The following is a 144,179-nucleotide window of genomic DNA, read 5'->3' as shown; positions in this document are numbered from 1 at the left end:
TTCTTCTGGACTAATAGTCAATCCTTCTTGACTATCTATTAGTTCTTCCATGGTTCTTCCATACCTTGGTATGTCTTGCTCATCATTTGATAGAAATATGATATTTCTTGATATTTTATCAATAACGGTTTGTGTTTCTTGTGGTGTTACTTTTTGTTCTTTTTCATCCTCTTTCTTTTGTTGTTTTGTATATGTCTCTTTCCTTTGAATTCTGAGTTCCTCTTGTCTTCTTTCTAACTCTATCCTTTTTTTTGTGAAATATGAGTCTTCATTTGTAATAGTTGCTTGTTCTTCATCTTTTTCTTCACTTGATACATTTGATGATAGATCTGGACTCCATTCATATTCATTTGAATCTGTCTCTGAACCATTGTCTAGGATTACACTACTATACCATACAAGAATATTGTATGGTGCAAATAGTTCTCTGATTTTGGCCATCTCTTCTTTCACTGCTTCTGGAATATCTTGCTTAGATTCAACACTTGTTTGTATTCCTTGAACTTGTTTGCAAGATTCTTCTTCTCATTTGATTGCAAGTTCTTCCTGTTGTTTCTCATATTCTTCTTTTTTTTGTTTGTTGGCTACTATTTATGTTGCTAGGTGTAGCTTTTCTTGCCATGGTTCTTCTTTAGGAACTTCTTTCTTTCTCCACCTTGGCTATTGATAATTGTGTTGTTTTTGCTTTGATTTTGGATATCCAAAACTGATTTATCTTCTTTATATTGTGAGTGAGGACAAATAGGTTTTGAAATACCTTCTTGTCGCTTACCAATTGGTCCTTTTCCTTCATATCCCATTTTTTTCATGATCTTATAACCGTTGCCATATTGCTCTATGGGAACATTGACTTCTGTAGTTGTTGCTATAGTTTCATTTTCATCTTTGTACAACCAACTAAGAATGTCCTTGTCTTCAATTTCTTCTGCGAGTGTTCCAGCTCTAACAAATGCTCCATCAAACATTTCTACTGATTTTTCTCAGATCCATGGTTGAACATTTGTAGGCTTTCCATATGATTTAGGTGAAAGTGACAAATTATGTAAAGAATATTTTCCCATTCTTTCATCATTTAATTTGAGATTTTTCTCAAAGGTTTCCCACAATTTTTATTGAATTTCTTTGGTGGGATAGACTGATTCTTTGTTATGTGGAACTCTTGTATCTTGTGTTGGCTTCACATTATTACAATATTGGTTGGAGTCTGCTATTATAGTGACTTCTTGTCCCTCATGAGGAAAATTTACACATTGGTGATATGTAGAAGGAACTACTTGCATGTTGTGAATCCATGGTCTTCCTAGAAGAATGTTATAAGATAGGTTCAAATCTAAAACCTGGCATAATGTATTCCTTTCCTCATGTCCTATTTTGATTGGTAACACCACGGTTGCTTTAGAAGAACGCTCTTCTTTATCAGAAGCCTTACTGGTAATTTTCTTCTTTGGATCTACTGCATTTTTTGAATATCCCAAAGCCTTTATTAAACTTAATGCACAAATGTTTAAGCCAGCTCCACCATCTATGAGTATGCATTTGATACGATTTTTATGAATGGTGACTTCAACATGTAAGGGAGCATTGTGAGGATGTTGCAAGGATGCATCATCATTTTCAAAAAATGATAAGCAATGAGTGGCTATAAGGTGTCCCACCATGTTTTGGAATTGATCTACATCTAGGTCTTTTGAAACTATTGTTTCCGTTAGAGCTTTTTCCAAAATTTCCTTATGCATAGGTGAAACTTTGAGAAGCTCTCAAATTGATATTTGAGCGGGTATTCTTTGCAATTGTTCCACTAAGTTGTATTGTCATGAAGTGGATGTTGATTCATTTGTTATACCCAAAAATGTAACCTTCACTTTACTTCTCGTAATGATGTTGATTGGTTCTGAAGGTGTGTTATCTTTAACAATGATGACATTTACCACATCATCATACGTATAAGTGTAGTTCACTTTAGCTTTGCCTTTGTCATCTTTTGATTTAGATTGTTCACCTTTGTCATAGTTTGGAAGTGGAGTTTTGAATGCTAGATGTGATTTGTTCATCTTATGACTATCCACTGTGATAGTTCCATTATCGATTAAATCTCGGATAAGGTGCTTCAATCTTTGACAATCATTAGTTTGGTGTCCTTTGTTTTGATGGTAATTGCAAAAATGATTGTCATTCAACCAATTAGGTTTGACTTGTGGTTCATAGTTTCTTGCTCTTGGTAAAGTAGTCAATTTATTTGCAAGAAGACTTTTCAAAGCTGATTCCAAGGGTTCTCAAATGTTTGTGAATTTCCTGCGAGGATTGGAGAAGAAAGACTTGGATTTATTGTTCTCTTGATTGTTATTGTTTGGGATTTGAAATGATAGATTAAAGATTGGTTGTTGTTTTGTAGCATTATTATCGTCATTTCCTCCATTGATAAAATTCTTATTCTTTAATCATAATTTAGGTTTGTCATTGTTTTGATTAAGTAAAAACAAGTTTTTGAAAGGAACTCGAACCTTTTACATATCAAGAAAAAGAGAAAGCATTAGAGCTTAAAAGAACTGTGCCTAATCACTCCAACAACAAAAACTGATCCCACCCGAACAAAAAGGGATCTCAAAATACATAACATAAAGATCTGCAAAAACACAACAAAAAGAAAGCAAAAGGACAGCACAAAGACAAAGATAGAGATCGAGACTGAGACAGCTAGATATTTTTCATAATATCTTCAGTGTGAACCACCATCTGCTTCATGTTGTTCGCAGAGGTCTTCAAATCATCCAGCTCTCATCCCTTGATGTCGTCCTGATTCCTGGTGTTGGCTCTAGTCCTCTTCTCGTGACCTTTTTTATCCAACTGGTCCTTGTCGCCCTCTTTATCTTTGATGTTATCAAATCTGTTAATCAGAATGTTCATATTGTCCACCGAGGCTTTGAGAATCTGGAAGTTCTGTTCGGCTATCTTCTTTATAGTAAGTTCCATCCTGTTGACTCTGTTACCCAGATTATTCATAGCAATTTCCAGCCCATTCGCATCTTTATTTCCTTCCATCTCCTTAACCTTCTTTTCATTTTTAATAATTTTACTCACCATGTTTTCAATGGCTTCAGCATTGTTGATTGCCACCGCCAATTCTTCGATGTTTTCAAACAGAGGTTTGTCGCCTATCATGGCTTTTTTGATAACATTCATATCCTTCTTCAAGCTACCTATGTCTTTCACCATTATGTTGTTGTTGTTGTGATTGTTATTGTAGGAATTATTGTAAAGCTTTAGCTCTCCTTTCTTTAACATTGCGTCTTCTATTTTTAGACCATTTTCAATCATCTTGGCAAAAGAAGGAGGACGTTGCATTTTTAGATGATAACTCATTTCACTGATAAGGTTGTCAATGAATATGTCCATTTTTTCTTGATTAGGTACATCTCTTGGATACCTATTAAACATTTGTTTCCATCGTTGTAAGAAGATCATGAAAGATTCACCATTCTTTTTCTTAACATTGCATAAATCTAGCATTTTTATCTCATTTCTTACATTATAGGAGTATTGTGAGATAAATCTATTCACAAGTTCTTCAAAAGATTTGATTCCAGATGGTAATCTTGAGAAACATTCCATTGATTATCCATTTAAACTCCCAGGGAATAGATGCATCAGGTAAGTTTCATCGTGTGCAAATTCCATACTCATAGTGCAAAATTCCCTAATGTGATCTTGAGGATCAAATTTCCCATCGTATTTACCATATTTAGGGATTTCACAATGTTGTGGGAATGGTATCATATTTAAACTTTTGTCAAAAGGATATGGGCATATGTCCCCCAATGAATAATTCTTGGAACTTGTTCCATTTTGCATATCCTATATTTGTTGTTGTAAGGTTTGCATTTGTTGAGCGAGAGTTAACAAAGGATTATCCACATGGATTCTTCTTGTATCCACATAAGTTCTTCTATCACTATGCTCTCTTATTGTATCATCATGGTCTTTTCTTGTTTTATCTCCTTTTGTTTCCTCATGGCCTTTTCTTGTTTTATCTCCTCTTGTTTCCTCATGGCTTACTTTATTTACATCCTCGTTATTTGGATCATCTGTGTTTTAATTATTACTTGTCTCTGCATCTTGTTTCAAACCTACCCACCACTTGGACCTAGGTTCTTCTTCTGCGCTCCACCATGTGGCACATCCTGATTCACTTGCAGATCCACTGGGACGACACCTCGTCTGCCACCTTGACAATCTCTATGTCACAGGGGATATAGGTCGTGCAACTTCCTATCGTGGTATAGCGACCGCCCTTGGATCAATCTCAAACTTGCATGCTCGTTAACCTCCCCTTTTCCGCATTTGCTTTGTCACCAAGTTGCAGGGATAAACCAACATGCATCTCTATCTTGCGGTATAGTGACGACCGTCAGATCATCCGCCTGATCGTTAGATCTGTCTAACTTGCTCGATCTTTAGCCTCCATCCTCGTCAGTTTGTTGTAAAACTTTGGTTGCCTTGAGATGTGCATTCTTATGCATGGGGTCCACTGGGTTTAGCCTTCTTCACACCAAAATCCATTTGTCTTTCGACAATTATCATATGGGTCACTTTGGATTTAAGTGTTAAAAGAGCCTATCCCACAAATAATGTGGGATAAAGGCTTTTCCTTTTCTGGCACAACGTACTTGAAAGCTTCTAAAATCTTTTCTACCGCTCCATCTATGCAAGCTTGGAGGACTTGGCAACGCCATTCATGAAACATTTGATCTTTTGGATAGCTCCAACTCCTGCATATAAGACACCAGCAGTAAATGCTCATATGATAGGGAAAAAAGGCATCCATATATAGCACAAAATATTTTGTACAAATATGTGCTAACAGTGGCTCTTTCTGGGGATGTATGTTCTCTTTAAGGACATAGAAAGATCCTAGTTATCTCTGGAAAATAGACCAAAATGAAAATTGAAATATATAACAGAAAATAAGAGAAAAAACTATATTACTGTAATACAAGAAATACTCCCTGATCATCAAGAGAAGAAATGCTTGAGGTATTGAGCATGGACTGGAAATTCCAGCACTTCTCCACTAGTATCCTGCAAGTAATGTGATTTTTCTCCACCTTTTGCAAAGATGATATAAGGTCCTAGCCAGAGTGCATCAAATTTTCCATGTTTTCCTTTGTCTTGGCATTTGGCATTCCATTTTAGTGCCCATTCTCCCTCCTCAAAAGTTTTGTCATGAGCCCTTTTATCATATAAAGCCTTAACCATCTATTGCCTCTGAATATTTATTTCCTGAGCCTCTTTTCTACATTCATCCAACTTAGCCAAAGCCATCAATATGTCTCCCATAAAGTTTACTTCTTCTGAAAATTCCTCTGTAACAAATTTATAAACTGGGAGCAAATTACTCAAGGGTAATCTTGCTTCTTTGCCATATACAAGCTCATATGGAGCAAATCCTATGGACTTCTTGATTGTCACTCTATCAGCCCATACTTCTAATATCAACTTTGAATCCCAAGCTCTTTTATTATCACCCAACATCCTTTTGATAATCTTCAACAAGTTTTTATTGTTGGATTTTGCTTGTCCATTTCCTTGGGGATGGTAAGGTGATGAATAGGACAAAGTGATGCCATAATTTTCAGAGAAATTAGAGAACTCATTGGATTTGAAACACATCCCATTATCTACCACAATTTTCTGAGGTACCCCAAATCTAGTAAGAATGTTTTCCAAAAGAAACTTTATCATAGCTTTGATGGTAGCCTGTCTTGTGGGAGTGGCTTCAACCCACTCAGTAAAATAATCAGTAGCCACCAAAATCCATTTATTCCCACCACTAGATTTGTTTGCTATTTCCCCTATGAAGTCAATACCCCACATCTAGAATGGTTCTTCTGTATGCATGGGTCTGAGAGGAATGGCTCCATTATACTTAAGTTTTCCTGAGAACTTTTGACATGCTTCACATTTTCTGATATAAGCATGACTATCTCTGAAAATTTGGGGCCACTAATAACCAGCATTCATAATTTTATGAGCAGTGGTTTTGGCTGAAAAATGACCTCCACATACGCCTTCATGTAAATCTTTTAAAACAACAGATACTTGACACTCATCTAGACACAATAAGAGAACACCATCTCTATTTTTCCAATACAAATCTCCATTAAGTAACACACACTTAGATGTTTGAAGCTTTAAAGTTCTCTTTTGACTATCATTTAAACTATCCGGACATTTCATGTATTTTAAGTAATATACAATATTTGTATACTAAGGACATCTCTCAATGCAAATTTGTACATTTTCTAACTCTACCTGATTTACCTGTGCTGATTCAAAATTGGATTCTGCCATTAACTTTGCCAAACCCTGACCCCTTACCAACTTTGTGATTTGTAGATCAATATTGAATTCTTGGATCTGATTTATCCATCTGCATCTCCTTCCAGTAGTTTTAGATTGTTTGAAGATGTCTTCAACAACAACATTTGGCACATATGCAATGAAAGTGGCACCAACCAAATAGGGTCTGAAAGATTTTATAGCTTTCACAAGAGCATAAGCCTATTTTTCGTTCAAATCATAGTTCAATTCAGATTCTTGTAAGGTTTTGCTAAAAACTGCCACTAGCTGTTCATGGCCCTCGTTATTATTTTGTAACATGACAGCGGCAATTGTATGGAATGAAGCAAATAAAAACACTTGGAAGGGTTTAGAGAAATCAGGTGATTTTAATACAAGGGCTTCCTTGATGGCTATTTTGATATTTACAAAAGCTTCAAGAGCTTCATTAGTCCATTTTATTTCAGCACCCCTTTTCAACATTTTAGCAATAGGCTTTATGATTTCAGAGAAGTTTGAAACAAATCTTCTTACAAAGTTAATTTGACCGAAAAAAGATTGAATTGCTTTAACTATTTTTGGGATTTGAATTTTATCAATAGCAGTAATCCTTTCTGGATCAATTCTCACACCCTCTTTTGAAACAATATGACCTAGCAACTTTCCTTCAATAACCCAAAATGACATTTTTTAGGATTCAAAGATATGCCATATTCTAATGCTCTAATAAAAAAAAAATTCTAAGTCATTACAATGATCTTCTACATTTTTAGAATAAGCAGTCAAATCATCTTGGTACACTGCTAAAATATGGTCAATTAACCCTTCAAAGGCTACATCCATAGCCCTCTGGAATGTAGCTCCTGCATTTCTTAACCCGAAAGGCATCCTTGCATACACATAAGTGCCCCATGGTGTAGTAAAGGTTGTCTTGTATTTCTCTGACTCCTTGACCTTAACTTGGTTATAGCCTGAAAACCCATCCATCATAGACAACAATTCATTTTCTATAACCTTCTGCAATAGTTCTTCCATGTTAGGCAAAGCATAGTTATCCTTCAAAGATGAAACATTTAGATTTCTGAAATCTACACATAACCTAATATCACCATTTTTCTTTCGTACTGGTACTAAGTTTGACATCTATGTTAAGTGCCTTATAGGCTCAATAATCCCTGCATTTCTCATTTTCATTAACTCCTCCTTCATCTTAGGAGCCAAGGTAGGGTTTATAGGCCTTTGTTTTTGCCTGAAGGGTTTAGCTTTCGATTTTAATGGTACCTCATGCTGAAAAATGTCTTCGCTATATGCTTTAAGGTCATCATATGACCAAGCAAAGACATGTCTATATTTTCTTAGCAGATTAATCAATATTGTCCTGATCTTTGGTGTGAGCCTTTCTCCAATATACACTTCTCTTGGATTTCTCTCACTTCCCAAGTTTATTTTTTCAACACCTTCACACCCTCCTAAACTAGGTCTAAAACTAGCCATGTTTTTATCATCAAACATTCTTTCCAGCTCTACCAATCCCTTCAGGATTTTATTTGTCTTCAGCTGCAACACCTCCTGCCTAAGTACTGTTTTTGTGCCATCCTTGTCTTCTACAAGTCCATTCCAATCAATCTGTTGGTCCGCATATTGATCTTCACAAAAGAGAAATCTTAGCAGATCCCTGTCATCATCAAACACTTTCCAACTCTTAATATTATCAGGAACATATGGTCTTGTTTTAATTTCAACTTATGTAATATCATCAAAAGTGATATCATTATGTTTAACTGCCAGGTTAGCCATAAAGTCTACCAAAAAATTATTGGACCTTTTAGTCCAATTAATGAAAAAAGCATCAAAAAGTTCAATATAATCCCAAACCTCATTCCTATAACTTCTTGATTTTGTATTTTTTGTAGCAAATTTGCCTCTAACTTGTGAAACAACTAATTATGAATCACCATAAACTGTTAGTAACTTAATGCCATGCCTGTTTGCTAATTTATGTCCTAATAAGAGAGCTTCATATTCAGCAATATTATTAGTACATTCAAAAGCCAATGAGAAAGAATATTTAAAAGACTTTCCATTAGGTGAAATAAACACAACTCCTACTCCAATTCCATCCTTACTGCAGGCACCATCAAAATACAATTTCCAAATTAAACTTTCATTGTGTTTAACAACCTCTGCAATTTTTTCAACTTATAAAGGTTTAGAAATACTTACCTGAAAGTTGTCCATATCAGAATGGCAAAAGCAAGTTACTTGATCCGGATCCACTTCCTCTATGAGGTAGGAAGATCTTGGTTCTCTGTTGATTCTTACCTCTGCTCCTTTGACCGAGATGATTGCATATGATATATCTAATTGCACATATCCACCTACCAAGTTCGACCACTGTCTGGATAGCATCATTCCATAGTTTGCAGGTACTTGCACAATTGTTACATCTATTTTATAGGTAGTGTCTGGACAAGCTGGAAACTTGAACTCAATATCCTTCATGATCTTGACCACTGGGACTGACCTATTATCCATTGCATAACATTTTCCATAAGGGGTATCTACCTTCATTCCCAGCTCTTTCATGACATCCTCTGGCATAATATTTACTGATGCTCCTGAGTCTATCATGCAGTTTCTTACCATCTTATTGTTTATAAGCAGTGTTAAATAAAAAAGGATCCACTTGTGCGAAGTTTTTGGTAATGGACGTGCCTAGATATACCACAGGAGGATCTTCTTTTGATTTTGGATTTTCTTTGTTGGCATCACCCACATTTGATATGATTTTCAAAGTTTCATTCTTGTAATCTGGAAATTTCATCACTTCAAGCAAAGGCATAGAAATTTTTACCTGAGACAACACTTGAGACATAAAAGTTCCGCAGTTTGAAAGAGGCTTACTGATTTTTTTTTTCTCTATAGGTTTGACCAACTTCGGGGCATCAATCTGCTTTGTTGGTTCACTTGGAGCCTCTTTTCCTTTCTTGTCATTTTCCTCCTTATTCACATTTTGTTTTGAGACTTTTGCGAATATTCTTGCAAAGCCTCCCCTATTCAGGATTCACTGTTCTATTTCTCAACTGGTAATTACTCTTGGCCTGGGCAACAACAACCACTATGAATTCTCTCTTCTCCTCTTCAGTCAAGTTTCTCACAGAAGGCACTGCTTCCTCTTGAAACAATTTTCTCAAGGCAGGGGTATCTTCATCATCATCAGAAAAAACTTGTTGTATGCTATACTACTGATGGTTTCTCATCCTTTGCATATCTGAAAATTGTTCTTCCTTAGATGAATCCTCATCTCTACCCCACATAGGATCTGATGACAAAACATTAATTGTAGGCTCACATTCCTCTTCTTGATGCCAATCCTCTGTCAGGCCCTGTGCAATCATGCATTGATCTTAATCATGGGGAAGATTGCAGACCTCACACCATGGGAAATCTTCCACAAAGTTATTTGCTCTCTTCAGTGGATCTAGAGTTTCTTTACTCGGATTTGGTTTTACTAGCTTCCCATCCTTCCAGTTGGTGTTATAAGGCATATCATGGAGTCTGGGCCTATTGAAATTCATTTGCTTATTATTTATGTATGGTGGCTTTTCATTAAGATTTTGTTTACCTTTTATGTCCTTAAGCATGTCCATGATTTGAGTAAGGTCATCTTTCTTGGGAACCCTAGGATTGTATAACTTTGGATCATCTCTTTTAGCAATTTTCCTAGCAACCTTCCTATTGTTCTCAATGGTAGCAACAATCTTGAATGCTTGTTGTAGAGTATCAGGTCTATGAGACAAAATCTCATAATGGGTTTTGTTGTCAAAAGCACTCAAATAAAAGTTAATTAGAAAAGAATCAACATGTCTGACATCTCTGGGTATTCTATTTAATACTTTATTAAATCTTTTATTAAACTTAGCAACTGATTCATTCTGATTTTTCTTTATACTTGTTAATTCATGGGATGCAAATTAAGGATCATTGTGATCTCCAAATTCTTCCAAGAACAATGTTACAAACTCATCCCAACTGTTGATACATCCATCAGGAAGGTTCCTATACCATTCTCCTGCATCTTCAGTCAAAGATTGAACAAACAACTTCATGAATACATCCTCATGAGGAAACTCAAATTCTTCAATGATATTTTTTACATTAACTGCATGTTGTTCTGCTGAATCAGTTCCATTTCCTGAGAATTTGGGAATTGCTGATCTTAAATCATTAGTGATCTGATTTGGATAACCAACAATTCTAGTGAAATCCAATTGTCTGTATCTTTCAATGATCATAGGCCATCTGCCGACATGATGGTTGCCTTGATTGTTCATACTTCCTCTATTGAATCCACCATTGTTGCCATAATTACCATTGTTCCCATTGTTTCCACCACCATTATTATTGCCATTGTTTCTATTATTACCTCCATTGCCATTATTGTTGTTCCTATCTCCACCATTTCCATTTCCATAATTGCCATTGTTACCTCTATTATGTCCATTATTTTGATTGCTGCCATACCCATTACTTCCTAAATGGTTACCCCTATTTGTGTTATTCTCATTCCCATCATTTCCCCCATTTCCATTCCTTCTTCCATCCTCATGCCTTTCTTCACTTTGATCCCTATGCACATCCCTCCATCTTCTAGTTCCATTTAATAACGGGTTATCATAAGTTACAAAAGGTTGCTCTATTCTTCTCATATGAGGGGGACTATATTTAGGAATTGCTGGCCTATTTCCTTCACCTTTACTTTTGTCTTCTATTTCTTCTGAACTAGGGCTTTGAATTGTATCTCTTTTTATTCCTAGTTTTTGCAACACCCAATCCAGTTGTCTCTTAAGAGATTTTGCCATCTTGGATTCATCTCCATTTAAATCTGTCATTTTAAGTATGATTTCATCCCGTTGCTTGTCCTCCTCAATCAAGATTTCATCATGACCACCATTATTATCTTTTGCATTTAAGGCATAAAATGGATTTTCCTCCAGATTTTCAGACTTATCACTGGATGAAGAACCATCCTCTCTGCTAGGAAACTTTTTATAACCCCGGGATGCCATACTTGTTGTTGATTTCTTTTCTTTATATCTTTTCTTGGGACTCAACTCAACAAGATTATCCTGCCCTTTATGCAAAGACCTTCTCCCCTACATCAATTTTATTGATAAATGTCTAGGGATTTCTCTTATTTTCTCAAAATACCAACTATTATTCATGTATTGAAATGTAGAGTCGCCACCTCCTAAGAGGAAATATTACCAACTTAACTGATCTTCTGGGATCCTCCCTCCAGTAGAGTCTGAAATAAACTACCAAAGATTCTGAAAAGTTCATATGACAACTCCAGCAGAGTCATCAATCTGTTGGTTCCCAAAACCATAGATTGGAAAACCAAAAGACTTTCCAAATCCTCAAGTAGTCCAATCAGCCTTGGCCAATGAACAAGGATGGTGAAGGACCAAATCCCTCTGCACTTTAGGCTCCACTGAACCTAGGTGGGTATGCCTCTTCCTCTCAAGCACAAAAGAGGTTATTTATAGTGGATTTAAACCTTTTAGCAAGTTTACACAACTGGCAAATTATTGTTCTACGACTATGCTTTATTATGTGCTTTAACTGAATGCTTTGAAAAGAAATGAATGTGAATGTATATTGAAAATGAAATTGCTTTCAAGACTTAAATGAAATTTGCATAGATCACTTCATATAGGATTTGGGAAGAACTTTTCTCTATCAAGGACCTTGAATTCATACAGATCAAAACCTTAAAAGATCAATAACATACCAATGCCTCTATCCAGGGATATATATGACACTTTGAGGTCAAAATATCTTATCGACTCAAGAGACAATTTCTCATCAACTATGAAGGTTCAGTATGCGTTACACAAACAATAAGAACTTAATCTTTCACTTAATGCAACGACATGTGATTCACATCATAATGAATCTATAAATAGATTTATCAACAGGACAAAGATAATCATCAACACAAAAGTGTACACAATATTTGGAAAAAAGAAACAATGAACCTTGTATATTAATCTTCAGGAAATAATTGCATACATAAGCTGCACTTGCAAATACTCCATTACAGATTGCTTGAAGAAAATGATACTTCTTCTTCCTATAGACTTCTCTAATACAAAATGATATTCAATCCTTACATCCAGTATCTTGTTCTTATGACCTCTTTTACATATAAGAATGACTCCCTATAAGTACATAAATCAAAAGGCATATATGAAAGGACACACCCTTTCATACATAGAAGGGAGTTACAAACAATTACATTCCAAAGGACACACCCTTTGGTTTAACAAATAATTTACAAATTAAAACCCTACAAATACTAAATGATGCTTCAATAATGTGTACTTTATTCTCTGCCTTAGTAAAATTCCTCAGCAAGTATTCATTATCTTCTCATTATTTTCTACACATAAGATAAGCCAATCAGATTCCTTGATTTAAAAATAAAACGTATTCCACTTTAGATTTTAGTTTGAAAATACTTGTTTAAAATAATTCATTAAAACCAAAGAATTTCTCTTTAAAAATATTTTGCAAACATAACATCCATTCATATAAAATAATACCTTACCCTAAAATATATATTCAAGGCACTTTATTCAAGATAAATACACATAAAATTTATCTTTAATGCACTTTCAAATAATAACGTAAAGCAGAGAATATACTTCCCTTTTGTTACTCTTTCGATCAAACTTCCTCCCTCAACGAGCTATTCTTATGTCCTATCGACTCTGTAGTTTCATCAATATCCTTTATTTTTGATGGGACCGCTTTTGATTTCTTCTATGAACTTCATGTCGATGAAGTTACTACTTTCGGTAAGTCCTTTTAGAGATCCATCGCAACTTAAGTTTGTTCGATAAGTCATTTTTTGATGACATACCACCTGACTACCACTTCAGCTGTTAACTCGTTTTGACTGGACCCACCACATGTCACCTCTAGATTGGCTCTGGGGTCTCTATCCTGTCGCCTTAGCACGACCTCACTAACCATCAGAATGAAGCTCTCCCTTGTCGCCTAGCCGCAATGGATATTCATTGTGCGTCTCTGCATAGCGGATCAATGATAACCGTTAGATCTTTTCCAATTTGCTCGAATGTTATCTCCTTTGAACTGCTTCCTTAGTGGGCCCCACCACTCAGTCGCCATGTCGAGGTGAATAAACATAGCACATCTTTCGATCGTGGTATAGCGACCATCGTCGAATTGACTCGGCCGACCATCTGATATTCCTTATCTGCTCGACCTTTAACCTTGCCTGAGTGACTCTGTCTTCCCTTTATCCATCTGTGTCGCGTGTCACTCTTTGGTTCGCCTGCAGATCCACCTACCCACCACTTGGACCTGGCTTCTTCTTCTACACTCCACCACATGGCACATCATGATTCACTTGCAGATCCACCAGGATGACACCTCATTTGCCACCTTGGTAGTTGCTATGTCATGGGGATATAGGTCATACAACTTCCTATCGCGGTATAGCAATCGCCCTTGGATCAATATCGAACTTGCATGCTTGTTAACCTCCCCTTTTCTGCACGTGCTTTGTCGCCAAGTCATGGGGATAAACCAATGTGCATCTCTATCTTACGGTATAGCGACGGTCGTCAGATCATCCGCCCAATCGTTAGATCTGTTTGACTTGCTTTATCTTTATCCTCCATCCTCGCCAGTTTGTTGTAAAACTTTGGTTTCCTCGAGATGCACATCCGCATGCATGGGGTCCATTGGGTTTAGCCTTCTTCATGCCAAAAGCCATTTGTCTTTCGACAGTTATCATATGAGCCACTTTGGATTTAAGTGTTAAAAGAGCCTATCCTACAAACAATGTGGGATAAAGGCTTTCCCTTTTCTAGCGCAACATACTTGAAAGCTTCTAAAACCTTTTCTACCTCTCCATCTGCGCAGGATTGGAGGACTTGGCAATGCCATTCATGAAACAGTTGATCTTTTGGACAGCTCCAACTCCTGCATAAAAGACACAAGCAGTAAATGCTCATATGATAGGAAAAAAAGGCATCCATTGTTAGGGTTCCCACAGATACTGAGAGGGGGGGAGTGAATCAATATCTAACCGGTATTCAAATTTTCTTAAGTTAAAACATGCAGAACATAAAGTAGCAGTATACCGGTATGCAAGAATTAATGTAATAAACAGAATCAAAAACATCCACATGAAAAGAACACCATAACACAAGATGTTTAACGAGGAAACCCGGTGTGGGAAAAACCTCGGTGGGATTTGTGACCCACAATATTCACTTACTGGCCAATAAGAGAATATTACTTACAATAGGGGCCTGCACATGCAGGAAGGCCAATTGCCTAGAGCTCACTGCTCAATGAGAAGTCACACTGACTTACAATGAGGATTATACTAATCCAATGATCTGTACTGCTTTACAATAGCATCTCCAATGCCAGATTCAGTACCTGTTCTAACTCTGTTCTTTACATATACCCTTGACCTATAATTCGCACATTAGGTCTGCCTAATAATTTTCTTTTTGTTTGCTTCCTTACTCTCACAAATGTCTACAATGATCTCTTTTATATACAAGAGTCATTTTACAATTTGCCAAGTCGGCTTATAATAAAAATCAAAATATTACATATCAAAAATCCTGTCGGCCTCTGTGCCGATATACATCTTTTCTTCTGTGTCGGTGCTGGTGTAGAGTGATCTTGTTGATGCCGGTGCACTGTCTCTCTTGAATAATGCTTTGTCAGTATGATGTCTTGCCGGTGTCATAGGATTGCAAGGTTGCCATCAATGATAAAACCTTCAATCACACACAATGTCTCATTGGAGTGTCCATATGCCAACAATCTCCCCCTTTGGCATTGATGGCAACACTCATGAGAAATTTCAAAAAAGTGTCCAAAATGTGTAGACCAAAAATTTTACCAAAAATATGAAGGGCTCCCCCTGAGCATATGATTCCTGTCTTTGAACTTTCTCATCCTACTACTCCCCCTTTAGCATCAATGACAAAGGTTGTCAAGATGTTAGTAGAGTTTGTAGTTATACCGGTCCATACCCTCAACCTTGTAGTTGGGTAGTTATTATTTGAAAAAGATCGCCCAAAATTAAGTTTATACTATCCATAAACTTTTTGCTATCTTTTATTGTTGTTTCAGTCCTCTTCACAGTACCGGTGAGATGTTGCAATTGTTCTGTCGGTGTTTTACTTCCCTGTGCTAATGCCTCTAAGATTTCCTTCCGCAGAGATGCTAGATAGTCCAATCTTGGACTCAGTTTAGATCTCAAGTGTTTTGCCTTGTTTATTATTGTCTCTTTCTCTCTTTCCTCTTTAAGTAATTCTACCTCAAAATTTGCTAACTTATCTTCAAAAATAGATAGTGAATCCGGTGAGTTGACAAAATTGTCTGCAAGCTTGTTTATCTCTTCCTATGTCTTGCTTATTTTCTTGTCAATATCTACAGTCAGGAAGTTTTTTTTGCATGTGTCTTTATACAGGTTTTTATACTCTTTTAACAAACTACATAGTTCCGGTAGAAGTCTGTCAAAGTCTCTATTACACTTCTTTATCTCTTCCTCAAAGAATTTCTATTTCTCCTTTTCTACAATGTCCTTTACAGATTCTTCCTTTATTTTCTCAATATTTCCATAAATGTATTTACATAATGTATCCAACTGTCCTAAAGAATCTTTATTATGTATATTACAATCAGGAGCAATTATCTTCAAAATTGGTATTGAATCATCTATTGCTTTGTAAGCTTGTGAACTATAGTCAGTTATTTTCTTGATGGATTCAAGTAATACCTCAGTCACATTTGTTGACTTTGATGATGACCCAACAAACTGAGTACCGGTGGAAGTGACCATGCTTGTATTGACCTCTGGCAAGTCAGTTTGTGTCTGAATTTCCTTTAGCACTGGTTTTCCTGCTTCATTGTTTACCGGTTGCATCTGTTCCGGAGCCTTTAGCTCTATCGGTTTCTCTATTTGTGCCTCAGATTCCATCTTTTTCCCTATATCCTCTGTCGGTTGCTCTGTATCTCCTGTTACCAGAGGCTCTTTAGCCATATCTGATTTTTCACTTGTGTCTTTATCAACTGTTATGTTGATCTTTTGGGTATCAACATTTACAGTGTATAGGACTTCAGGATTTGTATTGCTATCCTCTACATCCATGCTTTCAGTTGCCGGTTGGTTTTTAGGGATTGTAATTTTTACAGGTGGAGGTAGGTTATCTTTAACCTTTATGCTTGGAGGTCCACCAATTTTGCCTTTCCCTTTGTCCTTATCCTTCTGATATACCTTAATAGGCTTGGGATTCCTATATTCTTCTTGTTTCTCTTTTTCAACCAAAAATATGTCCCAACCATCTTTTGTTTCCTATGAAACTTCTGTAACTCTACCTGCCATCAGTGAAATATGTCGGTGTGCAGTGGAAAAAACTGTCTGGTTAGCCTGAGCTATCAGATCATCAATTTCTTTTGGGGAGTTTACCGGATATACTGCAAGTAGTTTTTCTATTTTTATTTTCTTGTCCAGTTCAATTACTCCTTGCCTTCTAGCCTCAAGTCTTTTGTATAAGTCATCAGGAATTTCATTTATGACTTCCATCAAAAACTTTTTGAACATGTCCATGTGTAATATTACACTCTCCTCAACTTACCCTTTCTCATCAGCCGATAGGGTGTCATAAATTTTCCCTATGTTCTTCAGTTTTCCTTCCTCTGTGATCTCATTTAACAAAATGTCTAGAGGTGCCAAGTCAATTTTTGCCTTTTTCTTTTTCTTAGGAGTCAACTTCTTTTTAGGTGTGACCTTTCTGACCGAAGATCTCACAGCTTGTTGCTTCTGCCTTGTCCTTCTAGGTGAAGGAGTGGTTGCCGGTGAGGGATCTCTTTTCCTAACAACTCTTTTAAAGGTTGTTGGCATGTCTCCTTCCAAAGAAGTACCTACTGGTGATAGATGAGCTTCAGGTTGTGGGGCTGCCAACTCATCTTCAGTTATGCTGGTTTTCTTTAGTAAATCTTCCTTAATGGCTTTTGCTTGTCTCGATCCTTTTCTCACAAATGCCTCTACCTTCTTCACTCTTTTCTTGGACTGTATTTGTTTTTCTATTGTTTTAGCACTACCAAATGCTTCCTCCTTAGGTTCATTGGGGGCTTCCAGAAGTGCTTTGGCATAAGTTTCAACTATGTGGTCATCTGTCTCATAGCCCATTTCTGTTACCTAGATTGTCCTTGGGATGACTGCTTCCATCCATATTTCATCCTTTTTTATAACAAAGCATATATCATCTTTGTATTTATCTACAATTTCTTGAGATAACCTTGTCCTTTTCTTCATTTTTGTCTTTAGTGCTTGGAAAAAGTCATGAATGTTGTTTTCCTTATTCTCACCCATGGTATTGAACGGTTTTGTCAGTTGCTTTCCTACCGGTATGTCATATCCAAGTTCTTTATATCCTATACCGAGAACTTGTTTTGTTATATGAAGCATTAGACACACTAACAGATTTCCAAATCTGAAGGTTCCTTTCTTATCCTTCTTTATCTTTCCAAGGTTGTCTATCAGTTCATCCTTTAACCATTCACAGATGTCAATTTTTGCATTGTCTGTTATCATGTCATAAGCACTCTTAATGTATAAACTTGAAACTAAGTTAAGTCTATTGGCATGAGTGGCTTTGTAACCTAATATCATGCTTATGAATCTTACATTTGTGTCCTTTACATCATTAACCCTTAAAGATCTTTTATCAAATGTTGCACCTATTAGGTCTATAACTAAATCATTTGAAACTTTCTTGTTTTTGTCTGGTCTTTTCCCGGTGGTCGGTAACCCTGTGACAACCTTTACTACTTGCTTGGTGATCTTATGAATTGCATCTAACCAAAAAAATTCTCCATGAACTCTACTTAACACTATCCTAATCACATCCTTAGGAAATTCAGGAATGCTAAGGATTTTTGTGAATCCTAGGGTTTCAATGATTTTGTGTTCAGCTTTAACATTGCCGGTATCATCACATATCTTAGTTTTGTACATGGTTTTGATTTCCTCATCTCCTAACTCTTCAATATTGTAGTGAATATACATTCTAGGGTCTTCAGCATATACGACACCTTTAGGGATTTGAGAAAATGCACCTAAGGTATCATCCTTCTTTGCTATTTCGGGGACCAACTGAAATATGGGCCTAGGTCTTTTAATTACTTCCACAACAGTAGGGTTCGCTATGTATTCAATTGCAGAGGTGGATGCCATGATAAAATACCTTTTTCTGTCTTGGATGGGTGATTGCTTGGAGTGTGCTTGCTTCTTGCTCGAAATGCCTTAGCTCAGAAATCTTCGCACTCTCTGAAAGTTTGAAATCACGGTGAAATGAAATGGACCCAAAACCTTATTTTATAAAGTCTTTTTCGCTATCTACCACATTAATTGCATGTTGGTTAAGTATTCACTTAACTTTGTTTGCCGGTAATAAGTGATTTTCAACTTCTTATCTCTAACTAAGGGAATAATAGCACATGTGTCATTAGATTGCCAAACCCTCAAGACAATTTTCTTCAATTAGATGAAGAGCTTCCTGCCGGTGGAGCACTGCTCTGTCCTGCCGGTGAGGCATCACTTTGTCCTGCCGGTGGAGCATTTGTTGGTTCTACCGATGGAGGAGTATTCCCAATATTTAGATCAGCTTTTCTAATCCATTGCTTTGAGAATTCTTGCTTAACCTCTTCAACTTTTTCTTTACCTTTCAAGCTAGCACTTTTGTTGTCTACCGGTGTACCTTTACTTCTACAAAATTTAGCAATATGCCCAATCTTGTTACATGCATAACAAGTTACATTATTTTTCTGAATAGCTTTCCCATAACCTATGCCGGTTTGTGTTTTGCATTGATTAGATAGATGTCCAAATCTTCCACAAACATAACATCTCACATTCATTCTGCAGTTTTCAGAGTTATGACCAACTTTGTTGCATTTGGAACATTGACCGGTGGGTGGATTGATATTCTGATAATTCCTAGATCTACATTCATTTGCCCTATGACCATATTTATTACAGTTAAAGCATTTTCCATTGAATTTGTAAGTATTAGGTGGTCTTACCGGTTTGTTGTGATCCTAAGTATTTGCAGTACCGGAGCTTTCTCCAACTTCAAAGCCAATTCCAGAAGTGTCACCTTTGGGTTTTTGATTTTTTAATAAGGTACTAAGTTCTTCTAAGCTTTTCTTGATTTTTTCTTTATGTTGATTTGCAGTTTCCAATTCCCTTTCCAAGATTTCTTTTTGTCTCATTAGTTCATTTGAGTCATTCTGAGTATAAATCAGATCTGTCTTCAACATGTCATTTTCATAGCTAAGTCTTGTGTTCTCATTTGCTGCATCACTTAGTCTTCTGGTCAATTCTTCTTCATTCTTCTTTCTATCCTCAATCTCTTTGCAAAATCTCATAGTCATATCCTGCATTTCATTTTTTGTTGTCATGATCTCTTATTTCAACTTGCTTATCATATCATTAAGTGATTCCTTTTCATCATTCTCATTTTGTAATTTTTCACAAAGTTCTCTTCTTTTATTTCTTGTAACAGTAAGATTTTCTTGAAGTGCCTGAATGATATCCTGAGCTACTCTTAAATCATCTTCTAATTTGATATTTTTCAACTTCTCTGCATCATAGTCAGTAAGAGCTCCTTCAAGTTGCTTCATCAGATTTTCCATCTTTACCAGTGTCAAGATCTTCCTCAAGCTGTTAGGCTTCTGAAAATAGAGGACCAGGCTCTGATACCAATTGTTAGGGTTCCCACAGATACTGAGAGGGGGGGGTGAATCAATATCTAACCGGTATTCAAATTTTCTTAAGTTAAAACATGCAGAACATAAAGTAGTAGTATACCGGTATGCAAGAATTAATGTAATAAACAGAATCAAAAACATCCACATGAAAAGAACACCATAACACAAGATGTTTAACGAGGAAACCCGGTGTGGGAAAAACCTCGGTGGGATTTGTGACCCACAATATTCACTTACTGGCCAATAAGAGAATATTACTTACAATAGGGGCCTGCACATGCAGGAAGGCCAATTGCCTAGAGCTCACTGCTCAATGAGAAGTCACACTGACTTACAATGAGGATTATACTAATCCAATGATTTGTACTGCTTTACAATAGCATTTCCAATGCCTGATTCAGTACCGGTTCTAACTCTATTCTTTACATATACCCTTGACCTATAATTCGCACATTAGGTTTGCCTAATAATTTTCTTTTTGTTCGCTTCCTTACTCTCACAAATGTCTACAATGATCTCTTTTATATACAAGAATTATTTTACAATTTGCCAAGTCGGCTTACAATAAAAATCAAAATATTACATATCAAAAATCCTATCGGCCTCTATGCTGGCATACATCTTTTCTTTTGTACCGGTGTCGGTGTAGAGTGATCTTGTTGATGCCTGTGCATTGTCTTGCTTGAATAATGCTTTGTCGGTATGATGTCTTGTCGGTGTCATAGGATTGCAAGGTTTCCATCAATGACAAAACCTTCAATCACACACAATGTCTCATTGGAGTGTCCATATGCCAACATCCATATATAACACAAAATATTTTGTAAAAATATGTGCTAACATACCCAAAAGTTTGGAACATTGAATTATCTTCTTCCATTTGTTTTTGTTGTTTTCTGAATTGCTTGTATTGAGCTCTAGTCCAAACTAGCATGTGATTGCTTCGAAAAATTCTCAAGTTTTGACCTTCTAAAAACAACTCAATAATGATTATTAGTTTAGGAAGGTAAGCTTTGTTGATTTTACCACTGTTATTGGTTCATTGTGATAAAGCATCTTTTGTTGAAAAGCACGTGCTTGCAAAATTTCTCTATCAAGTTTTGTCCTGCAGCCACGTAAATAGTGACGAAAACGGTGTAGGAATGTCCTATGTTTTAACAAGATCTTGCGATTGATATACAAGAATCTTATCCTCTTCTGAGTAGCTTTATAACTAGGTTTTCTTTTCTTAAGGCGATATTTAAAAGTCATATAAGCATATGATAGTTTACAAGTTTGTTTGATTCCAATGTGAGTGCAATTCTGATTTTGATATAACCTAGGCTCAAAATAGGAACGATATATCCAAGATAATGAACAAAAGGTGGATATGATCAAGTTTCATGATATAGGATTTGATATATCTTGATGAGAAACTGATAATGATGTTGATTTTTGCACTTAAGATGGTTGAATCACTAGCTTGTTGAATGTCTTATGCTTATGAAAACTTTTTGGAAATAGTCTGTTTGATTGGTAACCCAATTATCGAACTAGTTTGAAGTTTTGCGATAGTTTAAAGACAACTCTACTCAAGAAGGGTTTTTGATACTGACTTTGAATTTTCAGTCTGATATGCAGAAGTGTCCTCTGTCTCAGATGCGAGAAAGCATTTGCGCTAAAATTTTGGTTAAAAGCGATAACTTATGTGACAAATTCGCCACTCTGTTATTTTAAAGCGCTGCTTTATGACAAAAGTAGAAAATTGTGTTATAAAAGCATAGTTTAAAGTTTAAAAGCGTTAATCCACTAATCAAATGCATGAACATATGACATAAAAGTGTTGTACTGTTGTTCAAATGCGTTGTTTTGCATAATAAATTCATGGTTCTACACCTCAAAAGCGTTATTATGACTGTGTTACAAGGATTTTTCAATTTTTCTAGCAAGTTGTTAGATTTTTGCTCATTTTTAGATGATGATTTTTTTCAATTTTTGACCATTTTGAGCACGTTATAGACATAGAAGACACAATGTTTGAAAAACAAAATGCACAAGCAAACATGAATCCTATGGTAGGCTGAGACAATAATTGTTGAATCTCACATGGGGTTTCCCCCAAGGCTACGCTATTCAGAGCGAATATTTAGATGCTTGACCCCACTGGCTCCACCCTTGACACTCACTTCTCTGGGGCAGCCAAGCATTGGTTTCCATGAAAACTCCCCAGGGAAAACTTTATATGTCTACTAAGAACCATATGTGTGTGAGCTAATTCAGAGGTCCGACCTCCTGCACCAACAATTAGAAGGATTTTGGCAACTAGTACAAGTGTTTTTTAGTAAAGGCTTTTGGTCATGTGGCCATACATGCGACACTTTCATCTCTGTAAATATAGAAGGTTCCCAGTCTATAGAGGTTACGCTCCATAGGGTTTAAGGGGAAACATAGTGTCCGTATGAATTATCAACACATGTTGTTTATGACTTTCGTCACAAACATGATTTATTTAGAGTGGATCAGAAGGACTCGGTATTAGCCCATTTCCACTTGGGTCGTTCCCCTCTCACTACCCCCCTCAACGTAGCTTGAGAAGGCAGACCCTCTAAAGGTTACACATAAAAGAGAGTAGGTCTGGTTTTCTGATCACCGTATGAGGGTGAGAGCATACTTACCTACTACTTCATCAAGCACAGAATACACAAGTTTATTTTTAGCCTTCTACAATCTATGTGCAACTACTCTAAAGAAGTCACTCAAAATGCAAGTTGCATGTTGTCGATTGTCCCCCTAGTTAAGCTAAATGAGCAAGATATGATGTATTACTCTCCAAAATAAAACTCTTAATTAACTATGTGAGGAAATGCATGAATTTTGCTTTAAAATAACCCTACATAGAGATATGTTAGTAGTTTGAAATTTTTAATTCTTGGACATTCGGACCTGCAAAAAAGTTCATTAGTTGAGAATAAAAGCGCTATCTTAGCAAATGCATCATCTTCCACCTCACAAGCGCTAACCTAGGTGGCAAATGCGTGAACCTGTGATACGAAAGTGCTGCTCTACAGACTAAATGTGTAAATTCACAGACAAAAGCGCTAACCTAAATGCCACATGCATTAACCTGTGAGACGAAAGCGTTAATCTAAGGATTAAATGCATGAATTCACAGATAAAAGCGCTAACCTAAATGTCAAATGCGCTAACCTGTGAGATAAAAATGCTAATCTAATAAATGAATGTGCTATCAGAATTCACACAGGTGTGAATCTAGATTACAAATGCGTTAAACTTATGTGTATGAGAACTACACGGGATATTAGAAAGATATATGTGAGGCTCCAGCCCCACGGTGGGCGCCAAAATGTGTTGACTTGAATTTCATCTTCAGAATACTACTTGCAGCATATTAGTTTCACAAAATACAAAGGAAATACTACAGGAAATCCAAACTCAACCAATGAAACTACATGAAATAAATATAAAATGAAAATAGTATTACCTTCATGATTTAAGTCTCATTATGTCCTAACTCCATTGTTCCTGGTTGCAGATGATTTGCTCTCAGACAAGCACTGGTAGCTTCCAAGATGGTATATGAAAAATAAAATGATAGTTAACTGATACTATGATAATGCAAATGATATTAAGCTAAAATGCTATGAAAAATGATTTTTGCTCAAAAAATCTAAAATGTTATTTGCTTCAAACTCAAACTCACAGATGCAAAATGAAGACTCCTAGATGACTATATGATTAGCTATTAGTCTATTTTTCTATTAGTTTCAAAATGTCTTAGGAGACCTCTTTTTATAGATTTTTGAGTGCATGAGCTTAGGTGGTAGAGATCAATGGTCATGATCAAATCTTGCAGATTGGATGGCTATGAGCAAGAAGCTGAAGGTTGAGAGAAAGGGGGAAGGAGAAGACAAGTGTCACTCATCTCACTTTGACTGAGGGGAAGACTTGAGAGAATATAGGATAGTTGGAGAAGACGTAGGAATGAGAGGACAAGTGGACTCAAGTCCTCCTAAGATATAGGGATGTTGGAGAGAATATAGAAGAAGGTAAGGAAATATGTGTACGTACACAATATTTCATTTATTTTGGAAGTTGGAGATAAGTGGCTAATAAATGTTTTATTTATTTTAATTTTGTTGAATTAATTTAGCCACATGATGGATGATTCGGCAAAGGAAAGATGAAGTGGAGATGGAAGATGAGTTGGAAAAGGGATTTAAATAATGAAGAAATTACTTAATATTTGAGATTATAGGATAGAAGAATAACCATTAAATATTAGATATTTAATTGATTAGAGGAATAATTAAATATTAGATATTTAATTGATTAGAGGAATAATTAAATATTAGATATTTAATTAATTGATTAGAGGAATAATTAAATATTAGATATTTAATTAATTGATTAGAGGAATAATTAAATATTAGATATTTAAATAATTGATTAGAGGAAAAGGATAAATAAATTAATTAAGAAAATATTTCAATTAAATTAATTAATAGAAGGACATGAAATGAATTAAATAAATTAATATTTTCAAATTAACTATTTAATAGAAGAATAATTATTAAATAAAAATAAAATATTTATTTAATTGCTCATAGCCATTTTTATGTGTATACACTACCCTAGCACTGTGATGTCTTTCTCAGACTCAAATGATCTCTCTTTGCTACAACTATAATTCCTTTGATAGACCCTTGTATGGCCTTTGTCATGAAATAAGCTTTGAATTACTACAAACTTCAAACCTCTATTACATACCCTTGGTTGTTGTTCCTTTGAAGACCTAAAGACTAATCATTGCACTTGATTCAAACTTCCCTTTCAGACCTTTTAGCTCTTAAGCTTGTCTTCTCAAGGCAGTCAAAATACGCTTTTTTGCACAAGGTTTCATCAAGGTCTTATTATTATCTTTGTATTTTTGAGGAGCCATACTATCATTTTTCTTATCTTTATTGTATCTTATTAGTTTTGACAGAGATTTTTGTGCTTTGAAGGTTGAAAGAGATGATTGTTAATAAAGTTAGTGATTGACCTCTCACAACTTGGACTTTCCTGTACCTTTTGATAATGTATTCCTTTATCGTACCATGAACATGGATATTGTTCTTTCATTGAGATTCCATGACTGCATTTGGTAGAAATATTGTCCATGTTGTGCTCATGACTACCTTTGTGATCTAATCTTATCAAAATTGTTTTTCTTTGACTTTATTCTCTGTCATCAAGAGTTCTTCGTGACACACATTGTCATCATAAAATTGTCATGTTGAAAACTATCAATAATGACTGCTATTTGCTTCATGTGCTCTATATCTCTTTCTACTATAGGTCTCTACAGTGACTATTCTTAGACTTTTGTACCCTTAGGACTGTGAATGGCTGCTATGAATGCTCTTGAGGTCAGGATTTACTTTTATTTTCATAGCTCCTTTGCTCACTGCTTTTGTAATGACCACTTCCGCAACTCTGTCATTATCTTGTTAACTGTTCTAAAACTTTATGACTGTCTTGGATTTGAGTGATGTGACTTTGATGACTTTTCAATAGTCATCTCTTTGTGTCTGTGTTTGTTCTTGAAATGACATCTTTATGAGTCTTCATATCTTTTTCTATTAGATTTGATCTATCTTTTTCTATCTTTATACCATAGGGAGAGTGCATTCCTATGTCACATCGTTTGGCATTCCCTTATAACAACATTTCTAAATTTGAAGCTTTGCTATTTGCATTGAGAGCAGTTGTAAAATAGAAAATTCAAGATTTTCATTTCTATGATGACTCACAAATAGTAATAAAACAAGTTAATGATGAATAACTCACAAAGGATGAAAAACTCATGTCCTACAAGAAGATGGTTGATAATTTTAAACAATACTTTTCTATTGTGTTTGAGAAGATACCCAGAGAAAATTAAAAAGTAGTTAATGCCATGGCTACTATTGGATCTCTCTTAGATATGCCACATAATGTTGAACATTGTGATTTATTGGTGGAACAAATCTTGGTCCCTACTTTTAATGTTCCTGATATCAAACTCATGTGCAATTTTTTTTTCACCCTAGAACAAGGACATTTGCAATTACCTTCATGATCAAGTTCCCTTCCACCTGATCTATTTTCCAAATAATGAAAGAATTTTATCCTCCAAACCACATATTATGTTATCACCAGTGACACCCAATATTGAAGGAGCCTCAATAGTACTCTGCTTAAATGTCTAGACACAATTGAAGCTCAACTTGCCTTGCAAGAGGTACATAATGGTATATGTGGGGCTCATTCCATGGTCCTACTTTATCTAATAAATTAATGCTAATTGGTTACTATTTGCCTACTATAAAACATAATGCTTATTTCATTGTCAAAAAGTGTCACTAATGTTAGATTCAAGAGATCTTATTCATGCACCAACATGAGAAATTTAACTACATATTGCTCCATGGGCCTTCTCTTAGTGGGAACTCAATCTCATAGGAAAGATCCATCCCCCTTCATCCAATGGACACAATTTCATCATTACTGCCACTGAGTAGTATACAAAGTGGATTGAAGCCATTCCTCTTACCTATATTACTAACATTTGGTCATGATTGGCATCTTTGACTAAATCCTACCTTATGATCTTACCAAACTAACATTTGAACCCCAATAGGTGCCACCCCATACTCCCTAATCTATAGTTTTGAAGCTATCCTACCCATAGAGGTCAAGTTACCATCCCTAAGAGTCTACTTGCAATGCTTCATTAATGATGAAGAATATAGAATTTTTTAAATTGCATGACCTAGAGTTGTTTGATGAGAGACAACAAACTAAATTGAACCAAATTCAAGCTTATTAGAATTGTCTCCACCATAGCTACAACAAAAGAGTTAATGTCTGCAAGTTTGAGATTGGAGACTTATTCTACAAATAAAATCTCAAGAATCAATAAGAAAGAGAGAAGCCCGAAAAGAAAAATTTGAACCTAACTAGTTAGATCCTTAAATCATTATAACAACTTATAGATTTGTGCTTACCAACTTGCTACACCTCAAGGAGAACCACTCGAAAAGCTAATAAAAAATATGCGCCTTAAAAATTTCTACACCTAATCCTTAGAATATCCCATCAAAAAAGATATTTTATTTAAAAAAAATAAAACAAAAATTGGCATCTTGATAAAAACACTGTAAACAAGCATCTTGTCTTACAAAACAATAAATTCAAATTTTAATAAAAAAGAAAAAAAGAATGTGTTTTCTAATGAAAACCACTTTAGTGGCTCCTTGGGCAAGTACCATGGTGAAAACCCAACAAACATATGCCATGTGTAGTGAGTCATGCTTCTCCATCTATCATTATTCTATCTAGCCGTCCATAATAAATTATGCATTATTCATTTGCAATAAATGCCCATTCCATTCATAATAAATTTTTCTACGCTTAGCATGGCATGATTATTATCGATGTTTGACATCATCCTATCATATCCTCTTTCATAACAGAGTCAATCTTCCCACCTATCCTGGCATAAATAAGCTTTATTCATATATACGAGCATCTATTTGACCTAGTATTTTAGATTGGATCCTTGGAATTAGACAAAATGTTCCACTAAACTGATCAAACAATTTTATATCACAACCTGTAATATCTATCCACCTACCATAATATTTTTTTGCACCATCCCCTTCCTCATTACCACAATCCATAATAAATTGTCCTTTTGTTAAGACAATGAATTTTCAAACAAAACAAGCATGGCATTGCAACATCCTAATCACAAACGAACTACTAAGTTCTCATATGGCCTAAACTGATTAATTGCCTAATCAACTTACTTGATAATAGTGTCATGTATTTATGGATACATCAATCCTAGAACATGCATCTTATCAACCAACATCCTACCAATCAACATTTTATCAAACAATAACCTATCAAGAACTACCCTATCTAAAACACTCATCTTTGGCAATAAGATTGAAGTGGTTATTGACTTGTATAGTTAGTGAGTCTTTTGTTTTGCTTGATTTATCTTATGTTGTGTTCCTATGCTACTCGAGGATATCTACTTGTGATTAAAGGAGTGAGGATGGGATACCGACATTATTTTTGTATGTTGTGTTTGTGGGATGTTCTTATGAAGTCTTAATGTTTGTGTTGGCATGAAATTTAACATCATCTTATAGCCTATTCAAATCAAAGGTCATCTAGTATTTTTTTGCATATGTATCATCATGCTTTATGGTTGTCTCACATACCTTGACTAGATATGTTCATGCTTCAAAATGTATTAGAGCATTCCTTGTTTGTTGTGTCTGTCTACATGAAGGGATATTGATCTCACCTTGGTCTTATCATACCTTGGTGCAAATCTATATATTTGCAAATAAAATTCTCTATATGATAAAAAACAAATTTGATAGATAAAAGATCGAATCCTCATATCAATCTCTTATTAATAGAATCATTCATCAATCATATATATATATTTTAACTATCCATTCTATCTCATCAATCGACCATATATCAATCAACCCATATCTATCAGAAAACTAATCTTCTTCTCTTCTTAATATCTTTTCTTCTACCCACTCTCTTCATTCTTCCAAGAGATTAATATCAAATTTTATTTTTCAACCAATCTTTTGAGGGGGCATCTCACCTCCTTACCTCAATGCACTGAGGCACACTAAGACATAAACCTCCACAATTTTTTCTCTTTCTTTGAAACAACACTAAAACATGCATTGTCTGAGAGATGGGCAAAATGTAGATGCTAAAAATTAACTTCTTTCTTCTTGTTATTTTACTTCATCCCATCTTCACTATTAATTAAATATTTAAACAATTATTTAATTATTTTACTAATCATCCCCTTCTTCTAATGTTAATTAAATAATTATATTATCTAATTAATTTATCATCTTTTCCTATTAATTAAATAATTTATCTTTTATTCATTTCTCTGATTTATCATAATTAAATAATACTTTTAATTATTTAATTAGCTAACATTCCTCTATAGTTGAAGGAATTATTTAAATCATGCAATTCTTCATCTTTTTCCTATTCTTCTAAAAATAAATAAAATACCAATTTTATTTATTTATTTTATGTACATGAAATTAAATTCCCACCACTAGCCACTTGTCCACTCCTTTCTTCCACCACTTATATATTTTCTTCCACTCCAACTTCCATTGTTGACCACTACTTTCCTCTAACACAATCTTGTTCTTCGTTCTCCTTTGAGCCAAATTCAAACTGGATCATGGATCTCATTCCCTCCTTTTCTATATATTCAAAATTTTACCTCCATCATTTCTTTAACAACAACTTAAGCTTTTCTTTTATCCACTTAATCACTTGTGCTTTTGATTTATGAGAGCAACACTTATGAAATTCAAAGAAATCTTGAGAACAATGGAGATTCTAATGTAATGAATGTTTAATATGTTTGTTTGTTTTTTCTTTTTCTTAATTATTTGTATCCATTTTGATTTTCTCTACTGGTAGGCTAGATTTAAGCATTGATTTGAGGGTTTTGTGGTTACCTTAACATGATCTTTGTATTCAAAATTTATGGTCATATAGTCATTAAGGCCTTTTGGCCTATAACCATTCCTACACTGTTGTGACTCTTGCATTTGCCACATCCCTACACGGATCCTACTAAACCGACAATAATCCTTGAAAATCATGGACATTTGAATCAGGGTCAATCATCGACCCCTAATCCACTCTCTTTGATAATACAAGAAAACATAGCAAGTCCATGTTGTACCCCTTGAATATGGCCAATCCGTCTCTGTACATGTGCCAACATGAAGCAATAAATGATATGGGTAGTCCTCATGACCAATAATTGAGGTGTGGGCAACAATATGGTAGATGCCATAGATCCGTTGGCCAATTTCAACAGTCCAACCATTGCTACCAAACACCATGTTTAAGTCATTGAACACTTGATGTCAGTACCACATGTTTCCCACACTTTGCTAGGAGATGAAGCCACTATACAAATATACATAGGTTTGTCCTACTGTCCTAGCCTTGTGTGACACTACTCAAGTGACAATGACATAACCCCATGCCCATACATGGAGTAGTGCCATCACCAAAGCCATAGCAGTAAAACCTTGGTAGATCATGTCCTTGTATAGATGTGCCAATAGACATGGGCCCCACACAAACTGAACACTCCACAATAATCCGCTTTAGAAAGTAGCCCCATTCAATTGAGAAGCCCTAATATCTCATGTGCAATAGAAAAACATCACTAATGATCCCAACAACTGTTAGACACAATGCACCACTGAGAGGGAGGTGAATCAATGGTTCTCAATCTTTTCCCTTTAACTATCCTATGTGTGTATACCGGTTATCAATTCTAACTCAATGCAGACTTATCGGTTAGTGGGGAGACTAATCACAAATGCATTCACACATAAAGGGACATCACATAAGACCAACATATACGAGGAAAACCCAAGATGGGAAAAACCTCGGTGAGAAATGTTGTTGGAGTCTACTGCTCCAATCCAACCCGACAACCAATCTCTGATTACAATGTTTAGAGCACCAAACCAAGGAGCACCAACCCCTGATTTTAGGGCACCAACCCCTGATTTAGGGCACCAACCCAAGGAGCACCAACCCCTGCACCGACCTCCAACTCAGTGATTACAAAACATAATCATTTACAAGTTAATAGCCTTGTTACAAATGGATTTTATAACTTCTTCAAATATCTTTGTTAGATCTTCTATCCAGTTCACTACCGATTCTCTACTAACCCACACACTACTCCAACCTTACTCTCTACTGCACTCTTGCCGGTTCAGCCTCTTCTCCTTCTCTGTTGGTTCTGCACTCTGTCGGTTTTGCACTTTACCGGTTCTCTTCTCTCTCTGCTACACCGCTGCTCTCCACCGGTACTATACTATGTCGGTTCTACGCCTGCCTTCTCTGCATTCTTCTTCACTTCTTCTCTATCGGTTCTCTCCTTTGTCAGACTCAATGGCTGACTGTCGGTTGCCTCACTAATGCTGGTTGAACACTTCAACCCGGTCCTTCCTCACACTCAGTCTCTTCTTCTTCTTCTTCTTCTTCTTCTTGATGAGAACTTGATTGATTTCTTCTCACATGCAACAACACTCTCTCATTCAGTGGCAACACTCAACGATTTTGGCTTGCATATTTATAACCTGATTTTCCCGCCAAAAGCCAATTCAAATTTCAGGCGGTTAGGGTTTTCTCATCAACCTCGAGACAAATAAAATCCAATCAGATTTCATCTAATCTAATCGTCTGGATTGATGAACTGTAACTCATCAATCAATCGCGCCATTGTCGTGCCTTCCTGATCACGCCTTCTATCTTTGGCAATCTGCTTTTTAACTTGTTAGCGGATTTCTTGGTCGATCACCAAGATTGGTTTTGCGGTTTCCTTCACCTTCCTCGATCTGCTCAAATAGTCTGTACTGGATCTCTGTTGTCCATTGACCTCGAGCTGTAAACCTCTGCAGTACATCCCGTGAATCTCACAGTCAACATAAATGTCGACCTATCGCCAGCTACCTCGTCGCCTGACACTTCACCGATTCAACACACCGACCTGTGCATGCATGCCACTTTATCTCAACGTGGAAACTATGTCGGCATCCACCTTTGCTTGATCATCTATGTCGGTATGGATTGGATCACCAAAAACTCCATTACCGGGTTCCTCTACTGACTTACTAACCCTGTCGGTTAAACCCTTAACCGGTTTGCTTTCAACCTTGCACTTTACTTCTCTTCCGGTGGAATACTCAACCGGTCAACACTCTTGCTAACCTTCCTTATGCACATCTTCATCAGATGGGAGTCTTCTGCATCTGCACCTTGTCCATATTACTGGTGGACATACATACCGGTAAACCCTCTTGATGATACTATGTCATCAACCTTTAACTGACTCCATCTTCAATCCGACCATTGTCCTCAGACTGTAGCTGCTCAGCCTTGCCTTCTTCTTCATCAACTCAGATCATATCTCAACAGGTTTGTCAAAGTGACAAACCCATCACTCTTCATCTGTCCTGATAGCTCAACATGCCTTCTCTGTCGGTCCAATGCATATCTCTGATTTCATGCACTTGAGGCATTCCTTTGATTTATTGGTAGATCCATTGTGAGCCTTCAAACACCTGCCTTTACCTCTTCTTCCTTATCTCACAAAACTATGATGCACACTATGCATAACAGGAGATAAGCTCCACTTATTGGTGGTAGTGAATCCTTGTCATCTGCATCCTGTAATGCACTCACGTGGCTTCCCTATTTGTACAACATACCTTCAAAAATGCACATGTGATCTGGTGTGGACACATTCATTGCCAGTCATCTCTTCACATGGTGACTGCATCTTTATTCGGTGGGAGTCATGTTGTTCTGCATCCACACAGCATACCGGTGACCTATACATCCTTCTCCTCCTGTGTTGATGTGATTTAGGTAGCATTTCGCCTCTTCATCACAAACAACAACTCAAGCACCTTGCTCATCCTATTTGTACACAGGTCATAAGCTTGCCAATTGACAACTGCTCACTGTCAACACAACTCTTACCAGTTGACATCCTTTCCTTACCAGTGACAGATAGTACCAGTAACCTGTCCATATCATTCACACAAGTCAAACACTAAATTATGTACTGGTGACTCCAGTGGTCATTCCTCTGAATGACATTCTCTTCTTTACCAATGACCTGCAATACTAGTTGACATCAATGACTGCATGTCAACAATACTCCCATACCGGTTGTCCTTCTATACCAGTTGACATCAATGACAACACAATGCCAACAACAACAACCAACAGGTACGTATTATAATTGTCAACAACCCACTATACATCAAACTCCCCACTGATAGTGTCCAACTCCTCATCATCAAAGACTCTCTCCATCACTATGAATCATGTGTCCATGTCATAGATAACTCTCTCATCATAGATCGACAAATGTATAACGTGTCACAATAATTTCACTTGTAGACAAATGGAAAGAGTTCATTTTGTTACGCCACCTCTCAAATAGTGTAGTGATCATGCTAAGGTTAGCCCAAATGTCAAGCACTTGAGCTACATGCTTCAACCCAACTACACAATGCAATGCACTCTACCTTTGTGAGCTTTGACATCAAAACTTGTGTAGGGATATTTTTCTCCCTCAACAATAGTGAATTTAAGTCCTCCCATAGACCACAAGCCCAAAACATCAAGAATGTACTTCCAAACTTACTCAAAGACCTAACCTTTTCAATTGCACATTTCTATTTGACAACTGCGTAACACTAAGATAGTTGCACTGCTTTAAAACAATAATAGAGGGATCAATTTAAAATGTGTACCCAAAAACCTCAAATGTACAATTGCAGATAATAAATGCGCAATTATGTTGATCACATGCACCTAAATAACATACACTTGCATAGTTGTAGGTAAGTTATACAAAACCCTAAATAATTGCACATTTGCACTAAAAATTTAAATGGAAAACGTGTAGAGGAATTTCAATTGTGTAATAAAAACAAACAATTGTGCATAAATGAAATAGATGAATAATAAAAAATAGCAAAAGTAAAAAAGATGCCTACACTGTGCTAATGCTTTTAAAAAGTTTTAAAAACCTTAAAAAATTGACTAAAAAATGCATCGAATTGACAAAGTGGGATAAAAAACCTAGTTCAGTGACCCGTAGTCACTTGGCCTCTCCAAGCCTTGGACTCACTTCACGTGATGATTATCCACAGGAATGTCTGTCATCTCAAAAAACAAACTATGCTTTAAAAGTGACATGTAGACTTATAAAAGTGAGGGTGCAAATGAGGCTTGTGGACCCCTCCCTTTTCCTTTTATAACATCCTTGTTAATCTAGCATTGACTTGTGGAGATTCTTGATCCTGTTGTATCCCATTGCTTTGCCCTTCCTAACCAATTTCACCTCATTTAAACCACCTTATCCTATCCACCTACCCTAGTCATCCTATCGAGAAGTTGATCTCATTTTTTAATTTTCTCTCAATTTATTGAGAGGGCATCACCCTCCATCCCTTGGCCCTTTGGGGTGTGTTGGAGCATATCTTCCACAAATGTTCTCATTTTTTTGAAACAACATTTAAATACATAATTTCTCAAAGTGGGACAAAGTATAAACACTTAAAACTAACCTCGTTCTGTTCGTCATTTCTCATCACTCATTGCCTCTTCATGAATTAATTAAATATTTTTAATTATTTAATTGTTTTACTAATTATCCCCTTCTTCTAATTTCAATTAAATAATTTTTATTATTTAATTAATTTATCATTTTGTGCCCCTGCACATTAATTAAATAAATGTTTAATTAATCATTTATCCATTCTTTGATCTATTATAATCAAATAATTATTTTAATCTATTTAATTAGCTAGCATACCCCTATAGTTAAAAAAATTATTCAATTCATTTAATTATTCACCTTTCCTTATAGTTCTTTTGAAAATAAATAAAATTTGCATTTTATTTATCTATTTTCTATGCACATGAAATTAAATAATTTTAATTATTTATTTTCTTCCAACACTTAGCTACTTGTCCATTCTTCTCTTCCACCACTTGTCATGTTTATCCCTCCCTTTTTCATCTTTAGGCTCCACTTCCTCTCATTCAATCTCCATTGTCGATCTCCTTTGGGCTACAGTCAAACTTAGTCATTGATCTTCCCTCCTCTCAATCTATATATTCAAAATCTCCCCTCTATAATTTCTTTAATCACAACATTTGAGCTTTTCTTTTATCCAATGATATCACTTGTGCTTGCAAATTTATGAGAGCAACAATATAACATATTTGAAGGAAACTCAAAGATAATGGAGATAAACATGACGAGTGCTTGAGATGATATGCAATTTGCTACTTTTATTTTTTTCTTGTATTCATTCTCGTGTCCTCCATTAGAAGGCTAGATATTTGCACATATTTGAGGGTTTTGTGTTGCCCTTCGATGACTTATGATTATTGATGTTTCTAGTCTTACATTATCATTTATCACATCACCCACACGTATATAATTTAAATTACATACTCCACCTCATTTAGTTAGCTAATCAATAATAATTATTTGATTTATTTATCTAATCAATCAAATTACTTAACTCCATACATTCAATTTAATCACCTATTTATTCTTCATACAATTATTTTACTCCCTCTAACTTACTAATCAATTCAGTTCACTCAACCATCAAATTTAGTTGTCTAATAGTCAATATTTTAATTATATATTAAAATAAATTTTAACTCCTTCATGTTTGTCACATCTCCACATTAACTACCTCAATCATGGATCAAACTCATGACCAAATATTTAATCCAATCCATCCATCCAATCTTCTAAAAATCTATAAATTCGATCTCAACTTCATCATTTTCATCAAATTTTCAATGCAAATTAATGTTGTTAATTTTACAATCCATAAAATACTTTGTTATACTAGCAAAGTGAGAGCACTAAAACTTTAATGCCATTATAAGAGCATCTATTGACACTCTATTAGAGGTTTGAATGTATTACAATAGTTTATTTTAAATATTTTTTTTATTGCTCATTGTTTTATTCCATTTTACATGCATTCGAGTGGTATAATGATCCTTCCCAAATCCTTTCTTAGAATATCTTTATATACCTTAGATGTATCCATCAAGTCCCAAAGATGATTTTTTGCTAGCATATTTTTAAGTTAAAAAATAAAATCATATCCTTTATGTGCTTTAACATCTATTTAGCTAGCGTAGGCAAGACTAAATCATTAGATGACAAAGATGATTGATATGATATATGTTTTTGTCCCTTGGCAAAACTTTGATAGTTATGTCTAATTGAGAAGTAACCATGTGAAGTAGATGCTACATGGTAAACATGAAAGCTATATTTAGGTAGATTAGATAGGGCATGCACAATATCAAGGATAAAATATGAGTTAGAGATAAAGGAAGAAGGGAGGAGCATCAAAGAAATAACATCACAAAAAGGTATGAATGACTCCCTAAGGCTCCCTACAATAGGCTTACTAGAAGAATGAAGCAACAAAGCACAAGTAGACATCACTTAAGGCCACATCTAAGGACATAAAAGAAGAGAAAATGCACGCTAATATATAAATAACACACTTGTTATCACTGATTAAAAATGGGCTTTTCTTTTCCCATGATTGGCTATGGTTTGTTGAATTTTTGAATAGGATGCAGTTTCAAATGCTTCAGCTTTGTTTTAGACCTCAAGGGTTTAAGGGTTTTTGATTTTAGATCCTCTTGTTTTTGTTTTAAACCCTCTGGTTTCTAATCTTTCGTTACTTTATTCACTTAAGTAATGGGTCATGGGGTCGTAGGAAGTGTCCCCCCTTGTTGTTTGCCTAGGCGGTTATGTTAATTAATCAAAAAATTTATGCCTTATATGTTTTTCTCTTAAAGTTGTTGGGCCCAGTAACTAGTGTGCATCTCGCGGATGGATCTATAGCTTTCGCTATTTCGCTAGGCGAAGTTGCGCGTAGTTTAAAACTAGCGAAGTTGCGAAAATGACATGGCATGCCACATAGACGGTCCCGGTGGTTGATGATAGCGAGTAAAATGGCGACACGCAGCACAAGTCACAACAGTCAGCGGGTCAGGATTAAAGGCTAAAAGGTGGGCCCCAGAGGTGAGTCAGGTCGCAGTCAGGAGATGACCTGGCGGGTACAGTTGTCAAGAGTTTGTTGGGGCCCTGTGGTTTTCTTTCAGCATATAAAAAGGTGACATGTTAGCGCTGCAAATGATTAGACGCCAGATGTTCACAGTGAGTCAGTAGGCCCACCCCTCCCAAAAGCCTTTTTAGATGATTAAATGCCGATCAACTTAACAGATGATCTGACGGCCTGCGCTATTTCGCAAGGGTAAGATGCTCGTTCTTTATACCCCGCGAAATAACGAGAGTGAATGAGAGCCGTCCACGTGTCATGACGGCGGCCCTGGAGGATACAGCTGTTAAGAGTTTACTGGAGCCCCGTGGTTTTCTTTCGGCGTATAACAAAGTGACAAGTCAGCTCCGAAGGTGACTGGACTCCAGGTGTTCATAGTGAGTCAGCGGGCCCACCCCTCCCAAAAGCCTTTTCAGATGATTAAATGCCGATCAACTTAATAGATGATCCGACGGCCCGTGCTATTTCGCAAGGGTAAGATGCTCGTTCTTTATACCCTGTGAAATAGCGAGAGTGAATGAGAGCCATCCATGTGTCCGGCGACACGTGGTCTAAGAAGAAAGTGTGGGCCCGCCAAGGTGGAACCGGCGGTATAAAGGAAAGACACGCAACCAGCGTTAAGTTGAATGCGAAGGAAATTTCAAGGCCAATGGTTGGGCGCCACGTGGTATCATATAGCCAATAGAGAAGCGGGACCTGACGCGGAGCCAAAATTGTTAGTTAATCTAACGCTCGATCAAGTTTCTCTTGATCGGACGGTCGATGCTATTTCACAGGACCAAGCTGTCCGATAGTTATGCTTCGCGAAGTTGCGAAAGAGCAAAATGAAACACTTGCAGGAACGTTGTGAACTGTTGGAGCGAAAAATACGAATTCTCATATGAATTCAATTTTGAAGGGACAGTCGAAGCATGCAGAATCAATGTTGTAGTTAAGGCCCCGAGTACAATATTTGATTTCCTATCAACCGGGTGAAGATATCTTTTAAAGAATTTTGCAGAAGAGCGGATGCAGAGTTATTTTCTTCAGGTACAGAGCAAGTCGGTTCAGTTGCAGAGCAATTTCCTTCAAGCGAAGAACAGGTTCTCTCGTATTCTTGTGTAGCAATTCCTATCTAGTGTTTTAGATAAGATAATTGATTCGTCACATAATTGTTTAAGAGTGGTATTCATTTCTTACGTTTTCAAAATGGCTCCTAAAAGAGAATTTTCTGGCAAAGTTAACTATTCAGAAAGGAGTGTCTGTGATGATTTTTTAGAACAATTGATGTTGTCAACTAATCAGGCATCAAAGGCAAAAGAATTAGTGCCCAAGGCTCCCCGTTTAAAGATAGGAGAAGGACTATATGACAAGGGTAACTGGTTGAGAGACCCACAGGTTGGATTGTCTGGGTTGGGGTTGTTTAAAATTGGATTCGGAATGAGAAATTCTCCTGCCCCGCAAAACAGTATCTGGGAATTAGATGTCGGGAAATTAGTAGTCCCAGGGGTATTTATGGACATAGATCTGTTGACCCAAATTGCGCTCAACTGTGATCCAATCACAAGAAGCATTCGGGATATAAATGGGAAAACCTTTGTTGAGATTAATGCTGAAGAATTCAGGAAAGCTTTTGGGCTTAATGAGTTCACCAATTTTCTAGAACCTATAAATTTCACATCATTAGCCCAAATTTACGGTGCACAGAGGAGTCATCTCAGGAACGAGCCTCTCAAGGAGTTTTTTGTGAAGATAGGAGGGTTAATAGTTGTAGGACCCAACACACAAGAGCCCTTTTCATTAAGTATGTTCACCCTGAGGGCTAAAGGAATGTATTGGGCACTTTGCCAAGTTTTGGGAGAAGATGCTGAAGCAAATATGCCAAATCATTACCTATTAATGATTGCTCAAATTTTGAATCCTTCTCTTGCAATTACATTTGATTATGCCTCTTTCATTGCTGATGCTATTCGTGGAGGGTTAACAGGAATCAAGAATGGAAAGGTGGATAGACCTTTCGGATGGTACTCACTCTTGATGCATCTTTTTCTCTTCAAAGGTGGTGATTACTTTGCCTGTGGACTAGACCTTGTTAAGGAGAAAGAAGGAGAAAAAATGTCGGTACAATTATGGAGTACTATGTTGTCATGGGATAGAGAGGATGCCAGTTTTTTGAAGTTTGATAAATATTTTGCATCCAAGATAAGGACTCTCCTCTGCTCTGAGAACCCAAGAATCCCCAAAGTTCTTCTGGAATTCATAAGACCAAAAGAATTCACAGAGAACATAAAAATTGTTCATAACTGGGGTGACATTTACTTGTATCCAATCTCAATAGTTTTCAGAGTGTTTGGTTTTAGAGGCACCCCATTTTTGCTACCTTACCAAGTCCCTCTCAAAGTGGGAATTTTGAGATCCTTAGACAGATTGGTGGTTTATAAGAGGCAGAGTTGACAGGCAGGGGTAAAGGGACTATTTTCCCTACAGCTACCATAGCCCACCAATTTGTAATAACAAAGGGAGGTTGGAATTTCTTTGAGGATTTCCTCAAGCCTTATCATTTGTCCACTGCAGTGTCCAGGTGTGCTGATCCATAAGACTTCTTCAACGGTATGTTTAGAAAGAAGGCAACATGCAGAGGTAGGCCTCATCAATTCCAGTTTCCTAAAGACCTCATTAGAAATGAGTTTGATCTAGATGAGCAGGAGCTAAGGAAAGAGAAGTGGGTGGCTTATAAGAAAGCCTTGGATTTTGTGCATCAGTTTGATGCCAGCTATGACCCATTGTCTAGCTTTTTCCCACTGGAGGAGAAAATAAAGTTTTTGATCATTTGCTTTGAAGATGTGATGCAGACCCTGAAGGAGAAGAGGGAAGCTGTAATCAAAAGCAACCCTGAAAAGGTGAGAATGATCTTAAGTAGGTTAGCTTCTAGCAAAGTAATCCCTCCTAGTGATTATACATTGCATAAGAAATCCAGTTATAGTGTGTTGATGCCTACAACAGGGGAGCCCTCTACCTCCAAAGGAAAGAGGAAGATACAAGATGTCATTGACATCCAAGAAAGCCCAAAGAAGCAAAAGGTGGGGAAAGAAGTAAAATCAGATACACCTTTGTATTCCCCATCCCAATCCCCTATCCATATAGGAAATGAGCAAGCAACAACTGAGCAACTCCTACAGTTAGGTAGTCTAGGGGAAATTGCCTACACTTATGATGAAGTGGAGGAAGGAATGCCAGAAGAACCCATTGCTGCTGAAATGGATATCACTACCATTGAACTCAAAGGCCAGGAGTGGGATCCTGAGATAAAGCAGGCAAGTAATGCCTTCTTAGCTGATAACAATTTTGTCACATCAGAAGAATTTATGCAGTTTATATGGAAACAACACATAGATAAATATAATGCTAGATGTGAAAAGAGAAAGGCTGAGCAGCCCAATAAAGATCCAGCCCTGGTAGAAGAGGAAATAAAGCAAGAGACGATGGAAGAATTCAAAACCATCACCCCTGAGCAGGGAAGAGATATGGTAGCACAAGCTGGAGTGCTTATTTTACCCGAATGGGATATAGCAGATGCCTTGGTACTAGATACAATGAGAAAAGAGACTAAACCCATGGAGGGGATTACTTTCAATAAGGACAATGCTGCACTCATCATGTGGTCTCTCAAGAGAAATGAGAGTAAGAAAAGCAAAGACACCCCAGGGTCAAGTTACCTTGGTGGGATGATGGTGAAGAGAGTGCAGAGTACAAGGGTAGTGGAAGCTGCTAGCACTGTGTTAGAGACTGCAAAATTTAGTGTTGCAGTAGTAGAGAAGGAAGCCAAAGAGAAAGAGGCCCTCCAAGTCAAGTTGGAAACAGTTTTGAAGGCCTATAACAATGCCAAGGAGGAGGTAAGAGGTAAGGATAGCATCATTGCCAAGCTGCAGAGCCAGTTGACTGGACAACACTATCAATGTGAGTCTTCAACACTGATGATCTCCTCTTCTCCTGCAAGACCTCCACCTACTAGCCCTATCATTGAGTTTCCACCATCTCCAACACCCTCCAGCTCTCAAATGGTTGAAATTACTCCTCAAGAATTAGAAAACTTGAAACAAGCTCAGGCCTTATATGCAAAGAAGTATGAGGAGAGAGTAAGAGCTACAATTTCCAGTTTTGCAAATACAATAAATGCCTCATTGCTCTACAACAATGTAGGTAAAATTATGGATATATGGAATGAGCTCAGGAGAGACAAGGCCATTTTGACACCTATTTTTGACAAATGGAGGCCTAGGGAGAAAGATTTAGAGTTTATGTGTGTATCCTGCGATGAAGCAAGGGCCAATCCCATCATTAAGTCCACTTTTGATGTCGCTAAAGTCTTAGTACAATTAGCAACAGAAGTGGATAATGTTGATAGGAAGGTAAATTTGTGCAAAAAGGAGTACACTGATCAAGTTTTTGAGTTGCTCCCAGGAGTTTTTGCTAGCCCAGATCAATTAAAGGACAAACAAATGTGGCTTAAGGAGATAGAAGCTAAATTGTCAGTGAGAGTTAAAGGAATTATTGATCTAGATGATGCTTCTTTCTTTGTTTTGACAATACAAGAGATAGAGAAAATTAAGTAACATTATGGTTTTCTTAATTTAGAAATCAACAAAATGAGAAATTCTTGGAAAAGGTTGACTAAAACTAAAGATAAAGTGATTAATTTCTCATGGCCGACATAAGAGGTGTATGATGAGTGGACAATTAAATATGCCACCCATGATCCGGAACAGTTGGAAAGCGCCCCTAAAAAGGTAGAAGAGGTTGCAACCGAACAGCCTGTTGAAGAAACTGCAGACGCCGAAAAGAGCTTGTAACTGCTTTTGCAAAAAGCTTGTAACCTCTTTATTTTGAAAGAAATGATTGTAACAAACTCTCCTCGAGAAGTCCGAAGCTTTGTGCATCCATGTTGTTATAAATGGATACCAGGACTAGAAGAAAAAAGATCGCAAAGAATTGTAAGAAAACGCTACAGAAATTTATCTGAGCTTTTCTAAGTCTTATGGAGAATATTCAAAAACTTCTTGTAATATTTCTTGAACTAAATATCAATATACAGACCATTGGCTTTGAGTGAAGCTTTGTGTTGTCTTCAATTGTGTTTACAATTTGTTTACTGTTTTCATTCCGAATAATCCACGGTTGTTCTGTTTGGATGGAATTGCAAAGCAAATTTAGTAGAAGTGTTCGTTAGCTTTTCTCTTTAGGAGGGAAATTAAAGATGTGGGGATCACTCATACCAGTAAACTCTTTGGAAGAGACTTTGAATTTTGATGATCATAGCTTAATTTGGAATGCATAAAATTCTTGTAGGTGTCAGGCATATACAAGGATTAATAGAAACCAAGCCAATAGGACGCATAAAGATGTTTTGTTTGAGGAGTATTATCTGAGTTTAGATGACTTTGTGACCTTGGATAAGGCACTGGTATTGATTGAAGTTGTTTATTGCATGTTTTGTTGATCGAAATGCTGAATTTAAGTATAATTTCCATTCTTTGTTTTCAGTTGATTTCAAGGTGAATAGATCCACTAGTTTTCTGGACTGGTTTGCTGTGGGTTTATGTTTGAAAGTGTGAATTCAATTCACAAAGGTATACCCACCTGGGCTCTGAGTAAGTCCAAAGTGTAGAAGGTTCAATCAAACCTTGTCATATGTTGTCTTGAGAATTTCCTTATCTTTGATGTCTCTTCTGCACCAAGTTTAATTGTATTATTTTAAGGATGTTAAAGGGAATCAGATTTTGAAGACAACAACACTAACACATAATACCTCACATACATAGGAAGCGTTCTAGCATCATATACATGTGAATGCAAGATAAACATCAAAGCACATGCATGCATAAATACCATAAAGTTCATTTTAATTAGCATTATAACACATATATGCATCAATAAGATCATAAATCTAACAAGGAACCCTAGGTAGAATATCATCTAAGGGATCGACATGGAAATTGAATCATTACCTATAAAATCACATGAAAGAAAGAGGAAAGAACATCATGAAAAACAATAAAAGCATTCATTGAAAATATTAGATACGATGAAAGATAGAAAAAATGATCAAATTTTAAAATTGAGGTTAGAATTCAAAATCCAAAAGCCAAAATCCCAAGGATGTAAAATCATTTAGGTTCACCAATTTATGCATGGAAATTAAATGCCTCTTATTTAATTAACTTAGGATAAATTATTTAACCATAATAAGTGAATAATCATGAGATTATGAGTAGAGACTAGTAATGTTACATACATATATTCATAATTTAGCTTGAAAATCAATAAATAAAACAAAGGCACTTAGTTTTAGAGTCAATGTTGAATATGCTATGATAGATGTCATTTCATAATTTGTCTTGGTATTTAATATTTGATACTATATTATATAACACCCATCACACTATAAAACTCATTATGCTTTGCTTCGCTTTAAATCCGTGTTTTTAGAAATGATCTTTATGCCTACATAAATGAAATCTATTTTTATATTCAAACCTTGCCCATGGAAATGATCTACACATTTTTACTTGCTTGAAACTGTTTGCCTCACTTTTTGGACTGCATTTGAAAATATACAATATTGATGAAACCTTTGGATGTTTGGTAAGTGAAGATCTTTCCCTAATGTAAAATCATTGGATTCGATTTAATGATTTTGGAATAAAGATTGAGGACATGTGAAGTATCATGCAATATGACCAAGACGTGTATGGTGACACTATGATTTGAATATGATGTCATATATAATAGAGATTACGTCTTAAATTTTTTTTAATTTGTAAAATGAAAATTAAGATTTGTATTTTATATAACATCTTAGTGTTCAAAATTTAGATATTTCATACTGAAGTTAGTCAGTAATGACTAATTGAAAAAATATTAGCTTAAACATAAAAAAATATTTTAATTTGAAAACTCTACAATCATTTTTTAATCACAAATTCAAAATAATTTTTTTTTTTTTTTTAACTTATACTCAATTCAAATATAAAAAAAGAAAAATAATCAAATTAAATTAAATCTTCTACTAAATATAACCCAATCAAAAGAAATTTAAAAAAGTAAAGAAAAAGACGATGCAATTTTCACCATCGGGAGGGGTAACAACATATTTACATGGATTCCTAATAGGTGCCTACCTATATCTACAAAAGTTAGAAATTGTCTCTCGATTAGCACATTAAACTACAGGTGTTAGAGAGGAGAGCATCCATTACCTAGCTCTTCTGAGGCTTCGAAAGGTCTGTAATGGGTGGAAGCAGCAAGTATTTGTTGGTGTCTCTCCCACTCCACAATTCAGCGTCCTCAACATGGCAACTCCTGCAGGAAGGAATCTCAAAGAATGCATTCGATACTCCCACTTACAGAGTAAGTAAATACAATCATATAGATCCGCGAAATTTTCATATAGATCTCTTATGTCTAATATCGTTCCACCTAATACTGAATTCACCATTCATTTCCAGTTCTATATACCAGACCTCCGGATTGGAACGCTAGATTCTCTATTATCTCTCAGTGACGATCTAGTCAAGGTAAGATTAATATTTTGACTCCATTCTCCAATGATTACAGAGGTACCCGATAATAATTCAGGCAAAAGCAGATCCAATTCATGATTTTAGTTTTCTTTAACATGATTGTTCAGGCAAATTCATTTGTGGAAGGAGTAACCCAAAAAATTCAGAGACAGATTGAAGATTTGGAACGGGCATCGAGTGTTGATTCAGGGAGACTTACAGTGGAAGGAGTTCCTGTCGATTCATACATTACTAGGTATATTATATATATTTTAAAAATTGGTTTTTCCCCGTTTTCTTTACAACCTTTGCCATCACGACAGATTACAATTTTTATTTAAATGCAGTCGTTATTATGATAAAGTTGTTCTCTTCAGCGTAGAGGAAACAGCCAAATCGCCTTGTCATACTGCTGAGAGCAAACCACCAAATAACTTGATTATACCATCCTTATACCACCTTTGCATAAAGGATTTTCAACAAAATAGTTCTCTGCCAAATAAGGGTAAGGGTAAGGGTAGAGTTTTTAGGTCATCGCCAAGTGAGACACAAATTTGGCATAAGCCCACACATGTGGACGCTTACAAGATTGTCTTTTTCCTTTAACCTTAGATATTTTTCAAATTTCGTAATCCTGGGTTTCGACCTGCTGACCAAGTTTAGTTTTTAACTTGAACTTTGACGATCCGCCTATCCCCAGACTAAAAAGCTCTGTTACATACCCCATTGATGGGACCCTTGGACAGTTGCACATTCAGCTTCAACATCATTCTTTACTTGGAGTTGGCTTAATTTCTCCTTTACTGAGAAGAAACGACATTATTATACTTTCACTTTAATATGGAAGCATACTTGGCAGGTTTTGTACTTGGGCCATTGTTACATGGTGCCCCTTATTACCACTAGATTGTGAGCGCTGGTGCAAAAGAGGAATGGAATTAGCAGGACAAAATCAAAGTTTTAGCAGATAAATTCGTAAATTCAGACCCAAATAAAACCATGGCACAGTGTATATAACAGCATTTAAGCTAGACAAATAGACATACTATATTTTATTTCTGGAAAGCAAGTAAAGTCTTCTAGAGGAAAACATAAATGCTGCTCTGCTTCAGCAGAGAACGCCAAAGTAAAAATTAACTGCCTATTCATAAAACATCAACCTAAAAATGCTACGCTACAGCAGCTTCGATGTTGAACAAATATGCTAACAAAATCAAAAGCCTGCCTAAGAACGTGAATCCTTCAACTGTCAAAAAGCTGCTAAAAACATTAAAAAAAAATTAAAGTGCCCTGCATAGGGCAAGTATATTTGGATTTTTTAAACAACAGTAAAAAATGACTGCTACATTAATGCCATGCTCCCACAAATTTCTCCAGTAAGTAGCCAGCTAAGTGTTCTTCATGCCTATCTAATTTTTTATTTTTGTCTGATTTGCTTTAGTTGCTCTCTGCTTGACAGCTCAGCTGGCACACTTGACATCACTGCCAACAATCTCTCTTTTGATGCCAATAGGTGATATGTTCAACTCCTTTAGTCCTGGTCGTGCTTGCTTCAACAAGCCTTTAGTTCAGATGTCTGCCACTTGATTCTCCATTTTGATATACCCAACAATTGGATTTTTGTGCAAAAAATCCTTCACAAAGTGATGTTTGAGTTCTATGTGCATCTTGTTTTGTTCTTGCATTAAAGACCAGATTCTTGTACAAGTGTATTGCACCAACAATATCACAAAAAAATTTAGTTGGCTCATGTTGAGCCTCACCACAGTCTTCTAAACTCTCTTTAGCTATACTCCTTGAGTACATGCTGATAAAAGTGCTGCATAGTCCGCCTCTATAGATGACAATGCAACCATATATTTCTTCTTGGAACTCCAGAAAACCAATCCACTGTCCAATGTAGAACAATGTCCCGAAGTAGATTTTCTGTCATCAGGAGAGCTATCCTAATCTGATTTTTTGAAGCCAACATGATTAATACTCTTTGCTGATCTATAGTGAATGCCATTTTCGTATGTGCCCTTCACATACCTCAACATCCTCTTCATTGCTTAAAGAGCTTTTTTAGTGGGCTTGCTCATACACCTTGAAACCAAAGAAACTCAGGAAGTAATGCCTGGCCTAGTACTTGTAAGGTACAGTAAACTACCGACCATACTTCTATACATCTTTTCATTAACTTTCAAACTACCATCTTCTTTCATTAATTTCTCTCCACTTGCAATTGGAGTATCAACTGATTTACAATCTTATAAACCAAAGTTTTTCTACGTATCTTGAGCTTAATTAGATCGACAAATGTAAATCTCACATTCTTTTTGATGAACCTCCATACGAATGAAAGATTTCATCAATCCAACATTTTTAATGTCAAAATTAGCCATCATAGCTTGCTTGAAATTCTTAATCATGTTGCTAGAGCTTCTTGTAACAACCAAGTGATCCACATATAAGCTTAAACAGAACATTAGAATTGATAGTTTGATGCTTCTCATAAAACCATTATCCAAGAACCACTTATTGATTCTCGAATACCAAAAGCTAGGAGCTTTCTTCAGACCATTAAGTTTCCTTTGCCAACTTATAGACCCATTCCTCTTTACTTTTTACCTCAAACCTGTGTGGCTTTCCCATGTACACTCCTTCTACGAAGCCATTTAGAAATGCACTTTTTACATCTAATTGATGCCTTGGTGACCTTATTGAGCAGCTATGGCCAGCATCAACCTAATGGTGTCTTACCTTGCAATAGGAGGAAAATTATTCTCATAATCAACACAATAAGTTTGTACTTATGCTTTGGCAATTAATATAGCCTTGTACTTATAATCATCACTATTAAACTTAGTTTTGTATAACCACTTGGTGCCAATTGCCTCTTTATCATTTGGTGGCTGAAGTGACTTCCTTGTTTCATTCCTTTCAATAGCTTTCATTGCCCTCTCCATAAGATCAACCAAAATTTTATTTTGAAATGCTTCTTCATAGGTTCTTGGCTCACTTGCTAGACATGATAGAGAATAGTAAGTCAAATTCTCATCAATTTGGTCAATCATTACCTTGAAGTGATTAAAGCCAAGTTGCCCTCCTTTCAAAGTCCTGATTCAACATTTGATTTGAAGGATGTGGAAGCAACAATCTGTAATTTCTTTACACCTTGAGATGATGAAGATGAAGTCCTTGTTTCTTGTGATGAAGTAGAAGTAGAAGTAGTCTCTTTTGGTGCTTATTGCGAATTTTGAGAATTCTCCTTCTCTTCATCCTATGGCTGCCCCCCTTCATTTACATCCTCTTTTTCTGTCTTCTTATGTTGTTGTAAATGTCATTTTCAACAAAAATGCAATCACGGGAAATAGCTGACTTTCTAGTTTGATGATTGTAAAATTTTAATGCATTACTGTCATCACTATATTGTGTAAAAATTGTGGCACACCCTTGGGTTCTAACTTCCTCCCTTTTTCATCATTAACATGTATACAAAACAAACAACAAAAAATCCTCAAATGTGCAACAGTTGGTTTCTTATCATCCCATGTTTCATATGGAGTCTTGTTATCAAACACAACTGTAGGATTTCTATTAAGTATGTAGACTGCTGTCTTTACTGCCTTAGCTTAAGTTTTTAAATAGAGGCCTTTACTTTCAAGCATATTTCTTGCTGATTTGATAATGGTTCTATTGTTTCCTTTTGCTACACCATTTTGCTACAGAGTTTAGGGTGTGTTGAGCTGCTTTTAGCTACCTTGAGAGAAGCAAATGTCTAGGAATTCTTGAGACCAAAATTCTCCACCTCTATCTGTCCTCAACACCTTAATGGGTCTTCCACTTTCTCTTACAGTCAAGGCTTTAAAGACTTAAAAAGCTGAAAATGCTTCATCCTTTGTCTGTAAAAAGAAAATTTATATGTATCTTTTCATCAATGAATGAAAATGAATTATAGGGTTTTTTACCTGGAACATGACATATGCCCACACAAGTCTGAATGAATGAGCTCCAATGAATTGCTTGAGGGAAAACTCTCCTTATGATGCTTGTCAAGCATTCAAGATGCAAGCCTTGCATGCTTCTTTTTTTCTTTGCTGGTACCTTTGGAAGACCATGCACCATCTCTTTTTGATATAGAATATGTAAACTTTCAAAATTTAGATGTCCAAATCTTGCATGTCATGACCAACTTGCATTTTTAATTGCAGCCAAGCAAGTTCCTGTCCTAACATGTTAATCCCTAAAGTAAACATTCTTTTCTTAGTCATAAAGGGTTTTTCAATCAGCCTGCTGGCCTGATTCTTATCATAGATCAAGCACTCCCCATTTTAAAAAACAAGCTTGAAGCCTCTTTCCTTGAGCTGTTCCACATTCATCTAATTATGTTTCATTTTTGGAGCAAGATAAACATTAGGAATGCCACCTTTACCTTTTCTTGAGGTAATAGGTATATTCTCTTTTCCTTCTGCATTGATAACTTTTCCATCACTTACTTGCACTGGACTCTTAAAAGTTTCATCAAGCTTCAAAAAACACATTTTTAGAACTTTTCATATTATTTGAACACCTGGAATCAGGAAACCACTGATTCTTACCTGATTCCAAAAGTTCATTGCATGAGAGCGAATAACTTGGTTGATCACCATCACGGTCAGCTCAATAAAATTTGTTGTCACTGCTACTTTGATTCCCTTGAGTTTTAGCAGTCAAAATTCTGCAATTTTGTTTGTAGGTCCTTACTTTTTGCAATAGTAACATGTGATGTTCTTCATGTTCTTTAGTTGGTGCTAGATTGCTCCTTCCCCTGTTGTTAGAACCATCCAAAGAGCCCTTTCCTTTTTTTTCTTCTTTGTTTGAGAATTTGAAATCTTCATCTTGGATTCAAGGGCTTGATCTAAGTTACTTGTTTAGCATTTTATCTTGAATTCATGAGAGAAGAGTGAACCTACAAGCTCTTCCACCTTTAAAGGTTGCCATGTCTTTGCACTCTTCAAGAGTCACCACAATATAAAGCCATTTGTGAGTCAATAACGTCAATATGTTCTTCACAGTCACAGTTTCCTCCATAGTTTCTGCATACACTCTCATCTTATGCATCATGTCATTATCTTTGACACAAAAATCATTAGCATTGCCACTCTCCTCCATTCTCATATCCTTGAAATTAATTTTTAGGTGTTTGGACTTTGGAGATTTGCTGCTCTTACCTTTCTATTCCTTTATAGGATTCATCTTCAAGGGAGACCATGCATCATGTGCATTTTTGTAACCCATTATCCAAGGGTATATGCTTGGATCAATTGCACTTTGTATTTAAAAGAAAATAGTGCTTCTGCTTTCTTATCTTCCATCAACAATCTCTTTTATTTTTCTGTAAGAGCAATCCAATCAGCAGGAGCAAGATAACTGATAACTACTCTGTCCTAAATTCCTTTTCACACCAATTTTCTCTCCAATATTCATAATTATCTCCTCTGAAGACTGGTATATTCATGGATGCATCATTAAGAGCCATGATAGCAACTTGAAAGGCCCTAAGATTTTTCTCTCAAAATAAAATGTTCAAATTTCTTGTTAAAGAAAACTTGTAACAAAGGTTTTAGTGAAGAGTAGGGTTTTTGTCCCACCAAAGTGCTAGTGCAGGCCAGCCCCCTTGTGGACACATGGCTGTTGGCCCCACCATCTGGTTCAGGTACACATCTGCAAGTACAACAGAGGAACGTATGCTGGGGTTTAGTGAATATATTGTGTTTTCATCCATTAAGGACATTACATGCTCAGACTAAGTCAAAATACCATTCTGCTCTGATGCTGCATGTGAGTGCTGGTGTGGAAGAGGAACAAAATCAGCAAGACAAAAGTAGAGTTTTAGCAGATAAAATTGTAAATTCAGACCCAAATAAAACCATGTAACAATCTAGGATTCACTGCCATTTAAGCTAGACAAATATACATGCTCTATTTTATTTCTGGAATGCAAGTGGAGTATCAAAACATGAACACCATTCTGTTTTGAATAAAGATGCTAACAAACTTAACCAAAAAACTGTCTAACAAAGTGCATCTTATAGCTGCCAAAAAGCTGTTGAAAAACATTTTAACTGTGTGCTGTATTGCTAGTAAAGCACCCAGCATAGAAAAGTATATCTGTTTTCTTCTTACAACAGCCGAAAATGACTGCTACATGGACGCCATGCTCCCACAAATTTCTCCAGTAAGTTGCCATTTAAATGTTATTCATGCCCAATAATATTTACTCTTTTCAGATCCACTTAAAGCTCAGCTGGAGCACTTGGCATAACTGGTAACATAGCCCTCAACATAAAAATGATCCTTTTTTCAAGTCCTTGTTAAGAATTAGTTTATAAATTATATGTATTGAGTGATTTTGTGAAGCACATAATTTTAGTGTAATGTCCCCACTTTGAAATAGAATTTAATAGTAAATAATATAATAAAATTAAAATTCAAAAGAATAAAAATAAAAATATAAAAGAATATAATTAAATATAATTAAAATTAATTAAGTTAATGAATGGTCAAAAGACATGGAATGAAAAGTTGTGACTCCCTCAAACGTGAGATATAAAAGGGAGAAGAGGACCTCATTTGAGGGGGGCAATTTGGGAATCAGAAGTGCAGATCTGATTTAAATAAGAAGTGCAGATCCGATTGTGAAAGGTTGTGTCCCTTTCAAAGAGTGGAAATAATGAAGAGTTGCACTCTTTCAAAGGGTGCTAATGGTGGAAGGGTGTGTCTCTTGCCAAAGGGCATACATGATGAAGAGGTGTGACCTCTCCCTCACATTGAGAGATATAAAGGAAAGGAATCGAAAGCCTCTAGTGACATCACCATGGATCAGATCAGATCAGATCAGAACTGTTATTAAGTTACTGACAGTAACATCCTTGTTCTTGGTGGTATGCATGGGGATGTGCTTAATATTTATGCTTAATATATGAAGCCTAATAATGTTCTTATGCAGAATTTAGAAGTAATATTAATATAGACTGCAATATATATGACAGTCATACTTAATTTCATATACATTCATAGTACATGAAAGACTATGATATTAATAGCGCATTCCTTAATACTTCTGCCAATGCCTATGGAGGATGGGAATGATTTGTGTAGGGATAAGCGGTCTAATTCCAATCAATTAGGTAGTCCCAAGATGGGGTAAGGATCAGATTCCGTAAACCTTGAGGGTATAATCATGAGATGGGGTAAGGGTCTGCATCCATAAACCTTGAGGGTATAATCATGAGATGGGGTAAGGGTCTGCATCCATAAACCTTGAGGGAGCTTGTTGTTGTTTGGTTTCTCTACGCTCTGGCAACATAATCACCCCTTTCTCTCTTAGGGTTAGGGTTAGATCATAATATAGAAGGCTATGAGTTATGAAATGTAGAATTAATTGTAAAAAGGCATAATAACTTGGTAATGCATTCAGTAATATATAATAATTGCTGGAAATATGACAACTTCCAAGTAGGGGACATCACAAATGGTATCAGAGCTTTGATCCTGCCATCTTTTAGGGTAAATATGAATCAACGAATCATTCTAGTCATTAAGAAGGAATCTAATAATACATGTATTTGTGTGTATGCTCCGTGTTTGCATATATCCATGTGTATGCTTTTTGTTTGGTTCGTGCCTGGTATGTTTCCAACATGTTTATTCCATATGTGTTTCCAAAGCCATTTCATATTGGGAATCATTTTGAACACTCCAAGACCATTGCTTGAGGACAAGCAATCTTGAGTGGGGTGGACTGTATTGTCCCAACTTTGAAATAGAATTTAATAGTAAATAATTATAAAATTAAATTTCAAAAGATTAAGAATAAAATAAAAATAAAAATATAAAAGAATATAATTAAAATTTAATTAAGTTAATGAATGGTCAAAAGACATGGAATAAAAAGTTGTGACTCCCTCAAACATAAGATATAAAAGGGAGAAGAGAACCACATTTGAGGGGGGGAATTTGGGAATCAGAAGTGCAGATCTGATTTAAATAAGAAGTGCAGATCTAATTGTGAAAGGTTGTGTCCCTTTCAAAGGGCAGAAATAATGAAGAGTTGCACTCTCTCAAAGGGTGTTAATGGTGAACGGGTGTGTCTCTTGCCAAAGGGCATACATGATGAAGAGGTGTGACCTCTCCCTCACATTGAGAGATATAAAGGAAAGGAATCAAAAGTCTCTAGTGACATCACCATGGATCAGATCAGATCAGAACTGTTATTAAGTTACTGGCAGTAACATCCTTCTTCTTGGTGGTATGCATGGGGATTTGCTTAATTGCATGCTTAATATATGAGGCCTGATAATGTTCTTATGCAGAATTTAGTAGTAATATTAATATAGACTGCAATATGTATGGCAGTCATGCTTAATTTCATATACACTCATAGTACATGAAAGACTATAATATTAATAGCCCATTCTTTAATACTTCTGCTAATGCCTATGGAGGATGGGAATGATTTGTGTTTGGAAAGGCGGTCTAATTCCAACCAATTAAGTTGTCCCGAGATGGGGTAAGGGTTTGCATCCGTAAACCTTGAGGGAGTCTGTTGTAGTTTGGTTTCTCAGTGCCCTGGCAACATAATCACCTCCTTCCTCCCTTAGGGTTAGGTAGTAACCGGGTTAGATCATAATATAGAAGGCTTTGAATTATGAAATTTAGAATTAATTGTAAAAAGGCATAGTAACTTGGTAATGCATTCAGTAATGTTTAATAATTGTTGGAAATATGACAGCTTCCAAGTAGGATACATCACATTTAGGCTGGTGATGTGGGCAGAATATGATGTCATTCTGGGATCTTTCTTCAAAAATCATCATTAGGATTCTGTAATTCTTCCTTTTTTAAATGAGATTAGAATAATAATAAATTAAAATATCAAAAAATAAAATATAAAATATAATGTAACTATAAAATATAAAATTAAAGTTTAATTTAATCAGAAGTCGAGGGGCATGTTAAGAATCACAACCATTGAAGGAAAAAGATATATAAGAGACAGCAAACAAGGAGAAGTAAGCACCATATGATTCATTTTATATATGATTATTACTTCTTGTGGAGAAACAACTACTTTTCAATCAACACAAGGATGAACTCCTATAAGCTTGGAATTGGAGGACAAAAACCTGCTATTTCTAAGGGTGATCTCACACAGAATCACCATTTTGCAAATCTGAGTTTAAATTAAGATATATTTACAATCAGCAGCAGAGTGACCATCTAAGGTCAAATATCAGGCAGTATTAAGGGCAGAAAGGGTGCTTCACTGAGAAGTAAATTGCTGCAGAAGGAGAGGGACTGATTAATCAGCTGCTGGAAATAGACAACTTGATCATTTAAAACCATTTTCTGGATATTAAATTTATTTAAAAAAATTCATTATGAGTAGTAATTTCTTAGTCATATGGATTTTGTATTTATTCTAATTGTGTAAACTTATATAATTGAGGGTTAGATTTTATTTTTATTATTTAAAGGAAAATAGGGAAAATTAAAAAAGGACATTTCAAATGTTATCATAGGTGAATCTTGCCAGCTTACGAGTCTTCTTTCATATGCAATTTAGGGACAAAATAAGTGAATATGGGACATAGAGTAAGGAAAACTCCTTTGGGGATAGTTCTTTTAGATAAGTTTGTAAAGAAGATTGATATAACGATAGAGATGTTGGATCAAATGCTCCACATCAAGCAGAATAATATGAATGCTTCTAGAAATCAGAGAAAAAGAGAAGTTCATGTGAGAAATCACAAATCCCAATACAAGATGATATTCAGAGTCACACTATGTATGCAGATTATAAAAATCTTCCCACAGAGATCCAAGAGGCATGTCTTTCACAAATTTCATGAATATGAAGAGTGGCAGTAAGTTAGTAGGCAGCCATAAGCATGGGAGTCTAGATGACCTTGGTTTGAATTCTTGTAGCACAACAAATGATATTTGGACCTCAACAGTTAGAGTTTCAAGCCATAGCAATACAGTCATGGCTAAGAGTGGTAACAACATAAGCCTTGGCAATGAGAATTGCACCGCAAAAGAAATCAGGCTTTGGCGTGAAAACATTGAACATGACAATAGATCGTTTAAGAGAGAAGACGATGAGGAAGCTCGGATTTCAGAGTTTAAGGAGACATTAAATGTTAGTCATGATGGACGTGGAGAAGCAGAAAACATTAAGGAGAATCTAGTATTGATGTGAAGACATTTTGAAATCTACAACTATTGTTGGTATTAAAAAGATAGAAGAAAAACTAGATTTGCAAGCATATACATGCAAGTGATAGAATTTTTGTTGAAAAAGATTCTCCAAATATGACCATTGAGAAGAATTTAAACTAAAAAATAAAGAGAAGAGAAATGTTAAGACACATATAGAATCTTTGGAGAAACCTATGAAAAAATTTGGAGTATCTAAAAAGGTGGAGCAAAAGACAATTTCTGTTGATGAAGATTTAGCAATTGAGCAACATTTTGTGAAACAGATGAAAATCAAGGAAGGTAATTGTTGTGACGTATTCACACATTGCCCCATTACAAATGGGGACCCCTGCTTTTTGCCTTCTGGGGTGTGTTTTCTAGGTCTTTTAGGGTTTTTGTCTTTTAGCCTTTGCTTTTCGAGTGTCGCCAGGGGGATCACTAGGATGGCAGGCTCTGCTTGAGCCGAGGTGAGTCTTTGGGGCCTGTTGTGACGTTTTCACACATCGCCCCATTGCAAATGGGGACCCCTGTATTGTTTTTTTGCTTTTTAGGGTTATTTTTTTTAGGTCTTTTAGGGTTTTGCCAGTTGGCTTTTGCATTTTTGAGTGCTGTCGGGGAGATCAATAGGATAGCAGGTCCTGCTGGAGTGAAGTCCTGATCCTGAAAATTTGGCTAAGTCTGAAAGTCCTGATCCTGAAAATTTGGCTAAGTCTGAAAGTCTTGATCCTGAAATTTGGCTAAGTCTGAAAGTCCTGATCCTGAAATTTGGCTAAGTCTGGAATGTCCTGATCCTGAAATTTGACTAAGTCTGGAAACTGAAAACCTCAAAAAACTAGATTTTGCAATATAACTCCTGGAGGTCTGAAACCACTCTCAAACATCCTGAAAGTATATATGGAATATAACTTAAAGTATAAGAAAGAAGAAAGATAGAAGGAAATGTCATTTCCTTCTATCTTTCTTCTTTCTTATACTTTAATGTTATATTCCATAAAAATTATCCTGATAGAGAGTTCAAAAAGTCAAATTTCGCTCCTGTCCTTCACTGAGGATCCAGAGCGAATTTCGCTCCTGTCCCTCTCCAAGGGACCAAGGCAAAGCGCTCCTGTCCCTCACCAAGGGTCCAGGGCGAAAAGGCTTATTTGAGTCATTCTTGACCTTGTTTGGTCAAATTGGAACATCAAAGGCATGGTGAAGGACGAAATGAGCATGATAGAGCATCCGGACTTGATCAAAGACAATGAAATGATGGAGTTTTTGTCTACAAAGGTAAAAGCGCTCCTGTCCCTCACCAAGGGACCAGAGCGATTTTCTTTATATACACATTTTTAGACCTTTCTTAGACTTGAACTCTTATTCATGGCGTGTAACAAGATGATATCTTCCTTAGCCAAGGAATTTCATGGTGAAAAGTGAAGCATTTTGGCCTAGAAGACAAAATTCGCTCCTGTCCCTCACTGAAGGACCGGAGCTTGAATTTCAAATTTGCACTGTTCTTGCAGGATCAAGACAATTTTATGATTTGAAGAGACCAAGGAAAACATGATTTATCCATTGAATATAATTTGGAAGGCTAACAAAGGACGGATAAGCTTGGATTTGCAAAATCGCTCCTGTCCCTCTCCAAGGGACCAGGGCGAAAAACCTAATATCCAGTCTTTCTCACCAAGTTTGGACAAATCTAAGCCAAGGCGCGAATTTGAAATGATGTTTAAAATGTCTTGAGGTTGATGTGATCAAGAATTTGCGCAATGGATGCAAAAGGCGCTCCTGTCCCTCACTAAAGGACCACGGCGATTTTTATAAAATCAACAATTTCCCTCCGAGAGTATGATAAGGCAAAGTTGAGCAAGATTGGAAAGGTCTTCTAAATCATGATGAACAAAGGTTTGACTCCAAAAACTTGATGATCCTAGGCCAAATGCAAAAGGCGCTCCTGTCCCTCATTGAAGGACCAGGGCGAAAATCTCTAGAACATCAATTTTGCCTTGCAAAAAACGAGTTGAACATGCACTGAAGGGACGAAAGGGATCATTGCTAGCCCCACAACGTGAATTGGCAATTAAAAAAATGAAGGATTGAGGACAAAAGTGAAAAGGCGCTCCTGTCCCTCTCCAAGGGACCAGAGCGAGGTTATTTACATTCGTTATTTTTTACCATGCTTGGGCGTTAATATCCTCCAAATCGCATGAAATGCCAAAATCATCAACTTCGAAATATTTGAAAAAATTAATTAAATTGGCATTTAATAAATTAATTTTAATAAATTAATTTTGGGCCTCAAAAAATCGAATTTCTATTATAAAGGCATTTAAAATTAATTTTTGTGAAATAAAAAATTAAAAGTTGAGCGCACAAGGCATTATTTTGTCTTTATTTATCAAGTCGGCCTTCTTCTTAGTGTTTTTTATATTTTATTTTTTGGCTTATTTTGTCAAGTCGGCCTATGGGAAATGAAATGGTGAGCGCTCTATATATTGGAGGTGTTGTTTCACAATTCAAATCATTCAATCATCCTTTCAAGTGCAAAATTGGAGAGCAATTTGAGGAGCGAAATCCAGAGGAGTGGAGCGAATTTCTACTAAGTGTGGAGAAGCTAGTGGAGGGCGAAATTCATCTTGAAAGCTATTGGAGAGGCGAAATTCTAGCTAGATTGGAGGATAATTTCCAGATTTTTTGAAGGCATTTGAAGGCGAATTTCCAGATTTTTGAAGAGGCTAGTGGAGTTTATTCTTTTTCAAACTAGAGGAGGCGTACTTCATCCAAGGAAGGACTATAAATCTTGCCCAACAAAATCCGGTCCTCTTCCTTCATTTTTCAAGGTTTTGTACTTAAATACTCAAAGGGAAGGTATGAAGAATCATTTTTGAAGTTCTTATTCAAGACTTATTATGATCCCATTGCAATTTTGTAAAGTCTAAGTCTTGAAGATCCAAATTCCATTCATTATTAATTTGAAAATGTGTAGTTCTTGATTTATCATGACTTTTTTCAAATTAATATCTTAAGTTTTACCGTTGAAAGATCTTAAATTTCATGCTTTGAGGTTTGATGCTCAAAAGACTAACTTTAATATTTTGTGTAGGCATCAAATGGAGATCCCAGAGTTGTAAAATCAAGCCAGATCAAGGATGATCAAGCAAGGACAAGGGCGACCTCCTCTAGCCTAGCATCGACAAGGATGACCTTCTTTGGACTAACCTCATCAAGGGCGACTTCTCCAATCCAGTATTCCAAGGCGAGGTACATCAATCATCTTGCACATCAAGGACACAAGAAGTTAGAACAAGGGTTCATTGAAGAAGCAGATAGTTCCAGATGAATTAATTAAAGCTAGCTTCTCAACAACATCAAGTTGAATATTTACCAAGTTACAAGTGTCAGACGAGGTGGCATCCTAGTCATCACTTCTCCAGTCAATGTGGTCCACCTCAGCATTTCCAGATTCAATGTACCTAACTCATGGAAGGTGACACAAACTCCGATGTACCTACCCTAGCTATCCATTGGTGGAATTTTCTAGAGAGGACATGTGTCCAAGCAATACAATTTTATCATTGGTCAAGCATTAAATGTTATGTAATGGTTGTAACAAACCCTAATTAGGGTTTTCATTGTTGAATGTTGGCCATTGATCTCGAATTGATCTAAGCCATCGAATTGTATTGAGGGCACTATATAAGCCCTGACATTTCATTTTGTAAATAGAATAGATAAGAGTTAGAATATAGTTGGAAGCAGTTAATAGAAGATAGATAGAGAGTAGTTAGAAGGTGATTAGCTAGTTGATAGAATAGCAATTAGAGTAGAGTAGAGAGAGAAGGCAAAGATTGTTGCCAAGATGTTGTTGTAAAAGACTTGTAACTTCATTGAAGAAATGGTGAAATTTATGGGTCGATTCGACAATTTGCATGGTCTCTATACTTCTCGTATTTGATTTTATGTTATTAGATGAGTGGAAGAAATGTGCTTGATTGATGGTGGAATTCGTATATCCATACTACTAGCAGTTTGTTGATTGCAGACTTGCCTTGTGTAGTCAACTGGAATCATTCAGCTTAAGCTTAACTTCGATTGTTGCTTCTTCATTGATATGCATCAACCTGATGGTGTCTATGCCTGCAGTGATGATTTGAACATCATAAAGCTTTCCTTCGAAGATCGCACTAACCTTGTGGAGATGTTCCTGTGATGTCAAAACAAGACTTAGTTAGAATTTCATCAAAGATCATTCATTGCTCTTACATTCTTAGTATTAGAATTATATCCTTTCCTCGCCCTCGTCTTTTTTCCTTTTTTTTTTCAAATCAAAGCTAGTAAGAGCCTGTGTTCTAGCAATATTCAAAGCAGATCAGACGTTCAATCATCAAATGTAAGTCCCCTTGTGATTCCAGCAAATCACATCATACCACAGAGAGCTTATCCACACGTAGAGATCCTACAACGAAGAACCTTGGAGTCATCCTGATTGATCCTTTTTTGCGACATCTTCAGCAATCAGAGGTTTTATTCAAGAGAGGATAAGGTACCCTTGGGTATTTTATTCTGTGTTTGATAGTGTACAAAATACACGTCAACAGGGCCCCAGAATTAGGGTTTCTTTGAGAGTCTTCCTTAGGGCCTGGTTTTGCTCTTGTTGCTAATTGTGTCTTGCTTGGTGAGTGAGTGTCATTCTTGAAGGTCCGAGCTAGGTCAAGTTGGTGAGTGATGAAGTCTGGAATGTCATCCTGATCTTCAAATGCCCTGAAATTTGGCTAAGTCTGGAATGCCCTGATCCTGAAATTTGACTAAGTCTGGAATGCCCTGATCCTGAAATTTGACTAAGTCTGGAATGTCTTGATCCTGAAATTTGACTAATTCTGGAAAACTGAAGAATCCTCCAAAAACTAGATTTTGCAATATAACTCCTGGAGGTCCGAAACTACTCTCAAACATCCTGACAGTATATATGGAATATAACTTAAAGTATAAGTGACATTTCACTTATACTTAAATGTTATATTCCATAAAATGATCCTGACGGAGAGTCCAAAATGTCAAATTTCGCTCCTGACCCTTCCAAAGGGTCTAGAGCGAAATTCTTGACAACACTAATTTCTCCCTTAGCCAAAGTCAGGATCAAGATGGAGATGCATGAGGAAGTATCTATGTTTGCCTCCCAAGGAAGATTAGAGTTTGAAAAATCAAGAATCAAGGTCAAAACATCATTTTCGCTCCTGACCCTTCCAAAGGGTCCAGAGCGAAAATCCTTATAACCCTTGTTTTTTTTTCTTATTTTGGCTAGGCGTTGGCTTGATGGAGGTTGAATGGGTATGTTTTTGCCTTGAGAGGGAGTTAGAAGCTTTGAAGAATCAAGATTTTAGCTCAAAAGGAGAATTTCGCTCCTGACCCTTCCAAAGGGTCCAGAGCGAAATTCCCTATAAACTTCATTTGCTCCCTTGTTTTAGCTTGAAACCTTGGTCCTTAGATGGAAAATGATCTATATTTGCCTCCAAGAGAAAATTGAAGTGTGAAAAATGAACAATCAAGCCCAAATTGTGATTTTCGCTCCTAACCCTTCCAAAGGGCCCAGAGCGAAAATCCTCCTAAGGCTCATTTCCTCCCTAGTTTGACCAAATTTTGATTTGCAAGGCATCTTGAAGGGAAGAGTGGACATGTTTGGACGTTGGAAATGTTTGAAAGCTTTGAAAAAATGAAGGATTCTAGCCAAGAAGGTGAATTTCGCTCCTGACCCTTCCAAAGGGTCCAGAGCGAAATTCCTTACAAGCCTACGTTTTTGACCTTGCTTGGGCTTAAGAATTTGATCCTTGCATGAGAATGATGTTTAGTTACCTTCTAGAGAAGATTGGAGGTGAAAAGATGAAGGATCAAGTCAAGAATGACATTTTCGCTCCTGACCCTTCCAAAGGGTCCAGAGCGAAAATCCTAAATCCACCTATTCCTTTCACATTTGTGCCAAGTCAGGCCTAGACAAGGATGATAGAAGCCCTTGAGATTGCCCTTGAATGGATTTTTGTCTCAAAAAATGATGATTTTGGGCTAGAGGAAGAATTTCGCTCCAGACCCTTCCAAAGGGTTCAGGGCGAAATTCATTATAGGTCCTGTCCCTGGCCATGATTTCTAGCGAAATTCTCTCTTTCTAGTCACTTTGAGGTCAAGCGAAATGTTGCAAGCATGGGAGAGGGATCCAAGGATAAGAGTCCAAGTAAACAAAGTGAAAAGAATGGAATTGAGTGAGGATAAACAAGCAAATCATGAGAATTTCGCTCCTGACCCTTCCAAAGGGTCCAGAGCGAATTTTCTCAAAACCACCTTTTTTCCCAATTTTGTGCCAAGCCTAGTGCTGACTAAGGTGAGTTTTGATGGGAGAGGTCCTTAGAAATAACTTTGACTTATCAATGATTATCAAATGTGAAGGAATTGAGCCTAAAAAGTGATTTTCGCTCCTGACCCTTCCAAAGGGTCTAGAGCGAAAATCTTAAAAACCATCTTTTCTTCCAAAATTTGAGCAAAGTCAAACCTGGACAAGGGTGAGAGAAGTTATTTGGATTGCCTTAGAGTGGATTTTAGTCACCAAGAATGCAAATTTTGAAGCCAAAATGAGAATTTCGCTCCTGACCCTTCCAAAGGGTCCAGAGCGAAATTCCTAGGATCACCCTTTTTTCCTTGCAAATCAAGTCAAATTTTTGGTTTTTATGGCCTAGATAGGAGTGAGGCGATGTGTCCTTGATCTTGGAGGTGGATTGGAGTTGAAAAGATGAGGAAATAAGCCTAAAATAAGATTTTCGCCCCTGACCCTTCCAAAGGGTCCAGAGCGAAAATCCTAAAAACCATCTTATCCTCCAAATTTTGTGCTAAGTCAGGCCTAGACTAGGGTGAGAAAAGCTATTTGGAATGCCTTGGAAAGATGTTTGACCTTCAAAAGTGTGAATTTTGAGCTAAAAGGTGAATTTCGCTCCTGACCCTTCCAAAGGGTCCAGAGCGAAATTCTTCATCTAGCTATTTCCCCTTTGTGTCAAGATAGGATTTTGATTCCTAAGGCATGAAAAGACTGGAGGGAGGTTATTTAAGCCTTGCAAGATAAATTGAAAGTGAAGAAGATGGAGGAATAAGCCTAAAATAGGAATTTCGCTCATGACCCTTCCAGAGGGTCCAGAGCGAAATTCCCAATTTCACTCAAATTGCTCATGATAGAGGTCAAGGCGTGGATCCTTGGGCTCTGGAGGAAGGAAAACTAGTGTGTGCTTACCTTGGAAGGTATTTTGGAGTGGAAACATGATAGATTTTGTCCTAAAAGGTGAATTTCGCTCCTGACCCTTCCAAAGGGTCCAAAGCGAAATTCTTAAAAACCTCTCTTTTGCCCCAAATTTGCATCAAGATTGGTGTTGGTTGAGAATGAGGGCGTCCTTGGGCATGTATCTAAGCAAGTACGGTTACAAAGTGAGAACAATTTGAGCCAGGAATGTTAATTTCGCTCCTGACCCTTCCAGAGGGTCCAGGGCGAAATTCTTATAGAGCTTGTCCCTGGAAAGAATATTGAGCAAGCTCCATTTTAACATCTTCTTGTTGATGATTTAAGGTAGAAAGTGCTATTTTGAAATGAATTTATTATGTGTCCTTAATCATCTTTCGGTTTGTCTTGCAGTTAAAAGAAGACCAGGCTAGGGCAAGGACAACCTTCTCCGGTCCAGCATCATCAAGGACGACCTCTTCCAGTCCAGCATTTCAAGGAAAGGTACACCATCCATCCTGCACATCAAAGACAAAGGAGGTCAGAGCAAGGGTCCGTTGGAGAAGCAGATAGTTTCAGAAGAGTTAATTAAAGTTAGCTTCTCAGCATCATCAAATTGAACATCAACCAAGTTACAGGTGTCAGATAAGGTGGCGTCCCAGTCATCACTCCTCCAGTCGGATTGGCCCACCTCAGCATGTCCAGAATCAATGTGCTTGACTCATTGGAGATGGCACAAACTTTGATGTACCTACCCCGGTTATCCATTGGTCGAATATTCCAGAGAAGACATGTGTCCAAATAATGCAATTATTTCATTGGCTAGAATTGAGTTTGTTGTAACAAACCCTAATTAGGGTTTTCATTGTAAAATCTCGGCCATTGATCTCAAGTTGATCTGAGCCATCGAATTGTATTGAGGGCACTATATAAGCCCTGGCTCCTCATTTGTAAAGGCTAATAGTTAGTCAATAGTCAGTAGTGGGGTGAATAGTTAGAAATAGTGAATAGTCAGCTAATAGAATAGCAATTAGAGTAAATTAGGAGGACAAGGCAAGAAATTGTTGCCAGTGATTGTAAACAAACTCCATTTTCATTGAAGTTATGGTGAAGTGTGTTGTTTCGTTGCAATATGTATGGTCTCTTGTTGAATCTTCATTTTAGATGATAGATAATTAAATTGAATGAAAGAAGTTGTTGAATGCATCTGTGTGGAATCCGTCTAGTCCATACCACTAGCCTCTTACTGATTGTAAGTGCGCCCTGCGTGGTCAACTGGCATAAAATGAGTTTAATATTAAGTCGTACACATCTATTGTTCATGCATTATCTTGAATGGTGATCAGTGTCTGATGGCGTACGATTTGAACGTATTGGAAGCATCCCTTAGAAGATCGCACTGAGTTGGTGTCAGATTGTTCAAGCCTGATGGTGAGACCCAGCCCAGTAGGACTCCACCTAGTCGTTCATCCATCTTCTCGCATTCTAGGTAGTAGAGTAGACTTCCTGAACCTTGCATCTTTTGCCATTTGTTTGTCTTCCAGTTAGTAAATAGGACTTGTGATTCCAGCAAATCAGATGTTCAAGTCATCAAGTGTAAGTCCCCTTGTGATTCCAGCAAAATCACATCATACCACAGAGAGCTTATCCACACGTAGAGATCCTACATAACAAAACCTTGGAGTTACTCTGACTGATCCTTCGGCGAGATCTTCAGCAGTCGGGAACTTTGTTCAAGAGAGGATAAGGTACCTTTAGGTATTTTATTCTGTGTTTGGTCGTGTAGAAAAGACACATCAACAGTAATCCACTTTTTGAAAAGAACGCAGAGAGGTTTGTCTATTGGGATAACCCACTTTTTGAAATAAAGTCAGAGACATATCTTGGTTCAAGTTCCACAACTTGTAATGATATCAGAGTAGCACAGTGGAAGATGAATGGTGAAATGGTTCTTGATAAAGAATGGCGCTTGAGAAAGTTAGAAGTTGTAGGGACAGAGCAATTAGTAGAGTTGGGTATGATTTAGGAAACTTTGTAGGACAATATGCATCATCAAGCAAAATTGTTTGAAGACATGAAAGAGAAAGTTGTTCAACAAGACTTAGCAATTGATATGCAGCTAACGAAATACACTGCATCATTAGAGAGATTTATAAATTTTCCAAGATTGATTTGGAATCTTGGTATTTCCAAGAAAGACTTGGTCAAGTGAAGAAGAAATTGTAAGAGTAATCCTATTATGTGATTGCTTGAGGATAAGCAATCTTGGTAAGGGCAGACTGTAATGTCCCCTTTTTTAAATGAGATTATAAAATGATAAATACTAATAATATAAATAAATTAAAATATCAAAAAATAAAATATAAAACATAATATAATTTTAAAATATAAAATTAAAGTTTAATTTAGTCAAAGTTCAAGGGGCATGTGAAGAATCACAACCATTGAAGGAAAAAGATATATAAGAGACACCAAACAAGGAGAAATAAGCACCCTATGAAGAACTCAATATATATTTGGATATTATTCCTTGTGGAGCAAGAACTATGGGTCATCCAACTTAAGGATGAAATTCTTCTAGGCCTGGAATTGGAGGAGGAAAATCCGCAATTCCTAAGGGTGATCTGACATGGAATCACCATTGTGCAAATTTGAGTTTGAATTAAAATACTTATACAATCAACAGCAGATTGTGACCCTCTAAGGTCAAATATCAGACAGTATTAAGGGCAGAAAGGGTGCTTCCTTGAGAAATAAATTGCTGCAGAAGGAGAGGGACTGATTAATCAGCTGGTGGAAATAGAGAACTTGATCATTAAAAACCATTTTCTGAATGTTAAATCGAATTAACAGAATTCATTATTAGCAATAATTTCTGAATCATATGGATTTCATATTTATTATAATTGTGCAAACTTCTACTATTGAGGGTTAGATTTTTATTAATTTAGGGAAAGTAAGGAAAATTTAGAAAGGGACATTACAGATTCAGTCTATCTGCAGTATGCAAAATGATTTTTTTTTTTTCAAAGCTTCAAGTTTGATGGTGGCTACCTGTGCAGGTTTACATGGGATGAAGCCAGGTACCCTGTAATGTCGCCTCTTCGAGAGACTGTGAATACCATACATGAGTCTGTATCAAAGCTTGAAGATGGACTCAAGGTAAATGGGAAACTGGTATTTTGGCTTCTGTTTACTGTAATTGGTTTTCTGTCATCTGCAGCATTCACATGGCCCCATAAGATTTTACATGATTGAGCACCTTTTGGCAATTTCTACCCTCTAATATTTATTGTAAGATCCATGGAGCAGATAATTTTTAAATATTGTAATGTATTGGATCTTGGCAGGGTTCTTGACATTTTCTGGAAAATATCACAATTTCTTTCAAATAGCTTTGACTGATATATCAGGGATATTATTGTGAATTTTTTTTTGTTGTTGCTATAAATCCTTCAGACCTGCAATTTTTTGTTAATTCTTCTGATTCTCTGCCTTTTTCTGCAATAAAAACTATACACAGTTTTGGCCATTCCTAATTTCTCGAACTACTTTTTTTCCTTGGTTATGTCTGGCTTCTGAACATACCATTGAGAAACACTTGAAGCTTTGGAAAATATTCAAGCAATACAGAAGAAATCTTAGGGAGTAACACCCACAATAGTGACTGATTTCAGAGAGGTATTTTAGTCCAGAAAAAACATTGAATTAAATGTAGATACAAGTTCAAACAAGTGAATTTTCAGGTGTAAAGATTGTAGCATATCATTGGGTGATGCCAACATTCATATCTGGCAGGAAAAGTGGTATCCCTTTGAAAGTTTACTTGTAAGTTGTATGTTACTGTTTACTACTACTTTTGTCTGACTCAAAAAGGATGTGATAATTTTTGCCTGCAAGATAAAATTTAACTTTTTTGGGACGAATCGTGGAAAGGGCTTATAGGCGATTCTATAGTTTTCACTTTCAAAATGAGTTGAAATATATTTTCAGCCAAAATTGATGAATGTTTAAAGTTGTTTCTCTTAATGTTTTAGTGTTTTTCCAAGTGTGTTAGTTATCACAATACACCCATGTCCTATATATTTTTACAATGCATCCCCATTGCAAGCTGTCCTTGTTCTCAAGTTAGTCTTTTGTGCTCTTTAATTGCAGTGATGTAACTACTGACCTATAAATACTGTAGTTAGGATGTCTTTAAATATAAAAAACTTTAAGTTAGTTCTCCTTTTTTCAAATTTTTCTTTTCTATATTTTTTTGGGTTCCTGATATTTTCTCAATAATATATAGTGCCCCAAACCACACAAGGGACAAAATGAATGAAAACATAGCCAACAATTTTTTTTTTGTGTGTTGACAATTGCAACACATCACTTTACACTTCACACACGCACATTGTCGTTTCTCATGAAAATCAATAGACAAGGTGGAGAAGTGTAATCACATCAATCCACTTGTAAGTTTTACACATTCCAAGGCAGCACACTTCAAACTTACACAATGCACTAATGGAAGACTTATCCCTTATGAGACAACTCATCATGATGTTCAAGAAGGAATAATGACAAGCACCAAGCCAAACTGACGACACCAAATAATGGAGACAGGGTCTCACCCTATACTAGTGACTAGGTTCCTGTATCCACCACCTAGTTATTTAAACAAGAAACTATTGAAAGAAGGAAATATACAATTCATTTGTTAATTTCTTTAGTTCAAACATAAAAGAGGAAGCTTGTGAATTAAGCCACATCCATTAATCCATTTCAATTCCAAGAGCATACACAAAAAGTAAAGAGATGACAGTACTTCTTCTTCACTATTTGAAATTTCACGTGCACAACCAAAGTGACACCGGGGATACTTTCTAGTCCACCTAGTTTGCACAAGAGTATGGTCTTTTTGTATCAAAGAACACAAATGCACTTAAAACATATTGAAAACACTTCAAGAACCATTATGACATATTCCTACATGAATATGGGAGAAATGCAGGTCCCAAGGGTCAATTTTCACCTTTAAAGTTTTCTTGGAAAGACAAATTTTCATCTCTTTATTACTTTTCACCCCTTTTATCGGTTTTGTTCTCCTAGGCAAACTTGCATTTGCCTTGGAGAACTAGAATTTCCTTCTAGCAAGCTCTACTATCAAAACAGGGAATTTGGACTGTCGAAAGCTAGTGAGATGGTGAAAGCACTCAATTTTTTACAATTTTCTTCATTCAGAATGAGGGAAGGAACACCTATAGGATGTGAATGTCTGGAAATCAATTTCACTGAGTAAATTAAAAAAATCATTTGAAGAAGCCTAATTGCATCTGCTATATAACAAGCATTTCATTCTAACTAGGAAAGAGGCCTAAATACATGACTTGACCTATAACTTTTGTTGATTTCAATATGAAACAAAATGCACTATGCCATTGAATTCTAAGTGTTCCAAACACATTCAAGACAAAAAATATTGGAAAAAAATGACGCTTGTCATATTACGTTAAAATTCACATTTTTCGACAATAAAGAATGTGTGTCTGCATTCAAGACATAAAATATTGAAAAATGACACTTCCCATATTACGTACAAATTCACATTTTTCCACAATAAAGAATGTATGCGAGTCCAAGTCTATGTTGATTCAAAACTCAAAACATGAATAAGGTTACAATTAGATATCTGCGTCCATTGAATAGATGTGGATATGTTTCAAATACATTTACTAACTCAAATATTACAATTTCTCTCAATTTATGTTATTGCTCAAATAGACAACATGCACACATGATTGATTTTTCCAAGTTCCATTGAGATTTCCATAGCTCCAATGTAGCTCCGATGAGATTCTCATAACTTCAGTTTTATAGACCAATAGTGGGCAAGTTTACCACTCAACCACATGGATTCTAGAGCTCCATTCCCACCTTGCTAAGAAGGTAGATGGATGGCATGCATAAACACAATCAATAAGTGGCAACTTACAAATACATATTTGGTCAAGTTTGTCTCAACTCTCAAGTTCTCAACACATGAGGAATGACATATGAATCCAGTAAGGATGACAATAGTAGTCTAAGGCTTGCATGGAGTGGTCAATAGACACAAATCAAAATTAATAGCCATAACACCATGGCACTAGAATAATTATCTTTGGATCTCTTCCTTCCCACAACAGTCCTTGAACTACTTGGAAGTGAAACTGTCTCCATTATTTGATCACAAAGTTTTAATTGATCTACTTGTTTGTTTTCCAACTAATGCTTTGAACTTGACAAAGGAACTGGACCATTTCTATTTTTAAAAGAAACTAGACCAACATTTTATTGGAGAAACCATCAATTATCAGAAGAAAATACCTCACAATGAGAACAATAGATGATTTTGAAGATGGCTCACATAGATTTTCACAAGTGAGATCCAAAGCCTCTTTTACGCCCATAAGATCTGTCATCTCAAACTGCTCCATCAAGGCTCTCTGAATATCCTGAATCAAGGAGAACGAGCTATCGGTAATGATAAGATCATCAACATAGAACACAAGGATAACTATATCATCCCCCTGACGCTGAATATATACTGTGGGATCAAAATGACAATGTGTGAAGAGTGTGGAGAGCAAGAAAGAGTCCATCTTCTCATATCAGGCTCGAGGAGCCTGTTTGAGACCATATAATGAACACCGAAGTCTGCAAACCAAAGAGGAATCCTGCACAAATCCCTGAGGTTACTCCATATATATCTCCTCATTAAGGTCTCCATGCAAGAAGACACTCTTCACATTCATTTGAAAAACTGTCCAACCCTGTGAAGCTACAAGTGAAAGTACAAAGCGAATAGAATTCATCTTGGCGACAGGAACAAAGGTCTCAGAGTAATCAATACCCTCCACCTGAGAAAACCCCTTCGCAACAAGACGAGCCTTATACTTATTAATAGAACCATCTGCAACATACTTGGTACGGTACACCCATTTGCACCGAACTAACTTTCTTCCTTTTGGAAGAGTACAAAGAAGAATACTCCTCATCCATGGCCCTATCCCACTCTGGGTGACCTGTCGCCTCTGAAAATTTCTGAGGATCATCCGAAATGGCATGACTCAGAAGACTAGAACCAGATGTTTGTGCACAAGTACGACGAGTGTCAGAAGGATCACCTGCCATAGAACCAATAGCATCAATTGTAAACCGGGCCCACTTGGGCAAAGGCTGAGCTGCGGGTGGTGGTGGTGGTGGGGATGGTGGACCATCATCTGCATCATCCTCAAAGAATAAGGAATCCTCAAAAGATGAAGAGGGAGGAGGAGGCAGTGAGGGAGAAGCTGGTGATGGAGAATCCATCTGAGGAAGGCACTCATCAAACTGGACATCTCGCCTAAATAGGACCTCTCGAGAATCAGGATCGAACAACCTGTATGCCTTAACATCCTCATAGTAGCCAACAAATATGAGTGGTCGGCTCTTCCTCTCCATGACTTTCCTCTGAGCATCTGGAATAAATGCCCAAGCCTCACTACCAAAAACTCGGAATGATGAAACATCAGGCTTGACATGGGACCAAGCCTCCTTAGGAGTCATCTGGCGCAATGCCTTATGAGGCATCCGATTCTGAATATAAGTGGCACAATCAACTGCCTTAGCCCAAAAAGTAGGCTGCATAGAACGTGACTAAAGTATACAATTGGCCATCTCTCGTAGTGTTCTGTTCTTTCTCTCAGCAACACCATTCTGCTGAGGAGTGTGAGGAACTGATAACTGATGCTGCAAACCATGCTCTGTGCAGAAATTTGTAAAAGCCTGATTCACATATTCTCTCCCATTATTTGTGCGTATCCTCCTGATAGAAAGACCAGATTGCTTCTCTACAAATGTCTTAAAGACTCGAAATGAATCAAAGACATTAGACTTGTACTTAAGAAAGTACACCCATGTACGTCTGGAGAAGTCATCAATGAATGTGAGCACATACTTGGACCCTGAAAAAGATGGAGTCGGAAATGACATAAGATCACTGTGTACCAAATCCAAGGGTGCCTTAGCACGTGTGGCTCTGCCTGTAGGAAAAGGATCTTGATGATGCTTGCCAAGTGCACAACCTCGACATACACCATCAGTACAGGATATCTGAGGGAGCCCAATCACAAGTGCTTGTGTGCTCATCTGCTGTAAGTATCTGTAATTGACATGGCCAAAACACTCATGCCAAAGTCTGCTCACTGAATTTGCATGTGCTACAAGAGAAACACCTGGACCATTTGGACTCTCAAAGCCATCAAACCGCTATAACCGAGATTCAGGATCAACACTGCCAGTAGACACAACCAAATCAGGATCATGAAGCTCTCTAATAACCACATCATGTGGTGAGAACTCAACTGTTTTACCAGAGCCAGAATGACAAATCTGATAAACAGAGAGGAGGTTCGTCGAAATGTCAGGAACCAAAAGAACATCCTGAAAACAACCACCTATCAATGGAACAAAACTTGAACCTGAAACTGAAAGTTGTGTTGAGTCACCAACTGCAATCTGTAAAGTATCACTGTGAGCAAGTGAGGTAACAAGCTGCTGTAAGTGTGTCATGTGGTGATAATCCCTTGAATCAATAATCCAAGTGGATGCAGAAGTAATAGCTCGTGCAGAGAGAGCATGTCCTTTCCTTGTAGAAGAGGAAGATGGAGGCTGAGGAGAAGAAATATGATGCTGCTTCATGGCTTCCTCCAAAGCCTCTAATCGTTTCCAACACCGGGAAATTGGATGTCCTTCCTTGCCACAAAAACTGCAAAGTTCATCTGATTTCTTCTTAGTCTTGGAGGAAGACTCACCAGACTTGGAAGATTTCTCCTATTTGGGAGAGGACTTCGGTTTATAATCAGACTTAGGTGGTGGCTTGGAGGAACGCTCACTGCCAGCTGAATCCTTCTTAGGCTTCGGTTTTCTGCTTCTTGTTCTCTTTATATGTCTGAGCAACCAATGCTTTGTTCTTTGATCCTGTGAGAGTGTCCAACTGAGATAGGTGAGCCTGTTCACGAGTCAAGTGATCACATAACACATCAAAAGTAGGCATGGTGAAGGGTGTACCCAAGGCATCCATAGTAGAATAAAATGTGGAAGCAAATATCTGATAGGGACCTCAAAGCTTAGAGAGAATCAGGTAGATACACTTCGTGTCTGTCTTATTTTTACCACAACTGTGGAGGATAGATTTGGTGGTTTTAAACTTGTTTAGAAAGTCCTCAATGTGAGGAAAGGACTCAGGTAACAAGGAAGAGAGCTCTGCCTCAATTTGTAATGCTTTGAACTCATTGATAGTGCCAAAGAGAGTATCAAATTTGGACCACATAGCCCAAGGAGTGAGCAAACCATCAAGGTGAAAAAGCAAGTTGTCTGAAACATGTAAGGAGATGACACCCATAGCCTCATACATCTTATTCCTGTGCTGAAGGATCTCAAAAGGATGCTGCAACTGAGGTTGATCCGCATCCAAACAGGACCACAACCCTCGTGATCCGAGAAGCCTCGTCATACGAGCTTTCCAGAGGTGATAGTTCTAGGATGTAAGAAGCTCAACTAAAGAATCTTCCATGTGTACCTGTACTTGGACCTGCTCTTGATTTTTTTAATTAAGTGATCTTTCAGACTAGATAGAGGATGCAGAAGGTTTTTTTTTGAGTTTTAGGTGTTTTGATTTTCTGAAGTAAATTACAAAAAGTAGTAAAATAACACCCCCCACAAGATGAAAAACCAAACCCCAGTACAATCTGAGAGCCAGAAAGAAAGGCAAGAGCAAACCAAAAAGCTTTAGACAAATATCTTGTGTACTTGGTAAAATTTCTGGAACAATGAACCCCAAATTTGAATAGGGCTCTCCAAGACCTTTTCGACGCCTATTCGTTTGCCGAAAACAGAGTCCGTTTGCCCAAGTTATGGCTCCCGGAGTGCAGTAAAGAGCTTTGAATTTGACGGCAAAAAACAGGTACAAAATGAAAAAATCAGCAAATCTCACCTCTAGATCTGAATAAAGCTTGAAAAGAGCTTTCTGGCGATATAAGATTTTTAAAACATCGACTTCGTTTGCCCAAGTTATGGCAAAAAAAAAAATATCCTGTCAAAAAACCCTTTAAAGAAAAAAAGGCCCCCCTGCTGGTGGCAGGGAGGTGGAGTTTGGGCTGAGTGGCGGTGGTTGGCGACGGCCGGGCGGTGGGCGGCGGGCTGGCCCCGGGCGGTGGCCGGGTGGAGGGTGGTGGCGATGAGCGGCGGAGTTTGTTGACCGCCACAGTAACAGTGAGGTGGGGGCCGACGGTTCTTGGCTATCGCTATCAGTGGTTTAAAGACGACTGGTAGCAGTCTGAGGAGACTGCTTAGGGCCGACCGGTAACTCCCAGCCTGCGGTAACCGCCAGGCTGGCCCCAACGGTTTACAAACTGCCGGCGGCTCGGCTTGTGACCGGATCGGCCTAGGCAAGCCGTAAAACTAGCTTACCATTTTTAAATTTTTTTTTTTGAGTTTTCTCGAAAAATGTGCCTTTGAAGGGCCAAAATCAATTTTTTTTCCCTAGAGCCAAAGTTGTCCAAATTGGACAAATTTTATATGAGAATGGGGGTTTTGGGGTGTTCTGAGCTCAGCGGTGAGGTCCGTTTGAGCTCAAAATGCCCAGAAACAAAGAAGCACCCCAGATCCAAAATAAAACTTTGGAAAAAAACTGAAACCCTTGCCTCCAAAAAAAATCTTCTGAAAAAATCAGGAACAAGCAGCAGCAGATGTAGGCTCTGATACCATGAAAAAGTTGATAAAATACAACTTCAGAGATCCCAAGAGCACCTGCAAGCAAAATACCTGTCACAAGAGAATATTGGAGACAAAAACACAATAATGGCTTTGAAGAAAAAGATTATCATTCAGAGAGGGAATAGAATAGGAAAATACAATACAATCCTTATAAAAAGAGAATATGCAACCCTAAAGATGTGCAACCCTAAAGAAACCCTAAAGGGATAAAGTGTATTTAATAATTAAATACCTACCATATTATTAAATGCCTAAGTTTAGCTTAAGCGTAGAGTATGATAGACTAATAATTAAATAAATAATTATTAGCTAATACAAGATAACTCTAACAGTTAATTTTTCTATCTCTCCAACTCGTGGATGCCCTTCTCTTCCATGAGTGTGTCTTTAGTTTTGTTTTTGTTTTAGGTGCCAAAATGGTGCGGAAACACACTGTGTAGTTCCATAGTTAAGAGAAAAATAAAACATGAGTGGAAAATCAATAAGAAAATATAAGCTTTGAATTCAATGCAAGTGAATGGAACTTTTAGAATGAATGAATGATTCCATTGAAAGACTATTAACTTGTTCACTTAAGACATATGCTTAATGCACAGTTACTCTCAGAGAAATTATAAAAGATTTCCATTTCAGTTCTCAACAAATTTGTTGGCACTCTGCAGAGCCCTTTGTGTTAACTTTCATTTTCCTTTCCTTCTTAGAGAATATTGGTTGCATACCCTATCTTCCATTTCCTGAAAACCCGTTGTCTCTCTTTCTTACCAGCTCATTTTAAATTTGTCATGTATTCTCTTTTACAATCTTTTTCTGTCAGATTTCTCCTTGAATAATAGCTCTACAAGTAATGATCCATAAAGCAAGAGAAAACGTATGTATTTCCCCAAATATTAGATAGACACGAGCAGTATGGTGTTATTAAGCCAAATGATTTGAAAATTCTGTTCTTGGCATAAATATTAATCTCTGTGGTTGTAAGGCATGCTGATATATTTAGGGTTTAGGTGTGACTGTGCTGCATCACTTTGGTGTGTGTGAATTACTAAGTTACCGGATTCTTCTGTGCAACTGCTGGGTCCTGGTTTGGTTCGCCCAAAATTCTGGTTCATTGGCAATTCTCCCAAAATTCGCCCAGGGTTCGTATTTTGCCCCGTGGGTTTGATCAGCAGGACCCAGGGAGAATTTTGACGCTTTTCAAGAGAATTTTGACCCCAGCAGCAGAACCCGAGGAGAATTTGGGCGATTTGACCCTTTTTTAATTTTTTTTTAAAGTTTTCTTTTTGATTCTTCTGTCTTGCATATTCAAATGAGTGTATTTTTCAAAGGGAAAAGAATAGTGATATCACTCACCCTATACTAGGTGCATGGATAACAAATTTGATTCAGATTTTGGATTGTTTATAATTTAAATCTATTATAGTTGTGTTTCATGTGTGTTTAATTCATTAGAAACAGCTATTCACTGTCATGTCATTTTCTCTTCAAACTGGGTGTGTGGCTTTGTAAGCTGTAATGGGTTAGGGCAATTAAAAGAAAGCCTAGGGTTATTACATTGCTATTAGAGACAACAAACCTGCCAGCCTTTTGAGTGTGTGTTGTGTATGCAGCTAAGCATGGGCCTTGGAAAGAAGCTAGAAGATGAGTCACGATAGTTAGGGTCTGGAATTGAAGGTAGGGGTAAGAAGATGTTGGACTGGGATGAGGATTGGAGAGCCTTAATGCAAATACAACAAATAGCACATAGCTAGGAACAAATGGCAAGACAACAAGAGCAAACAACATAAATACTTCTTCAAATGTTGTAAAACATGAACAATTCTAACAATTCCACCAAATCTACACAAAATAATGGAGTAGAAGGTAGTAACTCAAATAAAATTGTGAACCTACATAGCCTATATTCTTTCCTAGAGTTGAGTTGACACAAGAAGACGAAGAGTTGAATCCAATAGAAAATGATTTCAATGCTTGCATAGATTTATATTCAAAACTTGATCTAGATTTAGATGTCAAATCCCCTTTGTATATATTTGCTGCTGCATATATGTATATATTTATATTTTTTTATTTTTATATGTTTTTGTACGGACGAACCCAAAGCGAACCTGAACCCACCCCCCAAAAAAAATGAACGAATTTGCGAACCCGAATCTCGAACCCGAATCTGATTCCGAACCGGGACCGGCAACTTAGGTGTGAAAGTGACATTTCAACATGGTAACTCTAAATCCAGACAAATGCAGTATTAATCATTCTTTTAAGAGTACATTGATTATAATTTTTAGCGAGTCTGAACTGGATTCATTAACTCTAATATTTCTTGCTATTTCTTTGAAATACTTTTGTATGCTGTGGTTGTAGCTCTATGAAGCTGAATCCTTTTCAAATTAACTCTGCTACGTTTTTTGAGCTGCTTGTGGCTGGCAAGTAGGAAAACGTCTTTTTGGCAAAATTATGTACGCTCAAGTTGTATGGAAGATTAACCTTGATTATTTCGCCAGGTACGTGTGGCTGAGTTTAACAACATCAGGAGTCAACTTAATGCTATAAACAGGAAACAATCTGGCAGGTATGGCATATAACTGGTCTGAACCAGAGGCTATGTATGAAGTGAAAACCTGGAATTCTGTGGAAGATACCTTAGAGAGCACAGGGAAATTATTATAGAGGAGGAAGGTTGAACGCAATCTTGAGTGGACCCTAGAATGCTTCTCTTTTTAGAGGGAGGAACTGAAATGAAATATTTTAGGAAACATGGAAGTGGCACTGCTCAGAACACTATGGATTGATTTTTTGTGCCATATATTGCTTTTTAGGTTGATATGAATTTTTTGTCATAAGGAAACAAATGTCCAAATATTATGTCCGGCTAACTTGCTTTTCCTTGAGTGTTCAGCATGGCGGTGCGCGATCTTTCCAACTTAGTGAAAGCTGAGGATATGATAAGCTCAGAACATTTGACCACACTGCTTGCGGTTGTGCCAAAATATTCTCAAAAGGATTGGCTATCGAGCTATGAAACACTTTCTACTTTTGTGGTATGACTCATCTTTTATTGCACGTTGGCTTTAGGAAATATATTAATAGGATGTATGTATTATTATTTGGTTGAATATCTATGTATAATTGGTTTAGGCCTGTTTGAACTTTGAATAGCCAATTTCTTAAACAAGATAATGCTTGTGCTAAACACTAGCTCAGATGCATATAAGTACAGGTTTAAAATTTGTTGATGGGTGCCTATCCAACGATTTCAAGATGACTCCTTGTTTTAGGAATAGTATGCTCATTTTTTTTTTCATAACTGTCTGAAGTATCCTGGCTTTAATAGAGATGCATGATTCATATTAGCTTCATTGTACTCTAAATATTTCAATATTAGAAATATTTATAATTATATATCATTTTTAATGTGAAATACCTGTCTTATAGACACAAATGCCTACAAAGATTAAAAGATCTAAGTTTAAACACATAAGTAATTATCTGTGATTTGTTATCCTACTATTTATGTTTTAGATTATCTGCCATTTATATTTATTTTGCATCGTTTACCTTCAATGAGAAACCAAGCCTGATACGGTCTACAAATCTAGTTCTATCTTTTTCATGTCTAGTTTAACATTGTTTCTTTTTTTCTGAACCACAATTGTTGCGAGGTCATGCCATGTACTGGGCACCACTGGCATGAGATGTTGGCATGTGGAACATCTAATCACAGACTTTAGATGGATTTTAATGAAGTCAAAATTGGACCCAATTACCTTTAAGTGGTGTTTAGTACTTGTGATGTTTGGGTGTTTTGAGGTAAAGCAGATGGTTTTGGATCCAAACTGGTTTCAATGAAATATCTCATCTGGATACCCATTAGAGTGCCTTGAGAGATTTTCACATGGTTTTTCTTCTGATTTTCTATCAGATCTAATGTTTATACACTCTAGTTTAGTACTTATTGCATTTGAGTTTATGTTATGTATTCCGGCATTCCTTTAACCCCAAGGAGACTTTTGATTGACCACAGTATGTGGCAGGTTAAGAATGGATCTGATAATTTGTTCATCATAATTTAATAATCAAATCAGATCTAGTTTAAAGTAGCAGATGTGAAGCACCCCAATTTTCAATGAGGTCTAATGAAGTGTTGGATTTGATCTTGTTCTAAAGCCATATTTAGGTAGTATTAAAATATGGATGTATCTTTAAACTGGTTTTCATAGAATATTGCATCTAGATTCATATTGGTCCTCTTCAAAAATATTTTAGGATGTTTTAACCTTTGATATCTCCCTAAATTCAATATGTTATACAATTCGATTTAATAGATGTTGCATTTGGTGTTTTCATGATTTGTTGTATTAACTCCTATTGAATCTAGCTAGGTTAAAGTGACATGGTTAGGCTAACCTTGGGCAAACAAAAGCCGATTTTAATTCCACATTGCATCCTGATTTCATTGGGGTGAAATTTGTTTAATTTTGTTTTGCTCTAGTCAACTAATCCTAGATTTGACATCCTTTTAATGCCCAGTTTTGTTTTCCAATTGCATGTGATGTTTTAACTTGACTGGCCCCTGCAGTGGATTATTTTGACCAATGACAAATTTCTTAATGAGTTTTGGTGATCATCAAGCTGGGAATATATGAGTTTCTGCCAGAAAGTAATCTATGACCATTAAACAACATGTCAGGTAAATCATTCATGACAGAAGCATGTCCCTAGGATTGTGTGTAAGCTTGTAGTTGCTTGCTTTATTTGTTGCTTTGTGCTTGTGAGTGTTAAAATATGCAATTTAAAGTCAAATTCTCCATAGTTTCTCTCATAGCTAAATTTTTTTCTCTGTGTACAAGAACTATAATGACTTAATCCAGAGACACTAGGAGAAGACTTCAAATGATTTTGGACGCTTCCAAGTGCTTGGTAGTGTTGATGGTGTTTTTTAACTTTTAACGCATTATCGAACACAATAAAGTATTGAATACTCTATCCTCTCTTGAACAAAGACTTCTCAAATGCTGAAGATTAGCAAAGGATCACTCGAGATGACTCCAAGGTTTACAATGTCCAATCTTGACGTGCTGGATAGCTCAATGGTGTGATGCGTTTTTTGTACCTGTGAGGGGACTTACGTAATTGTTCTTCGTCAATCCAAATTCAATGACGGTTACTTTTCAAATGATATTCGAAATATCAATCTTTCCTTCTACTAATGATCTTTGATAAAAAAAAATGAAAAAAAGAGCAAGGTTTAATGAATGCTATGCTAATACTAAGAATGCAAGACAATGGACAACTTCAAGTGAGCTCAACTAAGCTTTGTTTCGACATGCCATGAACATCTCCTCAATGCTAGTGCAATCTTCTAAGGGTAGCTTAATGATTTTCAAATCACTACTACAAGCATAGATACCTTCAAGATGAAGCATATCAATGATCGAATAGTAATTGAAGTTAAGCTTTTTCTAAAATGAGTTCAGTCGACTATGCGGGATACTTCACCATCGATGGAGTACTAGTAGTATGAACAATGAGCTTCACTATCAATCATGCACATGCATCTTTCATTCATCTAAAACACTTAAAGCAAATTCTATTCTATTTTTTTTTGTCTTCAAATATTAAGTTCTCATAAAAGGATGAAGAAACAAGCAAATGCTCCAAAACTCAATAAGTCACGAACACTTCAATGATTTTATTAATTTTGCAGCATCGAGCAACAATTCTTCAAAACTCTTCTAATCGATCCTTTACAAATGAAATGAATTGAGCTTATATAGTGCTCTTAACTACAATGAATGGCCAAGATTAAATCAAAATCAAGGGCCAAGATCTTGCCACCTAAACCCTAATTAGGGTTTGTCACAACAAAAACCTAATCTTATTGCAAAGAATTAAATATCAACCAATGGGAATGTGACATCCATTTGGCACAAAGTACGAGGAAAAAACTCTCCAATAGGAAAAATGTCGCCACATGGGATCATAACAAATAATCTTCTAGAATCTTGTTGCCCTTATCTTTTTCTTTTATTGCAAATTTAATGAATCTGGACGTCATGAACTCAATCTCTGTGATTGGAATTGCAGGTAGGTTTCTCAGCTGTTCTTCCAAGTAATTGACTTCTTCCAAAGCAGGGGCAAATGTTGTCTCCCATCTCGGCCCATAATCTCTTGTCTTGCTAGCAAGTACTGTGAATGAGTGTATATTGTCCAGCTATTTCTTGGAAGGTGATCCGTCTGTTCCAAAGAATATGATCTTCACTCATTCGGCTAGCTGATGTCACATCTATGTGAATTCTTTCATTCATCTCTTTCTCAAGAGTGATCTCAACTGCCTCTATGATCTTGTGATGTATCAAATTTATTGCTCCATTGACTTGGGTGCATCCTCTGTTGATATCTTCAAAGATGACCTTCCTCATCTGAAGCAAGTTACACCACTGCTGGAAATTAGGGGATTGTCCATCTCTCAATACTCCTTTGTTCATCAAAGTTTGCTTAGGCAATTTCTTTATTGCTTGTAATCTCGACAAAGTATAGTCTCTAGTGTAAACGAAAGTGGCATAAGCTGCCATGAGGACTTGAGTTGTTTCAAGAACGCTTATAGCCTTATCAAATATCTTCACTAGTTCTTTCACAAATGCAATCACCCTTTTGAAAGTCTTATTTATCCAAGTATCCATCAGGTGTGCTGAAGTTCTCATCTTTTCAAAATTGTCAACTGAGTCTGGAGGAAGCAATGGTGGTGGTGTAGCTAAAGGATCATGCTGCCTCAATGGTTGCTTGAATTGCTGGAAGTGACTTCTCAATGCATTTATTTCTTTCCAATTTCTTTTTCTTCTCTACTTCCAACTTCAGCATGTCATGGACCGTCTTCACTGTGTCGTTCATGTCTTCCAATGCTTTCTCAGTGGTGGGAGGGCCTAAATCAATGGTCTCTGAGTCATATTCTTTTGCTGTGATCTCACCCTCAAGCTTATCTACTATTGGAGTGGCAATCTGTGTTATTCGAGATCCTGCACCATCTCTTGTCATCTTTGACATCTTTGCTCCTTTCTTCTTCTCAGTAGGCTTTTGAGTTCTGCTTAGGAAGCTATCCCAATCAATAGGATCTTTCTCTGCTACAATCACTTCCTTTGCTAACCTTTCCCCAAGCCATGCAGGTATAGCAGATTTCTCTTCTCCTACTTGCACTTCATTTAGCTGCTCATCTTCTCGGGGTGGAGATGTTACTTCTTGATCTTCATTTTCGATATCCATATGTACAACTTTGCCTGCTTTATCGTTGACTAGCTCAAGTGGGACTGAATTGTCTTGACCCAATGGTTGCTTACCCTTGTCTGTCCTTTCGCACCTGCTGTTCTGAATTGTAGATTTCATAGACTCATTCACTCCACGATCAATGCTCTCTCTAGGTGGATGATTTTCTTGGCCAGTTGCTTGATTCATTTCTATTTCATGCATTGAAGAGGTACTTGTAGAAGGGCAACTTGAACATGATTTGTGCTTCTTGTTTGGGGGCTGTTCCTTGTGACTTTCTTTTCTCTTCGATCCCTTGGAGTGAGCCGGTTGGGTGGCACTTCCACTCATGCTTTCACTTTCTGTGTCATCATCGGAAGACTATCTCACCCATCAATTCAAATGTCAGCTGTCTATCCTGTCTCTTAATTTCTGGATTTGGATGTCTACCCATCGTTTTGTATATGCAAAGAGTAGCTTCATTAAATCTTTCAAATTGGTGATCTCTACATCAATCCAATTGACCTTCACCTCTTTGTCTTTCTCTTGTTCATATATTGGTTGGAGGTGTCTTACACTATCTTGCGTTTGATCTGGAATGTCGAAGACTTTGCATGTCTTGACGATGTTTATTGATAGTCTCGAGCACATTTTCCTCCTTATATCTAAATCATCTTGAGCATTCATGAAATGATCTTCCAATTGTAGCTTATGTTTGTGCCTTCTTCCACTAGATCTTTTGATACTGCCGTAGGGATCAAAGGTGTCCATGGAAAAGTATGGAAATAGAAGGAGAGATTTCAACTCTTCTTCCACCTTCTCTACCGCCTATAAGGATGGGCATTCTTCCAATGACTATCCAATGGAAATGGGAAATGGAATTTTTGACTTATGTCTATTCCTTTGTACTTTGTTGTATGCCATCAATTGCCTCACCAATTCAAGCAATACTATCTTGTCGGTAGGATATCTTGGTAGCATGTTGGGCGGACAAGAGCATCCTTGTATCCTTATGTAGGTGAACTTGGGAAACTGGATAAACCAAGCACGAAACTTCTGTATCAGCTCTTTTGCTTGTGGGGATAATCTCTGATGAATGCCACCTTGCAAAGTCGTTGTTATATGCATAGTGAAGGCATCATTCACCCTTATGTAATGTGCTCTGCTAGCATAATGCAGTTGTGTGTATGATCCGCATGCTCTCAATTCTCCAGCTCGCATACCGACTGGACCTCTATAAATTAATCGTGCGTATTCATGAGATCAAGCAAGCAAACATATGATGTATGAACTCATGTAGAGTGTTCTAGTTCGTGCAAGTCTCTTGAGTTGTATATCAATGTTATTGCTTATATTTCTTGCTCGGTTGATCCTCTCCCTTCCAGTTGATATGATCTCCATGAAGTAAAACATCCAATTCTTGAACTAAGATGGCTGAGGGGTTCCCATGATTCGGTTGAGCAAGGCGCTCAAGTCACTGAATTCCTCCTTGAAATCAATCCTGTGGAGCTTGGTGGGTAGCTTAGATATACCAGGTCTGCTCTTCAATAACCAATACTTGTTGATTATGCCAAGGCATTTGTCAAGATCATCATCATAGAATGCCTGTGCTGCTTCCTCCCTTTTGTAAATCATGCCATTGAATTTAAGTATGTGGAAAGCTTCACTGATAGTCATCTCGATTAAATAGGCAAGTTCTCTACCATCAGGTGCAACTATTGTCCTTTTGCTCGCATCATAGTGCTTGGCACACTCAACAATCAATTCATTGCACAGTATAGCCGGAGGGAAGACTATTGCTTTCACTATCCCGCTCTCGAAGGCTTGGTGGTATACAGAGGTCCTTTGAACTTCTTCATGTTGATTTGGCCAAGGTTGGTGTCTCCTACATTGCCTCGAGATTATGTAATCTTGGACTCCAATGCCTCTCCCTTCGAGTCTTCCTTGATGAGAGCTTGCCGTGCACCTTGTTGGTGCCCCAAAATGGGGTTTACATTGCAAGTAGGCAGAAACCAAGCCGGTTCTTAAGATTTATCAATGGAGGAGCCATCTCCGACTTTTAAAAATCTTCAAGGACTTGGACCAACATATGACAAGAATTTTGAAAATCCTTCTACACTTCGGGCTCTGCAAAACCCTGGAGGGTGATCCTTTGATGAATTTATAATCTTTGTGCCATACTTATACTTTCATCAAATTTAAGCAGAAAATCTCAAACACATGCTCAACAACAGGGAGAATTCTCAAGGATGGCTAATCCTCTAGTGATCCTCAACCCAGATGAAGCTTTGAGATGGACAAAACATACAACAGTACATATAAGATATTGTGCCTTTTTATTGTAATTAATTATGCAGCAAACATAGGTGAATAGATCACATAAATGATTATAAGGATTCATAATAGAACCATTACAGTAGAGTTTTAGCGCTCACTTCTATGCTTTAATACAATCCCCTCCAACAATATTCTCACACTCCGTGTCTTTGCATTGAATATTTTAAATTTTTACTAACTCTTGAGATAGGAGCAACAACTTCACTATTTTGAGTCTTGTCTTGAATGAGACAAAGTTTTTGACTCTTATATCTATCAAATTAAAACTTCAATTTTACTCTAGATATTGACTTGTTGATAAGTGGTTCTTAGTGAGCCCTCGGACATAAAGAACCTTTATAAGTTAACATTTGTGAATTTTGAGTAGTAATATCTCATATCCCTTGCATTTCATAGGATGTATCATCACCAAGTGAAACTTAACCATATGAAGTTGAATTGGTTAGGTTGTAGAACCACTCTTGTTCACCCTTCATGTGTGGATGCACTAGAATCAATATACCAAGTGGGACTTTAAGGAGTAGATGCTTGAACTTTGTAGCATATAAAAAATCTTGTTCATTAGGATCACATGTCAAATCAACATTATCTTGTTGTTTGTGCTCTTTTTGCCAACAAAGGATTCTTTTTCTTGTCCCCTAAGAATTTTGTTGTGGCTTCACGTTAGCTTGATTCACCATTTGCAAATGAATCATACCAACATTCTTGAAGATTGTGTCCCATCTTCTCACAATCTCCCCTTTCTCTTCGATTGCTTATTTGAAGAAGATCATCACCAAAGTTGCTGGAATGAACATCAACAAGTGGTATATCCATGTCAGTTGGGCCTCCTCTCTTGTACTAGTAAGCCCAAAGCTTGCTTTCCATGTTGAGTATTTCTTATAGGTTGATGATGGTATGTACAATCTCCAACATCATTTGTCATATGGCTTGAGGTATCCCCTCAGCCAAATGAGGGTGTGTTCCCACTACAAATAGGTTGAGACAAACAACCATACTCCATGCTTTGATTGCATCTGCCATCTAGGCTTTCTCTAGAAGGTAGAGATTGAGGAGCATTTCATTTTCAGATGCCCTATTTTACTATGAGGTGTGGAGAGTTACTATTGCCTCTACGAGGACTTAGGCAAGCATCTCTCTACTTTCTTCAGATATGTAGACTAGTGGTTTGGCCTTTATCTTTGGGAGGCCATCACCTTTTGATGCAGATCCCTACATGAGGTCTTTTAAGGTTCTAGAGCCCTATTTGATGTGTTTTTTATGACACCTCAAACACAATAAAATACTAAGTATTCTATCCTCTCTTGAACAAGGAAACCTCAAATGCTAAGCTTCGTGATCAAACAAGGCAACCCCAAGGTTTACAATGTGAACAATCGACTTTAACGATGGATAAACTTAGTGAATTGATGTGATATTGCTGGTAACACAAAGGGACTTCGTTTTGCTGGAACTGGAACTTGATTACTAAATTCACTTTAAATAAAGGACAAAAGGAAAGGCTTTATAGAAATCTAAGTTAACACCTAACAATGCAAAAAATGATTGTTGACTTAGTGAAACCAAATCAAGCTTTGCTTCGCCATGAGGAAACAACTACACAAAGATGGTGCAATCTCCTAAGGATACACAAATGATTTTCATATCACTTATGCACATCAACACCATGAACTATGAGCATAAAGCAATTGAAGTTAGGCTTTCAATTCAGTTCAGATTAACCATGCATTGCAATTTGCAATCAACAAATTCCAAATGGTATGAACATATAGGCTTCACCATTAATCAACAATAAGATCTTCCATTCAACTAATTAACTCCATATAAACAAATCGAAAACTTGAGAAGTAGAAACCATGCAACATGTGGAAGCAACACACAAAAATCCACCATATCCTCAATGAAAGTCATATGTTTATTCCAACATAGCCTTGGTAACACTTCCAGGATATATAAGGTGAATCACTTCATTGGAAATGATCATCGAATAGGGAGGATCCTCATACACACAAATATCTGAATATAAGCAGTAGATTAGATAGATATAAACAGCAGGCCTGTCCATTAACAAGTATTTTGTATGCAATAGGGAAATGTTATAATGCAAGATGTTAATAAACTATGTAAATATATTATGTTCTTTAATTAATAAATAAGTTTATCTACTCTTTATTCCCACAAGCAATCATACGGGGATGGAAGGAAATATGTTAGGGAGAGGCAATAGACCGATTCCCTCAAATTAAGTAGGCCACCCCAAGTGGATGTGTCGACGTGGCTAAAATCGCATTGCTACGACTCTATCCGGATGCAAAATAGAATTTACTTGCCGAGTATCCTATCCTCTCTTGTATAAGGAAGCCCTAATGCTGTTTTAGTTGATCAAAGGGGACAACCTCAAGGTTCCAATTGTCAGTCCACGACTGCAGGATAACTTAGTGATTGATGTGTTTTGCTGGGAGCACAAGGGGCCTTACGTTTACAACAAGCTGGTCTGCTGCGATTCTCAGATTGGGGAATAAAATCAAAAGGGAAGGGTTAAGAGACCTAAAAATTAACAAGACTGGTATGCGGGTAGACGGATTCAACATAACCAATCCCAGCTTGGCCAGAATAACTCACAACCTCGCAAGAACGGTGCATGTTCAAGGGGACTTAGAAGATTTTCAGATTGCAGGTACATGGCTAAGCACCCAATTCTGGCGCAGGTCAGACGAACACCTGCAATTGAACTAAACACAATTTTAATGGCCCAAACTAACCATACAAAGGGATACACAATTAATATATCCCCAATGGTATGAACCTGAATTCATCAAATACTTGCATACCAAAAAGATCTATCTAAACTGCTGAAGGAAACCATGCAAATAGACTAAAACCAAGATGATAAACACCTAATCAATGTCCATTATATTGATTCTAGCTTCTATTACAACAATTTCTGCAGCATTTCTATGCTACTACTAAAATTTAACCTTCTACTCTAATCTATTCTAATTGTCTACAAAAAATCTACCCTAAAAATCTAACCCCTTACAAGAGAAAGGTCTCTGCCTTTTATAGATTTTACAATTTGAATCGATGGCCAGGATCGACTGCATCCAAGGGCCATGATCTGCCTTCTAGAAGCTGGCAGCTTTAACCCATGTCCATTCAATTCTCAGTTATCCCTTCAACCACATTTTCAACTGCCTACCACTATTTGGCATTAATTCAGTCAGTTTGGTAGTTGGAGATAACTAACTTGTGTCCCCTCACTTTGAATCCATTAGACGGGGCCCACAGGCAACTCTCTTTTTACAATAAACAATTTCAGTTTTTTAAACTGATTTTTTGGAATTTCTTCCAGAAGTGTATTCTTCTGAGAATGCACATTTTGTAGCACTCTGTGTTCTTTGTCTTTGGTCTGGCTGGTGGACTTCAACTTTGTGGTTTGGTGGCGTGCTTGGTTTTTTGATCTTGCGCTCTGCAGCGCGTTCCTCATTTTGCATCTTGGTGTCGCTCGCGATCGCGTCTCCAATTTGCGTTTTAGGTGGACGCCTTAGCCTCTCTCGATGTCGTTGATTCTGCAAGCAATCGATTTTGACTTAAATTAAACATTTCGAAAAATTAAATAAATTAATTTATCAAACATTAAATTTTAGGTGATGTCAAGCTTTGAAAATGAAAGACGAAAGACGTTCACTTTTAAAATATAAGTCCCCTCCTTTGCAAAATTAGGGCCTTAGGATTAAAATGCACAAGTTCTCACTTGGTCAACTCTTTGACAAAACTCGGCACTACATTGAAATGGATGAGACCTTTAAAAGCCCCCTTATAAAACTCGACATCTTTGGCTCGAAAAATGTGCGATTTGGGGGCTAAACGTCTTAACCTTTTCGGCCTATTGAGCCTTTTGGTGATTCTACATTTGAAACCTTTTCATCCTATTCTTCTTTTTGTGCGCTTTACCTCCTTTTCACTTTTTTGGGCAAATAGGGCGAATTGCACGATTTTGATCTTATAAGTTTTTCGGCCAAATGAAGGAAAATGCATGATTTTCTATTTCGAACCTCCTTCACCCAATGATTTTCAGGCCATTTGAGGAAAATGTGCGATTTGGATTCTTAGTTCGGCCCTCTGAAGATTTTTGCATGATTTTGTTGAAGGCGTTTTTGGACTTGGTCGAATTTCTTACTTCTTCACTTCATTCTCGGCCTTTAGTGGGTATTTGTTATTTTCGGCTAAATTGGTCGAAATGCGACTCTAGATGGTCTTGTTCAGTTTCGGCCTTTGAAGCGATTATGGAGTTTAGAGCCTTTCGGCCTAAAACATTACTTTGCGAGTTTGCACTTTGTAATTTTCGGCTTGCAAGCCGATTTTGCAAGGTTCTGATTTCACTTTATATTTCGGCCACATAAGTTAAATCGCGCGACTTGGCCCTTCTTTGCTATTTTTGGCCCCTTGCTTTCCTTTGCGTGATTCTGCTTGGTATTTCGGCCTACTAAGTCGATTTTAGAGCCTTTGCTTGCATTTTGGCCTTAGAGGCCGATTTTGAAACTTTAAGTTGTCGGCATCTTAAGTTAAAATGCGAACTTGACGTCTTTCCCCCATTTCGGCTTATGAGACCATTTTGATAGACTTGCGCGAGCTAGGGTTTACCTTTCATTTTCAGCCTTTTAGCCGATTTTGCGAGTTCTGAACTTTTCGGCAAGAAAGATTTCATGCGCGACTTAAAGTTTTGTTTCATTTAGACGCCCTCTTTGATTTTGGGTTTTCTGAGTTAATGGCGTGATTTCAATTCTAACTTTACAAAAATCACATTTCTCCCCTTCACTGATGATTTTCGGATTGATGGGGCTTTTTGCATGATTTTCGGATTCTCCTTACATTTCGGCCCTATGAGCCGATCTATGAGCTTTTGAACTTCGCTTCTATCCATTTTCGGCTTGAAGGCCAAATTTGCGATTTTGAAGCCTTCCAACTTCTTTTCATTGCTCGCTTTCTCCTACAAGGGCAGACAGACATGGGGGTCTCCGTCAAGATTGGGGTGCGTGTGTAGAACGCACAATAGGATGGAATTGTCTTGGTTGGATGTTTTTACCATTTGTGGGCCAAGGGACGAGTTGTCTTCGTTGGATGCTGCACGCTCTCTGGCTTAATTGGGCTGAATAGTCTTCCTCAATAACCCGAGTTTCATCGAATTAAGTAGGCTACTCCAAGTGGATGGAACTGTCTTGGTTGGATGTTTTGTGGGCCAAAGGGTGAGTTGCCTTAGTTGGATGCTTTGTGCTCTTGGGCTTAATTGGGCTGAACAATCTCCTGGCATCCTTTGTGGTTTTCCTCTCCAAACCCTACTATGGTTAATTATGGGAAATGGAACTATTGACAGCTTGGTTCCTAAAATACAAAAGCTATTGCTTGATTTATCTAAATAAATTAAGATGATTATTGATATATATGCACTTATATTTGTTGTTGAATCCCTAACCGTAATAGAAATAATTGGTCTTATGAATTATATTTCAAATGTTGTCTAACATGATTGCAGGATCTAAACCAGGATTGATTTTGATAAGGAGATTTTATTTGTAAAGATATAATTCTACCTATATTATGTTTCTAATTTTAATTGTACTTGTAATTTTAGGGCAAGATTTAGGATCATCCCTAAAGGGGACATTATAATGTTTAACTATAACAAACTGTTCTCCAAGGACAAGATTATTTTGCTGATTTTGAAGTTGTGCTTCTAAATCATCTAGTCTCTCATGAATTCCCCTAGCAATCATCTTTCTCATCCAATCTTTTCTTTCTACCAAAATCTCTTATAAATCACTGATGGTGTCCAAGCTGTTTTCCGTCTAAATATAGTGGACTCAGAGGAGCAGGAATTTAGTAAGAAACAATAGGCTTTCTAGGCCAGCAAAGCTATTGGGATCCCTGAAATGAGAAACTTTTATCTTGTACCAACATTTAGAAGACGAGGAAGCTAATTGAGAACACATATCAATTGGGTGGTGAATAGAAAGAGTTTAGGGAAGGGCCTTGCTTTCTTTGCTTTGACCCACATTAGGATTAGTAAAATGAAAATGGTCTCTGGTAAGATAAAAGCTATCAAGAGTACATTCTCTTATTCACTCTCTAATTGTTACGCCATGTATACCAGAGTCAAGATAACCATACTTTATGCCTTCCCTCTCCACAAAGAATCAAACACATTTAGCTGCCTTCTCATAATAAATTTAATGAAATTGCTCATTTTCCTTTTAGTCAAACCTGAAACCATCAAGATCATCACTATGCTCAACCATGCTATTGAAGTCTATCCATAGCAAGGGGACTCTCTCTGAAAATAAGACAATAAGACACAAAAAAAGGCTAAACTCTAATAGGCCTAGGTTGCAAAGGCTAATTTCTAAAATTTGTTTGGACAAGCAAAAAAGAGAGGAAGAGAGGACAAGGGATTTATAGCCAGGGGAGATACCACATTTGCATTTTTTATTAGGTATGTTCACTTGTATCCCTAATTTTTTATTGTCATCATTTGTTAGTTAACGTATGTTTTTAAAGTCATAAATATCAATAATCTTATTTCTTAACTCATCGAACCAATGAACTCCGATGTGTTGGAAAAATCAAATTTACCATTTCATTTTTGTTTTTTTCTATTTTTATTTTTTCTCAACTTTTGATGTGGTGAACATAATTGTTTATTTGGTTTGTAATTACTAAATGTTGAGTATTCATTATATAAATTTTCTGAGGATTTGTTTTGGTTTTGTCATTTTTAATATTCCTGTCATATTTCTCCCAGATTATCATCTGCAATCTAACTTGTCTTTTGCATATCAGTAACATCTTGTTACTTTCAGTTGTGGAGCTTCGCATTAGTATTTTTGTGTTTGAAAACTTAATGTATTTGTCAATGATACTATTTTTATTAGTTTTAAATGAGCTTAATATCATTTCATGTATTGTAAGTAGTGTTTGAATATTGTAGAACATGCAATTGGTTGGTGATAAAAAAAGTAAAGTGACTGCAAGGCTTCATTTTTGCCGGTCATGATTGTTATGATGCTTCTTCCTTTTATCAGATTGTGTCTATCCATCGTTGATTGCTGGCAGATTTAATGCCTCTTTTAGGAAATTCAGTGTATTCAGTAAATTAATAAAATATATGCAAGCACATTCATGAAACTGTATTTTTTGTAGGTACCAAGGTCATCTAAAATGTTACATGAGGATAATGAGACAGTACTTTACAGTGTTACTCTGTTCAGGAAAGTAGCTGATAGTTTCAAAATTAGTGCACGCGAAAAAGGATTTCAGGTCAGTATCTCTTGGTAGGATCTCTTCTTTTTGACTGTAGTGTCAAATGGTCATATATTTTGTAAGTCTTATTGACAATTATCATATTTTTCTATTGAATGCATGAGGTGTAATTTGTTCTTTAACTCTGTAATTGAAGTATTCTCATGGTTCTTATGAATGTTGCTGTCCATGGGAGTTGTTTCTAGATAAGGATCCATTCAACTAATCTTTTAATATATTACTTGCTAGATAATATTCAAATTTTGTAAATTTGTTTTTATGAAAAAAAAACTATTTATTAAATAAAGATTACTTGAGAACATGAGTACCACTTTTAATCCATATATGATACATATTATGCATGTCAGATTCGCGATTTCGAATATGATCCAGAAGCCCAAGAAAGGAGGAAAGCAGAGATGGAACAAATACTGAATGATCAGGAGACCACGAGGGTTGCTCTCCAACAATGGTGCCATGCTAGCTATGGAGAGGTAGCTTCATAACTATATAGTTCAATGGATTACTGATTCATTGCTTTGTCCCATATCGACGAGGTTCTAAAATATTTATTGGACTAAACTGACCTGATTAAAAATGCTACTTATACTAATTTGATTCGCTCAAGTAATTATATGCATTCTCACCTTCCATACTATGTGGGGATTCTTGTAATTTTTACACCTCCGAGTGGGATATCTCTGTCATGACCATAAAATAAAAACAAAGGTTTCAATCCCATGCAATCTCTTAAATGCTAGTCACATATCTGTTAAATCTCTGAGGAGCATACATGTGTTATAATGTTTTGATTAATGATGGTTCCTTGAAGCTCATCAGTGTACTGTTGCCATCAATCATCCATTCTATGATGCTCTTTTCTATATGTACTAGCTGTGTTGGTATTTTTGAAGAGTTTTGTTCATGAACCAATTTGAAGTTTATTGGAGGCCTTTATACGCTACAAATAGGACTGGGGAAGATATTCCTGTTCGTTTGATTTTTTCAATATTAATTTTTTGTGTATAATTGGCCATATCTTCTGTAAAATAATATTTCTGCATATATGATGAATGTGACATTTCGTTTTCATATACTTAAATGTAGAATAAGGTAGCTACATTTCTGGGACTATTGACTTTTATTTTATGTCACCTTTGCTACGATAGAAAAGGCTAATATAAAACCGAAATTAAAATCCAAATCTAAAATCCCCAAGGTTTAATAAATCAACCTGAAAAACTTAATTTTAAATAGCATGCCAACGACTTTTAAATCACAATCTAAAAAGATTGTTAAATGACGTAGACAAAGTGAATTGACTACATGGGTTTACAACTGCTGCAATTTTGCATCAGGCATACATCAACAAGACGATTAAAATAAATAAATAAATCTTACGTGTGAATTTAATTAGAACACTAAAATCAATGATCTCTAAAAGTGCGATAACAGAAACAAGAATATAAACAAAACAAAATGCAACAACACACTTGAACACTTACAAATGCAATTGGAACATGAGTGGTTTGCAAATTGATTTCATAACATTTAACATGGTGGTACTTTAGCCAAAACATTGCTTTAACAAGTCATAACATCTATTCAAGAATAGAAATATGATTTTGCTAGTCACATGAAAAAATGTTGGCATTAATATGATTACAGATGTATCTATACAAAAATCAATACAGATACTACCATAGCCGAACCATCTAATTGTTACGTTCAGAAAGCATAATATATCGAACAAAAAATAGTAATACAAGAGCTAAACATAGCTGGGCCTTGCATCATTCTTTTGCTAAATCAAAGGATGATATGAAGCCTAATATTGTTGTTTAGGTTCCTTAAGAAGGAGAAGTTAGCCTAGAAGAGGGCTGCAGCTCAAAGAAGAGGGCTGCAGCTCAAAGGAGGAAATTGTAAATTGTCATTTGATGACCACATGGATGATTGTAAATTGGCTCCAAGAAGAGTAAAGCCATGTAACAAGAGGAAAAAAACTTGAGATGGTTGCAAATCAGCTCCAAGAGAAAGGAGCATCCCAAAGGAAGAGGTAGATCATTACAACCTCATTAGACTTTGGATTAAGTGAAATTTCAAGCTGAATCTTTGTCATCTCCTTTGGCATGAGCTGTGTTTTAAGATTTTCTTTGTTTGTTTATATTGTTTTTTTGTCATCCTTCATCTTTCTTAGGCAGGATAATATAAAGAGGCTTGAAATACCCCTCATAATGGAGGAAAAGCGTTGAAGAAGTAACTGAAAAGTTACTAAGGCATAAAAACAGCATGGCGAGAAGGTTTACAGCAATATGCAATATATTTAGCATGCTTTTGTTCATGTGGATGGTTGCATAGTGTGAATGAAGTGGGTGACAGCCATTAAAGAGGTTTTACAGACATTTGTCTTGTTTAATTTTCCAAGAAGTTGGAACTACAATTTTAGAGTAAGGATTTGTTTGTGATGAAGCTACCCATGCTAGTTTGTGGATCAGGTTGCCAATGCCAATGAGATGGTTCCAGCAGGTTGTGGCATATTATTGGTAGGAGATAAGGGGAAAAACTGCAGGACAACTAAAAAGAAGGGAGGCTGGCACTTCCAAATATGCTACGAAAATGTTTCTCGGCACTTCCAAATATTTTAAGAAAATATTTCTAATGACGGTATGATTTGTGACAACGATTCACTCTAAATTTTATTATAAGTGGCTGGCATGGGAAAATAACACCATGTAAAAAATAGACGCGATAACTAACAGTATTTATAGGTTTTTAAAATATTAATAAATGCAATTGATGAAAAAATGCACGAAAATAAGGAAATGTTAAGAGAGAAGGGAAATTAAAGTACATGCAGTCAAAAGGATTTGTTTCTCAAGAGGAATCTGCTTCGATCTCAGTTTTTTCTGAACAATGTAAGAAATTTTATTAAGCAAGGCAGACAAAGGTCAAGTTGACAATTATTTATTTGGTGGAGATAGAGTAGTGGAGGAAGCAAGCTTGTGCAGAAAAAGTAAGATGACATTAAGGCCATGTTATCTTTGTCATAGGTAACTGTTCACAATAAGTTATTTAATTCAATATTGCAAATGCAGTATGCCAATTCATGCTGAAGTACATAACTAATTAGATTGGGCTGTTTAGCAGGGAAATGATTGTGGGCATTAGTGTTGAATATTTTGTCATTGATGTCAAGGTTGATGATCAAGTTTGGAATGAGATATAGTTTGCAAACTTTGCAAGTACTCTCTGAGTTGCCGAGTACTCTATTTTTTTTGCTAGGGGAGTTTTCACAAGTTTAACTCTCGCGTTTTTATAGATGCAAAAAAACATGGGTAAAAATCTTGACGCAGGTAAAACACTAGTTAACATGCGTTTTTCATGTGTTTTTTCTGCTATAAAACAATACATTTGTCTCTTTCGAGATGTCAATTTTTAATTTAATACATTTTGTAATTGAATTTCACAAAAAAAAAATGTTTCCTTAAGAGATATTAATTTTTAGTACTTTCTAAGTTGCCAAGTTTTTGTTGAGTATTTTAGAGTTGAAAATTTTGGGCTTGCCGAGTACTCTTCGAGTCCAAGTCTGCAAACTATGGAATGAGATGTTTTTCAAGATGCTGATTATTTATTAGATTTTCATCAATTGTTTTCTTGAGCTGCTTGGTTGCGTGCTTAAGCTGGTTGGTTGTCTGGTTGAGCTGTTTGAGCTACTTGGTTGTGTGCTTGAGCTGCTTGGTTGTCTGGTTGAGCTACTTGGGTGTTTGCTTGAGTTGGTTGACTGTTTGCTTAAGCTTCCTGCTTGTCTATTTCTTTGCCATGTCACCATTTGATGAGGCAAGTCGATTAATTTGGACAGCGATTAACTAACTTTTGTTTATGTGGCCAAATTTAGTATACCGTCATTTCTTATTTTCTCAATGTTTTCCTTGAAGATGTCATGGTTTTTTATTTATTTGAGTAATAAGGTTTAATATATGCTGTGACTTTCATCTATTCCCAGGGTTTGCCGTAGAAACAACAAGTGAAATATTGCTATTATTTTTGGCATGTAGAAATGAAACATTTTAATGGCAGAATCCTAAGGTGGTGTCGTTCGATTTATATTTGCAACGGATGATTATTCGTGATTGGGCTAAAATTTTGAAAGGAAATATTAATTGATGTGAAGATGCATTTGAGCCGACTCCATTATCCATTTAGCATGAATCGTGAAAAAGACTAGAAGCGTTGTTTAATGTTTGGAGATTGTAGTTCTTTGGTGCGACAACTTTAGCCTGTGTAATGGTCTGCTTTAATGAACCATTTTTATTCCCTACCGAGCCGTCCTCCTCTTCCTTTGTCAGTGGTTATGCTGGGTTTTTTTTTCGTGGAGAGTATGGGGATATATTTTATGTGGTGTTTTTATTTCCTTCGTGTGGAAGCTTCATAAAGATTGAGATTTGTGGTGTTTTATTTAAGAGTCGGGTATCTCGTAATTTTAATAGTGTAACAGTTTCCTTTGCCTTGGCTGGTCATGGTGATATATGCGATTATCTCTGTGCTGAAGTGTTAGACGATTGGGTTATTGCTAGAACAGGAAGTGTGAGGATCATGCTCTTCAAAAACTATCAGGGATCGTTTATTACCATTTTTCATTCTGCTCTCATTGTGGTTTTTATTACTACGTTTTGCTGACTGTATGGTGGTGTGGAAATAGGATACGTAAAAGCGTTATTGTTGAATTGTCAGTAATATGAAGACAATAAGAGTTCACTGCCGAAAAATATGTGATGTATAGCTATTAGCTAAGAAGAAGAATTGTGAGAAACTTCCAATGCTAAGGGGAAACAAAGTATATTGGAGGAGGTCGGCACTGTTATATGTAATATTTGGCTTCTGAGAACTTGCAGCTAGCGAGGGAAACACATTTGCAGTTGTTGTGTTTCCAAAAATAAGAAACTTTGTATTTTTTTGATTTTTTGTGTTGAAAAAGACTGGAGTAGGTGCTTTAGCATTTTGAAGTTGGTGCTTCAAGGGGAGTAGGTGCTTCTTGTGAGTTGGTGCTCACTTTTGTAATCAGGGTTGGTGCCCATTTGTTAATGAAAGCTTTTGTGTGTCGTGGTTTTTTACCCGAAAGGGTTTTCCACGAGAAAATTGGTGTTTGTCTTGATGTTTGCTCTCTATACTTTATTAAATAACCAGTCTCTCTATTAATTCAACAGTCCATGTACATCAAGTGTTTGTAACATTAAACCCAGATACGACTATCCTGATGCCACTTCGAAGGAAAGGTACGCAATATATAATACCCGAAGGGGTGCGACCAACCGTCGTGTCCAATTGCCCTTCGGGATGACTAACTAACTGACCGCCGTAACTCATTATTACCGACGACAACATAAACATAATATGACAACATAACATAATGATTATTCCCGACAACATCATCCCCCCCAAGAAAAGAAGTCTTCTCCAGACGACTTAATACAAAATAGAGATGGCATTAAACAGAACCCAGGTAGAGAACTGCAGGAACTACTAACGCCAGTGAGCGTGGAACTCATACACCTGCTGCGTCCTCGCCTAAAAACCCTTTTCTGCTACCATCCGATGCTCAAGTGCGGATTTCACCATTAGTTCTTCCTTTGACATCACAATCCTCCTGTGCCTAAATCAAACTTGTCTGCAAAACATGCTTTTCAGTCTCAGCCTCCACCAACTGCTACTCAAATGATACTGTCTCCCCAGCCAATTTGTCCTCGATAGCCACCGGCGTTGCCCTATCGGCATCCAACTCCTGGGTACGCTGAGCTAAGTCTCACGCTAGTACTGTCTCCAACCTGGTGGTGAGCTCCTCTCGAGCCTTTGGTGCATCCACCAAGGCAACCTCACGTCCAACCGAGACATACTCCAATTTCCTCAAAGCGTACCATTCCTGCCTGGAGGTGGCCACAACCCTCTGGCACAAAGGCTGGGAGACGCCTCAAATCCTCTATCACACTCCCCAAAGGCTGATAACTGAACTGAATAACTCTCTGGTGTCGTATGACTTCGTGTTCTTGCAATGCCTTCCCTCAAATTCTGTTTGTTTGCAACCTCCAAATCCGTCTCCCTCTACGGCTTATGGCTTCCCCGCCAATGCTTAGCTGCAGGCTTCTTTCTCACAGTATGGAACAACCCAACACTTACTGTGCCTTCTCTAATGCCCTCGCCCAACTCAAAAAGGGTATTGTAGCTCAAAAATAAACTGGGGGTTTGGGGGCAGCGCCCCCGCGGGGTCTGGGGGCAGCTCCCCAGGTGCGGTCATCATTTCTGTGATATTTTAAGATGTCAAAACCCTTCTTCTCCACTCTAATATTTTCAGTGTCCTGGCTCCAGATGTCATCGAATGATTTTTCTGATCGTCGTCGTTTTTTTTTTCCACTGTAATGTCCTCGATGGCACCTCGGCCATACAACCTCCCCGTACGGTCAACGACAACACTGACACCTCCAATCGTATGACCACCTGCCCGTGCCGTCAACACCCCTCCACCGTATGGCTATGTGTTTGTTTGTGTGGTGACTTTATGTCCGTGGCGCCTTTATTCCTTGCGGCGGCGGTGGTATCCACCGCACGGTTTTTTTTTAAGTGTCCAGGTTCGGCTCGGGTTTCGTGCCTCTGGGATCGCCCTTTCTCGGTTTGCCTCGGCCGAGAGTATCCTGCTTTGGTCCCGTGCCTCTCGAGTCGCCTGCTCAGCCTCTCAGGTCCCGTTCCATCCTATCGGGTTCCCCTCCGGACTCTCGGGTGTCCTTCCGGCCTCTCGGGTCCCCTGCGCGCTTCTTGTGGTAGGGTTTCAATTTGGACCCGTTGGTGGCAAGTCTATTTTCAATGGCCATCCGAAGACTTAGAACCACAAATTCTACAGGGACCACGGTCTCCTTCCCGTACATAAGAAGAAGAATAATAAAGACTTTGAAGGCTGCGGCCTTCCACACAGGGTTCCAATTGTTGCCGACACAAATGATCTTGGAATTATCTACGCCACCGAGGTTTGGGGCGTCTCCCTTCCAATATTCTCTGTATTTTGGCAGGTACACCTCCTCTATTACTTGCTTTGGTTCCTCTACTTCGAGCCTGTAGCTCTGGAACATTTCGTAATCCTCCATCTGCCAGTGGAAGAGCCTGTTCAATGACCCTGTCTCATCCTCGAAGCACTCTCCTAGTTTGAGAATCCCTTCATCGTTGGGCTCCCTGCAGCCCCGTCCTTCGTCCCTCAGGTCGCCTTTTCCTTCACCCTCCGATTTCGAAGATGATGCCAGTTCCTCGCCGACAACCTGGGTCCTCAGATCAATGGTGTACTTCCACCCCCCTTTCTCTATAGAAAGGGTGTTCCTTTTCCAGTCGTGGTTCACCTTTGCTGTAACTAGCCACCCTCTGCCTAAGATGGCGTCGTACACCTTCTTCTTGAGTGGGATTACCACAAAATCTAGTATAAAGGGTTACGTGCCGATGGTGATCGGTTGGGCCATCAGGGTGCCGAGTGGCTTGATGCCGTGCTGGTTTGCACCTACCAAGTTGAACGTGGGTGGCCATAGTGTTGGCTTCCCCAGCTTCTTCCACGTATCCTCTGGCAGTACATTCACCCTCGAACCTCCGTCCACGATGGTGTCCTTGAGGATAGCCCCGAGAATTCCCATCTCTACTATAGTAGGATGCTGACCACTATTTAAGGTCAACAACATTGGGTCAGCCGAGGGGCTGACTGGAACTTCCGCCCGTGTGGCACGCAAAGGTGTCTGCGCAGTGGTTTGTATGGAACTAAAAATGGCGGTTCTTAACTGTGGCATTGTTTCCAGAAGGTCCTTTACCCTTATAGGTACTTCCATCTGCAGTACTTGCCCAATGATGTTATTTTCAGCTTCCGTACGGGATGATGTACTCACCCCCTCGTTGTTCCGTTGTTCGGCCGTCATCTCACGTTCGATATTGGCTTTTGCCTCCCGTAGTCTCTCCTTCTCTGTACGAGGGTCGGGATAAGTGGCCTTTTTCGTCTGAGTGCGAGTGATCGCCAGTACTTCTTTCTCACCAGTCTTCTCAGCCTTCTCAATGTTGAGGAGATTAACCCCTTCCTTTGGGCAATTTGCGTCCTCATGGTCACCTGGCCCACACCATCGGCAGAGGTGCTGAGGGTTGGCTTCCTTCGTGCAATCATGGGCGAAGTGCCCCCACTGATTACAAACCCTACATTGGATCATTGGCCGGCCCTTGGCGTCATACTGGATACGGCTTTCGTTATTGTTATTGTTGTTATTCCTTCCGCCGCCGTGTCTGTTGTCCTGGTAACCTCCAGATGATGTCGTTGTGTTGGTTTGCTGGGCCGTACCCGCTGGTGCGGATGTTGTGGCCAGCTCAGTGAACAACACTTGGCTCATTTGCGTACTTCGGGTTTTCATGTTGTATGGGCATTTCTTGATGGAGTGTCCCATCACTTGGCAAATCTCACAGAAGGCCTTCTTCGGGCAGGTGCCTTTTGTGTGGCCTTCTTCCTTACAATCAGTGCACCACACCTCTTCGTTTTTACTCGTGCTTCCTTTCATGTTCTTAAATTCCTTCAACATTCGGTGCATATCCTTTTGAAGAGCTTGCACCTTCTTACTTGATGATTCATCACTGCTGCTTTCTCCTGAGGACTCCTCTTCTGCAAAGGACTTGTCCTTTTTCTTCCACGATGTTTTGCCTTCACTTTCCAAATCCATCGCGCGGTTGTATGCGTCATTGTATGAGGTGGGCGGTACAATTTTCATCTTTCTCCTAAGGGATGACCGCAACCCCTCCATGAACCATCTTTTCTTTAGTCCGTCAGCCGGCTGGTTCTCCATCTTCCCTAGTAACTCCTTTAACCGTCGGCTGTATGTTCGCACTGTCTCGTGCTTTCCCTGTTTTGTGCTTAATATCTCTGCCACAATCTCATTATCATCTCGAAGGAGTCGAAACTCCTTCTCGAAGCTTTCTGTAGGTCATCCCATGTTCCCACCTTTGTTTTATCCACGTCAGAGTACCAATCAATGGCTACTCCTCTCAGGGTGGCAGGGAACTGCACCACCCAATCCGCTTTGTCAACTACCCCGTTGGCTAACCATATTGTCTCACATGTACGACAGTGCCATACGGGGTCATCGTTGCCATCTCCATTGAATTTAGGCAACTTCCGTTTGCCCACCATCGATGGGGGTCGTCTTCTTGGAGGTGGCTGTGGCTGCGTCTGTGCGCCGCTCCCTCCGGCGCCGGTGGTGTTCCCTGCGTGGGTGATTGGAGGTACGGTGCTTTGCCTGTTGTGTGTGGCACCTGCAACCGTACGGTTGTCCTCCCCTCCGTTCTCGTGCGCACTCACTCCTGGCTCCCTCTGGTAATCCTCACTTCGTGGCGTAAGGGATAAGTTTCTAAACTGATCCCGAGTCTCTTCGACTAGATTCCTCCGTAACCTTGTTTCCTCCAGAAACTCTTCGTGGCTCCTCACCCTACGGTGTTCTGGCGATGCGTAGAAATTTCCCTCGGCTTCTGCACCCTCCGTGACACCTCCTTGGTTCCCTTCGGGCCACCCTTCGGCAAGTTGCCTTAGCCTCCGTCTACGTTCTACTTGCTGTTCCAGAATCAAGGCCCTCTGCGCGGCCTCCCACTCGTCCGTTTCTGCTTTCTTATTTCTATCTTTATTTAATAGGTTGGGCTTTAATTCCCATACATTTCCATAATTCACAACACATAAACCAGAACACGCCTTTATTAATTCATTTCGTCAATACAACTCGTGTCAATATTATGACACCTTTATTTGAATATAAAATGTTCTGTTATCCCGATGGGATTCAGGGTTCAATTCCTTCCTGGCCTCGTGGCATCTCGCTCCGCTTCCTGACGGCTGCTTTCTTCGTATTGTTGAAGAATTTGTTGGCATCGCTCTTCCTGGGCAATCTCCTCCAGGCGAGCTTGTTGTGCCAGCGATGCCTGTGCAAGCAGTCGGGGAAGATGGTTCATCAACCGATTTATTGCCGGGCTAACCTCCAGTGCTGTCCACACGACACTTGGTGGGATTTCCGCCTCTGTGGCCTCTCGTCGGGCGTAGGTCTCGATGGTTACCTGGAGCAAAATTGAAAATTCCCTCGTCGCAGTGTCTTCTCCATTGTAGAGCTATGTTTGCGCGTTGTCGGCCTTTGGGTTTATCTCACCAACGGGTAGGCCCATCGTGTTCGTGCGCTATCCGCGTCTTCCGTTCCCGAGTACGTCTAGGCAACGGCGCCAAATGTTTGCCCTCTCGGGTGAATAATTAATTGTAGAAAGTAAATGCACAGAACATAATGGAAATATATTAAATAACCAGTCTCTGTATTAATTCAATAGTCCATGTACATAAGTGTTTATAACATTAAACCTAGATACGACTATCTTGATGCCACTTCGAAGGAAAGGTACGCAATATATAATACCTGAAGGGGTGCGACCAACCGTCGCGTCCAATTGCCCTTCGGGATGACTAACTAACTGACCGCCATAACTCATTATTACCGACGACAACATAAACATAATATGACAACATAACATAATGATTATTCCCGGCAACAATGTTTTTAAAAGTTTTAAAATATTGATTCTCCTCCCCCCTCCGCTTCTCAGTATTTTTTGTGTGCATTTCAATTGGTATCAGAGCAAGATACCTTTGGAAATAAAGGTTTACAGCTTGGAGGTTGAGATAGCACACATAAGCGCTCTTGAAGGTCTTGCTACAAACAAAGCATCCTTATTTGATGGCTCTAACTATGCATTCTGGAGTGTGCGAATGAAAGCTTATTTATGTCCCTTTGTTTTGATGTTTGGAATAGCGTAGTATCTGGTTATACAATCCCTCCAAATCCTCCAACAAATGTTGATGGGAAGAGGGCTTTTGAAAGTAATGCTAAAGCCATGAGTGCAATATTGTGTGGCTTATCAAAGACGAAATTTGTGAAGGTCATGCATTGTGATACAACTCATGACATGTGGGAGAAACTTCAAAATACATATGAAGGAGATGACAAGGTTAAAAAGGCCAAGCTATAGACTCGTGCTTATTTTTTGAGGGTTATGAAGTTGTAAATTCTCTTAAGGGCCTAGTTGAAAAGGTTGAAGACAATGTTGTAGTTCAGATTATCTTAAGATCCCTACCTTTGAGATTTGATGCAAAAGTTTCAGCAATTGAAGAGATGGCTGATTTTGACAAGATGACTGTTGACAAGCTTCATGGCATTTTAACAGCCTATGAGATGAGGACAAATTCTGATTCATCATCTGTAAGGGAGACAACTTTCAAAGCCTCGAAGAAAGAAAAAGACAAGGAACGTGTGTCTAGTGATTTTGAAGAGGCACACTTTGTGAGGAAGCTGAAAAAGTGTTTTGGCAAATATAAAGGCAAGCTGCCTTTCAAGTGTTTCAATTGTGGCAAGGTAAGACATTTTGCAGCGAAATGTCCATATGAGAAGAGTGAGGACAGCAGCTATGTTCAACAAAAAGAAATACAAGGGAAAGGAAAATAAGACTCAAAATTTCAAAGAGAGTCTCTATTCTAAGGAGGAAATCTGTTCATCAATGATGAGATTTTATTTATGGTCCTAGAAGAAACTCACACTGAAAATCAAGAAGATGAAATTATTTTGATGAAGGAGAAGGAGAAGTGGAGCTTGAACAAGAGCTAATAAGTTGTCTAAGTAAAATCAAAAGGCGTAAAATGAAAAATCAGAATTTGAAGCTGTTGCTACAAGAAGGTGTTGTGACCATTTCACACATCGCCCCATTAAAATGGGGACCACCTCTTTTTTTTGCTTTTGTTTTGCCTGTTCTTCTCTCTGCTTTTAGGGTTTTGAGTGAGTGAGCGAGTTGTCTGGGCTAGGGCTAAGCCTTAGGGGTTTCTTTTGGATATTTTCAAGCCGAGTCCAGTCAAATTTTGAAGGCTATTAGGCATCCTCCTGAAGATTGCGATTTTTGAAATAAGATGAGCCTGTCAGGAAGTCAGATATGTCTCAGGTTAGGTCTAGTCAGGGTTTTTTGAGGGAAAATTCAAATTTTGTCTAAGTACTAGCATTTTGAAGATGAAATTGTATATTCTTGCCTAGGTAAGTTTTGATCAAATTTTGGAGGCGAGATGATGCCTGAAACAGAGAAATCGCTCCTGTCCTTCACTGGAGGCTCAGGGTGAATTTCATTCTAAGTGCAATTTCTTGTTTTGCGAGGGCTTGCTAACTGATTCCTGGCCTTGAAGATGACCTAATTATGCCTTGTGAAACGATTGAAGATCTAAATTGTGGATATTTTAGCTTAGAAAGGTGAAATCGCTCCTGTCCCTCTCCCAGGGACCAAGGCGAAAATGTTTTTTAGTGCATTTTGGTCTCTGACTTTTTTAATTTGTCTTGTGCAGGGTCTACAGGGGAGATAATTGAACATGACTTGATGATTTTAAGGATTTTGGAGATTTGAAAATGATAAAATTTGAAGGTTTAGGGAGAATTTGCCCCTGTCCTTCCTTGAAGGACCAGAGCGATTTTCTTTATACATACCTTTTTGGACCTTTCTCGGACTTGAGCTCTCGTTCATGGCTTGTAAGAGGATGATATCTTCCCTAGCAAAGGATTTTCGAGATGAAAAGTGAAACGATTTGGCCTAGAGGGCAAAATTCGCCCCTGTCCCTCACTGAAGGACCGGAGCTTGAGTTTCAAAATTTGCATTATCCTTGCAAGATTAAAGTGATTTTACGATTTGAAGAGGCCAAGGGAAGTGTGTTCTGTCCGTTGAATATAACTTGAGTGGGCCACAAAGGAGGGAATCAACCCAAAAGACAACAATCGCTCCTGTACCTCACCAAAGAACCAGAGCGATTTTCTAACAAGGCAAATTTCTTGCAAAGGTAAGGCAAGTTTCGTGTTTGAAATGAATGAAAGAGGGCGTAATTGGTCCATTGAAGATAATTTCGAAGGCTAGCAAAGCACAGGTAAGTTCATAATTGCAAGGGCGCTCTTGTCCTTCACTGGAGGACCACAAACTTCGACGACAATTGGCTAAAGCGCCCCTGTCCTTCACTGGAGGACCAGGGCGAAATCTCCAAATAGGCCTATTTGCCTAACATTTTGAAATGCTATCTCTTGTTTCCAAACTCAAGAAGGAGTGGGGAATGATGTTTTATGCTTTGAAGGTAATTGGAGGTTGATGTGATCAAGAGTTTGTACCATGAACTAGAAGGCGCTCTTGTCCTTCACTGGAGGACCAGGGCGATCTTTATAAAACTAATAATTTCCCTCCAAAACCACGCCAAGACAAGGTGATGCAAGATGAGAAATGTCTTTTAAAAAATGGTGAACAAGGAATTGCTTCCAAAAATCGACAATCCTAGGCTCAAGGACAAAAATCGCTCCTGTCCTTCACTGGAGGACCAGGGCGAAAATCTTGGGAGAGTCTATTTTGCCTTGAAGAAACGAGTTAAGCATGCATAGAGTGGGCGAAGGAGATCGTTGCTTACCCCACAACATGAATTGGCAATTTGGAAGATAAAGATCAAGGACAAAAGACAAAAATCGCTCCTGTCCCTCACCAAGGGACCAGGGCGAAAATGTCCTAAGGTACGCTCCTCCTAAAGATCGAGTAAATTAAACTCAAAGTTCCAAATGAAAATCCCATCTTGGATGCCAAGGAGGAGATTTTGAGCATGAAAGCAAGGAATGCGAGGCTTAAAATGAAAGAGCGCTCCTGTCCCTCTCCAAGGGACCATAGCGAGGTTATTAACATTCATTGTTTTACCATGCTTAGGCGCCAATATCCTCCCAATCGCATTAGATGCCAAATTCGCTAAAAACTTTAAAATATTTTAAAAAATTTCAATTAAATTGGCATTTAATAAAAGCGCATAGCATTTAATAATTAATTTTAAGCCTTGGAAAATCGTTTTTTTTTTAATTTATTAATTGAGGCATTTGAAATTAATTATTATTAAATTAAAATTAAAAGATAGAGCGCTTGAGGCATCATTTTAATATTTTGTCAAGTCGGCCTTCTTCTTTTATTAATTTTTGTTTATTTTGGGTCCTATTTTACCAAGTCGGCTTATGGAAAATGAAATGGTGAGCGCTCTATATATTTGGGGTATGTTTTCATTATTTAAATCATTCACTCATTGTTTCAAATGCGATTTGGAGAAGCAAAGAAGAAGTGCGAAATCTGGTCTAGTTGGAGCGAATTTTGTTGGAGGCTAGAGGTGGTGGAATTGATGCTTGTGAAGACTAGAGGAAGTACATTTTGCTAAAGGGAGGACTTCGATATATCTTTCGCCTAGCAAATTCTCCTATTTTTGCATCATTTCTTAGAATTAATTCTCAAAGTGGAGGTATGGCGAGATCATCCTAGTCCCAATGTTGAAATTTTGAATTTTGAACTTCAAGTTTTGAAAATTGCGTAGTTAATTAGGAAATGATAACTCAAAGATTTATCATGAAGTTTCCTAATTAAAAGCTTAAATCTTCCTTTCTACTCTATATTTCTACGTTGTAAAATATATTGCTCATTATGAAATGTTGTGTAGGTGTCAAGATGGCGACCCCAAAGGCAGGAGCATCCACTAGTCGTCCAACTCTCATGAAGGAAGATCAGAGGAATGAAGAATTGGAGACCAAGATCGTGTCAAAGTGGAGCAACATTGGAGATACCAACTTGGGAAACTTCAGTGTGAAGAAGTTTCGAGAGGTCCCTTACATTGGAAAGCCATCACCTGTCGCAAAGAGAATAATTGAAAGTGGCATCATCAAGGCGGCCGATTTCCCTCCAGCGGTCCAGTGCCATGAGCTTATGATCGAGTGTGCCCGCCATTATGACCCACAATCAAGATCAATAGTGTCCAAGGAAGGGAACACTTTGGCTTACCTTTCAGAAGAGGCTATAAGTGAGGCTCTCCATCTTCCAGAGCATAAAGATATGATTTACAAAAGCTTAGAAGGAGCCAGGTCCATGTATGAAGATGATCCAGACACTTGCTTGAGCATCATCAATAAGAATTGGTTACTCAAAAGTCGTCCTCACCTGAGCAAGATTCCCAACACACCACATAGGATCGACTTCCAGGAGGAATACAGAGATTTGATAACTTTGCTCAATCGAGTTACAGGGGCTCCTCAAGCCTTCTATTTTGAGAAGTGGATGTTCTACTTAGTCCAAGTGATAGTTCAAGGAAAAGGAACAATTCATTGGGCTAGAATTATTAGCCATTGCTTGGACGTGCAGTTAAGGAGACTGAAGGCTACCAAGTCATTCCACATGAGCTCGTACATCATATATGCCTTGATCAGGAGTTTCGAATATGCAGGACTACCTCACAGAGGAGTGATCGGAAGAGGACCCGGGGAAGTCAGAGTTTGTGAATCTTATGTTCATTTCAATCATCCACCAGGAAGTGACTACAAGATAGTCAATGATACCTTCACGATGAACATCACCAGGATATTGCGAGGCGGGATTCACAATCGGTTATCTCAAGATGCACAAGAGCTTGTAAAGAGGTATGGTGCTTGGTTCATCCAATTCCAAAAGTTTACATATATTAGAGTTCATGGGTGTCCTTCACCTCCTTATATGTTGCCAAGATATCCGACAGACAGGATAGTGCTACTTGAGGTGACTAGGCAGTTGGCGGCTTATGCGAAGGCATTCAGACACAGGCATGGAAATGGAATTCCTGTGCCTATCATACTAGGGAATTCAGTTGAGGTATGTCCTAATGCTTTAGCCTTGGATGATGCAGAAAGAGAATTGGCCTTATATTCATTTTCATTCTTTGCCTTGAGGGAGAATTTTGATCCTTATGGGTATATAGAAGAGACAGTTGGTAGAAAGTACAGGCATGACTGTTAGGTAGAAGACTTTTGGATGAATCTCTCAAGTGATCTAGAAGTAAAAAGAAAGATGCATTCCAGATTGCCTTTAGATTTCATCAGGAAATGCAAAGTTTACAGAGTGGCCGATCAAGCTCAGGATAGTGGCAGACATCTCCAATCATCTTATGACCGAGAAGACAAAGCAGTGAGGATAGATTGGAACGAGCCTGAGGTTTTGGACTTAAAAGCTTTGATGGCTCCAGTTTTGTCATATACTCGCAAATGGGTAGATATACAACATCAAAAGTTGAGAGATCAGAACGTACTAATAACTTTTACTTTGGAGGAAAGGCCAGGAGAAGGAGGAGCAAGCGTAAGTGAAGGCAATCCTCATCCTAGAAGCGCAAGTGAAGGCAATCCTCATCCTAGAGGCGCGAAGAGGAAAGAAAGACCTGAGAAAAGGGAACCCTCCAAGAAGAAGCAAGAGGCCAATCGAGATCGCTCATCCGGTACATCTTCTCGACATGAAAAAAGGACGAGTCAGGTTGTAGGACAAGAGAAGAGGGTACCTGAAGTCGAGGAATCTATGGAATCAATGGTACAGAATGATAAACACGAAGAAGGGCAGGCATCTCAACGTTCATCAAGTCAATCTCCCCAAGTCAATGAGCTACATGAAGACAAGAATGATGATGAAGTGACATCTCCTCTCCGAGAAGAAGAACCATTGCCTAAAGAGATACAAGTTAGAGAGACAAGATCCGCCATTCTAGATTGGTTGAAGGAGAGACTAACAAGGGTGATTGTGATCGAGGATGAAGATAATGTGATTGACTTAGAGAGCCTTGTAGGAAATTCTCAGGGAGTAACAGAGAGGAGGAAGGCCACCAAGATGTCCAAGATGATCAGAGATGAGACAGGATCCAGGAAATTGCAGATAGCTACACCAGCAGTGGACAAGTATGAAGGCGAAATCCTTGTAGAGGAGTATGATGTAGAAACATTTGAACTTGGTCCACTCACCGTTGAGCAGACACTGGATGAGGCAACCGATTCATTTGAGGCACTTAAAGACAAGCTTAAGGAAGAAATGGAAAAGAATAGAAAGCTTGAGCGAGAGGTCGGTGCTTGGAGAGGCTACTTTAGCCATCTCAATCAGCCCTTGGGACGTCAGGATCCAGCAATGTCTCCCGTGCAAGCACTTCCCCTTGAATCAGTTGGCGAGGCAGAAAGGGTCAAGAGCTTGGTTCAGCTTATGAGCTCTTGGATTGACAAGTCCCATACAGTAGCCGTTGAATTCGCAACAAGAATGATGCAGAACATCCATCGAGCTATTCAGGTCCTTGAGATCATCCACAACCTAATGATAACAGTAGCCGCCTTTGCCCACACTAGAGATGTTATCATTCCTGTTCTACAAGTAATCAGGCAAACACCAAGGAAGATCCTAGCACAAGAAAAGATAATGGATGGAGGAGCTCATAATCTACTCCAATGGTCAACTCTACTCCAGATGAAGGAAGTTCTTTTCGAAGACATCAGCACCAAATGTAATCAAGTTGAAGAGGTCATCCATCCAATTCAGGACAAGATGTTTGGGGTGTTATGTTCTATTCTTGGCAGGAGGATTGAAGATGAGACAGATGTGGATCTTCAAGAGTTGGAAGAAAAGGTCAAGGTCATCTTTTGCAAAGATGAGAATGTTATCACAGATGAGCAAAGGGATCAAATGTTCGCCACTATGCTCCTGATTGAGAAAATCAAAGAACTCGAACCTGGATGGGATGCGGCTCTTCTCAAGGCCTTCGATCAAGTTATCCACTTGGAGGAACGAATGAGGAATCTTCCCGAGATTCCTATTGCTGAGATTGAAGGAATTGTGTCCAGATTCATTGCATATGCTAAGAAAGAGCATTGGAAAGGGAACAAGGTTCTAGAAGAGAGGTTGTTGTAGATGATGTGGCACCTTAATTATCATTGGTCTATGTTTCCTAGATTTTTGTGCCAATTAAATATTTGGCTATGCATTTAATATTGTTCAATAAAAGGGGAACTTTTTGTAATAAACCCTAATTAGGGTTTAGGTGTCAGGATCTCAGCCGTTGATCTTCTTTTGATCTGGGCCGTTCATTGTAATTGAGGATGCTATATATACCCTCACTCATTTTTATTTTGTCATTAGAGATGAAAAGGAGAAATAGATATTAGAGTCAGATAGTTAGAAGTTATTTTGTAGCAAGATTGAGCATTGAAGAGAGAATTTCAAGCAATTGTTGTCTATTTTGGCTTTGAGATCAATAAAATATTGAAGTTATGGTGTTTTATTGCAATTCTTGTGGCTACTTTCATGGTTGCTTACTTTCTTGAATCATTCTTGGTCGAAGTAGTATTTAAATTTGAAGGACTAAGTGTTGAGCTTGATCTTTGGTGAGATTCACGTTCCAAACCACTAGCTTCTTGCTGATTGTAAGGACGCCTTGTGTGGTCTTGGAGATATTTGGATTGCTTAAACCTTCAATCATTATTGAACTATTGATATGTACCTTCATGGAAGTGTCTATGATTCTTGATGAATTGAAAAAAATCATTAGTCACCTTAGAAGATCGCATCAATTTTAGTGGAGTTGTTATTCCTTGGCAATACTGAAATTGGTAGAGTCTTACCAAGTCTAGCCTACATTGATTCATTCTTAGGATTAGATTAGAATTTATCTCTTGCAAACTCTACCTTTTGATCTTTTGAGAACTTGTTAGTTTTAGGAAATTCTGTTCCCACAATTCGGAAACGTAAGGCCCCTTGATGAAACAGCATTCACAACGACCATTGGTGCTTATCCACACGTAGAGACCCTACATCAAAGAACCTTGGAGTCATCCTGATTGATCCTTTTTCGCGACATCTTCAGCAATCAGAGGCTTTATTCAAGAGAGGATAAGGTACGCTTAGGTATTTTATTCTGTGTTTGATAGTGTACAAAATACACGTCAACAGAAGGGAATGAAGAAAAAACCAAGAAATTTCAAGCTTTAGAGGATGCAGAAAAATTGATAGCTGATTTGAAGTTTTAGATTGAAGAAGGAAATAAAATAGAAGAAGAAATTAGAATTCATCTCAAGCTTAAAGAAGAAAACATTGAGAGACTTGAAGCTGACGTTGTTTCATTTAGGAAGTTGGATAAATCTTTGACACAGCTAAATCATGAAAAGATTGATAAAAAAAGTTACATGTTTTTGGACAAGATTATAAACTCGCAAAAACAGTCTATTGATAAAGGTGTTGTTGGCCTTGAAGAGGGTCAAAGTTCCAAGCCTACAAATGAAGAACAACATAAGAACTATGATAACAACATAAATGATTCACCTTCAAAAGTCAGAAATAATGCTTTCAAAAGGCCCCCCTATCTCAAGACAAGCACATATGACCAGGTTTAACAATTCTCTCTTTTATGGTTATTGTTATACTTGCAATTATTTTGGACACAAGGTAATCAATTGTAGAGTGTTTGTAAGAAATGATTTCAGACTTATGAATAAGAACTCTTTTGCATCTTTGAGTAATTACAATGTTATATGTTATAAATGTAATAATTTTGGTCACATTGCAAAAGCTTGTGAAAATGGTATGGCAGATTTCTCTAATCCGAACTAGAAGGTTGAGAAAAAGCACAAAGTAAAGGAGGTTACCAAGCTTTGGAGAAAGAAGGAGAAAGAAGTTTTAGAAGAATCATTGATCGTGCAAACAACCCTTCTTGCACATAATGAAAAGGACATATGGTATGTTGACAGTGGTTGCTCTAGGCATATGATTGGAGATAAAAGTAAGTTTTTGACTCAAGAAGACAAATGGAGGCAAGGTGAGATTTGGTGGTAACCCATCAATAAAAGTCGTAGGTAAAGGCACACTTGTTTTGAATGATGGTGAGACAAAGTTGAAAATGTTTTATATGTAGAAGGTCTGAAACACAATTTGTTAAGTGTAAGTCAATTATGTGATCAAGGACAGAGCTTGGTTTTTAATTCAAATTGTTGTGAAACCAGTAAAGATGGTAAACATATTGCTGATGCAAGTAAGGCAGCTAACAATCTATACATTCTTGATGATATCAAGAGTGAAAATGTTGTTTGAATCAGCTGGATGAAACTTGGCTATGGCACAAGAGGTTGGGATACAAACTTTGATAGTCTTATTCAGATCAGTAGAAAGGAAGTTGTCAGAGATATGCCACAACTTAATAAACCTTCAGACATAGTGTGTAAAGTGTGTTAACTTGGCAAAAAAACGAGGAAGAGCTTCAAGTGAAAGGAGTATTCAACCACAAAACCTCTTGAACTGATACACACTGATTTGTGTGGACCTACAAGAACCACAAGCTTGCAAGGTGAGAAGTATTTTATGCTCTTAATTGATGATTATTCATGTATGACTTGGGTTAAATTTTTTAAGGAGAAATTAGAGGCACTTGAGAAGTTTAAGGCTTTTAAAGCCTTAGTTGAAAATGAGAAAAGTCTGAAGATCAAATGTTTACGTTCAGACAATGGAGGAGAGTTCACATCCAATGAGTTTATAAACTTTTGTGAAAAACATGGTATAAAGAGATAGTTTTCAGCTGCTAGGACACCTTAACAGAATGGTGTTGTTGAGAGGAAGAATAGATTAGTCCAAGAAATGGCTCATAGTATGATGAATGAGTCTAAGGGGAATGATTCATTTTGGAGAGAGGCAGTCCATACTGTTGTTTATATTCAAAATAGAGGGTTGATTAGAGCAAAGCATAACAAAACACCATACGAACTGTGGAAAGGTAAGGCAACTTCAGTTAAGTATTTTAGAGTTTTTGGTGGTCCTTGTTACATTAAGAGGGATGAAGACAATCTTGTAAAATTTGATCTTAGGGCTGATGAAGGTATCTTCTTCGGATATTCTTCCAAAAGTAAAGCTTATAGATGTTTTAATAAAATATTACACAAGATTGTTGAAAGTGCTAATGTAAAAGTTTATGAGAACACTAGCACGTGATAAGTTGCAAAATTGTGATGATAGCTCTCAAGGAGAGGAAGTAGAAATTGTTGTTCAACAATCTCAAATGTACAAGCTGAGACAGAAAATGAAAATTCTGAAAAAACATAAAAAATGTTCAACATGAGGCAGTAGATGCACATTTTGATAATGCACCTTCAAATATTCAGTTTGGGACAGCAGGTGTATCTACTGAAAATACACCTACAATTGATCAAAGTAAGACCACATACAAAACATCTTTGAAGACTTAATCTAAATTTGTTCAAAAGAATCATCCTATCAATTAGATTTTGCAAGAGGACAGACCTAGAGCTACAAGAAGAAATGTGAATTACTTTGAAGAAGAAGACATCTCTTTGCTGTCTATGATTTAGCCTAAGAGTTTTGAAGAGGCGGCAAAAGACAAACACTGGGTGGCTGTCATGAAAGAGTTGCTTGATTAGATTCAAAAGAGTGAAACTTGGGAACTTGTCCCAAGGCCCAAAGACAAGAATGTAATAGGTATAGAGTGGGTCTACAGAAGCAAGCTGAATGAAGATGGCCAAGTGGTGAGAAACAAGGCAAGACTTGTGTGCAAAGGTTATATGCATAGGTAGAAGGTATTGACTTTGATGAAACGTTTGCTCCTATTGCACTTTTAGAAGCAATTAGAATGTTCTTAGCTTTTGTTTCTTTCAAAGGTTTTAAGATTTTTCAAATGGATATTAAATCTGCTTTTCTCACTAGTAATTTGAATAAGTGTACATAGAGCAGCCTGATGGGTTTATTCTATTAGAAAATCAAAACTATGTTTGTAAGCTGAAAAAGACTCTCTATGGCCTTAAACAAGCCCCACGTGCTTGGTATGACCTTAATGTCCCCTAATGGGACACTCTTATATTCTATCCTAGAATCACACTTTTAGTACATAGAGAGAATGATAGAAGTGTCAACTAAGCTTGGTTTGAACCTTGCACGATAGATTAGTCAACATTTCCATTATGGCTTGATAGACTATATACTCAACATTCTTATATATTGCATAGTTATATGAAGGATTCAACAACCCTTTCTCTCCCTACACCAGTTCCCATTATGGAGCTCAAGGAGAATCACCCAAGTTTGCCTCGAGTCTATCCCTCTCCAACAAGCCCAAGAGCACCAAGGACCTCATCTACTTGGCCTCTTGGCCCACACTCGGGGTTGGCATACTTGTTGGAGCCTAGTGCTCTTGCTTCCTTGTATTCTCCCTCCATAATTGGATGGTGAGATTTAAAGGTATTATAGACTCCCTCGTATAATTTTCTGAATTGTCATATGAACAGTTAGTGATAGAAAGGCATTATTAAACTGTCATACATATTGTAGTCTATATTAATATTACTATTAAATTCTGCATAAACATTATCAAGCTTCATATATTAAGCATACATATTTAGCTCATCCCCATGCATACCACCAAGAACAAAGATGTTACTGCTTGTAACTTAATAACATTTCTGATTTGATCTGATCTGATCCATGGTGATGCCACTGGATGCTTTTGATTCCTTAACTTTATATCTCTCAATTTGAGGGAGAGGTCACACCTCTTCATGTATGCCCTTTGGCAAGAGACATGCCCTTTCCACCATTAACACCCTTTGAAAGAGTGCAACTCTTCATTATATCTACCCTTTGAAAGGGACACAACCTTTCACGATCAGATCTGCACTTCTTATTTAAATCAGATCTGCACTTTTGACTCCATAATTATCCCCCCTTCAAATGAGTTCTCTTCTCCTTTTTATAACTCATATTTGGTGAAGTCACAACTTATCATTTCATGCCTTTTGGTCATTCATTAACTTAGTTAAATTTTAATCATATTTAATTATATTATTTTATATTTTAATTTAATTTTTATTTTAATTCTTTTGTATTTTAATTTATTATTCATTATTAAATCAGACTTCATAGTTACCTACAACAACAAGGATTCAGAAGAGGAATAGCAAACATCAATCTATATGTTAAAGAAGAAGGTAATCACATGCTGATTGTTGTAGTTTATGTTGATGATTTGATTTTTGGTAGTGAGTGTGAAGAGATGTGCCAAGTGTTTGCCACCAATATGAGGAAGGAGTTTGAAATGTCCATGTTGGGTGAGTTGTCATTCTTTCTTGACTTACAAATTCATCAATCAAAGAAAGATGTTTTATTTCCCAAGCAAAGAATATTAGAGAAATGCTAAAAAGGTTTAAGATGGAGGATTGTAATCTAGTAAGCACTCCTATGGTGACAAAATGTAAATTTAGTAAAAATGATGAGTCTCTGGATGCAAATCAAACTTTGTATAGGTCTATGATAGGAAGTTTATTGTATGTTACTACTACTAGACCTGACACTATGCAAGTTGTTGGTTAGGTTGCTAGGCTTTAGGCTACTCCTAAGGATATTCATGTTCATGCAGTTAAAAGGATCTTAAGTATCTTAAGGGTACTATGGATTATGGTTTATGGTAACCTAAAGGTAATGATTTTACACTCACAACTTATACAGATGCAGATTGGGGTGGTTCGGTTGATGATAGAAAGAGCACAAGTGGAGGTGCATTCTTTTTAGGTGGCTGTCTTGTTTCAGGGTTGAGTAAAAAGAAGGCTTCTACTTCATTATCTACAACTAAAGCGGAGTATATTGCAACAGTGTCTTGTTGTACACAAATTTTGGATGAAGCAAACACTAAAGGATATTAAGGTAGAATATGATCATCCTATATCTATCTTTTGTGACAACACGAATGCTTTTAACATTTCTAAAAATCTAGTTATGCACTCTAGGACTAAGCATGTTCCTATTAAGTATCATTTTCTGAGAGAACAAGTCAGTAATCAGCAGGTTAAGCCGGAATATGTTTCTACTAAAGAGAAGATTGCAGATTTGTTCGTTAAGCCTTTGCCAAGGGATACTTTTGAATGCTTGAGGAAGAAGTTGGGAGTGATTTCACTCCATTTTTGAAGTGCTGTTCTAACTCAGGGGGAGTTTTCATTGACATATTCTATGCCCCATTTTAGTTATGCAGGTTGGTTTCAGTCATTGATGTCAAAGGGGAAAGGGGAAGTAGTAAGTTAGGGGGAACAATATTATCTCAGAGCTTCTTTGGTTCAGATTTGTTGCAAATGAATTTGCTATCAATGACAAAGGGGGAGATTGTTGAAATTTTGTCATTGATGTCAAAGATTGATGATCAAGTTTGGAATGAGATGTTTTTCAAGCTGCTGATTTTTCATTAGATTTTCATCAATTGTTTTTTGAGCTACTTGGTTGCATGCTTAAGCTGGTTGGTTGTCTGGTTGAGCTGTTTGAGCTACTTGGTTGCATGCTTGAGCTGCTTGGTTGTATGGTTGAGCTACTTGGGTGTTTGCTTGAGTTGGTTGATTGTCTGCTTAAGTTGCTTGCTTGTCTATTTCTTTGCCATGTCACCATTTGATGAGGCAAGTCAATTAATTTGGACAGTGATTAACTTTTGTTTATGTGGCCCAATTTAGTATACCTTCATTTCTTATTTTCTCATTGTTTTCCTTGAAGGTGTCATGGTTTTTTATTTATTTGAGTAATAAGGTTTAATATTTGTCGTGACTTTCATCTATTCCCAAGGTTTGCCATAGAAACAAGTGAAATATTACTATTATTTTTGGCATGTAGAAATGAAACATTTAATGGCAGAATCCTAAGTTGGTGTTGTTCGATTTATATTTGCAACGGAAGATTATTGGTGAATTTTTTTGAAAGGAAATATTAATTGATGTGAAGATGCATTTGAGTCGACTCTATTATCCATTTGGCATGAATCATGAAAAACACTGGAAGCAGTGTTTAATGTTTGGAGATTGTGGTTCTTTGGTGCGATGGCTTCAGCTTGTGTAATGGTTTGCTTTAATGAACCATTTTTATTCCCTATTGAGCCGTCCTTCTCTTCCTTTGTCAGCAGTTATGTTGGGTTTGTGTTTTTTGTGGAGAGTATGGGGATATATTTTACGTGGTGGTTGATTTAAGGGTCGGGTATCTCATAATTTTGATAGTGTAACGGTTTCATTTGCCTTGACTGTTCGTGGTGATATATGCGATTATCTCTGTGCTGAAATGTCAGACAATTGGGTTATTGCTGGAACAAGAAGTGTGAGGATCATGCTCTTCAAAAACTATCAGGCATCGTTTATTATCATTTTTTATTTTTCTCTCATCATCGTTTTTATTACCACGTTCTGTTGAGTGTATGGTGGCATGGAAATAGGATGCATAAAAACGTTATATTTGAATTGTCAATAATATGAAGACAATAAGAGTTTTCTGCTGAAAAGTATGTGATGTATAGCTACTAGCTAAGAAGAAGAATTGTGAGAAACTTCCAACGCTAAGGGGAAATGAAATATATTAGAGGTCGGTACTGTTATCTATAATAACTGGCTTCTAAGAACGTGCAGCTGTCGAGGGGTTCACATCTGCAGTTGCTGGATTTCCAGAAATAAGAATCTTTGTGTTTTTCTGATTTTATTGTGTTGAAAAAGACTGGAGTAAGTGCTTCAGCATTTTGAAGTTGGTGCTTCAAGGGGAGTAGGTGCTCCCTGTGAGTTGGTGCTGACTTCTGTAATCAGAATTGGTGCCCATTTGTTAATGAAAGCTTTTGTGTGTCGTGGTTTTTTACCCGAAAGGGTTTCCATGAGAAAATTGGTGTTTGTGTCTTGATGTTTTTTGGTGTTGGAAATAAGCCACATCCAAACCGACGATGGACTGGTCCAAGAGGGGCCAGTAGCTCAGTGGTAGAGCACTCCAACAGCATATGGAAGGTCCTAGGTTTGAGTCCTAGCTGGTCCATGTCTCAACATGGTATCAGCAATATATATACCATGGTATCAGAGTTAGGTCCAGGCTAGGAGCCCCAAGCACACGAGAGGTGTGGCTTAAGGGGGGTGTTGGTGTTAGAAATAAGCCACACCCGGACCAACGATGGACTGGTCCAAGAGGGGCCAGTAGCTCAGTGGTAGAGCACTCTAGCAGCGTATGGAAGTTCCTAGGTTCGAGTCCTAGCTGGTCCATGTCTCAACAATGTTTGCTCTCTATACTTTATGAGGTTTCATGTTTTTTAAAAGTTTTAAAATATTGATTCACCCTCCCTCTTAGTATTTTCTATGTGCATTTCAATTAGTTGTAATATTGGTGAAGGTGAAAACAATCAAAATATATAATGGAATTTTTCTCAGAAGAATACATATGGAGCAATCAGAATCCAGATATTATTTGTCAAGAAAAATATCGAGAGATCAAGTTTCAGGCCAATGCATTTTTTTTTTGAGAATTAGGCAAAGTTGAGTAAAATAAGGAAAAATTACAATTATTTTGGATCAAATGTTTCTAGTTTTACAAAGGTGTAGGCCACCCTTCGCCATCAGAAACAATTTTCTGCCTGAGCCAACTCCCTTCCTTCCAAACCTACATCAGATCACTCGAGTCAACACCCACTTGCTAGAGGCAATACTCAAGTACCTAGTTCAATCTCTAGCTCTCAGCAAGATGCTAAAACTCATAACTCTCTCATAAAAATCTAAATGAGCTTATTCAAAAAACAAACTAACATATTTTAAATGACACATGATACCTGGACTTCACAATTGCAGGTTTTCAGCTCCTGGATGCATCTGTGTGCAGTTCGCCTCTTTACGGAAAGCATTTTGAGATATGGCTTGCCACCTTCATTCTTGGTATGACAAGTTAATGTAGCTTGCTTTCCTTTATCTTTGAAGATCTAAGCTTTTATCCCATTATATATTTTGTTCTTTGATACCAAACCTTGTTTGCTCATCAGGCAGCTGTCTTAGTTCCGCCAATTAAAAGTGAAAAGAAAGTCCGCTCCATTCTTGAACGATTGACTGGTAATCGAAATAGGTATGCAAATAATCAGATTATTTATATTTTAATCATCAATAAAAGAGGTGTTGATGAAGACATGGTCTTACAATTCTTATGAGTGCTTCTGGGCTTACTATATGAAAGACTGAAATTATTTTCTACAATCATGTAGTAACTTCTGGAAATCTGAAGAAGATGTGGGGATTACGGGTCTCGCTGGAGGTGAAGTTGACACTTATCCATATGTGTCATTCACAATCAACTTGGCAACATAAGTCATTTTGTTTTGAAATTTTTTCCATAGAGAGATTGTTTATCCTGACTATAGCAAGATGTTCATAATGTATTTCCCTTATTTATCTAGTTTTTGTAGTAATAAAAAGAATGCCATTATCACGGATGTTCCTCAAAGTGTAATTCTTTAACATTCTTGTCATTTCATCAAGACAATGCCAATTGTTGTGTACTTTGCTATTTATCATCTCTTTATATTTTCCATGGCATGAATACACTTTTGCTTTTCCTATCAGTGTTGACCACCACAACATATAAAATCTAATAGAATGCCTCGTGTCTCTTTTTCTCAATGTTTGTATATGAATATCTTGTAATTATCAATGATAATTTTGTGCTCTGTTACTGGTTTTCATTTATATTTTTTTAGAGCAGTGTTATGGTTTGGTCCCATGCACAAGTTGCTGCTGAAACCCTAAGGTAAAAAAGTGATTTGGTACAACTATGAGTTTCACATCCTGTATCTATTTACAATGTGCACATGCTCAAGACACTCCTTCGGTGCTGGAAGATCTGTTTTGACATACTCGTGTGATTCCTTAATATACAAATTGTTGCAAAATTATCGAATTTACTTATATTTGCCGTTGTGACTTGAGAACTATGCTTAAATTAACTTAGCATAAAAGATGAAGTGCTTGCTTTGCTGATGGAGATGAAATCAACATGAAAGAACTGAACAATCTGCATGGAAAAGATAAAAATGACACAAGATGTACCTTGGAGAAGCTTAGATATAGAAACTTTGGCGTCAAAAGTTTATGCTTCCTCAGTTTTCATGGTTATAAGGAATACAATGTTGCGGATCTCTCTTAGAGCATTAGAAGCCTAACAATTCCTTATGCATGGAAGATATCATGCTTCCTGTACTGTTTGTTCATTCTGCCCAAAGGTTTGGTACTTCGAAGCTATAGAAAAGATACATGTCAGCTTCCTTTTCACCAAAAAGATGCATTGATTGGGCCTTCAATCTTCCATGCTTTCCTGTTTTCCCAATACACTACACTTGGGACTATTTCTCTTGGAATAGGTAAATCTGACCGTTTCTAGTTGGTGGTCATATGGATGTGCCATGATGATTCAGCATCGGTTTCATTTGGAGTTCACCTGTCCAAGTTCTTAAGAAAATACACCAGATTGTGTTTTGCCATAGATAAATTATAGAATGTGTCTTAGAACACGTGCACCCTTATTTTAAACCCCTCAAACTGTGTGATATAGTCACATCAGCCATGTCTTTGTTTGGTTGTCTGAAAACGCCTAAAAGATATTATAGGTTAAAATATGTGCATGGAGGCATGTATTATGGATTGTCTTGTGTTGCCATATGATTGATTATTTCTTTGCTGTGACTTCTAAAGATGGTTACTTTTTGTACAAATGTTCTTGAAAAATGGGCCCTTGCTATGCAGCACCGTAGCAGCTTTTGGGTCTGCTCCCTTTAGAGTTGTTGGTTTAGAGTTAAAATTTTTTGGGTTTTGTTGAAACCAAGATTATGTTACCCTTTGATTTGCTTTGTAAATTTTTCCATGGTTAGTGCATTTCTTATACTGTTGCATGCCTGTATAAGGCGTCGTAATGTAATGATTAGTAAATCCGACTTTGCAGCCCAAGATTTTGACTTGGATCACGGACTTGGAAAATAACAAAAAAATAGATACAAAAGAATAAAATTAATGCATGAGAAGCACAAACAAAGAATGCATGAGAAGCATAAGTCGATGGCCCCCCAATATTCAATAATATTATATAAAATTATAAAAAATAATGGTACAACATTTCATAATTAGTCAAATACAATTTACTTCTTACCTCAACTAATACTAGTATCACCTATCCTCTAACTAAAAGGTAAATTTGAAGCATCACAAGTGAGTGAATGATTTATGTAATGCTGCATATCTTTCAAATTCAACTAAATCTTCATCAACGAACGATACATTTGCGTCACCGATAATTGAATTTGAAAATGAATCGATGTCATCTAAGTCAATGCCATCATGGGGACCTTGTACCTTTTTAGTTTGAAGGAAAACGTGGTATTTCCAATTGTGTTCACATTCTAATGTACCATAGGGTTCGGACATAACACAAATAATTAGTCTTTGAAGATTGGTGTAGTTTCATTGCAAACCTCTCATTTAAAAAATATAATATACAAGTTAAAAATCATAAAATTTATAACTTATTTTAAGATAAAAAGTTAAATTTGTAGTTATCGATTAAGTATATGATTAAAGGACTAATTATTTTTACTTTGGCTACTGATTTTTTAACCTTTGAATGGCTAAAGTTGAATCCCTATGTACTCGTATAAACCTCCAACTTGTTCAAATTTTGTTTGGTGTCAACTTATCTATGCATGTAATAAGACCATAATTTTCTCATGAGTCCTAGATGTATTATAAAAAGAATTTTTTTGAGCTTAGGTAGTATACAATTGCATGCATTTGTTGGTAGAGTTGATTTGTCCATGGTTAATGATGTGTCGAATGATTTTATAAATATATTTTGTTATCATAACCTTAATAAGAGACAACCAATTGACATACTATCTGAGAAGTTATTAATAATACAATTCTATGTGGTTAATTTTGTGACAAATGTTGTCACCCTTGATCACATAAGATTATCACCTTTGTTCTTTCACTAAACTAAGGGCTCAAGTATGATTACAAATAAATTTGTCAATTTGTCTAGTGTAAAGAAAAATCTGATCCATTCGATATTCCTTATGTTTTTAACAATGCTTTTGATCCATCAAGTATTAGATCTAGGTAATAGGTTACACAAAGGCTCCAAAAACATAGTAGAGTGCCTCCCTTGAATATGTTTCCTTATAACTACACATGCTAGGATGTCCTTGATAATTTGGACAATATTCTTAGATTACCTTTCCCAATAGAATGCATAAACTCTCAACACATTTGACATTGTACAAGTCAACTATAGACATCAAAAACATCAATATGTTACTCAAATCCACTAAAAAATTTATTGTCTTGTTCTTGCTATCCATCCATCCCTCCAATAAAATGTCACCACTTTGTTTTGAGATGGTTTACTTTGATAATCCATTACAAGCTGTGTTTTAGATGTCATCGTTCCACAATAGACCATTGCAACCCTTAGCTCTTGGAGTGTTAAACCCCACATTTACAACCACCAACCTTTCCCAATATGGTCAATTCACAACGTTAGATGGTATATTATTTTAGTATCAAAATTTTGTTGTTGACATCCTAGTCTCATGTTTTTCATGGTTCTAATTGGTATCTACAATTGAATGTTGTGCCCTTTGAACATCTCAAGGTACAAATGAACAATCAATTTGTGGGTTAATAAAAAAATTGCTAGTTGTAGATTTAGGTTTGATTGTAGAATTCATCATAAATGCCATTGCTTCCTTGTCATCTTTTAGTTGTCTTTGCATAATTTGAAAGCAGGGTTTTTGTTTATCTCCTTATTTCTTCCAACACTTGGGAACACAACTTGACATCTTGGTCAACAACTCAAGCAAGGTGGAATCTTAATCTATTGATACCCCCTCTCGTACTAAAATTGTAAAAAATATAGGTCACCATCCCTTGGTGTGCCATGCTTTATGTATGGTCCTTTTTGTTGTTGTTCTCTATTGCCATTATTGATTTATGGACATTAATAATACACAATATTATTAGGGTTTTCATTTATATGAAACTGAAATTTCAAAGAAAAAGAAAAAAACCATTAGCTGAAAAAAAACAAATCAAAATACAAGAGGGTTGGGAAAAAATGAATTGGAAAAAAAGGGATTCCTTCTTTAATGCACTCCAATTAATGTTTTAATTTTTATGTCAAACCTCCAACCACATATAAATCACTTTGTTGTACCTAGTATGCATCTATCAAAGAAGAAATTGATCAATGCGTTGTAGCTTAATTAGTTGAACATGATTGGTGAAGATGATGTTATGTTCCAGATTACATCACTGGTGCAGGGGCACTAGGACATGTGTTAAGGCCCCAAGGTGTGTCAACTTGGTCAAAGGCCTTGTATGGACATTTTATATGTATTTTTTGGTGTTTAGGGGTCTACAATATATGGTAGGTTCATTCTTGACCTTTGGTGTGAAGGCAAGACCGAATTGTAGAAAGTTGACAAAAGTTGCAAAGTTGCATTATTGTCTTAAGCAACTTTTCTTGCAAGATTTTGAAATATGGTTATCCCAACGATTAGTTGGTTGATTGTATGCGTTGGAGGTAGTTGGAGGAGTTGCTTGGCGTGAGATAAGCCTAGGGAACGATGCCTACTGATTAGAGATAATTTGAATGAATTTCTTGTCTTCAAAGCAAACTGTTATTGTGATTTCATGCATTCTTCTTGAGTTTTCTGTTCTTGCATAATTCCTTGTGAATGGTGGGCATGAATTAAACATTTGGCAAGTAGTAGAAGAGGTTCACTGTCCATTTGGAGTTGATATGAGGTCTTGAAGCCTTCAGGTTTGGAAGAAACTGAATTTTCTATCCCACTGGCCTGACAAAACCCTCAAAACCAGGGTTTGGATGCAAACAGTGACACAAATCAACATCTCTCTATGGGATCAACCTGAAACCTGGGAGGATGTTGATTTGACATGTATACTAGATGTTCCTGGTGGTTTTGGAGACATGAAGTGCCATTTGTCTTTCCTAAGATGATGCCCTAGGCTTGGCATCGCTCATGTGGCAAGCCTATTCAGTAGGAAAAGAGGGTGGAAACCTAGGACAACAGATTGAGGGATGGTCAAACTTGGCATGAGAAGGTACCTTGGACAAGTGCAGACCCTTGGAAAGTGTTATCCTTTCATTCCTTTGTGACTGGTGAAGCTTTTGAGAGCTTAAACCTCAATACCGGCTAGAAGAGGCTAAATAGGGTTAGTAGGGTTTGACCATCCGTACTCAATATCCAGATGCAGAAGTTTGGAATCTTGTAGAATGCCCAAAAAAGGTATTCGAATATCAAATTTATTCAGGGGGTTGTTTAGGTAGGTTGTGAGACAAATCAAGAAAAGTCCAAATGGAGGGCTAATTGCTTGTAGCCCTATTTCCTAGGTCCAAAAGGGGAAAAGATACAAAGGGCTAGTAAACACCTATCTAAGGGGTCAAGTTCAGTGCAAATGCCATATAACACATGTGCAAATACCCACATAGGTTAGATTCCACCTTTTGTGTAAAGATCCTGTTGCTTGGGGTTTGGGGTTGTTAGGTGTCCTTGGTTGAAGGGTTGGAACCTTAGGGGTAGGAGACTCCTTGTTAGTTGTGAGTTGTCCTGAGTGAAGAGATCCTTGGGAAGGATCTAGGGCAAGCTCTAGAAACCTTGAGAAGGTTAAAGACATTGGTCCATTGGGTGATACCAAGTGGAGACCCTTTTTGAGTAAAAACCAAGAAACTGATATAACATCCCAAATCCTTTGCATCAATCACCCACCAAAGTTCAAATCCCCTAGAGTTATGATTGAGTCAAGTTTGACCCATGAATGACTTTGATGGACTAGATCCCCTACTTGTAGCATAGTTGAAGCATGACTTTTGGTTTATATGTATACCCCCTCAAAAGTTGTAATCCACTATATGAAGGCTAAGATGTTGATATTTATGTAATTTGATTATTTGTATTACAAAAATGAAATTTATGAAAAAAAGGAAAGAATGGGTTTTAAAACCCCTATTACTACATTTTTTAGTAGTTGTTTCTATGCTTGAAACTCATGGGTTTGCATTGTGATCTTGCAAATTATGCATTTTGAACTTCCACAAAACTTGGCAAAATGAGGTCAAGAGTTGATTTGTGAGTTTGCAATGAGTTTCTAGCTTGTAAGCTCAAGAGTCTATGAGTTAGGTAAGAACTCATCAAGTTTTGTAATTTAATTAGTTGTTAGTGCATCAAAGTTAATATAGTGGGATGTATTCATTTTGACACTTATTGTCTTTGGCACAATAATTGTTGGCATTATGTGAACCGGTATGAGGACATAATGATATTGTATGTTGTCATTGATGTCAATATGTGATATGATGTGAACCGGCATATGTGATATGTGAGAAGAGAGAACCGACATATGTGTGAATCGGTATATATGCCAAAATGAAGCAGTATATTTGTTCAAGATGAACCGGCATGTCAAGGTGAACCGGCATGTAGTTATGGGAACCGACACATGTAAGCATTGTATGACTACCGGTTGGTAGGTAGTTTCCACTTTAGGATTTCCGGTTGGAGTACCTTAAGTCTGTGTGATTCAATCGGTGATCTTTGTGTGATGAGTTAGCAGTATAACGGAAAATAGATTGTGTTGCCACGTAAGCCCTGTGCGCGTGAAGGATCTTGCATGAAGAAGACTATCCCTATCCACCTTGGGAATGTGCGAAGTTTGTCAAACGGTGATAACGCGTGATGGGTTATCAGCCGCCATGAAATCGGTGGATAATGGACGATGGAGAATGTCTTGAGATCGATTCAAGATTGTTGCATTTAATGCAGTATGATTCAACGGTCAGGATTGAACCGTTTGAATTGCTTAACCTATCAGGTTTAGGGTTTAGGGTTTAGGGTTTTTGCTACCGACCTGTCTGTTTCCTATAAGGTCGATGCTGTGTTCCTTTCTAAAGTTGTTGGCAAAAGTTGTATGTGTGTATCCAAGGGAGGTGATACGTGATTCTTGCCAGACCAAAGGAGAGAAGAGATACCTGCAAAGTGAATGTGCAGAAGGTGAAGAGGAGCCAAAATGGATCTACATTAGCATTGAGTGCTGTTACCAGATCATTTATTTCCTGTTGATCTTTAACCACTTCAACAGTTGCGAAATCCCTTAACAGGGTAGCCTTAACCGGCTTGATACAAATCCTTTAACAGGGTAACTCGAAGTTATTGAGTTCTGGGAAGCTATAGAGCTCTGGAGATCCTTTAGTTATTGAGTTCTTGAAATCCTCTAACAAGGTAACCCTAACCGGGTTTAACCCTTAACCGGGTATTATAGCCATCCCTTAACTGGGTGATCCCTAACAGGATCGGTTCCTAGCAGAACCTATTGTAATGTCTTTAACCGGACAAGGCTCCTAATAGAGTGGACTTCTAAAGAGTTCAAAAAGAAGCTTGTGGGTATTCATCCCCACCATGGTTTTTCCCAATTGTGTTTCCACGTGAAAAATATGTGTGTCATGTGTGATGCTTTTATCTTGTGATGCTTTGTTATTACCTGTTAAGCATATGATGGTTCTGTGTTTTATGCCTGTCTATAAAACATATTGAGCTAACTATTATGAAGATCTGATGATAGTTTACCTATTCATGCATGAGGGTGTAATGGTACTATAGTATTGAGCTAAGAGGAAAGCTTAGTGAGTAACCGGTTTATGATTGTTTTAGTTGTTCTAGGTCTTACCGGTTGCACTCTGTGTCAACCAGTGTCACTGCTTGCCAGTCACTTGGAGTATTTGCCAACAAACCGGTTTTGGACTGTATTTTGTCTGTACTGATTCACCCCCCCCTCTCAGTATCGGTTTGGTACTATTCGTTCATCATTGAGTTGTCAATAATAACATTTTTATGGCCCTCTAACATCCTTGAAATGCTTTGAATCACCCTAAGGCCTCATTTAACTTGTATACAAGTAGTCTAACTACTGAGAGTGATGATCATTGATCTCCCCATGATGGCAAGGTTGTGAAACAACTCTCTTGCTTAGAAATAGATGCAATTGATCCCCATGTTCATGAAATGCTGACCGATTTTCAAATTAGGTGAGATTACATTTTTTTGATCAATTGTAATTATTTCTTAGCCATAATTACCTTAATTGCTTTGTTTCCCAATAATCTTTGGTTCATTGACACAATTGTTTCTCTTGTATTGGTCCATATCAAAGAAACTTCAATGAATAAACCAAGTGTGGCTATGCCTTCTCTTGAGGTTCGAAAGTATATGATCATAAATGGACAGACATGACTTGCTGGGGTTAGGCCAAAGACAATTGCATGATAATGTGTCAAGGACACTATGGTTGACAACATTGGTAGGGAAATGACATGTGCCAAACAACAATGGTTGTTTTTGTATTGGATTAAAATTGAGAAGAAATATTGTATTTCAACAATTTTCCAAAAGTCAATGTTGCAACTTGACAAGTTTGATAAGAAATATTGCAATTGAGGTGGAAAGTATGATAAGTTGACAATTTTTATAAATTGTGTTGATAATTGATGATTTTGACAAAAAATGTAGCAAGTTGACAAGTTTGAGATGAATTGTGTTGGCAGTGCATGGTTTTTAGTGGAAGAGTGGCAAGTTGATAGAATTGCAAGAAAGGCTGGTTGGTTTTCTATAGAATTGTTTTGCTATGTTTATTGATTTTGACAAAAAATGTGGCAAGTTGACAATTTTGACAAAAAAATTACTAACTGATGGTTTTGAGAGAAAATGTGGCAAGTTCATAAAATTTCAAGAACCTTTGGATGATTTTTATAGTAATGTTTTGCTATGTTTGAAAATGCAATATAGCTTGACAAGAAGTATTGTAAATACCATTTTGGTATGTTTGGAAATGTAACGTAAAGATGTAGTTTTTCAATCTTATTGAATTTTCTTGAGCTTTATTAGGTTCTGATTAATGCAAGAACAAAATTTTGATTGCAAATAAATAAATTCAAACATTAAAATGTTTGTCACAAGCATAATGAAGGTGTTTGAAATTCATCCTCATATTGACACCTTGATTTGAGTGTAGTGAATAGATGATCATGACAATATTGCTATGACTAGGCAAGGATATGTAGACTATGGTTATAATGGAGGTTTGGAAAAGTTTAGGCCACATTTATTTTTTCTACCTATTACAAGTTTACATTCTATGCTATTTTGTTATGTAGATGTTGTGTGATATGTTCTAGATTATTCAAAATAAATAAAAGAGATTGTAATATTGGTCAAAGGGTTGGTTTGAGAAGAGAAAATAAGAAAGACATGATTGTTGGTGCTTGGTTGACCATGCTTGTTTTTTTTAGATATGTGAAATACAAGAAAATAGACTCTAAGAAGTGGGAAAAACAAGAAGAGGCCTTAAAAAGGATTAAAAGACAAGTAAGGAGAGACTAGTAAGGGTTAATTAATGGGATTGTCTTGGGAATTGGGGTTGATTTTCACCTTTTTACACTATAAAGGTTATTTCTACTTGTTTTCTCATCTTTTGACAAAAAATGTTGACCCATGCATTTTTAGGTCCTTACAAAATCAAATTTACCTTCAATGAATAAATTGATATCAGTTTAATGTGAGTAATTTAACACTTGTGGTGTTTATTCGCAATGTTGTCCATTTGTGAAACTTTATTGCTGCATTTTTTATATGTTTTTGTAGCGTCCTAAAATTGCGATACTTGCAATTTCGACTGCATTTGGGTCTTCACGATGGCGATGCAACACGGAACCTGAATGGAGACCCCGAAACTTGTTCATGACACCAAAAACTGCATTTTTCAGCACCCTGGCCTGATCCTCCTTGCACCCTGCTGTCCCTAGAGGTGGGACCATGGCGCCCAGCGCCCTGGTCCCTGGCCCTATTTTGGGCCCGGTCTCTTATGGGGCTTCGGGTCTTTAAGTTTGCAAATTGGAAAATAATCTTCCTAGGTCGGCCTAAGGTCGGGAAAATCAGTCTATCAGCCCTAATTGACAAGTATATAAACTACATTTCCTCTCTCAAAAAGGGAGGAGGACATATGTGAGCAAGGCGCGAAAGCGATATTCAAACATTCAAGCATTCAAGCATTCCTTCAAGCAATTGAGTATTCTAAGTCTCCATTCAAGGCTAGGTGTTGCATTCAAGACAAGGATTCAACCATTGAAGAGGAGATCACTTACAACACATTACATACTACATACATTACACCTTCGCATGTAAGAATACAAACATTCTTACAACAAGGTATCAGCACTTGTTTACATTACAAACATTCACATTTACAGCATTCTCATTTCTTGGTTAATTCCAAAACCGGGGTTTGACCTAAAGGCAAACCCCTCATCCCTAACCCCCCAATCGTCCTCTCTTTTCTGTGTGTAGGTTGCAGGTATGCGGCTGTAATTGAAGATCTGGAATCCTTGTGCAGAGACGAACAGATCCCCCTTCGTTTCGCGGATTTTTCGGAGGACCGTGTGCACGCCGGGCGCCATCGTCCCGTCAACTTTCGCCCAAATTTGCAGAACAACACCGTCTCGACATTTTACTGCTAATTCCAGGTCCGCAGCTTCATCCCATATCCCTATCTCTGTTTATAAGCGAATCTTTCCTACTTTACATGCATTCCTAGTTCAATCTTTCTATCTACATTTCTTTACAAAAGAGGGTATCCTTGATATCTTAACCCTTGAAACTCATTTAGAATCCAATCCTGCATTGTGTGGGATTGGATCTTGTGGGTTTCAACCCCTCTTTTGAATGTAAAGTCTCTCCTAAGTGAAAACCATCAACCCTAGTGACTCTCCCTTCTCTCTCCTTGGAGTTGGGGAGGGGAGAACAACTAGGGTTCGATTTTTCCGCTTTACAGTTTTGACTTGTTTTCTTTCATTTAATATTGGTATTTCCTTTTTGCCACTAATGAAAACTTCTTATAAGACATTCTATAAAGAACATTTTCACCCTAGTTTATTTCTTTTAAATTTACATATTTTTAATGATTTTGTTAAATCCTCTTAATTTCAAAATCTTTACGATTTAGTTTATACTTCTTTGGATATATATTACACAATAGTCTAGTGGTGTGGTTAATAAAGTTTATTGGATTTTTGAGAGGTTATTTGGGTTCATATTTTATTGTAGTAAAAGGTGGTTGTGAGATGTTCATGCATATAAGGTTGAGGTTATCAAATGGTTATTGAAACATTCACAAAACAAAATCAATTGTCAAAATGTAGGCTTATAACAAGTCTTGTTGTACATTAACTAATTTCATAATGTATAAATGTTCCTTATATGAACAAATGAAATATCTCGACATGTTTGTGCAATTCACTCTATCATATGGTATTAAAGATATTATTTCCATGTGCTTTTTGTATGAGTATTTTCATAAATGGTAATTGCATTGGGTGAAAGAACTAGAGGCATTATGATGAGACCAACATACATTAGATAGTTGAATTATTTTCACAAAGTTTGAGGTGGCATGCTTTGTAGAAAAACTCAATTCTTGTACTAACTTTGTGAGGAGTGATAGATGGTAGAATGTGAGCCATTCTAGGTAACATATTGTGTGTTCAAGACTATGATTCGAACTTTGAATCAAGCTACACATGTCTGTGTTTGTTGGGGTGTTCTTTGTGTTTCTATCTAGACATGCAACGCCCCATTTGAAGGACTAGGGCAAAACTTGACGATTTTTTTTTTTGAAATAATAATATCAACAAACCACCACATAGAAGATAGGGTCACATGTCTCACTTATTATTAAATGTGCATTCTAGTGTTGCATAAAATGCAGTGACACAAAGATAAAGATAGGAGATAAGTCCTCACCAATGCATAAGCATGGTGGTATCGATACAAGACTAATATTTTTTGAGAAAGCTCAACCACAAGGGAACATCAAGGGAGTGAATAAGAACACCTTTCAACATGTGAGATCATCCTAAGAGGGGTTTCTCAACAAGGAGATGAAAATTATCAAAGGTTTGATTATCTAAGTATTATTCGTCTCAAATAATTGCATGTTTGGAGGTCTTTAGAGTGAAATTTGGGGTCTAAACTTTGATTTGTCCTAGAACTATTATGGTGAATATGGTTAAAAGGCACTCATTTTAGATATCTTCGAGCCCTTTCTAACGATATAAAGAAATTCTATTTTCAACTAATAGGCTAGAAGTTATGACCTTTCCAAGATGGGGTGAATATAAGTACTAGTTTGAGTATTTTTAGTTTTCCTATTGGTGTCAACACTTTACTTTACCTTATTTTTAGTTCAATTTTCAAGCCTGAAGTCCCAAGTCTGATGAACTACATTAGGGTTCAAAGTTTGGGGTTCCAACTTAGTCGTTACCTAGTGTTGATGTAGACAATAAGGAGATAGTTTGAAGTCTAAAACTTGATGAACTTGGGAACTTTGAAGGTCGAAAGGAGGTTTAATGGGGATCACGTGTTGGAGTTATGGATTTCTCTTTTCACTAGTTTGATCAAAGTTGAAAAGGTGTAAGCTCGATGTCCGATGTCCAATAACTATTGATAAAGAAAGCCTTAAGGTTACACTTTGGGGGTTGGGGATTGACGATAAACCTTTCCTCTTACTATATAAAAGCTTAAGCATTAGGAAGAAAGCCCAACGTTTGATGCTCGACAACCTTAGATAATTTTGGCATTTTAAAGAAGACCATTGGTGATTGAGGTTTGGCAATGAGCCTTGCCTCTTTCACAAAATTAAGAAAAATCAAAAGACAAAGGACCAATCAATTAAGCCCAAAAAATTAGACATTTTTGGGAAAATTGGATCGAATAATAGGGTTCAGAGATGATTTACTGCTGCAATAGACGTTCATTTTGTAATACCCTAAAAATGGTCATCTAAACCATGGGCCCCTAATCTCGACAACATCACCAAGGTCCTAACCAAAGGCAATTAAATAAACCTTGAGCACATTATTAATTCTTTAATCATCAAATATCACATGGCAGATCAATTACTCAATATTAATTAAATATTTATTTAATTAATTGAATCATTTCCAAGAATATCATTTTGATCAATTATCCTATTTTAATTTATTAAATATCCTTGCATATTTAATTAATTAATAAATTTGCCATTTAATCATGCAAAAGGAATTAATTTATTACAAAAGAAGAATTAATCACAAAGCAAGAGTTGAATTGAAAATAAAATAAAAGAATTGAATTGAGAGAAAAATCAAACTTGAGATATTATTTCTTTTTCTAAATTTAGAACTTGAAATCAGAAAAGCAATTAATTGAATTATTCTCTAAAATTAGAACTAAAAGCTTTTCAAAAAAAGAAGTTCAGTTGCATTGAAAAGACTCTTTTCTTGAATAAATAAAAGAATTATCTATTTTTATCACAAATGCATGGAATTAATTTATTATTATTTCCAATTCAACTTGGACTTCTAATTTGAATGCATTTCAATTAAACTATAATTGGAATCTATCTCAAGGTTAACTAAACCTGATTTCTCAATTATTTTCAATTAATCCTAAATTGAGCTTTTTTCATCATCTCTCTTGAGAATTCTCTATAAATTGAGTCTTCATCTCTCATTTCAATTCACCCCAGAGATTTTTGAGAACACACTTGGAGATTATTATCATGCTAATTTCACTCTGGAGTCATTGAAGATCATTGTGTTTTTTTAGATTATTTGCATCCATATTTAGTTTTACTCACCCATATTGCTTGAATCCATATTGCTTGAATTGATTATTGCTTGAATTATCCATCCATTTTGCATCCATATAGTTAATATCATATAGATTAAATCCTTCGTCTTGGTGTAGTCTAGTCACTGGTATTGCTTATAAAAATCTGAGAGCAACTTATACTCGCACCTTTTAGAAGGCAATTAGTCTCTTTGTTATGGTTTATTATTGATTGATTATTATTTACTAACCATACATGTAATGACTTAATTGAAGTGTTGTGCTTGCAGCTACAGACCCCTTTTCACACACACATTTCAAACCCAAAAATAAAGGTTCTTAACCTCATTTTATTCTTGCGATATTCAAGATTGAAAGGAAATATACAAGGTCTTCTTCGTGCTTGGTACCAACATCTACCTCATTTTATTCTTGCAATATTCCAGATTGAAAGGAAATATACAAGGTCTTCTTCGTGCTTGGTACCAGCATCAAGACACACAACCAACTAATCTATTCTCATTTATATACAATTAAAATTCCATCTTTGAGAGAGGTTGAAAAAACATTATTACAATTTACATTTGCATGGAAACTCATTCTTCTTGAATTGCACATTTTCTTAAAATTAAATAACTAGAATGCATAAAGAAATGATGAGTAAAGAGGGTCTAATGCCGCATCCAGTCCATAGCCTTTGGTCCCGAACAATAGTTACCATGCCACTCAACCATGTAAAACTCGTAGGTCCACCCCACCATGCTAGGAGATAATCACACAACCTAAACACACACTCACATAATACACAAGGGAGGAAGGCTTACACTCACATCAATCATGGAGAATGCATGACATATAATAAAGTAAACATCGACATAGAAAGGCATGCTGCATCTCTTAGTTGCTACTCAAGCCACACTAGGACTAGATGCTAGAGAACCAATTAGGGAGCGTCATCACAAGCTCAAAGGGATAACTATACGTGGAGACAAATAACCTATCACACAAACACAAATGATCAATCATACAAGTCCTGTGCTCCTAGAGTGAACATGTCTTCCCAAGTCATCATCCCAGTCTTTATAAGTGCTCAAGGTATGCAAGGGGCATCAATTCTCTTGTTAAGTTTTATTACCCATGTTTTTCATTAGTTTTCACTTGGTTACACAACTCCGCAAACATGATTGCCTCTCTTGTACCAATTAAGGCTAGGGACACTTTGGGAGCCATTTCCATAACACTTTCTAGTACCTAAGTCCTAAGCTCATCATGTTCCCCAACATATGTGTAATAAAACTCAAACAATGCTATTTCCAATTTTTACAAGTTTCTACATTACAAAATCCATTTTTCTTAATGCTTGATAATATCTTACAAGAAGATCCAAACATAACAAATTTCACATTTTACAAGGTATACCTTTACTTTCACATTACAATCCATCACAATTTGCCACAATTTCACAAATTCACCAAAACCAACAATACTTCAAAGACTCCATTGAAATAGCTTCAAAATTCATCAAAATTTAAAATTTGCAAAATAAAAATTTGAAGAATATCCTTGCATCGATGGAGGAATTTAGCCAACAGATGCTCTTGTGAAATTTCACAAAAACAAATGGTAGAGATGTTCACCCAGAATGTCAACAAAGACATTGGTTATGACTTGAGAAAAGCTTGTTTGTCCACCTTCAAGGACGTCATTGAAAAAGGCTTAACAACAGAGAAGGTCCTAATTGAACAAGGAGTCGTTAAGATATTCAAAGAAAACAAAGAGAACTTTAAAGGAAAAGACAAGCCACGATTTTGGAACAAAAACAAAAATACAGTAAATGATGGTGTTGTTGATGCTAATATAGTGCGACCCAAAATCATTTTTTCTGGATCAAGTTCTACAAACAACCAAGTGAATACTCAAACAACTTCCAAACCACGAAGGAAATACACCCCATTGAGAGAACCACTTGAATCAACTTTCAAGAAACTAGTGGCAAACAAGATCATAACAATTCCTGACAATCCTCCATACGAACCAAAGGTCAAACCAAATTGGTGGAATGATGACGAGTATTGTGAGTATCACAAGAACAAGGGACATAAAATAGGAAACTATCATCGGCTGAAGAACATCAAACAAGATCTTATTGATAGAGGTGACATTGAGATCGAAGGATATTCATCCAATCAGGAACATGAGATGTTTAAGGAACCATTCCCTAAACATGACAAGGGAAAAACCAAAGCCACAGATGAGCAAACCAACTATACCAGAGCATCCTATAACTATGATTCAACTGTTAATCACATTTCCATGGACAATTATGTCTCTACCATTATCATCAAGGACAAAATGCCTGAAAATTCTACCAAAGACCTAAGGTTGTCCTAAAAGGAATTGGATCTTCTTCTGAACCTACCTCTGAATGTAATGTTACAACTCATCGAGGAAAGGTCACTTTGCAAGGTGCTCCAACTAAAAATACCACTTCCTCATTAGCCAAACCTGAGTACTATCTAGTAGAACAGTTAGGGAGGACGCTCACACTTATCTCCATTCTTGAGCTTTTACGCATATCCCCCGCACATAAGGCCATTCTTGACAAAAGTTTGAGAGGCAGTACTGCCCCCACTAATTTGAATGTGGACCAGTTTCAAGCCATAGTGGTATACCTTTCCGTACCACACTCTTACATTCACAGAAGCTGACGATGCCTCCGTGAGCCAACCACATAATGCACCTTTACACATTGAAGCCTTCCTACAAAAACATCAAATAAAATGAGTCCTGATAGATGGAGGAGTTGGTCTCAATATATGTACTTTAAACACAATAATACAATTGAGATATTCAAATAAAGCTGTGAATGCTACAAACAAAATTACCATCAAGGCATATGATGATGAAGAGCGTTCATCCAAAGGCACAGTCACCTTGGCTCTCAGAGTTGGGCTAGTTACGAAGGATGTGGTTTGTCAAGTCCTAGACTTGGATCTCACATACAACATATTGCTAGGACATCCATGGATTCATGAGATGAGAGTAGTCCCATCTACATACCATCAATGCACTAAATTTCCTCACAATGGAGTTGAAGTAACAGTTAATGGTGATCCTAATCCATTTATATACTGCAATAAATTGAGACCAAAAGCCAATACAATAATTCCAATTAATAGAGAAGCTATCCCATGTTCTGCATATATTGACCCTGAATCATTAAAACCTTCAACATCAAAGCAAGGTGAACTTAAAGGGAAATATCAAGACAAAGGCATGGGTGAATACACTCTAAATCAAACCATGTGCTTACAGCAAGTTATGAGTTCACCAAAAGAATATGGATGACCACATCCTTCTAAACGGGTATCTATCATTACACTTAAATGGGATCCTACTATCTTCCAAAAGTGGGGTGAAATGGAAGAAGAAGATTTATAAAAAATGCTTTACAAAGACCTTGAAGATGGTACACAAGACTACATCAAGATACCATGTGAAAAATATGGTAAATGATTCAAGATCCTGCAAAAGTTTGGTTATGATGGTAAAATTCCTCTTGGCTTAAGAAAAGAAGGTATCACTCAACCTTTGCAACCAGATTTAATATTTAAAAATCAGTGCTCGAAAGGGCTTGGTTTCATCTCTTCTAGGGTAAACACTCACAAATCAGAAGAAGAATTACAAATCATTTCCAATGATCAACAAGAGAGCCGCTATTCCACTGACTCTAATGGATGGGAATGGGGTCCAGATAAATCCTCCAGTGATTATGAACTCACCGAGACATTCCGAGAACTAGGTGAACCCACAGAAGAGGAGAAATTTCATAGAAAATTCAGAGTTGGTCAAGATAGAACTCCCGAGGATCCCACACAGTCTTTGTCTTTGGGTTCTAGGTCAAAATCATGAAGAATGAGAACACCTGTTCTGGAATGCGTTTTTAGTAATGACAATTTGGACTCGTTCACGATCGAGACAAATGAGGAGAGTGCCAAGGATGACCTCGACAACTACCTTGACATGCCTGAATATAACTGTATCTGCACCCTAACACCCACTAACTTTGAAAACATTGAAGGCCTTCCCCTTGTTCACCACCAACTTATTGATTGGGACCATGAAGGACCTGCACAATTCGACACATTCCAAAATGATGAAGCCTTTATCGACTATTTAGGCATACGAGATGATCTTCCACTTGGGAACCATAAGGTGGGAAACACTATAGAACTCAACATTGTGGCATATTTTGGTGAGGGTGTTGGGCCTTCCAGTCGCAAAAATGTAAAAATAAAAATAAATCAAGGGTTTTACGGTGAAAACCACATTGTGGCACTGTCTGACCCCAAAAAAGTAAAAAGAAAGGACATATCTGAGGGTGAAAACCTCTTTGAGGCACCCAAAGATGGAAGGCTCAACATTCTCCTAGCATCATATGAAGACAAATCATCTATGTTAGTAGAGGAGACTGTTGGTGCCCAAAACCACAGATTGGAAAACTTAAGGATTTGCCAAGCCCTTAACTGATCCAACTAGCCTTGGCCAATGAACAAGGATGGTCAAAGACCAAATCCCTTTGCACTTAAGGCTCCACTGAACCTAGGTGGGTATACCTCTCCCTCTCAAGCACAAAAAGAGTTATTTAAAGTAGATTTAAACTTTGCTAAGACAACTCTTTGCAAGAATGGCAATAATTTCCTGCTATTGCTGAGTGCTTTTATTTGAACGCTTTTGAAATTGAAAACTGAATGTAAAGATAATTGTGTATAAAGATTGTTGTATTTTGGAAATAAAAAGCTTTCAAGATTTTCAAGAAATATGCAATAGAATAGTTCAAAAGGTTTCAGAAGAATTCTTTTCTCTCAAGGACCTTATGCATATCAAATCAAAATCTCAGAGAATGAATAATAGACTAGTGCCTCTATCTCAGAATATATATGATACTTTGTGGATGAACAACTTTATTAACTCAGGAGACAATATTAATAATCACTATAATGGTTCTGTATGTGTCACATAAACAATAAGAACCCAACCTCACATTTAATGTAGCAACATGTGATTCACATTACAACAAATCCTTAAACATATTTATCAAGAGGACAAAGAATGTTTCATCAACATAGAAAGTAGACAGTGCATTTGAAGTAGAAACAACGAATCTTGTATATTAATCTATGAGAAATGACAGTACACAAAAGCTACACTTGGAGATACTTCATTACAATTTGCTTGCACAAAAAATGATACTTCTTCTTCCTATAAAATTTCCTAATACATATGACTTTCAGTCCCTACAATAGTATGATGTTTTCCCCCAAAAAAATGTGTCCTATTTGATACAAAATGAATCAATACAAATATTTATACTAAAAGACACGAATGAAAGGACACACCCTTTCATTATCTTAACAAATAACTGAGCAGTAATTAAAAAGCCTAACTAAGATATCAATTACATTACACAAACTAAAACACAACACTAAGATTTTTGATCCAGTCGTCATCCATATTTTTGAATATGCCACAGGTAGCCAGGATCCTTGTATGTTGTAGCGTTGAAGATCACATCCTTGGCTGCATTCTCGATCACATAAAAATTCTCCAACTGATCGGCCATGTCGTTTATGTCAAGGACATCTGCTTTGGCGTTGGCTTGGGCTGCACTAAGCATAGACTTGCACTCAGAGATCCATACGGTTTTGTCTTTGATCACACCTGCATCATCTACCAGACTGGGAATCCCATACTGAACAATCTGTTGGCATTCATCAAATTTAGACTTCAATTCCTTTGTAATTTCCTCATGTGTAACAAGTAGACCCTGCACCTTCTTCTTTATTTTCTCTCTTGTCGATGCATCCTGTAACAACATGTCGAGTCTATCTCGAATTCTGGTGTGTGAAACCATATTGTCCATGTTCCTCTGATACTCATCTTATAATTTGTTCAATTCTTTCTCCATATTGTCATATCTCCTACTTAGCAACACACAAGCGGTATCGACCCTAATGCTTCTCATCTCTTTTTTCAACTTATTCTGTTCATAAGATAGCTTTTCAATTTTTTTCTTCCATTGGCCTCCCGAATTTGTAATTTGGGGAACCGGGTGCCCACTCCTCTTAAGGGTCTCTTCATATAAATCCTTATACTTATTCTTCTCTGCTATCTCATGTTTCATTTGGGCCTTATTGAATTTTGAAATATTAATACCCATGTCAGCTGTGACCATAGGATCTACTTCTCCAACTTTCAAGGTCATCATGTGACCAAAAGCTTTATCTACATCAATGATTTTTGGCCTTTTATTAGGAGGATACAAGGCCCACAATAACATTTCTTCCTCCTTTGGATCATATCTTGATCCAATAAAAATATCTTGCACTCCTTGGATGTTCAATTTCATATCCTTATTATCTGAATGTAACAAAGAATAAAAAATAAACGAAGCACTCAGATCCCATCCTAGAAACACAATTATTCCTGCCTCTACTTGCAATTGCCTACCCTTTTGCGGGGTCATAGTCTCAACTTCTATGTCAATGTCTTTCTTCAACCTCTTCATCATTTCTGCTTCATTCTCAAGGGTAGCATTTGGCACTGCTTCCCTCAATTTCTTACCCTTGAAGTGGTACAGGAATGATTTGAATTCCTTAGAATTAATGAATTGATCATCAGATACAAAAGAAACATGCTTTGGCATTCTTTCATCTGTTTCTGCATTCAGAGCAACAATAAGTTTATTCTCTGCTTCTGAGTCCTCCTTCTCAGGTGCACGGAGCTTGGAGACTACTTCATTTTCCCCTAAATCACTTTGGGCTGGTTCTCCCTCCATTTTTTCTAGTCTCTGCCTTCTTTCCTCTAGCTTCTTCTCCAAGGTCCCCATAACTTCTGCAAGCTCTTCCACCTCCTTATTTTTGCACATGTCTTCAAATTCATCTTCTTGATGGAATTAGTCTCCCAACTCCTGTCTTTTCCTGCTTGAATGGATGTAACCCTCAGGATCATAGTGTGTTCTAGATGCGTGCTGAAACAAGTTGTATTCATCCACCAACTTCCTGTCAATGGCCTCATATGCCTTGGTTGATACAATTTTAAAATCTTGAAAGTGAAGTGTGCCAGGGAGGAAAGCTTTCTTGTGTGCTCCTCCGAAATGTTTGGCATTAGACACACTTAACTGCCTTACAATTTCCAAGAAGGCAATCCTGTCTCGTGCAAGCTTTGGTAGCACATATGGATAACCCTCAAATCCATAGCATCGAACAAAAGTGAAATTTTGGCACGAGTACCAATCACCCTAGTTGTGATTGAGCTTTGGATTTTGGTGCTCATGAGGCCTAAGAAACTTCTTGACCTCCTCAGAAAATGATCCTTGATGAGGCTCACCAAAAAGAAAGAAAATTGGTTCGATAAATAATTCCTCAAATTTGAGATAATGAGAATTGACAAATCTGTAATCCCAAAGTGAAACCCATAATTGCACTGGTTTCTCCTTTCCATCCTTCCTAACTGTATTTACATTCAATTCTTCTGGCCATAACCCTCTAAGTTTCCCATAAAATAAAACAATATGCATTAACAATGAATAATGCTTGAAATATTTGTCTGGATTATCCTTCAGGTTCAAGAAACCTTCATGCAATTTGTCTACCAGGTATGAAGCGAAGTCAAAAACCCTAGGCTCATGCCTCTGAACTTCTGCTGCTAGAACCAACGGTCCTATGTTTGCCACATCAGGAGCTTCAACTCCTCCCACCTGACCACAATCCATATATGTATATTGCAGATACTTCTTGAAAATAGTCATGTCATAAGGAGGACCATCTTCCTCTGTTAGTCTCCCCTTCTCTGCTTTGTGGACAACAAGGTTCCAGCCCTAGTATGTAGTGTCCATCTTCCTGTACTCCTCTTCCAAATCTACAAAAGATAAAGGCACATCTGCCTCCAAATCTACTGCAAAAACTTCCTGAATTGTAGCCTTTGCAAAGTGCATTAAAGTAGTCCCATCAGGCAACATAATATATCGCTTGTTTGCATCATAATGTCTTACTAAAAGCTTCAACAAATCAATATTCACTAACACATTGGGTACTACAAGTTTACCTAGACTAGTTTTCCATGGGTTTGAAATTGGCATGGGCTCATCCCTGCGAAAGTAATGGAAAAGGAACAATTCGTTCCCTTGCACTGTGGTGAATACATCTCCAATCTCTCTATATCTATCCTCCAACTGGTCGCGGATAGGCAAATCTACCTTAGCTCTGTGTGACCTAGCTCCTGGAGATCCCATTTGGTCTATCATGTGCTGATTTAGCTTTCTTCGGACCTCATTGACCTCAACCTTTGATTTCTTTGCCGTGGTATTGGATATTTCAGCAACCTTTCACTTCCCTTTTGAGCTTGACCTTTCCATCTCTGCAAATTCCTTCACTCTATGCTCAGTAACTCAGAAATTTTCTCAATAAGCACTTGATATTTTTCTACAATAACTTCGTGAGAAATGTTGCTCTACAATACTGGTTATATGTTCCAAGGAGTCTAATCTTGCAATTGATTATTGCAAATCTTGATGGATTTGCTTCGTGTGGCAACAAATCTACTCAATTGATGCATTTAATGGAAACCATTTTGTCAGTTCTTCTTCATCAAGACGTCCAGCGGCTAATCGATGAGACTCCTCCTAATGATTCAAATGTTTGGCACCAGTTGTTATGACTTTACCGCTTTTTTCTTTTTGATCGGCACAAACTATCCCGACCAACTTATCGGGTCTCAGGATATCAATTTTTTCTTTATCCTGATGGTTCATTTCATCCCTATGGGCATCACTTCAGTCTTGGCTTTGCCTTTTGTTTTAACGCTCCATCGACATAACTCTCCCCGATGCATTCGCCTTTGGTTTCCTTTTATTTAACTCATCAGGTGTCGACATAGTTTATTTCATGTCCCTCCGATGTCCCGATGATCTCAATATTCCAATCCGCATTCTGAATAAGACCACCACGTTATCGGCATAACTTATCCCGAGGAACTCCTCGCACTTACCATTTGCCTAAACGGTCCTATCGGGTTTTGACATAACATAAAAGTTCTTCCGATGTCTTGATGGATCCTCATTAGATTCTTTCTTCATCTATATAACTCACGCCGATGCCCCTGCAAATGCTTCTATCTTCATCGGGGGTCAGAATAGCCTTTTTCTATTCCTCCCGAAGTCTCGATGAGTTCCTAATGCCCTTTTGTGTTTTATGCTTCCGAGTTTGTTTTATCGGTATAGGTAATACTGATAGCTTCGCCTTTCGATTCGCCATGTCATCGGGGATTGGTCTAGCTATTTTTGTACTACTCTGATATGGTTCTTTTTTCTGATGGGCTCGCCTTCAGTTTCCTTTAGTCATCAGGTATCGGTATAAAAATTTCTCATTACTTCCGATCTCCTCATACTATATGATAAGCTTTTCCATACCATTATAAGTCATACCGATGGTTTCATAGGTTATTGGTATAGCAATTTCTATGCTTTGCCGATAAGCCGATACAAGCCGATAGAAAACAACTGCCTACTACCTTGTCGAAACAAGCTATCTTGATTGGATGACCTTTCTAAGAGTGTGCACCATGTTGAGCATTTTTTTAAGCGCTCCAATGAGTCCGCGCTTTGTTTCATCGATATAAGTGATGCCGATAATCCTCCCCTGGCTTGCCAATGCAGTTTCATCGGAACTACTTATGCCGATAAGTGAAATTTTGCAATTTAGCACAAATGAGCCATCCATCCTATAAATTGATGATCCCAACTTTTCCAACAGGGTCTGAAACATACTAGAAGACAATCCTTGATCACACCATAATGAATCCTTTGTTGAAAAATGCTTCATAATGGATTCCTTGTGTAGTCTATACTCAGTGCATGCCCTCAGTGTGCCCGAGTGATACCTTGGCATTCCTGAAACAACTGATCCTTAGAGAACTTTACTTGTGCCAATAATGTTCTTGCACATGCAAACCAGTAATAAATGCTCATATGATAAAAGAAAAAGGCCTCTATATAGCATAAAATATTTTGTAAAAATATGTGCTAACAGAGACCATCAAAACAAACATTGGTACATAAGAAATTCCACTTAACATATTCCTGGCGCAATCTCTGACAGAGATAGAAAGATCGAAGTTCATAAGTTTCTTCATGGAACGACAAATAAATTTTGCATGGTCATATGCGGATATGCTTGGATTGGATCCAGATTTAGTAAGCATCATTTGACAGTTAAACCGGGGGCAAAACCAGTAACACAAAAATTAAGAAAGATGCATCCACAGGTGGCATTATTAGTCAAGGCAGAGCTTGAAAAATTATTGGATGTCAGATTCATACGCCCAATTGATTATCTCGAATGGATCTCCAACTTGGTACCAGTCAGTAAGCTTGATCGCAACATCAAAATATGCACAGATTTCAGAGAGATCAACAAAGCTTGTCCTAAAGATGACTTTCCATTCCCCAAAATCGACCTAATCGTAGATCTCATAGTAGGTCATGCAATGTTATCTTTGATGGATGGATTCTCTGGATACAATCAAATCAAAATCGCATCTGAGGATCAACACAAAACAACATTTACTTGTCCCTAGGGAACTTTCTGCTGGAATGTCATTCCCTTCGGGCTAAAGAATGTAGGCGCTACCTATCAATGAGCCATGACTACTATCTTTCATGATCTCATGCACACAATTGTAGAAGATTACGTTGATGACCTCTTGGGAAAATCAATAGACAAAGATACACATTTGGACATCCTTTCAATCATTTTTGATCGGTTGGAAAAATACAAAGTAAGACTAAACCCCAAGAAATGTGTCTTTGGAGTAACCTCCGAGAAGCTCCTGGGATTCATTGTTTCAAAAAGAGGAATCAAAGCTGACCCAACAAAAGTCAAAGCGATCCTAGAAATACCACCACCAAGGACTATCAGTCAACTTTGATCTTTACAAGGAAGACTCCAATCCATACGACAATTCATAGAACAACTTGCAGATAAATGTCATCCTTTTCAACATTTGCTACACAAAAACATCAAATTCAAATGGGATGATAACTGTCAACAGGCTTTTCAGATACTTAAAGATTATCTTCTGAATCCACCAGTCTTGATGCCACCAGTCCCAACACAACCCCTGTTACTCTACATATCAACTACATCAACAACAATGGGGGCACTCCTAGAACAACAAGATGCTGAGGGCAAAGAAAAGGCAATATATTACGTCAGTCATACTTTGGCTGGTTATGAGCTAAACTACACACCAATTGAGCGTGCGTGTCTCGCTGTGGTTTTTGCTTCGCAAAAATAATGACATTAGATGCTAACTCATAAAACTAAGCTAGTCGCAAGGATCAATCCATTAAAATACCTTCTCAATAAGTCGATGCTTACTGGCAGACTAGCCAAATGGGTGATGCTCTTGATTGAATTCGACATTGAATATGTGGACAGAAAAGAAATAAAGGGACAAGCTATCACAAATCAGTTAGTAGATGCACCCATGATAGATGATGCTCCTCTAATTTCAGAATTTTTAGATGAATCCATCTTGACGGTATCACATACAAAGCCTTGGAAACTGTACTTTGATGGCTCATACACACATCATGGTGCAAGAGTTGGCATCCTCTTTATCACACCTCAAGAGGATTCCATTCCAAAATCATATCGTTTGTCATTTCCTTGCACTAATAACATAGCTGAATAGGAGGCATTAACAACTGGACTACGAATTTTAGTTCAGTGGAAGATCCAGGAACTTCATGTTTTTGGGGACTCTCAACTAGTAATTCGTCAAGCAACTGATGACTACCAAACAAAGGATGAAAAATTAATGCCTTACAAGAAAATGATAGATGAATTCAAGCAACATTTCATGAAGTTAACCTTTGAGCAGATACCAAGAGAGCATAATCTATCCGCAGATGCCATGGCTACTATTGCTTCACTGATCGATCTACCGCAGAATGAAACCTGCTATGAGTTCTTGGTGGATAACCTTTTGGTTCCCTTGTATGAGATCACTCCTACTGAGATGATATGCGTTGTTGGTCCTGATTCCTAGTTATATGGTTCCATTTTCACATACCTTCATAACAACACCCTTCCTCCTAACTTATCCAACAACCAACATCACACTTTCATTCGCCAATCTTCTCGATACGTCATTTTAGTCGATATCCTATACCATCGAGGTCTCAATGGCACTCTCCTTAGATGCTTAGAAAGGGATGAAGCTCAGATTGCATTACGCAAAGTTCATGAAGGGATATGTGGTCCACATTCTAGTGGTCCTACCTTAGCCAAGAAAGTCATCAGGACTGGATATTACTGGCTCAATATGGAAAAAGATTCATATCAGTTTGTCAAGAAATGTAAGCAATGTCAAATTCATGGAGACCTTATTCATGCACCAGCACAAGAACTTCAACCGATTGCGACTCCTTGGCCCTTTTGTCAGTGGGGACTTGATCTCATAGGCAAGATTCACCCTCCTTCCAATGGCCACAAATTCATTATCGCTGCCACATAGTATTCAAAAAGTGGATTGAAGTCATGCCTCTTACACAAGTCACCAAAAAACAAATTGCTACATTCATTCTTAACTATATCATTTGCCAGTATGATATTCCTCTTTCCATCATCACTGACAACGGCCGTCCCTTGAAAAACCAAGATGTTCGTGAACTTTGTGATCACTTCCATAATACTCATCGTTTCTCCACTCCCTATTACCCCCAAGGTAATGGTCAAGCTGAGGCATCTAATAAAACTATTCTTAAAATCCTCAAAAAGATAGTTGATGCCGCTGGCCGCAATTGGCATATCCAACTTAATCTCGCACTTTGGGCTTATCGCACAAGTGTTCGCACACCTACAGGAGCCACACCTTATTCACTTGTCTATGGCACTGAAGCTATCTTGCCTATTGAGGTCGAGCTACCATCTTTATGAGTCTCTTTGCAAAACATTATCAGTGATGAAGACTACATGGTCTCTCGCTTACAAGAACTAGAACTATTGGATGAACAATAACAAACTGCTTTTAATAATCTCAAGGCTTATCAACAATGAATGAGTCACAATTACAATCAAAAGGTAAAGCCTCACACATTTGAGGTCGGTGAATTAGTTCTCAAAGAAAACCCCCAAAATCAACAAGAAAGACAGAAGAAGGGCAAGTTCGAACCAAACTGGCTTGGTCCTTACATCATCACAACAACCTATGGATCTGGTGCATATCAGCTCTCAAACCCAGAGGGAGAACCTTTGGAGGATCCTATCAACAAAATGCACCTTCATAGTTTTACACATAGCTCTTCAGAATATCCTAATTCAAAAATACAAAAAAAATCAATTTTTTTCAAAAATACAAAAGAAATAAAAATATTCAAAAAATAAAAAAAATCATAAACATAAAAAATCATTACTTGGTGAAAACTTGGCGAATAGGTGCCTTGTGACACAAAACAATTGAAAAATAAAAAAAGTAAAGAGAAATAAATTCGTCCAGCAGTGAAAACCACTTCGGTGGCGCCCTGGGCAAGTACCATGGTGAAAACTGGGTCACCGGCACCATGTGTAGAGACATTGCTCCTCCCTCCTTCAGGATTCAATCTCATCCTTTTACTTTGCACACACTCACAACCTTTCCATCCATAATAAATCAGCTCCTATCTGTGGCTAAGGCAAATCCTACGTCTAGTGATGGGTGTGGAACTGAGAGCATCATAAGTTCCGAGGAGTACAGTTTCTTCCAGTTATCTTCAGTCTATCCATGCACAATCCACAGTAAAGCAACACTTGTATCACATATCCGAAATAAAGTATCAGTTTCATGGATGCAATCAGTTTCAGATGAGACACAAGTAGCAATGGGCTTCAACAAATCAACTCTTTCAACAAACTCAGACAACATCATGGTTCAGTGCTATCTATCCTTTTGGGAAAGTAAACATTGTGACCACAATCAAATAGACTTATACAAGTGACAAGAGACACTAAACTTGAGGACTATAGTGGATGTTGGTGTCGAGTCTTGGTTTTCTTTTGATTTTATCTTTTTGGTGACATGCCTTTTAGCTTTTCCAGGATGTCTTTGACTAGAAAGGCAAGGATGGGGTATCGTCACCTATTTTTCTTTGCTATCTATAGATTGTCACTTAGTAATGC

At 37.3% G+C, this 144,179-nt stretch overlaps 1 protein-coding gene across 1 annotated transcript; it reads left to right on the top strand.

The window, feature by feature from the left end:
- The first annotated feature begins 44,083 nt into the window (after positions 1–44,083).
- On the top strand, positions 44,084–116,769 carry LOC131064887 (V-type proton ATPase subunit C). Its single transcript, XM_057999215.1, has 11 exons — positions 44,084–44,309; positions 44,408–44,476; positions 44,590–44,717; positions 64,979–65,078; positions 75,197–75,264; positions 75,592–75,733; positions 89,466–89,582; positions 89,933–90,058; positions 116,060–116,143; positions 116,248–116,327; positions 116,464–116,769. Exons 1-11 carry the CDS (start codon positions 44,190–44,192, stop codon positions 116,564–116,566), a joined length of 1,137 nt encoding a protein of 378 aa, XP_057855198.1. The 5' UTR covers positions 44,084–44,189; the 3' UTR covers positions 116,567–116,769.
- The last annotated feature ends 27,410 nt before the right edge of the window (positions 116,770–144,179 follow it).

The sequence above is a fragment of the Cryptomeria japonica genome, chromosome 5, assembly GCF_030272615.1.
Source record: "Cryptomeria japonica chromosome 5, Sugi_1.0, whole genome shotgun sequence".
NCBI classification, from domain to species: Eukaryota; Viridiplantae; Streptophyta; class Pinopsida; order Cupressales; family Cupressaceae; genus Cryptomeria; species Cryptomeria japonica.
This window is presented reverse-complemented; position numbering and strand designations above follow the sequence as displayed.

Bases quoted from the DNA above. Each gene is read 5' to 3' on its own strand.
- LOC131064887 (XM_057999215.1), top strand. From the start codon at position 44,190: ATGGGTGGAAGCAGCAAGTATTTGTTGGTGTCTCTCCCACTCCACAAT. The intron at 65,079-75,196 runs GTAAATGGGAAA...TTATTTCGCCAG, and splicing joins AGCTTGAAGATGGACTCAAG to GTACGTGTGGCTGAGTTTAA. The intron at 89,583-89,932 runs GTCAGTATCTCT...TATGCATGTCAG, and splicing joins CACGCGAAAAAGGATTTCAG to ATTCGCGATTTCGAATATGA.